The following is a 144,179-nucleotide window of genomic DNA, read 5'->3' on the forward strand; positions in this document are numbered from 1 at the left end:
TGGCATACTATCCACACCTTCATCAAGGCACTGTTGATGCAGATTGTCCCACTCCTCAACGGCGTTTCGACGTAGATCCCTCAGAGTGGTTGGTGGGTCACGTCGTCCATAAACAGTCCTTTTCAATCTATCCCACGCATGTGCGATAGGGTTCATGTCTGGAGAACATGCTGGCCTCTGTAGTTGAGCGATGTCGTTATCCTGAAGGAAGTCATTCACAGGATGTGCACGATGGAGGCACGAAATGTCGTCCATGAAGACGAATGCCTCGCCAATATGCTGCCGATATGGTTGCACTAACAGTAGGAGGATGGCATTCACGTATCGTACAGCCGTTACGATGCCTTCCATGACCACCAGCGGCGTACGTCGGCCCCACATAATGCCACCCAAAAACAGCAGGGAACCTTTACGTTGCTGCACTCGCTGGACAGTATGTCTAAGTCGCCTCCAAACACGTCTCCGAAGATTGTCTGGTTGAAGGCATGTGCGATAGCCATCGGTGAAGAGAACGTGATGCCAGTCCTGAGCGGTCCATTCGGCATGTTGTTGGGCCGATCTGTATCGCGCTGCATGGTGTCGTGGTTGCAAAGATGGGCCTCGCCATGGACATCGGGAGTGAAGTTGCGCATCATGCAGCCTATTGGGCACAGTTTGAGTCTTAACACGACGTCCAGTGGCTGCACGGAAAGCATTATTCAACATGGTGGCGTTGCTGTCAGGGTTTCTCCAAGCCATAATCCATAGGTAGCGGTCATCCCCTGCAGTAGTAGGCCTTGGGCGGCCTGAGCGAGGCATGTCATCGACAGTCCCTATCTCTCTGTATCTCTTCCATGTCCGAACACAAATACGTTATATGTTTTTTTTTTTCAGTCTTAGATCACAATATCAGTTCTTTTGACGATGATCGGCTTCAGTCAGTAATGACCATCCTCAGATCTTTGCTACACCATGTCCTAAAGTGATAAGGCCGTAATGGCATCGTCAAAACATATAAATATAATCAGCACAGCATCGTCACATAGATGTAGAATAGGCCACATCGTCCACATAGTCATTTTTGCAACTGGCTCAAGCCTTATTTTAGGTCTATGTGACGATGCTGTGCTGAGTATATTTATATGTTTTGAGGATGCCATTACAGCTTTATCACTTTAGGACATGGTGTAGCAAAGATCTGAGGATGGTCATTACTGACTGAAACCGGTCATCGTCAAGAGAGTTGATATTGTCATCAAAGACTGGAATAAAAAACATTTGACAAAATTGGATCACTGTTCATATAAGCGACTATATCGCAGCTGGTGATAAATACGTTACTGACTTCAATGTGGAAACAGCTGTTACTTCAAATCCGTTTCCCTACAAAACGTTAAAGAACTAAATAACGCATACGTAAGAGGCTATACCGTTCACATTAACTATATCGAAAAAAGAAAATCCAACAAATGAGGCCAATAAAATCCTCTCGAACTGCTCGTACTATGATGTTCACTTTCTAGGTCCCCAAAATCGAAACCAACAAAAGAGGGCTAACAACTCGTATCTGTAAAAAGCGACAGTTACGGTGTAGTACGTCATGCATTAACATTTTTTTCCCCTAAAATGATTGTTTATGAGGAAATCACATCTAAAAAATTTCTAAAAACCGTCGGATGATGAATGTTCGTTTTTGTAGCACCAGTGGAACACCAACTGAACTAGACCAAAACCGAATGTAATAAAAAGCTATATTTGCCAATCAGAACGACCATTATATTTCTCTGATGGAGAACATCGTGCATTACCATCTTCTCCCCTATAATGATAGTTGATGAGTGAACCATAACTGAAAAATTTCTAAAAACCGCTAGGTGACGATCGTTCATTCTTTTTACCCACCGTTATTTGAGCATTATTTGGAATAACACACTGCCACCACATCGCGGACAACACTGTCATCGAAATTCAGTGCATTTCGCTTGGGATATGGTGATTTAATGGTGCAAAACTGTAGTACACAGTAAAAAAAGAAACTGCTTTACATTTTACTCATAATTACTTTCAAATTTAGCGGAATCAAAATAGGTTATGCGATTTTGATGTAGAAATGGGTGTCACTTCAAATCTTTTTCTTGTAGAATGTTAAAATACGAATTAAAACCAACTAGATCATTGTTATAGCATATGTTTGCGACGCCCATTCTTTCATAGCATGATGTCTCACCGTTTTAGGCTCCTAGGGTATATAAAGCGAATTACAACTTCCGATGGCACGAGTATGTCCGATCCCATGCACACGTTACAGAACTGGTAATACGGACTTCCTTGCCAAAGGAAGTCTCTGATTGGCCTACATTCAAGGAAGTGGCGTTGCTAAAGCATAATTTGAGAAATGTGATTGGGTAAACTGATATGGTAATAAAATAGTGCTCTGAGGCTGACCTAAATATTTGAATTGACTTAGATACTCTCTGATTGACATATTTTCAAGAAAGTAACTGAGAAATATGCTTGGACTGTAAAATACTGAGCTATTATTGCGATAGCTAAATACTGTTTTCGCTTAGAAACTCTCCAATTAGCCTGTTTCCCATAAATGGCATGGCTTAAGAAGGGGTAGGCGTGACTTAGGAAGGGACCTAGCTTGGTAGCACGTTGTAGTGGCTGAAACCCAAAGTAGAAAGCTCCGAAATATTTAGAGAAGCATGGAACGCATATCGAAAAGACAGATTAGACGCTTTGATTAGACGCTATAAGAGGGGCAGTGTTTACCGCTGTCGACAAAAATATTGTGTCTGTAGAGATTGAAACCGAGTCCGACTGTGAAGTTATCTGGACACGACTAGCGAGCCTAGGTGAACTTCGGTTAATCATCGGATGTTTTTATTGGATACTTGATTCCGCCGTAACAGCTGTAGAATCATTCAAGGAAAGTCTATACTCAGTAATACGAAAATAATCAGCTCATGCGGTAATAGCTGGAGGATACTTTAATCTATCGAGTATAGACTGGGACGTCTATGGATTCACTGCAGGGATGCTGTGAGACAGTCTTGTGAGGTACTTTCGTTTTCCGGAAACTGCTTTGAACAACTAGTTAGACAAGCCACACGCAACAGAAATATTTTAGACCTTGTAGCTACAAACAGGCCTGACCTTACTGACAGTGTCAGTATACAGACAGGGATTTTCTGATGACGATGTCATGATCGCAACGATGGTTACTAAAGTTAATAAATCTACGAAGAAAGCTAGGAGAGTTTTTATGTTAAAAAAGCTGGTAACCAGTTGTTAGCACCTTACTTAGACAATGAATGGACATCAAGTAAGAATGCTGTTTCATATAATTTATGGCAGCCATGTAAGCGGAAAAACACAGTGGCACTGTGATGGTGACATATATGACAAAATGTGCTGGTATGTTCACAGATTAGCACGCTTTCCGCAAACAGGAACAGCATAAAAAGGATTAACAAGCACAGCGATAATTACGCAGCGAACAGCGCCCAGTTTTTTAAAAAGTCTTTCATTGGAAAATGTAGGTCAGCAGCGTCTGAAAGCGACAACATGTGGAACAGAATTGGGTCACGGATTTACAGTTATGGCGTTGTTAACTGCCAAGAGTAGAAAAAAAGCAACCTTGCCAATGTCGGAACTGCAGTGCGTGTGTTGTAGAGCCCATACATCAATATTTACATTCAGATCGCAAATCCAGTCTGCATAGACCATATCGTGCGTGGCGAAGAATACACAGCGTAGTAGTATAATCTCACCCTCATCTGTAAAGATAATGTTGCGTCCTCAGATACAGGCTATACTGTAAACCGACGTGGTGGAGAGTGGTGAAGAGGTGCTTTAACTTTACCGGACGGTAGTGCGATTTGCATACGTGTTCATCATTTATATCCTGCTTCGAATGTTCCCGCTAAATCGTCTACAGCTGTCACAGTATTTTCGGTTGTTAGCGGGTAGTCGCAAAATATCTGTTGTGCCTCACAGAAGGAAGGAAGCATGTCATCGGAATCGTATTAGTATAGAATTTTAATAAATCAAATGGTTCAAATGGCTCTGAGCACTATGCGACTTAACTTCTGAGGTCATCAGTCGCCTAGAACTTAGAACTAACTAAACCTAACTAACCTAAGGACAGCACACACATCCATGCCCGAGGCAGGATTCGAGCCTGCGACCGTAGCGGTCGCTCGGCTCCAGACTGTAGTGCCTAGAACCACACGGCCACTCCGGCCGGCGTTTTAATAAATCATTCACTAGTCTGGTGCAGCAGTATTAATTTTTATCTGACTCTTGGTATTTCAATACTAGTGAGAGAGGTTAAAAACTGATAGATGTCACGTTCTCGTAAGGCTTAAGGTGATTTTTTAATGATAGTTCTCTGAATTTTTGTCTCAGGCAAAGAAGTAATCAGTACTGTGGCAGTTATTTTATTAGTAAGACGAACGGCATTAGTGTCTCTAATTATCAACGAGGCAAATTTGATTCAGTTGATGCCGTATCGGTACTGAAAATATTAATTTTGCTCGTATCACACCAATACACAAAATATTAATTTTTCTGTATATAATTCAGTTGCACAAAATCCGTAGATTGGTGGAGGAAAGATTTAAATAATACACTCCTGGAAATTGAAATAAGAACACCGTGAATTCATTGTCCCAGGAAGGGGAAACTTTATTGACACATTCCTGGGGTCAGATACATCACATGATCACACTGACAGAACCACAGGCACATAGACACAAACAACAGAGCATGCACAATGTCGGCACTAGTACAGTGTATATCCACCTTTCGCAGCAATGCAGGCTGCTGTTCTCCCATGGAGACGATCGTAGAGATGCTGGATGTAGTCCTGTGGAACGGCTTGCCATGCCATTTCCACCTGGCGCCTCAGTTGGACCAGCGTTCGTGCTGGACGTGCAGACCGCGTGAGACGACGCTTCATCCAGTCCCAAACATGCTCAATGGGGGACAGATCCGGAGATCTTGCTGGCCAGGGTAGTTGACTTACACCTTCTAGAGCACGTTGGGTGGCACGGGATACATGCGGACGTGCATTGTCCTGTTGGAACAGCAAGTTCCCTTGCCGGTCTAGGAATGGTAGAACGATGGGTTCGATGACGGTTTGGATGTACCGTGCACTATTCAGTGTCCCCTCGACGATCACCAGTGGTGTACGGCCAGTGTAGGAGATCGCTCCCCACACCATGATGCCGGGTGTTGGCCCTGTGTGCCTCGGTCGTATGCAGTCCTGATTGTGGCGCTCACCTGCACGGCGCAAAACACGCATACGACCATCATTGGCACCAAGGCAGAAGCGACTCTCATCGCTGAAGACGACACGTCTCCATACGTCCCTCCATTCACGCCTGTCGCGACACCACTGGAGGCGGGCTGCACGATGTTGGGGCGTGAGCGGAAGACGGCCTAACGGTGTGCGGGACCGTAGCCCATCTTCATGGAGACGGTTGCGAATGGTCCTCGCCGATACCCCAGGAGCAACAGTGTCCCTAATTTGCTGGGAAGTGGCGGTGCGGTCCCCTACGGCACTGCGTAGGATCCTACGGTCTTGGCGTGCATCCGGGCGTCGCTGCGGTCCGGTCCCAGGTCGACGGGCACGTGCACCTTCCGCCGACCACTGGCGACAACATCGATGTACTGTGGAGACCTCACGCCCCACGTGTTGAGCAATTCGGCGGTACGTCCACCCGGCCTCCCGCATGCCCACAATACGCCCTCGCTCAAAGTCCGTCAACTGCACATGCGGTTCACGTCCACGCTGTCGCGGCATGCTACCAGTGTTAAAGACTGCGATGGAGCTCCGTATGCCACGGCAAACTGGCTGACACTGACGGCGGCGGTGCACAAATGCTGCGCAGCTAGCGCCATTCGACGGCCAACACCGCGGTTGCTGGTGTGTCCGCTGTGCCGTGCGTGTGATCATTGCTTGTACAGCCCTCTCGCAGTGTCCGGAGCAAGTATGGTGGGTCTGACACACCGGTGTCAATGTGTTCTTTTTTCCATTTCCAGGAGTGTATTCACAGTATAAAGGCGGTGAAATTAAACAGAGAGCAAAAACGCTTACATGATCTTGATAAAAGCATTTCATTTCATAGCATGAAGAATAGGACGAGAATAAGCGCAGTTGTGCGAGAAACTCACGATCTTGTAATGTACGCCGAAACTTCTATATCTAAAAAATCAAATGAAAAATCTGAGAAGAAGGAACCCACGAAAACAAGAGGTGCATCTGAGAGAAGTGGAGATGAAATCTAACTTCTATTCCAAGGTAACAGTAGTGGTCGAAAAATACTCTCTGAATGTGAAACGAAGATGTCTGCTTCGTAGCAACGTAGTCAGCGCGCCGTATGGCTAAATGAAAGCGACCGGGTTAGATTCCCAGTTGGGTCGGAGATTTTCTCCGGTAGGTGACTGGGTGTTGTGCTGTCGTTGCGCTCGTATCGATATCATTAACATTCCACTGTTGAGATGGCTGTATGGGCGCGTCCCGAAAGCCAATAAAAAGTATAAAGATAAAACAGACTCTACTGGATTACATCTGTGAATGATTATCTGTACAGGGTTCCAAATTTTACACTTTCACAGATATTCTACAAAAAAAAAAAAAAAAAAAAAAAAAAACAGTTATCTCATGAACAAAATTGTAAAAGACACTTTCTTGGATTTTAGGCTAAATTTTTATGTGATAGACCGCTAAAATAATTAACAATTGTCATAATGGTCTCCGAGCTAGCAGCCAGACTGATTGCATGTCTCTAATATTCTAGTAAAATTCTTAAAATCATCAATAAATGTCTATTGAATATGTAGGACAGCTGAACGAACTAATTACAGTGAACTACTAATTATTATATCTTATTAAGTCAGTCGAGTGCGTGGACCGTACTCTGTGAAATCACTTCACGCCCCCCTCCCTCCCCCCCCCCCCCCCCCCACACACACACATCTAACGCGACCAAGCGCCTCGTTTTTCAAACTCACACTGTCATTCTGCAATGCGGTATTACTCACGAAGATAACACAGCAAGTGCCATAACCCGATTTCCCAAAATTTTCGCTCAGCGGAAGAGGGGTCAAAATGAACGAACACGTGTTCAGCTTGAACACAGATACGTGACCATGTCTAAGAAAACGACAATTATAGTTTTTGATGTGTGGTGTTCAGCAGGGGACGATTTCTGCCGACGCTTTGGCACGATGGTTAGCGTCACGGATTCACACTTTTTCGCCACGAGTTCGAAACCCAATTATGGCTTTTATTTTTATTTTCTATTTATAGAAAATTATTAAACAAATGTGTAAGACAATAAATGAAAGAAAAAATTCAATGTGTTTTCAGTCAAATTCCTGTTGCGTAGCGTGTCAGCAATACTGCTGGTATTGCGTACTTGTTCCCAAGAAACGTGTTTTGGTTGGCCAGCAAGTATATCCGTTTATTCCTACAGTCAGCAAGGATGGTCTTTTATTCAATCGATTCTGCCCAGCCCATTTCGTTTTATCTTCTTGAGGGAATCGGCGAGAGAAACGCATCATTTCCAAATTAATTCTCAAAGTGAACACTCAGCAATGGACCATAAACACATGTATAATAAATGTATTACACTTACTGTGAAACTCAGTTGTAATTCTACAATTAATATAGCCGCCTTACATCCCCCTTATTGATTCTTCAATTTCTCCTGGCCTACTCTGTGACGAAAGAGGTCACAGGTGAATAGCCGGGTATTAATGTCCAACGGACACAATATTTCGGCGAGCGACCACGTTGGCATCATTAGGTGCGCTGACGAACTCACCGCCGAAGTACCGGCGGCGGGCTTTTATCTCCTCCCTCCGACACCCCCACCCCCCCCCCCCCCCAGGTGTTCCCAACGATGTCCACGCCCAGGCGCGGAGCGTCCAGCATCAGTTCTTTTCGCGGTTCGCTGCGGTCGCAGGTTCGAATCCTGCCTCGAGTATGGATGTGTGTGATGTCCTTAGGTTAGTTAGGCTTAAGTAGTTCTAAGTTCTAGGGGACTAATGACCTCAGAAGTTAAGTCCCATAGTGCTCAGAGATGGTTCAAATGGCTCTGAGCACTATGGGACTTAACATCTGTGGTCATCAGTCCCCTAGAACTTAGAACTACTTAAACCTAACTAACCTAAGGACATCACACACATCCATGCCCGAGACAGGATTCGAACCTGCGACCGTAGCAGTCGCGCGGTTCCGGACTGAGCACCTAGAACCGCCAGACCACCACGGCCGGCAGTGCTCAGAGCCATTTGAACCATTCGCGGTCAGCGCTAAGGGGCTCGTACCGGCGGCGTTTCCTTAGTATCTCTGCCTGTTCTCGAACTCAGTTCGTGATGGGATGTCTTCTTTCTCCTTTTAATCAGATTTAAAGCAAGTTACCAGGCCTTAGTAAGGATGTAACCGCTATCTCGATTGATCAGCGGCTGCCTTCCTCGAATCTTGATAAATTCTTTAATGACGCAGTCCCAGCATCATACGTTTTGCTCGATGGTGCCTGACTCGACCAACAGAGAACTTCCCAAACTACAGCTAGAGCTAGCCTACTATGTGAACTCCTGAACGTGGGAATGGGTTGATGGTTTCACACGGGCCTCAGCGGACTCTGCACAAAGAAAGGCCACTGGACGTCAGACATCAAAATTCGAGCATTTATCAAAACAACAACCTTCTGAGGCTGCTTGCAAGACTGTCACTAAGCTCACGACCAAGCAACAGGGTGACACGCGTTCTCAGTTCTTGAGACAGGACTCCGCACAAACTCCTAAATCGGCACCTATCACGGATATTATCAGTGCAGTGGAACAGGCAGCTGCACGATTTCTATCTGAAGCAGCTGAAGAAATACGTGGCGAAACCTGTCGTGCTCTCACCCAAATTAAACCGGCGAAACTGAACATCTCTACCACGGAGAGGGCGGCCATACGGAGCCACGAGAAGATGCAGATACCGTGGTCTTGAACCAGACTACAAAGGCAACGCAATTGTGATTTTATCTCACCAGCATTACACTGAGAAAATGCGTGGCATGCTGGAAGACAGCGCATGTCGGAAGATCAACGCTGATCCTATCAAGAGAGTGGAGGGGAAGACCATGGCTGTTTCCAGGGAGTACGGCTTACAAGACGATGTTGTGAAGAAGTTACGACAGAGAGCACGTGTTCCACCGTGCCTTTACGGACTCCCGAAGGTACACAAAGAGAGAGTGCCTTTAAGCCCGATTATCAGCAACGTTGGTGCTCCGAAGTTCTCACTTACAAAGTAGTGATAACGGACTGCGCCCGCTGCCGCGACCGGAAGTTGCGGTTCCATCACGTGGTACTACATAAGTAATGTCTCACGGCTCAGAAACCAAGGCTCTCAACAAATAACATACACATTGCAACACTAAAGCCGTGAGCTCCGGCAATACGGTCTTAAGATCTTTCAGGACTTTATAAAACCCTTAAAGAAGCGTGACGTTCAGTATAAAAGGGTTAGAACCTTGTGATAACCAGTGGCAGATTTACCAACGGACATCGAATGATCTTTTGAAATTACAGAATAATATTGTGTGTGTGTGTGTGTGTGTGTGTGTGTGTGTGTGTGTGTGTGTGTGTGTGTGCGTGTGTGTGTCTGTGTTTAAACTCAGAAGAGTGTTCCTTGAACCACTCTGTAGCAATTCTGGACATGTGGGATGTCGCCTTGTGCTGTTGGAATTGCGCAAGTCCGTCGGAATGCACAATGGACATGAATGGTTGTAGCTGATCAGACAGGATGCTTACATACGTGTCACCAATAAGAGTCGTATCTAGTCGTACCAGGGGTCCCACATCACTTCAACAGCACGCGCCCCACACCATTACAGAGTCTCCACCAGCTTGAACAGTCCCCCGCTGACATACAGGGTCCATGGATTCATGTGGTTGTCTCCACACCCATACACATCCATCCGCTCGATACAATTTGAAACGAGACTTGTCCGACCAGGCAACATATCTCCAGTTATCAACAGTCCAGTTTCAGTGTTGACGGGTCCAGGACAGGCGTAAAGCATTGTGCCGTGCAGTCATCAAGGGTATACGAATGTGCCTTCGGCTCCGAAAGCCCGTATCGAAGATGAGGCGTTGAATGATCCGCTAGCTGACAGTTGTTGATGACCCAACATTGAAATCTGCAGTAGTTTGCGGAAGGGTTGCACTTCTGTCACGTTGAACGATTCTCTTCAGTCGTCGTTGGTCCTGTTCTAGGAGGATGTTATTCCGACTGCAGCGATGTCGGAGATTTGATGTTTTACCGGATTCCTGGTATTCACGGTAATGGTCGTACGGCAAAATCCCCACTTCATCGCTACCTCGGAGATGCTGTGTCACATCGCTCGCACGCTGACTGTAACACTACGTTCAAACTCACTTAAATCTGCGTAAGTGCCATTGCAGAGCAGCAACCGACCTAACAAGTGCGCCTGACACCTGTTGTCATATGTAGGCGTTGCCAACCACAGCGGCGTTTTCTGCCTGTTTACACATCTGTGTTTGAATATGCATGCCTTTACCAGTTTCTTTGGCGTGACAGTATAGATACATGCGTACCCGCCAGGCACGAACTTTATGCTTAACATTTACGGATAAGATTGAGGTTTTACACCTTCAAGATTTAAAGCCATCTAAAACAAATTTAAAAGAACATTAGCTTAAAACATCAAAACCTGATTCAACATTGCTCAAAACTTATAACAGTGAATGAAACTTTAATCCATTGTGAATGTGGAACACTGCGACTATAATACGAAAAAAATTCAGAAATTACCACAGCCAGTCGCCTTTTTAAACAGATGTATTTCAATAAACCTTGACCGGTTTCGAGCTGCCTAGCAGCTCATCATCGGATGGTACATATACACATTCACTGCTTTTTTGTTGTAGCTTTGTGAGGCTTGTTGTGCATCTGTGGCAAGATAAAAAATGACAGTAAATAAGCGCTGCATGTCGTACAGTTTCACGAAATATTTACAATATAAGTTCCACTTAGAGGTGTTACTTACAGTTAATAGATTCTACAGATATGTATTTGTAGTGTGTAGCACTTTGTAAAACATTATTCACTTTTTAGAACTGCTTTCACACAATATAGTTAACGGACTTTGTCATAGACACCAACTTCTACGGTTCACAAATTGTAAACAAACCAAAGGGTATGATTAAACTACAGGCTGAAAGATTTCGTGTTGATCAAAGACGTTGTTGGTTAACACTCACAGTGATGAACGTTATATCTTACTTACAGGGAATATAAATACCAAATTAACTTAAATTAGTAAAAATTAAGCTGCAAATTAATGTGCGTAATTTGTAAGGAGTATGAATGTATATTTTTAGATGATATTTCCACTACGTTTAAGAGTTCTGTCGTTGGGATAATTTTTCACAACTATTTTCTTGCTTGATATATTGGCTGAATGGGCATACGACATTTGAGGGTAGTAGGTCAGTGGTTAGTTTAAAATTAATAAGTATTGTGAGAATTTGGTAGGGAGCGGTAAGATGGGTTCGGGGGGGGGGGGGGGAGGCTTTGAGAAGGAAGGAGGTGAGAGACTTTAAGAGCGAGAGTGACATGGGTTGGGGGGGGGGGAGAGAGAGGAAGGGAGAGCGAAAGAAAGAAAGATAGGTAGATAGAGAGAGGGGGGTAGAGATGTCAGAGGGGAAGAGAGAGGGGAGGGGAGGGAGGCTGAGAGTGAGATTGAGAGTGAGACTGTGTGTGTGTGTGTGTGTGTGTGTGTGTGTGTGTGTGTGTTTTGTTTCTGAATGGCAGTTTAGTTATTCAAGTTTAAAGGGTCTTTAAAATTTTGAAAGAAGGGGTTGTTTGCTAATTCTGTAGTTTAATCACACTCTTTGGTTTGTTTACAATTTATAAAACGTGGAAGTTGGTGTCTATGGCAAAGTCTGTTAATTGTAGTGTGCGAAAGTAACTCGAAATCGTGAATAATGTTTTCCAAAGTGCTACACATAACAAATATATACCTGCAGAATCTATTGACTGTAAGTACCACCTGTAAGCAGAACTTACATTGCAAACATTTTGTGAAACTTTACCACATATGACGCTTATGTAGTGTCGTTTTCTGTCTTGCCACAGATACACACCAAGTCTGACAAAGCAACAATATATATGAGGTTTATTCGGAAAGTAAGGAAAATCTGATGATCTTTTGCACAGGTGTATAGGGCAGTGTCTCTTAGCATGGCCGTCGATCGCATTACGTTGTACCATATGATGATGTGCTGCTAGACAGCTCGAAATTGGTCATGATATACTGAAATACATCTGTTTAAAAAGGCGACTGGTTGTGGTAATTGCTGGATGCCTTTAGATAAGGAATGAGTTAAAGCTAAGGAACAATAAATATGGAAGCAGCAGTGCACGTTAAGTACTGCTGGCAGAATCGAAGCATAAAAGTTCAAATACAAATTTACCACTTCAGTCAGTGGCCCATTTAAGGAAACATTCATGTAACCCGAGACTATCTGTGTGATTCTGACAGACCAGCTGTTCGTACAACACTTCTTACACACACATAAACAGAAGTCACCAAGCAAATCAGGAAAGTCATTATCGAGGCTGCAAATAGGTTACGGTAACTGCAGAAAACTTCACCCTTGAGACTCCAGAGGCAACGTTCACTGAGGGAATAAACACAATACGCACCATAACTTCCTTAGCACTCCATATGCCATCGTTCAAAGCACTATTCCGGCCGCCAGCATCCAAACTGTATACGGCAAGAACATTCCAGGAGGCAAATTGCTGGTACAGTCTCTCTCCAAAACCTAAAAATCAGCCGCAGTGGATGGTATCGTGCATACGGCTCCGAAAATACAAAGGGACCCCAGCGGCCACCATGTCCACAGACTGGACACGCGGTGAGTACCTGCTACCGCCTCATACCAAACACCAAATCGCCAACAGCGACACGAGTTCAGCCTTTTCCACACTCGCAGACAGCTATAAACCGAGCGGATCGGTGCGGCACTCGCGACCCCTGCAGGGACCCCGGTCAGTCAGAGGTTACAAAGCTAGCACGACGTCGCCACGGCTCCGGGCGTGTACCAAAGTTTCTCGCACTTGAGTTGCCGAAACTTTTGATAAAACGATCATACATATACATAAGTATCTAAGAACTAGGACGATGCTACATTGAGTATACATAAGGAGGAGCGCGTGGGTGAAGGAAAAAAAAACGCAAGCAATAGTGGGATTGGTCATGGTAGTCATCTAAGAAAAGTCAGTGTAATAAATGCTTCGATAAAGTGACGAATTGTAGGATAGTGGGTCTCGAACAGTCTAAGTAGGCATATTATCTGCTGAATAGTGTATATAGACATGGTATCCAGTGGAAGCATAGAAGTTGATGAGTAGAGGAGGACTCTAGGGATTAGATGAAGTATTAAGAAGTATATGTGAAGTGTAGAGTAGATTTGTAACTTTACCAGAAAATACTTAATTATAGTATACATAAGAACGTATACTAGGGTAATGAACCATGAGGCCTAATCAGACAGGATAAGGGGGCCGTACCCGGCATTTCCTAAGTATATGGGACAGTCGTACCTAGTTGGAGATAGGACGACCTTTTTATAAAGGGGCGTACCTAACAAAAAATGGAAAGAGGAAGTGCTCTCATATGATCAACCCACCGGCAAGGTAAAGGTGCTGATCCTAGGGGAAAGGGACAGTATAGTGACAAAAGTCACCAAATTATGTACGGATTATTCTGGAAAGCTTGAATTCTGTGTACCACTAGCATTAGTACGTTTTATGTAAGTTCACGAGTGTCAAAAAGAACAATTCCATTTTGCTCAGAGTTCTTCTAAACTAAAAAAGATAATGAAGCTAGTGTGTACTAAATAAAAGGTAGTACAAAGGATGGAAATAATGGAATACTTAAGTCTCATGAACACCTGCAGTTTACCATTGGAAATAAGGAAAGAGTCCTCGCAATTATTAAATATTATAAAAGATGACCAAAACACGAAAAAAATGTTCAGGTCTTGATATCAAGGTGAAATAAAAATGGAATAAAGGAAATTTCGGCTAAAGATTATTCTAGACAACATTTGCGATATGGGGACGTTCGCTATGATGAAGCAGCAGCACGTTTTGTCGCACCTTAACTGTGTATTTCGACGCACACGCTGCCGAGTACTCATTCTTGATTTTCCGATGGATGTCTACCGGCGTTTGTCCTTCGGCGTCCAAAAAAGGAATAACAACAGCACGTTACTCCTGTGTGGACACATTTGTCAATAATGTCGCTATAGTTGACGTTTCCTCATTTATGCCACACTAATTCTTTGCCTACATGTCGGTGCTTATACAGGGTGAGTCACCTAACATTACCGCTGGATATATTTCGTAAACCACGTCAAATACTGACGAATCGATTCCACAGACCGAACGTGAGGAGAGGGGCTAGTGTAATTGGTTAATACAAACCATAAAAAAATGCACGGAAGTATGTTTTTTAACACAAACCTACGTTTTTTTAAATGGAACCCCGTTAGTTTTGTTAGCACATCTGAACATATAAACAAATACGTAATCAGTGCCGTTTGTTGCATTGTAAAATGTTAATTACATCCGGAGATATTGTAACCTAAAGTTGACGCTTGAGTACCACTCCTCCGCTGTTCGATCGTATGTATCTGAGAGCACCGAATTACGTAGGGATCCAAAGGGAACGGTGATGGACCTTAGGTACAGAAGAGACTGGAACAGCACATTACGTCCACATGCTAACACCTTTTTATTGGTCTTTTTCACTGACGCACATGTACATTACCATGAGGGGTGAGGTACACGTTCGACGGGCGTTTATAGGACGTGGAGGACGCATAAATTGGCCAGCCCGTTCTCCTGATCTTACACCTCTGGACTTCTTTCTGTGGGGTACGTTAAAGGAGAATGTGTACCGTGATGTGCCTACAACCCCAGAGGATATGAGACAACGTATTGTGGCAGCCTGCGGCGACATTACACCAGATGTACTGCGGCGTGTACGACATTCATTACGCCAGAGATTGCAATTGCGTGCAGCAAATGATGGCCACCACATTGAACATCTCTTGGCCTGACATGTCGGGACACACTCTATTCCACTCCGTAATCGAAAACGGAAACCACGTGTGTACGTGTACCTCACCCCTCATGGTAATGTACATGTGCGTCAGTGAAAAAGACCAATAAAAAGGTGTTAGCATGTGGACGTAATGTGCTGTTCCAGTCTCTACTGTAGCTAAGGTCAATCACCGTTCCCTTTGGATCCCTACGTAATTTGGCGCTCTCCGATACATACGATCGAACAGCGGAGGAGTGGTACTCAAGCGTCAACTTTAGGTTACAATATCTCCGGATGTAATTAACATTTTACAATGCAACAAACGGCACTGTTACGTATTTGTTTATATGTTCAGATGTGCTAACAAAACTAACGGGGTTCCATTTAAAAAAAACGTTGGTTTGTGTTAAAAAACTTACTTCTGTGCATTTTTGTAATGGTTTGTATTAACCAATTACACTAGCCCCCCTCCTCACGTTCGGTCTGTGGAATCGATTCGTCAGTATTTGATGTGGTTTACGAAATATATCCAGCGGTAACGTTAGGTGACTCACCCTGTATACCCACATGGGAGTCGCATATCCGCTGCAGCATCGCAATCAAATGTAAACTTTCTGATAAAGAGCGTTTTTAGTTTTTATTCCCATAATCTGCGTTGAACGCGCAGTATATGGCAGTTCACACATTTTCACCTAAGTACTGGAAGCCACACAGTGAAGTGCTAGCTGCTGTGCCAGTAAAGCCTGTGTGGGCCGAACTGACCAAAGTCGTTAGTTATTTTAACTGTACATTAGTCAGCTGCCTAACTGCACATGCCTTTTTTGTATACCACTAGCGCTATTTCAACACTGAACGAGTTTCAACTAACAGGTAAATATACGCAGAAAGAAACGGAGATGTGAGTACTGCAGTGCTTCACTGTTGGATTCTCGGAAGAGAAATTGGAAGAGGAGCAGTGAAGCCTGACGACTGTCTCGGCGGGTGCTGTATTCGTTGCTCGGGAGGCATTTGCGGGCGCGGACAGCGATGAGCGAGCCGTCACACGGAAGCCGGGACCCGCACAGGCCTGCCTGCCTGCCTTCCTGTGTCAACACGCGGTTCGCCGACCCGCTGCGCGCGCCCCTGCTGAATAGGAAGCCCCGACAGCCGGCGTGTGCGCCTGTTTGCAGACTCGCAGGCGCTCTCCGCCACAAAGTTTGTCTCCGCAACTTTCACAGATCCCGCCAGCCAGCTCTTTCGCCCTTCACAGCGCGCCGTTATGCTTCCTACTCGGGCGACCGACGTGGGCCCTTCTATACGGCCGCGGCTCTCCTCTTCTGAATGTCGCGTAATGCACGACCCGTGAGACAAGAGTACTGCAGTGGTTAATGTCTTGCTTAACGTCTGTGTTCTTAAGCAGTAACCATGCTACATTTTAAAATCATTTATTGATCATTTTTAACATTAGTTATTGTTGGTCAGTTGATTACCAAATACAGAGGGGTCCAAAAAAATGTATCCACTGTTTAAAAGTCCATAACTTGCAAGCTAATTGACGGAGTTGTCTCATTTTTGGTGAAAGTGTTGCTTAAAGTCAAACTTAAAGATATGATTGTAGGTGTTCGAAATGGTCACCATTAACATCCACACACAAACGAGGCCGCCGAAGTGCAGCACGAACTACTGGCTGCAACGTGTTCAGTTGGATATTTGCACATGAATGTACGATGGATTCTCGAAGTTCATTCAATGTACGTGGCTTTTGTCGAACCGAGCGAGGTGGCGCAGTGGACTCGCATTCGGGAGGACGACGGTTCAATCCCGTCTCCGGCCATCCTGATTTAGTTTTTCCGTGATTTCCCTAAATCGTTTCAGGCAAATGCCGGGATGGTTCCTTTGAAAGGGCACGGCCGATTTCCTTCCCAATCCTTCCCTAACCCGAGCTTGCGCTCCGTCTCTAATGACCTCGTTGTCGACGGGACGTTAAACACTAACCACCACCACCACCGCTTTTGTCGATGAACGACGTCCTTTAGTGTTCCCCACAGGTAAAAGTCCAGAGGAGTTAGGTCTGGGGAACGTGGTGGATACTCCACAGCACATCTACGGCATATACATCTTCCTGGTAGAGATACGCCATAACACGATTTTGGTAGTGGGCTGGGGCACCATCTTGTTGAAAGTAAACTCTTCCGTCTCCATACAAGTCTCGGATGGCAGGTAAAATAGATGTCTGAAGCTTCTGAAGGTACACATCACCAGTAACTGTGCCGTTAAAGGAGGATTGCCCAATCAAGCCCCGGTAAGACAACCCACACCACACATTTACTCCTGGCAAATTCACGGTTTTGTCTACATGGAAGTTCGGATTTTCGGCGGCCCAGTCGATGCAATTGTGGCGATTTACTGTACCATTGAGTTTGAACTGTGCGTCATCAGACCACAAAATCATCTCTGCAAACTCTTCGTCGTTGCTCAGCATGTTAGTAAACCACTCGCAGTACTCCATTCAACGATCTGGGCCGTCCTCGTTCATTGCGTGTAGAAATCGTGGGATGTAGCACTTCCACTTTGCTGTCTTCAAAATTCGCCCAAGACTTGAGCGACTCACTCCAGTTTCACGGGCATACTGTTTCACGGACTTCTGTGGTGAGCGAGTGAATTGCTGTAACACACGACGGGAGTTAGCTGGACTTCTTACTGTTACAGGTCGTCCAGATCGTTGTTTGTGTACATCTTTTACACAGCCTTCGGCTTCAAATTTGTCTCGAAAGCGACGAATCGTTAAAAGTCTCGGTGGGTCTGTATGATACTCATTGCGCCAGCAATGTTTACTCGAGTAACTAGGTGCAACTAAGAACAAAACACTGACTATCTGGCGACTGTCATCTGACAAAACAAACGCAATACAACGCTTGTGTGGCGATTGCCGGAACTACAAACTATTACACTAGCAAAGATAAGACAGCACCGTCAATTAGTTTGCCAGTTAGGGAATTTTTAACAGTGTAAGCATTTTTTTGGACCCCTCTGTATATCAAGTTTATATGAGGAGGAGCAGCAAAAAATTGCGGAAGTGCTAGTATACTCTGATGTGGCTGAAGTCCTTGGATACCGATATCCACATATTCAGAGGGTGCTAGTATCGCCTAAACAAGGTGTGAAAGGGCAGTGCGCTGACGGGTTTGTCATTTGTACTCTGGTGATCTACGCGAAAAGATTTACGACGCAAGTATGGTCACATGACGAGAATTGACAGGCTTTGAACGTGAAATGGTAGTTGTAGTTAGACTCATGGGGCATTCGGAAACCCTTTTGGTAAACATTTTTGGAAAGCAGTGATCAATTAATTGTTATATTTTGACTAAAGTTCAGTCTTGATCACTCATGTATGTTTTAATGATATAGGTAACCGCTTTCGGTTCTTTCTACAGAACCATCATCAGACCCATGGCTCCCTTAGGATGGTAGGCGGAGCTCTCCTCGCTGCTACGCAGTCAACTATATCATTAAAACATACATGAGTGATCAAGACTGAACTTTAGTCAAAATTCGGAAACCCGTTACGGAATTCAATATTGCGAGATCCACTGTGCCAAGAGCAGGCCGAGAATACAAAATTTCACGCATTACCTCGCCGACGGCCTTCATTTAGTCAACGAGAGCAGCGGCGTTTGCGTAGAGTTGTCATCTCTAACAGACAAAAAAACTCTGCGTGAAATAACCGCAGAAATAAATGTGGGACGTACGAAGAACGTATCCATTAGGACAGTGCGGCGAAATGTTGCACTGCTGGGCTATGGTAGCAGACGACCGACCCGAGTGCGTTTGCTCACAGCGGGACATCGTGTGCAGAGCCTCTCCTGGGCTCGTGACCATGTCGGTGGTCCCTAGACAACTGGAGAACCGTGGCCTGGTCACTTGAGTTCAGATTTCATTTGATAAGAGCTGATGTTATGGTTCGAGTGTGGTGCAGAACTCAAAAAATGGCTCTGAGCAATATCGGACTTAACATCTTAGGTCATAAGTCCCCTAGAACTTAGAACTACTTAAACCTAACTAACCTAAGGACATCACACACACCCATGCCCGAGGCAGGATTCGAACCTGCGACCGTAGCAGTCCCGCGGTTCCGGACTGCAGCGCCAGAACCGCACGGCCACCGCGGCCGGCCGCAGAACTCACGCAGCCATGTACCCATGTCGTCGATAAGCCACCGTGCAAACTCATTTACAACTTAACGTGTCTCATTTCCTAATCTAATTCCGCCAGCAACATCCGATTTCATTCGACAACATTCCATTATCCTGGTTTTGCTTTTGTTTATGTTCATCTTATATCCTTCTTTCAAGACACTGTCCATTCCGTTGAACTGCTCTTCCAGATCATTTGCTATTACATGTCATAAAAAATTCGTCGTATTTCTCTTTCGAATACTTTAGAAGTGGAGAGTCTGCTCATTCAAATGGTTCAAATGGCTCTGACCACTATGGGACTTAACATCTGAGGTCATCAGACCCCTAGACGTAAAACTACTTAAACCTAACTAACCTAAGGACATCACACACATCCATGGCCGAGGCAGGATTCGAACCTACGAACGTAGCTGTCGCGCGGTTCCAGACTGAAGCGCCTAGAACCGGTGGGCTATAACGGCCGGCCCTGAGAACCAAAAACCAAACAATATGTGTGTACATCATATTACGAATGTCAAAGAATTTCACGAATAGGACACACTCACACAGACAGCCGGCGTGTGCGCCTGTTTGCAGACTCACAGACAATATACTTACACTTTGATCTGGATTACTACCGGTTTGATATCACTACAGCCCCTTTGTCTCTTCTTATCTTATAACCTTGGGCATGCACTTTATTTGGATTTACTTACATTGGAAGGAACACACAGAAAATGTTGTGGGGAAGGCTAACCAAAGACTGTGTTTTATTGACAGGACACTTAGAAAATGTAACAGATCTACTATGGAGACTGCCTACACTACGCTTGTCCGTCCTTTTATAGAATACTGCTCCGCGGTGTGGGATCCTCACCAGACAGGACTGACGGAGTAGATCAAAATAGTTCAAAGAAGGGCAGCCCGTTTTGTATTATCGTGAAATATGGTTGAGAGTGTCACAGAAATGATACAGGATTTGGGATGGACATCATGAAAAGAAAGGCGTTTTTCGTTGCGACGGAATCTTTTCACGAAATTCCGATCACCAACTTTCTCCTCCGAATGCGAAAATATTTTGTTGACACCGACCTACATGGGGAGAAACCATCACCACGATAAAGTAAGGGAAATCAGAACTAGTACGGGAAGATATAGGTGTTCGTTCTTTCCGTGCGCTATACGAGGCTGGAGTAATAAGAATTGTGAATGTGGTTCGATGAACCCTCTGCCACGCACTTAAATGTGATTTGCAGAGTATCCATGTACATGTAGATGTAGATGTAGATGAAGGTGGTGGTGGCTTCATAATGGCGTGGGCTATGTTTACATCGAATGGAATAGGTGCTCTGGTGCTATATTCAGCTACTTCCAGACTATTTGCAGCCATTCATGGACTTCATATTCGCAAATAACTAAGGACGTTTTATGGATGACAATACACCATGTGATCGGGTCACAGATGTTCACGATTGGTACGAAGAACATTCTTGACAGTTTTAGCAAATGATTTGGCCACCGATATCTCCCGATATGAATGCAATCGAAAATTTATGAGGTATGATCTAGGAGTCAGTTCGTGCACATCATCCTACACTGGCTACACTTCCACAATTACGGACGGTTATAGAGGTAGCATGGCTCAGTATTTCTGCAGAGGCACTCCAGTCACTTGTTGAGCCCATAGCACGTCGAGCTGCTGCACTACGCCGGGCAAACAGAGGACCGACACGACATTGGGAGGTATCCCATGACTTTTGTCACCTCATTGTAAGTATGTTCGAAAAAGAAAAAAACGTTCTGTGTGAAATGTGTCCACTTTTTGTTATTTACAGAGATAGATTTGTTCCAATTTAACCAAAATAAATACTCACAGAAGGCAAATGATTAGCTTCAAAGTTGATTTTCATGAATCCCACCACTCACTTCAATGAATTTTCCAATTCTCTGGACAAATGTAACTATTCTGCCGTCATCTTGGGTCTATTTTATGAGGACAGATTCAAGACCAGTGTGGCAAGATGAGCTTTCTCTACCTTCTTAAACCTTCTGTAAATGTATAGGAAACATCCTCTACCAGATGGCCATGATCGCACATGCTCCATGTTTTGTATTTAAAATTACACTACTGGCCCTTAAAATTGCTACACCAAGAAGAAATGCAGATGACATTTTCACGCAAATTGGGTGCATAGATCCTGAGAAATCAGTACCCAGAACAACCACCTCTGGCCGTAATAACTGCCTTGAGACGCCTGGGCTTTGAATCAAACAGAGCTTGGATGGCGAGTACAGGTACAGCTGCCCATGCAGCTTCAACACGACACCACAGTTCATCAAAAGTAGTGATTGGCGTATTGTGACGAGCCAGTTGCTCGGCTACCAATTACCAGACGTTTTCATTTTGTGAGAGATCTGGAGAACGTGCTGGCCAGGGCAGCAGTCGAACATTTTCTGTATCCAGAAAGGCCCGTACAGGACCTGCGGTCGTGCATTATCCTGCTAAAATGTAGGTTTCGCAGGGAATGAATGAAGGGTAGAGCCACGGGTCGAAACACATCTGAAATGTAACGTCCACTGTTCAAAAAGTGCCGTCAATGCGAACAAGAGGTGACCGTGTAACCAATGGCACCTCATACCATCACGCCAGGTGATACGCCAGTATGGCGATGACGAATAGACGCTTCCAATGTGCGTTCACCGCGATGTCGCCAAAGACGGATGCGACCTTCATGATGCTGTAAACAGAACCTGGATTCATCCGAAAAAATGAGGATTTGCCATTCGTGCACCCATGTTTGTCGTTGAGTACACCATCGCAGCGTCAAGGTAAACTGCAGCCATGGTCTCCGAGCTCATAGTCCATGGTGCTGCAAACGTCGTCAAACTGTTCGTGCAGATGTTTGTTGTCTTGCAAACGTCCCCATCTGTTGACTCAGGGATCGAGACGTGGCTGCACGATCCGTTACAGCCATGCGGATAAGATGCCTGTCATCTCTACTACTTGTGATACGAGGCCGTTGGGATCCAGCACGGCGTTCCGTATTACCGTCCTGAACACACCGATTCCATATGTTGCTAAAAGTCGTTGCATCTCGACCAACGCGAGCAGCAATGTCACGATACGATAAACCGCAATCACGTTAGGCTACAATCCGATCTTTATCAAAGACGGAAACGTGATGGTACGATTTCTCCCCCTTACACGAGGCATCACAACAACGTTTCACCAGGCAACGCCGGTCAACTGCTGTTTGTGTATGAGAAATCGGTTGGCATCTTTCCTCGTGTCAGCACGTTGTAGGTGTCGCCTCCGGCGCCATCATTGTGTGAATGCTCTGAAAAGCTAATCATTTGCATATCACAGCATCTTGTTCCTGTCGGTTAAATTTCGCGTCTGTAGCACGTCATCTTCGTGGTGTAGCAATTTTAATGGCCAGTAGCATACTGGTACCAGCAAGCTATAGCGCTATGATAAGACTCGAAAGTCGGCTGTCATTAATTAAGTAGTATTTTGTGTTTTGTCTTTCTCTAATTCAATCTGGCGCCTGTTCGTTGTATGCTTGTACACTGCTCAATTTTATACGAGGTATCTTATCAAGCTCAGCCATTTTAGACCCTCTCCTGGATTAACTTTTCCATGTACTGTAGTATCTCTGTTGCCTCCCCACTTTCCATTCGGTCGTCGTCTCTTAATTAAATAAAGAATTTCTTTGATCCATTCAACGAATGTTCGCTTGGTTACATGTTCCGTCATCTCATCTTCAATACACTCATATAACGCCTTCCACTCCAATCTTTTTGTTCCTTGTTTTCCTTCCTCTGCCAGTAATCCCCAACATGCATCGCTCGCTGGGTAATTTTCGAGTTTAGTGTAATTGGCTTTAAATAATAGGGACAAGAGACACTGACGCTTCTTTGTGGGATTGGTCGGCGTGGTAAAAGTGTTCGACAACGTACAACAGCCTATGATGTTAGAAGGTCTCAGAGAAGTAGGTGTAAGCTACAGAGAATATATCCAGATTACCCACAAAAGCGTAGAGGGGACAATAGGAACTTATGGTCAAGAAAGAAACGCTCGGGTTAAAAAGAGCGTAAGGCAAGTATGCGGTTTTCCACCACTGTTGTAGACCGACGAAGCGACAGCGGATAAAAAAAATGCCTTAAGAGAGGGATTAAAATTGTAGCTGTATGTGCATCAACCATAGGATACGTTAACGGCATTTATATCCTCTGTGAAAGTAAGGAAAAATCACATTTCCCCTTGCATGGAATGGTCAAATGAGCTCAAGATCTACGAAATTGATAAGGTGTAGTCACAAGTGAAGTAATTCTGCTGTCTTGGAAGTAAAATAATGAAAGATGGACGAAGCAAGGAGAACATAAGAAGCAAATTAGCGCAAGAAAGGACATTTCCCGCTAAGTCAAGCTTACTAGTGTCGAACTGATAAGGAAGTTCCGAGAATGTGGTGCACTATTGTATGGAAGTGATCCATCGACTGCGACAAAAAGGAAGAGCATCGATGTGTCTGAGAAGTAGTGCTGTGCGAGGATGTTTAAGAATAGGCGGACTGATAAGTTGAGAAATTAGGAGATTACTCTCAGGGCCCCCCAATAAAGACACGTCTGTGAAAACTGCTTAGATGCACTGGATGATAGGACATATGTTAAGTCATCAGGGTATAATTTCAATGGAACTAAATGGACCCGAAGACAGAAAAAAAATTGTAGAGGGAAACAGGGATTGATATCGAATAAATAATGGAAGATGTTGGATGCATATACTACTCGGAGATGTAAAGGTCGACACAGTGGATAACATCGTGGCGGGTTGTACAAAACCAGTCAGAAGACTGTTGACCTTACAAGAGGCAGATAAAAAAATAAAAATAAAATATAGAATTACATTTTGTCTCACGTGCACTGTCGGTGAAGTAATAACGACCGAGAGAAAGAAGACTATGAGGAAAAGACGATGCCCGCAAAGAAAAGGAAGATGCTAAAGTAGGAAAAAGGTAAACAATGAGAGAGAAATAATCCAGTTAAGGCACCTTCAAAGAACGCACGCACAATTATAATTATTTCTGTTTTTCACAGCTGGTAATCTTACTTTCAGTCATTCTATCCGTATTACGCAGAATCCAGAAAAAAAAACAACTCAGCTGTGAGTCTCGAGTCTCAAGATCAAATGGTGCAAATGGTTCAAATGGCTCTGAGCACTATGGGACTTAACATTTGAGGTCATCAGTCCCCTAGAAATTAGAACTACATAAACCTAACTAACCTACGGACATCATACCATTCATGCCCGAGGCAGGATTCGAACATGTGACCGTAGAGGTCGCGCGGTTCCAGACTGAAGCGCCTAGAACCACTCGGCGGAGAAGGTCGGCGGAGCCTTAAGTAAACCAGAACAAGTCCAGCTGGAATATCCAGTTTATGAACCCTTGGTTACAAATGGGAGGGTGCAGCTTCAGGCCACTGCTACCTACGAGAGAATGTGTAATGAGTATAAATTTTTCGTACTGAATAAAGTGGCTTCAGTCTTATCACAGACAGCCAAAACAGAGCAAAGTTGCCAAGTATTGCCTGCCCACGGCAAAAGGATGTGACATGCCGGAGAGGAGGTGAAAGGCTCGATAGCAGGATGGAAATGCAGCCAAAAATGTTCTCCAGTAGATCGTCACTTTGTCTTCGTTTCAAAAGCTCACCTACCCTCCAGTACATAACAGACTAGTTGTAGGGTCCACGAGGCTCCTCAATCTAGAGCGAAGCACGAACTGCACGTTAAGTACACCAATCACTGAAATTACTTGTTGTCGTTGTTATTGTTGTGGTCTTCAGTCCTGAGACTGGTTTGATGCAGCTCTCCATGCTACTCTATCCTGTGCAAGCTTCTTCATCTGCAAGTACCTACTGCAACCTACATACTTCTGAATCTGCTTGGTGTATTCGTCTCTTGGTCTCCCTCTACGATTTTTACCCTCCACGCTGCCCTCCAATACTAAATTGGTGATCCCTTGATGCCTCAGAACATGTTCTACCAACCGGTCCCTTCTTCTATTCAAGTTGTGCCACAAACTTCTCTTCTCCCCAATCCTATTCAGCACCTCCTCATTGGTTATGTGATCTACCCGTCTCATCTTCAGCATTCTTCTGTAGCACCACATTTCGAAAGCTTCTATTCTCTTCTTATCTAAACTATTTATCGTCCATGTTTCACTTCCATACATGGCTACACTCCATACAAATACTTTCAGAAACGACTTCCTGACACTTAAATCTATACTCGATGTTAACAAACTTCTCTTCTTCAGAAACGCTTTCCGTGCCATTGCCAGTCTACATTTTATATCCTCTCTACTTCGACCATCATCAGTTATTTTACTCCCCAAATAGCAAAACTACTTTACTACTTTAAGTGTATCATTTCCTAATCTAATTCTCTCAGCATCACCCGACTTAATTCGACTACGTTCCATTATCCTCCTTTTGCTTTTGTTGATGTTTTTCTTTAATCCTCCTTTCAAGACACTGTCCATTCCGTTCAACTGCTCTTCCAAGTCCTTTGCTGTCTGTGACAGAATTACAATGTCATCGGCGAACCTCAAAGTTTTTATTTCTTCTCCATGGATTTTAAAACCTACTAATAATTTTTCTTTTGTTTCCTTTACTGCATGCTCAATATACAGATTGAATAACATCGGGGACAGGCTACAACCCTGTCTCACTCCCTTCCCAACCACTGCTTCCCTTTCATGCCCCTCAACTCTTATAACTGCCATCTGGTTTCTGTACAAATTGTAAATAGGTTTTCGCTCCCTGTATTTTACCCCTGCCACCTTTAGAATTTGAAAGAGAGTATTCCAGTCAACATAGTCAAAAGCTTTCTCTAAGTCTACAAATGCTAGAAACGTAGGTTTGCCTTTTCTTAATCTAGCTTCTAAGATAAGCCGTAGGGTCAGTATGGCCTCACGTGTTCCAATATTTCTACGGAATCCAAACTGATCTTCCCCAAGGTCGGCTTCTACTAGTTTTTCCATTCGTCTGTAAGGAAATCGCGTTAGTATTTTGCAGCCGTGACTTATTAAACTGATAGTTCGGTAATTTTCACATCTGTGAACACCTCCTTTCTTTGGGATTGGAATTATTATATTCTTCTTGAAGTCTGAGGGTATTTCGCCTGCCTCATACATCTTGCTCACCAGATACTAGAGTTTTGACAGGACTGGTTCTCCGAAGGCCGTCAGTAGTTCTAATGGAATGTTGTCTAATCCCGGTGCCTTTTTTCGACTCAGGTCTTTCAGTGCTCTGTCAAACTCTTCACGCAGTATCATATCTCCCATTTCATCTTCATCTACATCCTCTTTCATTTCCATAGTATTGTCCTCAAGTACATCGCCTCTGTATAGACCCTCTATATACTCCTTCCACCTTTCTGCTTTCCCTTCTTTGCTTAGAACTGGGTTTCCATCTGAGTTCTGGATATTCGTGCAAGTGGTTCTCTTTTCTCAAAAGGTCTCTTTAATTTTCCTGTATGCAGTATCTTACCCCCAGTGAGATAAGCCTCTACATCCTTACATTTGTCCTCTCGCCATCACTGCTTAGCCATTTTGCACCTCCTATCGATATCATTTGAGAGACGTTTTTGCCTGCTTCATTTACTGCATTTTTATATTTTCGCCTTCCATCAAATAAATTCAATATTTCTTCTGTTACCCAAGGAAATTCTAGTAGTCCTCGTCTTTTTACCTATTTGATCCTCTGCTGCCTTCACTATTTCATCCCTCAAAGCTACCCATTCGTCTTCTACTGTATTTCTTTCCCCCATTCCTGTCAATTGTTCCCTTATGCTCTTCCTGAAACTCTTTACAACCTCTGGTTCCTTCAGTTTATCCAGGTCCCATCTCCTTAAATTCCCACCTTTTTGCAGTTTCTTCAGTTTTAATCTACAGCTCATAACCAATAGATTGTGGTCAGAGTCCACATCTGTCCCTGGAAATGTCTTACAATTTAAAACCTGGTTCCTAAATCTCTGTCTTACCATTATATAATCTGTCTGATACCTTTTAGTATCTCCAGGCTTCTTCCATGTATATAACCTTCTTTTATGATACTTGAACGAAGTGTTTTCTACCAGGTGTCTTCCTCTTTCATTTCTTACCCCCAATCCATATTCACCTACTACGTTCCCTCCTCTCCCTTTTCCTACTACCGAATTCCAGTCACCCATGACTATTAAATTTTCGTCTCTCTTCACTATCTGAATAATTTCGTTTATTTCATCATACATTTCTTCAATTTCTTCGTCATCTGCAGAGCTAGTTGGCATATAAACTTCTACTACTGTAGTAGGCGTGGGCTTCGTGTCTATCTTGGCCACAATAATGCGTTCACTATACTGTTTGTAGTAGCTTACCCGCATTCCTATTTTTTTTATTCATTATTAAACCTACTCATGCATTACCCCTATTTGACTTTGTATTTATAACCCTGTATTCACCTGACCAGAAGTCTTGTTCCTCCTGCCACCGAACTTCACTAATTCCCACTGAATCTAACTTTAACCTACCCATTTCACTTTTTAAATACTCTAACGTACCTTCCCGATTAAGGGATCTGACATTCCACGCTCCGATCCGTAGAACGCCAGTTTTCTTTTTCCTGATAACGATGTCCTCTTGAGTAGTCCCCACCCGGAGATCCGAATGGGGTACTATTTTACCTCCGGAACATTTTACCCAAGAGGACGCCATCATCATTAACTATACAGTGAAGGTGCATGCCCTCGGGAAAAACCGTTCGCAGTGCCAGCACAGCAAGGCCGTTTTGGTTAGTGTTACAAGGCCAGATCAGTCAATCATCCAGACTGTTGCCACTGCAACTACTGAAAAGGCTGCTGCCCCTCTTCAGGATCCACGCGTTTGTCTGGCCTCTCAACAGATACCCCTCCGTTGTGGTTGCACCTACGGTGCGGCTATCTGTATCGCTGAGGCACGCAAGCCTCCCCATCAACGGCTAGGTCCATGGTTCATTACTGAAAAAAAATTGAAACAGTATATCTAGCCTCTTCCACACATTTTTGTAATAATGATATCTTAAAAACATGTTTATTTTAACAGCAATCTGCAATTAGTCACAGATGATTACTAACTACTATCACCTATTGATCATCATCAGGTGTGGTTAACCACGAGGTGTGCAAAGCTGAAAATTTTACATATATTTCGTTTCTTTTCATTCCTGTTATTCCTTCTCATCTCTCCACCCTCAGTTTTTAATGTTTTTAGTTCTTTAGTTGTTATCATCAGTTTTTTTCCAAAGTATTGGGTGGAGGGTAGTTTCAATTGGTCGTTTCTAATGGCTTGCCTGATAGAAGCAACAAGTCCAAAGGAAGTTGAGCTGCCAGAACGGTCGCCACCAGCAGGTAACGAGGCTACTGGTAATATCGACGACTACACATACATGATTGCTCTTTAATTCACACGTAAGTGCCAAACATAGGATTTATCAAAAGATGTTTAACTATTTATCTAGGGTTCCACTCCTCGAAAAAATCTTCCCTTGCGAGTGCTGATTTCTTTTATATTACTGTGATGACCATTTCTGACTATGTACGTGAGCACCAACCGATTTCTTTTTTTTTTTTTGCATTCGGATGAGAAAGTTGGTGATTGAAATTTTGTGAAAACATCTCACAACAACGAAAAACGCCGTTGTTTTAATGATTGCACCCCAACTCGCATATCACATCCGTGATACTCTCTCCCCTATTTCGATATAATACAAAACAATCTACCCTTTTATGAACTTTTGCGATGTCCTCCGTCAATCCTATCTGGTAAGGATCCAATACGGTGCAGAAATATTCCATAAGAAGACGGACAAGTGTAACGCAGGCAGTCTCTTTAGTAATTCTGTTTCATCTTGTATGTGTTCTACCAATGAAACGCGGTCTTTGGTTAGGAAATGTATGTAAGCTACTCTAAGAAAGTGTACGTGTTTCCACTATGTAAAAATTGTTTCAAAACGCGCTGTACGAGCGGCGTTCAGTACGTAACGCAACACATATTTTTTTCTGAAAGCACGTTGGTTTCATTCAGGATTTCAATGCACCATATTATACACCACTCTTCTGCCTACAAAACCCCATTTTTCAACGTAATCTTCGTTCAATGTGACGGTCTTACGCCACGTCACTGGGAGGGTCTGTGTGCCCTCATGGGACCACTCTACTGGTCAATGTTGGAGCCAACGGCTTGCTGCTTCATTAACCCCCCTCCTCCTACCATCCGTGTACCTGCTTCCCGCAGAGAGCGTCCTTCATTGAGCCAAACAGTTGGAGGTGGTGTATCCCTCCTGTTCTTACTTCTCTATTCATTTGTGTATCTTTATTTTTTGATTATCATTGAGACTACGAGGGCGATTACACAGGTCTGCGACATAAAAATTGTTTCAAGTTTATGAAGTGATTTTTATAGTGTTTTCAACGCTGATTTCGGGTAAAATAGTGAAAAAATTCCATCACTTACAGTTATTTCACAAACTGCTTGTCTAGTTTTAGCTGTTTTCGATATTTCAGCACTCTAATGAGTTTGAATTTTGTTTTTTAGGATCTCAAACTGTTATTTAGCCGTTTTGATACTAGATATACATAAAATAAGAAGTAATTAGGATAAACCAGCAGTATTTTCACGTCAGTGCCTGTCTGTCGTGCTACCTTCCCCCCTGCCATCACCAACCAGTGAGATTCTGCTATTGTCCTTCAGCTCACAGTACCTCTTCACCCTGTGCTGTTCAGGTGTTGTTACTAGTGCTTTAAAGTAGTGACTGTTTTCTTGTGTTATGAAGTTGTTTTATGGACAATGGACAATGGCTACCAGAGGATGTATAAACTCGCCAGATTGCTTCTGCTACATTTGTGGTAGCTATACCGTTAAAAAGCAACAAAGAAACATTTCGGATTTTGTTGAAAAAGAATATTTCGCCTTTTTTGGTATAAAGTTAGGCGATCAAGATAAGCCATTGGCCTCACACAAAATTTGTTCAGTGTGTGTTGAAGAACTGAGGCAATGGTTTCAACGTAAAAAGTAGTCCTTACGTTTTGGAATACCAATGGTTTGGAGGGAGCCCAAAAATTATAGTGATGATTGCTATTTTTGTTCTTGCAACGGATATTTCTTACCCTAACATTCAATCAGCCATTCACCCAATACCCTCTCCTCCAGATTATTTGGATGATATATATGATCACGAGCTATTGGTTCAACAAGGTGGTAGTGAAGAAGACAGAAATTGTTGCGACCTGGCACAACCGATCCCATTCCATTCTCACAATCTGATCTGAACGATTTTGTTAGAGACCTAGGCCTTTCTAAAGAATCGGCAGAGGTTTTAGGATCTAGATTGGAAGATAAACATATGTTGGCTCCGGGTACATCCTTTTCATGGTATCGATCGAGAGAAAAGGAGTTTGTATCTTTCTTCTCTCAAGCAGGTGACCTGGTGTTTTGCAGTGATGTTCCTGGGCTTATGGCACTTTTCAAAGTAGAATATGCTCCTGATGAGTGGTGGAGACTTTTTATTGATTCTTCAAAAAGAAGCCATAAAGCAGTACTTCTACGCAATGGCAATAAGTATGTTTCTATAACAGTTGGACACCTGGTTTACTTAAAAGAATGTTACGAAAACCTTGAACTGGTTTCAAGCAAACTCTGCTATTGAGACCACAAATGGATACTATGTGGTGATTTAAAAGTGATTTCAATGCTTCTTGCTGAACAAAGTGGCTACACAAAGTTCCCTTGCTTTCTCCGTGAATGGGACAGTAGAGACAAAAAGCAACACTACATAAAAATGCTTGGACCTTGGGAAAAACCTTACAGATAGGAATTAAAAATGTCGAGAGGAAAAGCCTTGAGGATCCCAGAAAGGTGTTACTTCCACCCCTTCACATTAAGCTCGCGCTGATGAACCAATTTGTTAAGGCATTGCCAAAAGAAGGGGGATGTTTCAGATATCTTTGTTGACAGTTTCCTGGTTTATCCGAGGCAAAATTAAAGGAAGGAATCCTTGTCGGACCAGACATTAGAAAACTAATGACATATTCCAACTTTGTGAACAAAATAGAAACAAAAGAAAAGTCAGCATGGACATCTTTTAAATTGGTTGTTACCGTTTTCCTAGGAAACAAAAAGGATCCAAACTACAAGACAATCGTCGTGGACATGCTCGACAACTTTAAGAATGTGGGCTGTAACATGAACATTAAAGTTCATTTTCTCCACTCACATCTTGACTACTTCCCTGCGAACCTTGGTGATGTAAGTGAAGAGCACGGCGAAAGATTCCACCAAGACATCAAAGAAATGGAAAGAAGCGGACTACTGCTGTATGATAAAAAGAGATGATCTTCCAACAGTCCACAGCTGGAAAAGCAATAAAAGAAGCTTCTACAGAAAGCGAAAGCGTTATTATAAGGACTTATGAGCGTAAAGAGAAATGGAAGTGTACTGGAAATGTAGTTTAGAACATGATTTATAAATACAATCAAATTTTATAACGTTGGAAAGAATGTGATAAATTTCTCAACTTTTAGTATTATACCCAAAAATTCTCCCTTTTTTGGGAGAAAACCTGACGTGATACCAAAAAAATAAATAAATAAATAAATAAATAGATTGCATTTTTGAAATCAGCGCTGAAAAGTACATAAAATTCAGTTATCAAATTTCAAACAACTTTCAAAAAATATTTTTTTGCAGACCTGTGTAACTTATACTCTGTTTAAATTATAGCTGATTGGGCGTCCTTTCATAAAGAATCGTAAACATGTTTCTCTGTTGGTTACGGAAACTTCCCTGACTGTTTTTGCGCCCATAAGTGAAAGGAAGTGTGGCCCACCTGTGTATTAATTCAATCTAGACTCGACTGAAGTTGTTCCCTGTTACCGTTACGTACCCACGGATATTATTAAAACACGCAACGGATAACGCAAAAATAGAAAATTTGGGATGGTCTGAGAATGTTACGTGCTTTTGCTTAGGTAGAATTTTGCCATGGATTTGAATTAATGTTTTGTGTACTAGTATCTTTACCTCTTAGATATTCAGTATATTGTTCAAATGCTTACAAAAAAGGGTATCTCTTTCAGGCAAGGGCTTTTAAATGATGTAGGTGAAAGGGAATTGGGATCATTTTAACGACATCCATCAGTAAAACCAGTCAAACAATTGACAAAGAAATTGAGTCTCTTACTCTTTGGAGGCTCAAAATATTCCTTTGCATTTTTACACAAAACTAATTGATAATATGTTGAACTGTTGGTTTTATCTAGCACGGTGCTGCGGGTAAAAAAAAGGGCTCTGAGCACTATGGGACTTAACATCTATGGTCATCAGTCCCCAAGAACTTAGAACTACTTAAACTTAACTAACCTAAGGACATCACACAACACTCAGTCATCACGCTGCGGGTAAAAGGGAGGTAACTTACGGATAGCATGTGCTCACCGTTGGGGTTCAAAAGCAAACTATCATAATACGAAATCTCAAGAGAGGAACAGAAAGGCAAACTCTACAATAGCTACGTAAGACAAAAGTATACACAGTCTTTCGTGGATTAAGCAATGAGCAGGGCTCTGTGCCCGCATTTTACATGCGTGAAGCTCCTCGAAAAATGTTATTGGGTTGAGCGGTTTGTAGACGAAAATGGTTGCAGATATGCACTAAAAATCTGTACCGTTTTCAGCAGATCGAAATCCAACGTACGCTTGATGAAGCCCAGAAAAAGCTTCCACGCACGTCTGTTTTAAGCTGGCCAAATTTGTAATGTCTGCCGTGAAGCGGCGGGTATAGATTAGAATTATTTTGAAAGGGAGGCTCAAGTACGCTTGTTACAACGCTCTCAAACGACCTGATTCTGTTTGAAGAAATGCATTCAAAATCTCTTTAAAAATGTTCTTTAACATCTTCATATGATAAATAGGACAATTTAGAATCCGATAACATAAGAGCTGAACAAGGTATTGTATCTAAGGAGGGCGAAAATTATAATTTGGAAGCCACATGATTTTGCCTAGCTGCCACATAGTCAAGTCCCAATTCTAAATTGATAAAAGTGGTTCAAATGGCTCTCTAGCACTATGGACTTAACTTCTGAGGATATCTGTCTCCTAAAACGTAGAACTACTTAAACCTAACTAACCTAAGGACATCACACACATCCATGCCCGAGGCAGGATTCGAACCTGCGACCGTAGCGGTCTCGCGGTTCCAGACTGGAGCGCCTAGAACCGCTCGGCCACCCCGGCCGGCTGACAAAAATCATGACCTCTGTCTAAATAAGTCACTTACAACAACTTGTGAAAAAGAAATAATGAAACCTAGTTACTTAATAAAACACTCAAATGCCTTTGTCCAATATTCGACACAGCCGGTCTACAGGAAAGTCTGACGATAACCTATATTCTTGCAAATTCAACGGCTGATGCCCGTATCCGAGCAACTGGAGTGGTGGGGGAAGCCCATGACCAACCTCTGCTCGCAGAATTGTTAACTTTTACACATGTTTGGTGCGGCATCTCTGTTCTTGTTCTTTGCCTGGCTCAAATGGCTCTGAGCACTATGGGACTCAACATCTTAGGTCATAAGTCCCCTAGAACTTAGAACTACTTAAACCTAACTAACCTAAGGACATCACACACACCCATGCCCGAGGCAGGATTCGAACCTGCGACCGTAGCAGTCCCGCGGTTCCGGACTGCAGCGACAGAACCGTTCTTTGCCTGCCTACGATAGAATTTAAGCTGGTACCTCTTCGGTTCGTCTGCTACGTCATTCATAACATTCATAATTGACCACATTCGTTAAGGAATGGTAGAAATGAAAAAAGGACACGGTACAGGCACAATACAAAAACAAAAATTAACACATTTGACCCATAATTGTTCCCCCAAGCATATAGTTGGTGGGGTAGAAAGCAAAGCAGTGTTCATAGAGCACACAAAACAATGAATTTATAGCCGCATTCAAAAAGTAGTAAAACGTACGAAGCATGAACAAGCATAGAAATGAATTTTTTTTTTTTTTGAATGGCATCAAAGTTGATAGTTGTACCATGGATTAGGACATCAAACAAGACAACACATCTAGAGTCCCAGAAGCACGCCGCCACGACTTCACCAGCTGAGGGTGCGGATTTGAACTTTTTCTTCGGAGGAGAGGTGGTATAGCATCACTCCATGGATTGCCGTTTCTTTTTCCGGTTCGAAGTGATAAGCCCTGGTGCACACATCATTAATGGTAAAAGTCAATTACCAAATTCACGTTTCATCGTCTGTGACGACGTCAGACAAAAAATTGTCACGATCAGTCTCGTAACCCGCAAGCAATTCCGCGCCCATGGTTTTTCGTTGCCCTTCATTGTCTTCTGTTAAGCAGCGAGGAATCCAGTGGGCACACACCTTTCAGTGCCCCAAATGGCGGACTGTTTCAGCACTACCAGCAGAGACGTTTAGTTGTTCAACGAGCTGTTTGGCTGTGATCCGTCCGTCACCTCGAATGAGAGTGTCCGCGCGTTCCAACATTGCAGGAGTCACAGGTGTGTGCGACCGTCCAGAACGCAGGAGATCGGACAGGTTCCCTCCACGTTGTTGCGACGATGACAGATGCTTCGCCCAACGATTCACCGTGCTTCCATTCACTGCAAAGTCTCCGCTGACATTCTGCAAGCGCATATGATCTGCGATGCTCTGGTTTTCTACCAAAACCGTCTCTACGACAACTCTCTTCTTGGACGCACTTCCTCTACAGACGACATTTTGAAGGCTACGTATGGCACCGACACCTACTGGAATTTGATGAAACTAAAAAGGCTGAAGTGGGAACATTCTACGACGTCCCACAACAAATTCTACGTTTTTTCAACCGGAAACGGCTGAGAAAAAAGTGTATTGCATTGCTTATTGAGCCTCTCGCATGAAAAACGGTCCATTTGGTTAACTAGGTGTTGCACCATTAATAAAGATAAATAAATCGAAACGTAAAAATTGTATGTGTATGACTGCTTTACGCATATCGATTAAGGACGCTCCCTAGCGCTCAACTGAGGTGCCTAATTAGAATGACTTGTACTTTCCTCAATGGAATGCATCCAACAAATTAATCGATAACTTTGGATGTAAACCTATTAGAAGACTCCGATGCCATCTATAACTATCCAGGCTGAACCAGAACTCCATCGATAAACTTTCAGAGGTGGCAGTATGAACGAATGCAAGAAAAACGTCTAGTAAAGATGGGCTCTAACTTATGCCTTAAGAGCTATGAGCACTTGCTCGTTTTCGCTGCTATGAAACACAGTTATTCTATTCAACAAGTGCTCGGAACTTTTAAGTTACGCATTTTAGGGGTCATGTTTTCTGGACCTTTCATTTACTTTCGTCCCTACTACTAGCCTTGAAATTTTCCGTCCACACTGTATACAACACAGTCTATACAATGAGTGTGTTTCATGCGACGCAATTAGAGCAGAAATGAACAGTGTCCGCTGTAGCGCGCGAGAGTGATGCTGTGTCTTCAGCACACGAGCATCCCTATAGCCGCTGGGAAATGCCGGAAATGTTGGCAATGCGAGTAGCAGTGGAAGCAGATAGCGCACCCGACGACTGCACGGGTCCGGCGCCATCTCTTCAGGCGGTAACTGGAGCGAACTCGCTACGCGACGCGGGGCGCTGTTAATCGAAACGTTGGGCTCACGGCGCAACTGGAGCTCGTAAATTAAGCCCTGGCCACGCACCTGCAAATCGGACCCCCTAATGAAATGGACTGTGGTGCACGTGGTACGCAAGCGCTATCCAACTTTTACAGTCAGTGATTTGCTTGGGGCGTTAGACTAATGCACGGAGAGGCGACGCTGCACAGGGACGCGTGGTCATCCACGGTGGAAAGGAAATAAATGAGTGCATCGACAGAAAATGCCAAGCCATCAGGGAACTGGCCTAATACATTGTTGGCCATTAAATCTCCAACGCCTGAAAGTAAAGAAAATAACGAAATTTTACTTATTGGGCGTGACAGTATTGTTACAGAGCAGAAATGTAAACAGAAGTGACAAAAGTCATGGCATAACAATAGGCACATTTAGAATAGAAGTGCTATCGCATACTCAAGGTATAAAAGGACGGTGCATTGACGGAGCTGTCTTCTGTACTCACGAGGCTCATGCGAGAAGGTTTAGATGATGATATTTGGTTTGTGGGGCGTTCAACTGCACGGTAATCAGCGCCCGTACATATTCCCAATCTTTACACAATCCAGACCCGCCTCTTTCACTAATGATGATTAAATGATGCGGAAAACACAAACACCCAATCCCCGAGCCCAGAAAATCCACGACCTGGCCGGGAATCGAACCCGGGACCCCGTGATCCTGAAAAGGATTACGACGTTGTGAGGTAATGGGCGAGTCGTGGCGCCCTGAAAATATTCGGAGTTGGCGTGGCCGCACGGGCTGCTTCGCAAGTCGGAGCCCGACAGCAAACACGTGGTGCCGGACGTTGGCCGAAGCAAGAGGGGCCCAGCCCTAACACGTGGCTGGGAATTTCATTGTGATGCTGTGTCGGTGAAAGAAACTTGTATGCCGAGAGTGACAAAGATGGCAGACTTTGTGAAGGTATCATGGCAGACATTTCACAGTTCGTATAGAAATTAATAGTAGCCAGATCAATCATGATACCTCAAAAGGACACATGTTGTTGTTGTTGTTATTGTGGTCTTCAGTCCTGAGACTGGTTTGATGCAGCTCTCCATGCTACTCTTATACTGTGCAAGCTTCTTCATCTCCCAGTACCTACTGCAACCTACATCCTTCTGAATCTGCTTAGTGTATTCACCTCTTGGTCTCCCTCTACGATTTTTACGCTGCCCTCCAATACTAAACTGGTGATCCCTTGATGCCTCAGAACATGTCCTAACAACCGATCCCTTCTTCTAGTCACATTATGCCACAAACTCTTCTTCTCCCCAATTCTAGTCAATACCTCCTCATTAGTTATGTGATGAACCCATCTAATCTTCAGCATTCTTCTGTAGCACCACATTTCGAAAGCTTCTATTCTCTTCTTGTCCAAACTACACTACTGGCCATTAAAATTCCTGTACCAAGAAGAAATGCAGATGACAAACGGGTATTCATTGGACAAATATATTATACTAGAACTGACATGTGATTACAGTTTGACGCAAATTTGGTCCATAGATCCTGAGAAATCAGCACCCAGAACAACCACCTCTGGCCGTAATAACGACCTCGACGCGCCTGGGCATTGAGTCAAACAGAGCTTGGATGACGTGTACAGGTACAGCTGCCCATGCAGCTTCAACACTATACAGTTCATAAAGAGTAGTGACTGGCGTATTGTGACGAGCCAGTTGCTCGGCCACCACTGACCAGACGTTTTCAGTTGGTGAGAGATCTGGAGAATGTACTGGCCAGGGCAGCAGTCGAACATTTTCTGTATCCAGAAAGGCCTGTCAAGCACCTGCAATGCGGTCTTGCATTATCCTGCTGAAATGAAGGGATTCGCAGGAATCGAATGAAAGGTAGAGCCACGGGTCGTAACACATCTGAAATGTAACGTCCGCTGTTCAATGTGCCGTCAACGCGAACAAGAGGTGACCGAGACGTGTAACCAATGGCACTCCATAACATCACGCCAGGTGATACGCCAGTATGACAATGACGAATACACGCTTCTAATGTGGGTACACCGCGACGACGCCAAACACGAATGCAACCATCATGATGCTGTAAACAGAACCTGGATTCATCCGAAAAAATGACCGTTTGCCATTCGTGCACCCAGGTTCGCCGTTGTGTAGACCGTCGCAGGCGCTCCTGTCTGTGATGCAGCGTCAAGGGTAACCGCAGCCATGGTCTCCGAGCTGATAGTCCATGCTGCTGCAAACGTCGTCGAACTGTTCGTGAAGATGGTTGTTGTCTTGCAAACGTCCCCATCTGTTGACACAATGATCGAGACGTGTCTGCACGATCCGATACAGCCATACGGATAAGATGCCTCTCATCTCGATTGCTATTGATATGAGGCCGCTGGGATCCAGCGCGGCGTTCCGTATTACCCTCCTGAAACCACCAATTCCATATTCTGCTAACACTCATTGGATCTCGACCAACGCGAGCAGCAATGTCGCGATACGATAAACCGCAATCGCGATAGGCTACAATCCGACCTTCATCAAAGTCGGAAACGTGATGGTACGCATTTCTCCTCCTTCCACGAGGCATCACAACAACGTTTCACCAGGCAACGCCTGTTTGTGTATGAGAAATCGGTTGGAAACTTTCCTCATGTCAGTACGTTGTAGGTGTCGCCAACGACGATAAACCTTGCGTGAATGCTCTAAAACGCTAATCATTTGCGTATCGCAGCATCTTCTTCCTGTCGGTTGAATTTCGCTTCTGTAGCTCGTCATCTTCGTGGTGTAGCAATTTTAATGGCCAGTAGTGTATTTATCGTCCATGTTTCATTTCCATATAATTACTTTCAGAAACGACTTCCTGACACTTAAATCTATACTCGATGTTAACAAATTTCTCTTCTTCAGAAACGCTTTCCTTGCCATTGTCAGTCTACATTTTATATCCTCTCTACTTCGACCATCATCAGTTATTTTGCTCCCCAAATAGCAAAACTCCTTTACTACTTTAAGTGTCTCATTTCCTAATCTAATTCCCTCAGCATCACCCGACTTAATTCGACTACATTCCTTTATCCTCGTTTTGCTTTTGTTGATGTTCATCTTATATCCTCCTTTCAAGACACTGTCCATTCCGTTCAACTGCTCTTCCAAGTCCTCTGCTGCCTCTGACAGCATTACAATGTCATCGGCGAACCTCAAAGTTTTGATTTCTTCTCCATGGATTTTAACACCTCCTCCGAATTTTTCTTATGTTTCCTTTCTTGCTTGCTCAATATACAGATTGAATAAAATCAGGGATAGGATACAACCCTGTCTCACTCCCTTCCCAACCATTGCTTCCCTTTCATGTCCCTAGACTCTTACAACTGCCGTCTGGTTTCTGTACAAATTGTAAATAGCCTTTCGCTCCCTGTATTTTACCCCTGCCACCTTTAGAATTTGAAAGAGAGTATTCCAGTCAACATAGTCAAAGGCTTTCTCTGAGTCTACAAATGCTAGAAACGTAGGTTTGCCTTTCCTTAATCTTTCTTCTAAGGTAAGTCGTATGGTCAGTATTGTCTCACTTGTTCCAATATTTCTACGGAATCCAAACTGATCTTCCTCGACGTCGGCTTCTAGCAGTTTTTCCATTCGCCTGCAAAGAATTCGTGTTAGTATTTTGCAGCTGTGACTTATTAAACTGATAGCTCGGTAATTTTCACATCTGACAACACCTGCATTCTTTGGGACTGGAATTATTATATTCTTCTTTAAGTCTGAGGGTATTTCTCCCGTCTCATGCATCTTGCTCACCAGGTGGTAGAGTTTTGTCAGGACTGGTTCTCCCAAGGCTGTCAGTAGTTCTTATGGAATGTTGTCTACCACCAGGGCCTTGTTTCGACTCAGGTCTTTCAGTGCTCTGCCGAACTCTTCACTCAGTATCGTATCTCCCATTTCATCTTCATCTACATCCTCTTTCATTTCCATAATATTGTCCTCAATTATATCGCCCTTGTATAGACCCTCTATATACTCCTTCCGCCTTTCTGCTTTCCCTTCTTTGCTTAGAAATGGGTTTCCATCTGAGTCTGGATATTCATGCAAGTGGTTCTCTTTTCTCCAAAGGTCTCTTTAATTTTCCTGTAGGCAGTATCTATCTTACCCCTAGTGATATGTGCCTCTAAATCCTTACATTTGCCCTATAGCCATCCCTGCTGAGCCATTTTGCACTTCCTGTCGATCTTATTTTTGAGACGTTTGTATTCCTTTTTGCCTGCTTCATTTACTGCATTTTTATATTTTCTCCTTTCATCAAATAAATGTAATATCTCTTCTGCTACCCAAGGATTTCTACTAGCCCTCGTCTTTTTACTTACTTGGTCCTCTGCTGCCTTCAGTACTTCATTCCTCAAAGCTACCCATTCTTCTTCTACTGTGTTTCTTTCCTCCACTCCTGTCAATTGTTCCATAATGCTCTTCCTGAAACTCTATACAACCTCTGGTTTACTCAGTTTATCCAGGTCCCATCTCCTTAAATTCCCACCTTTTTGCAGTTTCTTCAGTTTTAATCTACAGTTCATAACTAATAGACTCTGGTCAGAGTTCCATATCTGCCCCCGGAAATGTCTTACAATTTAAAACCTGGTTTCTAAATCTCTGTCTTGCCATTATATAATCTATCGGATACCTTCTAGTATCTACAGGGTTCTTCCATGTATACAATCAAATGGTTCAAATGGCTCTGAGCACTATGGGACTTAACTGCTGTGGTCATCAGTCCCCTAGAACTTAAAATTACTTAAACGTAACTAACCTAAGGACATCATACACAACCATGCCCGATGCAGGATTCGAACCTGCGACCGTAGCGGTCACGCGGTTCCAGACTGTAGCGCCTAGAACCACACGTCCACGCCGGCCGACTATACCATCTTCTTTCATGATTCTTGAACCGAGTGTTAGTTATGATTAATTTGTGCTCTGTGCAAAATTCTACCAGGCGGCTTCCTCTTTCATTTCTTAACCCCAATCCATATTCACCTAGTATTTTTCCTTCGTTCCCTTTTTCCTACTATCGAATTCCAAACACCCATGACTATTAAATTTTCGTCACTTTTCACTAGCTGAATAATTTCTTTTATTTCATCACATGTTTCACCAATTTCTTCGGCATCTGCAGAGCTAGTTGTCATATAAACTTGTACTACTATAGTAGGCGTGGGCTTCGTGTTGTCTTGGCCACAATAATGCGTTCACTATGTCGTTTGTAGTAGCTTACCCGCACTCCTATTTTTTTTTATTCATTATTAAACCTACTCCTGCATTACCTCTATTTGATTTTGTATTTATAACCCTGTATTCACCTGACCGAAAGTCTTGTTCCTCCTGCCAGCGAACTTCACTAATTCCCACTATATCTAACTTTAACCTATCCATTTCCCTTTTTAAATTTTATAACCTACCTTCCCGATTAAGGGATCTGACATTCCACTCTCCGATCCGTAGAACGCCAGTTTTCTTTCTCCTGATAACGACGTCCTCTTGAGTAGTCCCCGCCCTGAGATCCGAATGGGGGACTAATTTACCTCTGGAATATTTTACCCAAGAGGACGCCATCATTATTTAATCATACGGGAAAAATTACGGCTGTAGCTTCCCCTTTCTTTCAGCCGTTCGCAGTACCATCACAGCAACTCCGTTTTGGTTAGTGTTACGAGGCCAGATCAGTCAATCATCCAGACTGTTGCCCCTGCAACTAGTGAAAAGGCTGCTGCCCCTCTTCAGGAACCACACGTTTGTCTGGCCTCTCAACAGATACCCCTCCGTTGTGGTTACTACTACGGTACGGCTATCTGTATCGCTGAGGCACACGAGCCTCCCCACCAACGGCAAGGTCCATGGTTCATGGGGGGAGGGGGGGGGGAGGAAACATGTACATTACCATTATTAGCACGACGCTTCTGAAGCAACGAATTTCCACAATCTAAACGGACCATCCGATTTTGTGGATCGACGTGTCCTTAGGAAGCTATTAGCGTAAACCTAAATTGGTATAAATTACAGCACATGAGTTATTGGAGGTGAAATTGGCCGATTACTATCGATCGCATCGGTCCATAAGTACTCCACTGTTACACGAAAAAACGGTGGCAGCATGCTTATAAATATATTTATTCATCTATGTCTTTGTTTATATCCGATATATCCTATTCACGAAGAAACTGGTTAAATATTTACTGTGTTTTAGAAAGCCCGGAGATACTAGGTTACTGGCCTACCTTTTGTTTCTATTCCTTCGATATATATTTATTTGATTTGTTTATGTATTTAATAATGTGTGTTAGAGCGTGTTTATGGTCCAGCCGTAGGAATATTTTTTTAAATTTCAAGTTATTTAAAGGTAAATCCAGTATTTCGATTGTGTTTTAATATGATTGTGTGTGTGTGTTGGCTTGAAGATATGGCGGGAGTGCTCTAGCCAATCACAGCGTTCGTTCATGGAGAGACTGTATGGGAGTGGGGTAGGAGCATGGAGTACGGGAGAGGACACGGGAAGGGCTGGGCGCGGCGGCGCGACGGACGCACGGTCGCGAGAGAGACTTGGAGAGTGTGGAGCGGTTTGCGCGTGGTCGCGGCAGATACGAGGGCTGTCCAGAAAGTAAGTTACGATTGATCGCGAAATGAAAATCACAGTGAAAATCAGAACTGTTTCATTTGTAACAGTTAGCTACACCTTTCAGCTACTTCTCTACGTAGTCGCCGTTCTGACTCAGACATTCGTCGTAGAAAGTTGTACCAACTTTCCAATACCCTCATCATAGAAGGCAGCCGCCAGTGCTTTCCGCCAATTCTCTACGCTGGGTTGGGGTTGTTTGGGGAAGAGACCAAACAGCTGGGTCATCGGTCTCATCTGATTATGGAAGGAAGTCGGCCGTGGCCTTTCAGAGGAACTATCCCAGCATTTGCCTGAAGCGGTTTAGGGAAATCACGGAAAACCTAAATCAGGATGGCCGGACGCGGGATTGAACCGTCATCCTCCCGAATGCCAGTCCAGTGTGCTACAACTGCGCCACCTCGCTCGGTTCTCTACGCTGGCCTAAAGCTCGTTGTCTGTGCCAAAATGTTGTCTTCATAGCCAGCGGTTCGTTTGAGCAGAGACGAAACTCAGTGGGAGACAGTTACGGGCTGTATTGTGGGTAACCAAACATTTCCAATTGAAACGATGCAGGAACATTTCCCCTGCAGAATGAGGCTGAGAATTGTCTTGAAGAAGAAACCGCACGACAGTTATATAATGTTGGTTGCATAGCTTCAGGGGAAAATTCTCACCAGGCCCTCGTACTTGGCGGGAGACATTATTTTCTATAACATCTTTACGCGCTCACTAAGAGCTCGGGAATGAAAAGAGCGACATAATTCTGCCTAGAGTCATACTAGAGACACTGCCCAACACATCTTTGCAAAGCTTTATCGGATTTTCATAGTCGTTTCCATTTCGCGACCGATCGTAACTTACTTTCTGGACAGCCCTCGTACAAATACTTCGGAGTGCCAACTTGTGCAGTTGTGAGATTTCCATGAAGACATACTATGCGTTTAGAAGTGAATATCTCGCGAGCTATGTTGTTGTTCATGACTAATTACGTGCAGTAGGAATCTATTGTTTCCCCGTTATTCAACTTATATCTTATTTCATTGCTGGACTATCGACACCAATAAGTGTTTTGCAGAATTATACCGCATTCTCAAAAGTACTTTTACTATCGTACTCATCATTTAAAGTGGTTAATATAGTACCGGCAGATTTTATTTAATTGCAATCTTTCATTTATAAACGTCTATATTACGTTCAAAATTCGCAATTGCCGAGTGACAGGAACCTTAGACCATTCGATTCATGTGTATATTCATATTGTGTACTGTAGACTCAGCAATATTTGGCTTGTAATGCGGCAACTACGGATCCCAGCCCCTAGACAACGATACCAGCGAAAACTTAATATTTCTACTTTGAGTCAGAGGGCCACCACATCATTTCATATTATTTGAAAGCCCGCATCCCGAATAAGGCCACAGGATGGAAACAGACACGGAATGGCAGTTGGAGTTAGACGCATGTCAGGCTGCGTTTTGGAAATTGTTAACGAATTAAATATTCTGACATCCATAGTGTTAAGAGTGTGCCGACAATACTAAATTTCAATTACAGTTGGTAAGAGCTGATGTTAGGTTTCGTGTGGGGCGCAGACCCCACGAAGCTATGAACCCAAGTTGTCAACAAGGTGCTCAACAATGTGGTGTGTTTACATGGGTTGGACTAGGTCCTCTGGTCCAACTGAAGAGAACAGTAACAGGAAATGGGTATGTTCGGCTATTTGGAGACCATTTGCAGCCATTCAGGTAGTCCCTTTTTCCAAACAATGATCTCATGTCATCGGGCCACAATTGTCCGCGATTGAGTTTGAAAAAAATCTGGAAAGTTCAAGCGAATGATATGGCACCTCATCAGTCGACCTGAATCCCATCTAACATTTATGGGATGTAATCGAGACGTCAGTTCGTGCACAAAATCCTGCACTAGGATTACCTTCACAATTATGATGGTCTACAGAGGCAGCATGGCTCGGTATTTCTGCAGGGCCTTCGAATGACTTGATGAATCCACGGCACGTCGAGCTGTTACTCTACGTTTGGCAAAAGGAGGTCCGACACAATATTAGGAGGGATCCCATGACTTTCGCCACCTTAGTATATTATGGACAAAAATATAATCTTCTCAACGTTCTCTCCAGCCATCACCAAGGCAAGGCAAGCCAGACCAATACCCCGTGTTGCAATCATAATGGCAAACAGAAAGGTCAACGTTGCGAATAGCAGAGCAAACCGAGAAGATATTGTTTTACCTCGGGCGAACCACAGGTCTGAATCGCAAACTCAGCTGCGTGACTTCAACGAGGAGAAGACATAGCGTCGTTCTGACAGCGCAGCTTCATTTCGCAAGAGAAAATAAAATTTTCACAAGAACACTTACCATGCTGATGATACGGCAGAAAGACGATAAGCTGAAGCCCTGAAAGCCGTTGTTGCGGAATAGGCGGAAAGTGAAGAGCGCTGACAACATTCGGTCATCGCCGACCAGGCATAATGTCATTGCTTCGGACAAACGCTAGTAAATAGTCTCTCTTCCGAACTTTCACAATATTACGTGGCAGCATATCAGCTAAGAGACCAAACCCGTGATGCGCTGCTACCATTCGCCAAGACGATTTCCACTTTCGAGACTGTTACCTGTCCGGTCTGCTCCACTTGTTTTCTGTGAGTTGCCAGCTATAATCGAATTTTATAACAGAAATACACAGCTTCCCGAGATCTGAAATGAAGTGGAAATTATAAACTCTGTGAAATGATTTTGTTTTAAACAAGTGACAGCTCTCGCTGATTTTCTTTTGTCCCTCTTACTTTCTGCTGTGTCTCCTGTTTGCATGCAAAGGAGAAAGTGACATCGTTATTTTATGTACAGTTTAGATTAATTACTTATAATTCAAGCATTAATTTGTTTTGCTTAGTATTACTAATATCTCCTGTCGGAACATGTTTTTGAATATATTTTAAAGGATTGTGATTGAGGAGCGACAGTGACGTAGATGTTAGTAATATGGTGATACTGCTGATAGTCCGCCATTTCTGCAGCCTTAAATGCATATTGCACGATCAAGAAAAAGAACCTGTCTGTTTCGAAAATTTTGTTTTCGAAGTACGATCGATTTAAAAAAAACATTGCTATTTAACGCAAATACTAACGTTGAAAGACTGAAATTTCCCTTCTAAGATCACGCAACATTCTACTTGTAGCGGAGCAATTATCATTGATCGTGCAGATTTTTAAATGCGTTCCTGTCATTAAGATAATTCCGTCCCATCCTCTTGCTCATCGTATAAAAAAAACAACAACATTGAATCATTTACAAAGGAGAGGAGGATTTATACGATCTCACTGATGAGAAGACTTGGAGACCTCCACCTCCGAATTACTGAACCGAAATAATGGTGTTTGGTTTACTGTAAAAGTATGGCAGTATTCGAGAGGTGCGCTAACCGCTGCTGCCCCAGACTAGTGTAAGGATATGAAATACAAAATGGACTAACACTGAACGACATGCGGTTCTAATTATATCATTAACGTCGATATGCAGCAAGATTCTGGAACGTGTATTGTGTTTGAACATTATGTATTACCTCGAAGAAAACTGTCTATTGACAAACAGTCAACACGGATTTAGAAATCATCGTTCTTTTGAAACAAAGCTAGCTCTTTACTGACAAGTGCTGAGTGCTACTGACAAGGGATTTCAAAATGATTCCGTATTTCTAGATTTTCAGAAGGCTTTTGACACTACCACAGCAGCGGTTAGTAACGAAATTGCGTGCTCATGGAATATCGCGTCAGTTATGTGACTGGATTTGTGATTACCTGTCTGGGAGCTCATAGTTCGTAGCAATTGACGGAAAATCATCGAGTAAAACAGAAGTCATTTCTGTCGTTCCACAAGGCAGTGATTTTTATTTATTTTTTACACGTCAAGTTCCGTAGGACGAAATTGAGGAGCAAATCTCCAAGGTCATGGAACGTGTCAGTACATGAAATTACAACACAAAAGTAATAACAGATAAAAATAAATGTTTATGAACCCGAAAAAAATCAGTCCATAAGTTTAAGTAAACGCAATCAACAATACAGTGATAGAGCACATCCTAGTTTTAGGGTTAATATACTATGTGATCAAATGTATCCGGACACCTGGCTGAAAATGACTTACAAGTTCGTGGCGCCCTCCATCGGTACTGCTGGAATTCAATTTGGTGCTGGCCCACCCTTAGCCTTGATGACAGCTTCCATCCTCGCAGGCATACGTTCAATCAGGTGCTGAAAGGTTTCTTGGGGAATGGCAGCTCATTGTTCTCGAAGTGCAGTACTGAGGAGAGGTATGGACGTCGGTCGGTGAGGCCTGGCACGAAGTCGGCTTTCCAAGTCATCTAAAAGGTATTCTATAGGATTCAGGTGAGGACTGTGCAGGCCAGTTCATATTACAGGGATGTTATTATCGTGTAACTACTCCGCCACGGGACGTGCATTATCAACATGTGCTCGATCGTAGTGAAAGCTGCAATCGCCACCCCTGAATTGGTCTTCAACAGTGGGAAGCAAGAATGTGCTTAGAACATCAATGTAGGCCTGTGCTGTGATAGTGCCACGCAAAACAACAAGGGGTGCAAGCCCCCTCCATGAAAAACACGACCAAACCATAACACCACCGCCTCCGTGTTTTACTGTTGGCACTACACACGCTGGCAGATGACGTTCACCGGTAATTCCTGCCGTGGGATCGCCACATCGTGTACCGTGATTCCTCACTCCACACAACGTTTTTTTCACTGTTCAGTCGTCCAATGTTTACACTCCCTCAAACAAGCTTCTTTTGGCATTTACCGGAGTAGTGTGTAGCTTGAGTTCAGCCGCTCGACTATGAAATCCAAGTTTTCCCACCTCCCGCCTAAGTTCCATAGTACTTGCAGTGGATCCTGATGCAGTTTGGAATTCCTGTGTGATGGTCTGGACAGATGTCTACTTAACTATCACATCGGAAACAATGATCCTAGGGATGTTTAGGAGAGTGGATATCTGACGTACAGACGTATGACACAAGTGACTCCCAGTCACCTGACCACGTTCGAGGTCCGGGAGTTCTGCGGAGCGCCCCATTCTCCTCTCTCACGATGCCTAATGACTACCGAGGTCGCTGATATGGAATAGCTGGCAGTAGGTGGCAGCACAATGCACCAAATGTGAAAAACTTATGCTTTTGGGGGTGTCAGGATTTGATCGCATGGTGTATCTATCGGCTTCTAAGTAACAGATTCGGTGACACTCTGATAGGTAGAGACGGATCAGTTGTCTGGTCTCCACGCTCTCCAGATCTAAACCCACTGTACTTTTTACTTGTGGGGCATTTGAAAGCTCCTGCATGGAAGCCCAGTAAAAGACACTCAAAATCTCGGGGCTCGTCTTATGGAAGGCTGTAAAATCATTCGCAGTGCTCTAGGGATACGTACCGCGCATTCGAGATTCACTACAACGACGGGTTGATGCACGTGTCAAGGCCCACGGAGGGCATGTTGAACATTTCTATGAGAAAGAGTTGCATATGGTACGCTGGTGCGTTCGGTTGGTGTGTGTTTCCCACGATTAATTTGTTGTCACGTGGAAATAACCCACGTTCATATAACACAATTGATTCATCTACGTATGAGGAATGTGTCCTGCAATTTGTGCCGTACATTTCTGTTGCACTCTGTATACCGGAACGTTATTCCATTCTGCCTCAACTGTCTTCATCAACCATAGTGCCTTGCGACAGGTTGCGTACCAGTGTCTCGGCAACCCATAGCTATGTGTTTTGCGTGCATGGGAGACATGGAGAACGTACCGACCAGGCCAGCAGTCGATTCAGCTTCCTATACGCTTGCGCCGTTTACAATGGAGGAGGAGGTAGACGGCAAGCTACATTTCCTCGATGTGCTTGTTTTTAGAAACGAAAATGGTAGTTTGGGCCACTCAGTATACCGCAAACCCACGCACATGGACCGTTATTTGCACCGGGATTCGAACCACCACCCACAACAGAAGCGGGGTGTTATCAAGATGTTAGCCGTCAGAGCTAAAAATATTTGTGAACCTGAGTTGCTCGACGCTGAGATGGAACATCTCCACAATGCACTAATGAAGAACGGATATTCGTCCGCCGAAATAAAACTTGCTTTGGGGCAGCCACGCAGAAATCATACTGACGTACAGGCTACTGCAAAATCTAAGGTTTTCCTGCCGTTTGTTAAAAATGTAACGGAAAGAATAGGGAGGATCTTGACGAAGCGGAATATTACCGTAATTTACAAGCCCACCAGGAAGATACAGGAATACCTTAAGCCTGCCAAGGACGCTCGCAAACCACTGGAAAAAGCTGGAGTGTATAGGATCCCATGCAGCTGTGGTGATTTTTATGTGGGTACCACTAAAAGAACTGTTTCTAAACGTTTGGAAGAGCATAAGGGAAATTGCAGAAGAGGAAAAACGGAACGATCAGCTGTTGCGGAGCATGCTTTCCAGCCAGGGAACCACAATATTCGTTTCGAGGAGACGCAAGTACTAGCGGCCACAAGCGGATATTACGAAAGGCTCTACAGGGAGGCAATCGAAATCGCTAAACACCCAAATAATTTCAACCGTAAGGAGGAGGGTGTGAAATTAAACGGCATATGGATGCCGGTGTTAAAGAAGATGTGTACCACCCGCCCACTACTGGGTGATGGCAACGGCGATCGACGGCGACGGACAGCGGCCAATCGCACTGACGTTTTCAAAACACGTGACGTCACGCCGCGGCGTGGGAGCGCGCGGACACGGAATTTAGCGGCGGTCAGTAGCGAGCCAGTGGGTGTGTTGGACCTTCCATTGAGCTACGGACCCCCTTGAAGATGCCTCCCGCAGTCGGAGACAAAACGTTGGGAATCGACACAGAATTCATCAACCGACCACGGCATAACAGCCCGGATAATTATAATGGACATGTATTAAAATCACCCATATCACAGGTCACCAAAAATCCGTTTTATTGAAATTACTTACAGGCGTTTGGGCCTTTCTTGGGACATTATTCACGGGCAGGATAGTAACTCATTGGGAAATCAAAGAAGCGGGACGAATTAGTGCTTAAATGTCTTAATGAAACTAAAACCAGGATTCGGGAGTGAAAAGAATGTGTCGACTACTAAAGTTGCTGCAGCAGCGTGTTGGGTATCCGCAGAGCCGGCAAAGCGTAGAGGCGCGGCTTAAGGGAGACTCATACGAACTTCGCTGTTGCATGATAAGCGTGCGGAAACTCAAGAGTGTGTGTCAGAAATAATGGAAGAAGCCACCCGCCCGATTTAACTTCATCCTGTTTTCGTGCCTGCCCCAACGCCGTTCTCTGAACAGCTACCGTTTTCTCTGTTGGCTGTTAATGGAAGCGGAGTTTCAGACAACAGAGCTACACAAGGTTTAATATGTTAGACTGTATCTCAGTTGTGGCCGTGATATTCACAGTCGTACGGCAAGAACCACAAGCAACTAAGCGGTTACAAATACAGCTGACAAATCTCACGTTATTTTGTGTGCAGTGAATTCAGCCGTGTACAAAGAGCGCACATGTTTTGGCACTGTGTGTCGTGTGTGTGTGTGTGTGTGTGTGTGTGTGTGTGTGTGTGTGTGTGTTTGTGTATTGTGACACTGCTTGGGTTGTTTCGTATCTTCGCCACGGGCGATGTGTAATGCTGGTACCGAAGACGCCTTTGTCCCTTTTTCAAATAACGGTTAATAGTATCCTGGTATAATACTTAAATTTTCGCATCACTCATTCTGTTCAGATATAATCAGTATATTACCGACTTAAAAAGATGACAATGTTCGTGTTTCTCAAAACAAGTACTTTTACAAGCATAGTGTTTATAAACAACAGGCAGCGCCGACGAGAAAGCATTCACACGCGTTATGTGTGGGAGAACCCATATTAAGCTGAAAGACTTCATTCTGTTACACATTTACAGGTATCACATCAGAGCGGTTACCAAGCAAAGAGGCACTTTGATCGAGGCATTAGACTCAAATTAGGGAGATAAGGTCTTAAATTACCGTCCAGACATTTAGATTTTTCGTAAAGTTCCAAAAGTAGTTAAAGGCAAGGACACGATGGTTCCTTTGGAAAAGGCACGTCAAGCGGGGATCGAGGTTTCAGACCTGGAGGGGGTCACGATTTATTATCGTCTTCCCATTCCCATTCTGCGGGGAGGGCCATGGGGAAGGCGGAGAGGCATCGAAGTTTGTGAGATTCCCAGCACTCCCAATCCAAATGTAATTTTCTGTCAGCTCCACTTTTAAGGTCTACAGGTGCCTAGGATTGTATGGTTCAAATGGCTCTAAGCGCTATGGGACTTAACATCTGTGGTAATCAGTCCTCTAGACTTAGAACTACTTAAACCTAACTAAGCTAAGGACATCACACACATCCGTGCACGAGGCAGGATTCCAATCTGCGACCGTAGTAGCAGCGCCCAAGGATTTTAAATACGATAACAAAATATGTAAGTTGTATTAATATAATAATGATGATAATATTTTTACGTTAGTGCTTAGCACATAAATTTAGCATAAATTCCAAAAATTTGGAATTCATTGATTTAAGAACTGTACTGTCATACAAAAAAGGGAAGCACGCAGGAAGGTTGGAGGAAATGAAATGATAGCTCATGGGTTGAGAGGGTATGTGATGTTATCTCGGTGATAACAAAATCGAATCAAATTTAGTATCAGTATGATGTTGCGCCCCATCTGGCCTACAGGCGTTTCATGATTCACGTGGGAAAGGTGCCACACATCCCTTTTATCCTCTTCTGAGGCAAGCTAGTGCACAACTATTCAAACTGATCCTTGATATCGTCAACCCTTGTACTGGGACGCAGTTTTGTGCAAGTTGGTTCCACACGTTCTGAAGGGGACGGATATGGCCATATCTCCATGTATGGGAGTGCCTCAAGATCACGTAGACAGTTCATAAATACGCTCGCCATGTGTGGTAGAGCATTGTCCTGTTGAAATATGGCACCACGATACAATCCCATTAGATGTAATACATGAGAACGCGGGATGCCAGAGACGAATCGTTGTGCCGTCAGTTTTGCCCCACTCACTACCAACAGTAACCTGAAATTATATCCTGGTTCCCGACACCATGACACCATGAGTAGCAGTGGTGCCTCCTTCGAAAACATTGGAAAGATGAGGTCTCTTCCCACTTGCCCACCATACTCGCTGACAATGGTCATTTGGAGTAGTACAGAAACGCGTTTCGTGGCTGAACACAATGCGGAGACCTCCATAACCAGTCCACGCTTTTCGGTGACGGCACTACTCGAAATGCAGCCGTTTGTTTCGTGGTGTTAACAGCAACCCACGTACGGGACGGGACCTCTGTAGTCTGGCCGCTGATAGTTTGCGACCCTCGGTGCGTGGCACCACAGAATGTTTCAGAGAGTCCACTACTTGTTCTCGGACGGCAGGCGCAGATGTGGAGGACCTATAATGCGCTGGGTGCGCAATATGGCTATCTTCCCTTGAGCTGGTTAGACGTGGTCGACTGGAATCTTGAGGACGAGTACGTCTGCGCTTACGTTTCCATTTAGTCCAACAATGGCTCACTTTCACATGTGAATGCCTGAGAAATTTTGAATACTGTACGGTTCGACTAACTGCCCAAGTGGTGAACCACACTCGGGTGCTGATAATGATGCCACATACAGGTGAGCAACCCCTCTGTGTCATTTTCAGTTATCATTCACCATCTCACGCTGTTCAGGTCCCCTTATATTCCCAGACAGGCCTTGTAACAACACTAAACACTAACAACAATAACACTCTCTTGTGGCTGTTCTACATGTCACAGAGACTTGCAACACCAATTACTTACATACTCTTCCATGGAGTGATCGTGTACGAAGTTACACTGACGTCCGACGATGTCTTCTGCATGCATCACATTTTTTATCAGGCGGTATATAACTGTAACGGCACCACCATTTAGGATAGGGAAAGTTAGTTTTGTGCGATATTCGGACCACAAGTTACAGCGAGCTCTGGGCTGGATTGCAGTAAGTTATGCATACTAGCAGTTGCTAAGGCAAATAGAGGCCACAGGGGCGTAGAACTGCCGGACAGGGCGCACACAGCAGTTTCCATGGCGCAAGTCACAGGCAGAAGAGGGCCACTGGCCAACCTAAGTGTTATGCATACGTGACGCAAAACAGCGCGCTTGGCGTAACACATGCGTACAGTCGAGTATAAATAGGTGCTGTTTTCTAACGAGATTCATTTGTGTGTGGCAGCTCTCCTCGATGGCGGGGCGTGTCACACCGCCGGGCTACACGCAGCAACAGATGGGGTGACAGCGTCCCAGTCCACTGTGGGTCATTGGTTCGACTCTCTGAAGCTGACATGGGATCCGCAGGCAGCCAGCGTTGGGCCACTCTTCGGCTTGCTATTGCGGGCAGTCGTCTTGGATCCCGACACACGCCGGAGACTTCCGAAGCGAGGGCCGCAGATTCGGACACCGGATGACGGGTGGTCGTTGCTGCCGCATTCTTAGCTACGCCAGCGAGGAAGAAGCAGTACCGGGGCCGACCTACAGTTCCCGGCGGAGCAGCATGGAAACACCGAGGACGGTGGCCGCTGAGTCGGCTGCTGGCGCAGCCATCCTGACGTAATCAGAGCTCTGCAGCTGGCGTGCAAGGCCGGCACGACACAGCGTTGCGTTGCACAGGTCGCTGGGGTGCTTCCTCAGCATTACGGGACCCTGTGATACAGACCGAGGTGAATGGAGTACTGTAGTGGAAGCAAATAAATCATTTGGAAAGTTCTCACCGAGTTTTAATACGGCACCTCCTGGCACCCATCCACAACACAACGTTACCTCTCCTCACAACTATGACGACGCCATAATCCACACAATATAAAATCTACTTGTCCACTCACCATTATTAGTAATTCACGTAGCACTACCATTATGAACACAAATGTAGAGACAGCCGCAAGGAGAGGCTGTGAACAAGTGAGGAGGGGGTGCGGAGGGAGAGATGAACTGTTCTGGTGCAGTTTACTCGAATTCAAGCAATGGAAGAAATTGTCATCGTAAATATTTGTTATTTTGTCAATAGCGGTGGATGGATGAGTGGTGAGGGGGGAGGTAGGGGGTGCATGTGGCGGAGGTCGTGGCTTACAGTTCCTAGTCACTTGGCTTTGCACCAATGACAGTGATTAGATTTCAAACCTCCCATGGAGTAATGGTATCTGACACTATAAGCCTTCTATAAAATATTATCTGTCTAAGAGGTATTATGATTGATTTCGAAAACTTCCGCTTACGTAACGTGTACGTTAGGTATCGCAATCAATTGCTGATCAAAACTGACTGATGGTTGGCCCTGTGCTGCGTATGTGAACAGTGTCGTGAAATAAAACTTTAAACATTATGAAATGAAAAATATGAGATAAAGAAAGTGAATTTAATTAAGTGCCAAAAGTCACCAGCTCTGTGCTCAACGAAAACTATATGACTAAAACTGAGTACCGAAGTACATTACGAGCGATGCGTAATATAAAGTGCAATGTTAAGCTAAGAATCCACTCGGAAGAAAAAAACTGAAGTTAGCAACACTGTTCACTGAAAATCAATGTACTTACTAGCACGACACCTGACAATTCTGACGACACACTGTTCGCACAATAACGTAACGTGAGATCTGCCCTGAAATAAAAGTGACTTATCTATTGATGCTGTTTTTGCGTATTCTCTCTCAGTAACATGAACGAGAAAGCATGAAATGAATTTTTATGTCGGTAATGAAGTATTCCAGACAGCTTCTCCCAGATCACAATAACAGATCTCATTGCCTGAAGAACAACTGCTCGTTACAAAGCCTCAAATAACGCAGCGCTGCACGACTGGCCGACTAACAAGTCAGCCACAGCAAAAACTAAACACAGTCATCGATCTTATTCTTCATTCATACAGCGCGCTGATTCATCTTTGTCTCAGTACAGTAGAGGTGAATTGTTTACAATGGCAGAAAACGTATGGGAATCTTACAACACGGTCGATAGTGACTTGCGCGTCTGATGGTGAACCTAAGCTCGACGTATCTTACTTATATGCCTACATGTGATACCAGAACAGCAGTATAGCTGGAGTAAACTTGGTTCAGCTGTGTGAATAGACTCTGGTGTTCATACGTTATGGCAAATGGAAAGATAATGACAATAACAGGGAAGTAACCAGGACGTTGCCACAAAAATTGAGCACATTATCGCAGCAGTACTACGAAAAACTATCATTTACAAACGACTAACGCTGCAGTACTCGTACGCCTACTGCAAGTAGAAAAAACAGTTTGTTTGAGGATAGGACGACAGGTGACGCCAGTAAGTTTCATGTAGCGCATAGTTACGTCGATTGCTGCCCTGAAGAACACTTTCAACAGCCCTTTATTGCGACTCCATATAAAAATTATGTACAGGATGTGTGACATACTCGTGCTTCCCTCTGTAATAATTCGAGTCATATTTTCCTGCGGTGTCTTTGGCACTTGCTTTTTTTGAATGTTCTACGTCCAGATCAGTTTTATTGTTTTCCCATGAAAATTATTAAAAGTAATTTTGTCTCGTTTTGTCTACCCATCTATTATCACCCGAATACTCTATCTTTATTCACATGTTTTATACGCTCATTCCAATAATTTGAATATTAGACTACTAAATACTACTAAACACTCTTCAACAGTTTACAATAAGCGGACAGCGTCACACGTTTTGCTCTAAGTCACCTATTATTAAGGATAAATGGAATGAAAATAATGAACCAAATTTTGGCATCTCTCTCTCTCTTTCTCTCTCTCTCTCTCTCTCTCTCTCTCTCTCTCTCTCTGTCTATTCATCTATCTCGATACACAAAAGACATAAGGCAACCACGTAACTCTATGGTTTCGAGATTCGAAGCTACGGCCTTTGCTCACCAGCGCTAATAGAAAAATCTGGTGCATAGAAAATGCATTTCAATCATCCCAAACGACTGCCTACTGAATTACCTCAAAAGGTCGTACGCTTATGAGGGAATAGTTATATTTACGAATGAGTCCCAGTTCAACTTCCATAATGGCAACAAAAATGTTTTGATTTTCGATGGTGTACTCATGCTCAGGGTAACCGCATTTTCTGTTGAAACAACTAGTTCTGTACCAGACTGTCTGCAACAGCCACTCTGGTTTTATGTTTACATTTCGGATAGCTTTCTCCATTGTTATCGGTTACCTGAAATTTCTGTCTGTTCTTTAATAGCTGCTTTGTTCAATTTGAGGTTTTATTATCTTTTGCTTCCTTCGTACGTCCAACAGATGTTGCTGTTTGTTAAATAATTGTCCGACTCTTTCTGTGTGATATTCATCATTAGAAACTTTTGCTTAATTACATCGATTTATGACAATACGCTGATCGTAGAATGAGTTTAAAACTCCTCTTGTTTAAAGGAAACACCTAAAAGCGATTATTCCTTGGAAAATTCACTCATCGTCCGTTTTCAAATAGGCCTACTCGCTTTTCTGCAGCTCTGTGTACTCAAACTTGTGATGGAGTTATGCTACGCCCCTGTAGCACAGAATGCGGATCTAACTCCGAGTTCGGACCTAATTACTCTGTCAACATATTTGTCACTGTCAAACACAACACGAGACATCGCAGTAAAAGTGCAGATAAATCACTCTGCTGCGTATATTAATAGTATGACGTATGTAAGGACATGATGCAACACACACAGAACACTTGGCAGAACAGTGTAAAATCGTCATGATGCATTTCATAACTAGGCTGTCCACATGAATATCAGGTAATGAAACTCTCGAAAGGGGTCTTGGGGAAAAAATGTTGTCTTCTTTCTTATTTTGAACGAAAAAATAAACACAAAACAGCAATACGAGCGCTACCGTGTTCAACTTGAATGTTCAGTAACAGCCTGTTTAGTACAGAGAGATACATGAATGCTGTATATCGTTCTAGCAGCGAAAGAGCTCGCTGACTCTTGATAGTTCAGCTGAAGCATCGTTACATATGCGTGCTGCAGGGAGGTGCAATAGGTGCCACTTTGTTCGCTGTCATAGCGGAGGCGTACCTGGAAACTACAAAAAAATAGTGGGTATAATTCGTACAGGTAGTATGGAGTCACACAAATTAAGCTGCTCGTTTTTGGCTCAATATAACAAAAAAAATTCAAGGTTTCAGTTTCATTGTTGTAGGTCGCAGCATTTTGTTTCCGTCACTATCCAGTATGTAACTTACTACATACATCCTCAGTTTTTAAGGCGACGAATATCTGACAAAAGTCTCGGTTTTAAATTTGCTGTTACTATTGTTTTTGCTACTCAACAGATTTGACTCCCTTTGCTGTGAAAAGACAAAACAGGACGAAATTACGTGTGACAAAGTCTAACAATTCGACAACAACAAAGATAAGAACAAGGACAAAAGGTGTTAATAAATGAAGAGCACCAGTTTGCTTTTGTTCTACAATATTACTTTTATTGTTAACCGACGACACAGAAATAACTTCATTGAAAAATGCCACTGAGTAATAATTAAAGCTGATGCCCAGCACAGGGCATAGAACTGTAGCCCTTTGTAGCACTTATAAATGCTGCAAAGCGAGATTGGCATCTGTTCATCAGGTTTGACGACTGCATATTATGGCTGGACAACAAGTTAATTTCGATTTCTGCGAGCCTAGCATTTAAAGCTAGAATTCCGTAATCAACACGTGAGATATAATTCAGGGATAGGTGCTTTCGTGTGTTGCGTTGGCAGTTGTTCCCAGCCGCATTATAAGATGACGTGTGTTACTAATTACCTGCTGTTCAATCATCGTTTGAAAATACAGTATAGCCCTGATAATCAGTTGGGATTCGGAGCTCCTTTTAGTGGGAAGTGGTACCCGTTCGTTCGTTGACGTTTGGCTGAACGAATGGTAGGATTTAATGCATCTGCAGGGAAGATAAATAGCTAACGCGTGTTCCTGAATACGCTATACTCGGAAATGTCGAACCCTCGCATACAGGTATGCATTCCGTCTGCCTTCGTTGTTGGCTGAATCAAACGGTGCTACGCTGCCGAACAGAAATAAATCCAGGCATTACCGATACTGACTAAATGGGAAGCAAGTGTGTCGATCATCGGAAAGCGCTTACTGTGAGAGGAGGGGGGCGCGGGGCGAATAGTAGCAGTCAGGGCTTATCGTTTTACATTTTGCCACCCCCTCCCAACCCCCTGCTCTCACCTCAATAGGCGCCCAGGTAAACCCTCTCTGCTGTCTGCTGCGATGCCGAGCCATCCTGCCGAATTTCGAAACACAACTGGCCTCAGCTGACAAGAACATTTTTATCGCATTTTTCGAAGCTGTGAAGGATAGTATGATTCTCCGCAAACACACATTTTCAAAGTGAATGACGTCGGGGAGATTCAAAGGATAGGAACGTAAATATTAGGGTTGTCCAGAAAGTAAGTTCCGATCGGTCGCGAAATGGAAACCACAGTGAAAACGGGAAACGTTTTATTTGCAGCAGTTAGGTACACCTTCCACCTACTTCTCTACATAGTCGCCGCTCCAACTTCGAATATTGTCGTAGTGTTGTATCAACTTTCCAATATCCGCGTCATAGAAAGCAGCCGCCTTTGCTTTCAGCCAGTTATCTGCACTGGTCTGCAGCTCGTTGTCCGTGGAAAAATTTTGTCTTCATAACCATCGGTTCTTTTGAACAGAGATGAGACTCTGGGGGAGTAAATTACGGACTGTATTGTTGGTGATCAAACGCTTCTCATTGGCATGAAGAAGGAACTGCTCGACAGTTGTGTTATGTGGGCTGCATGACGCAGGCGAAATCTCTAACGAGGCCCTCATACCTGGCGGGAGACTCTGTTCCCTACGCATCTTTACGTGCTCACTGTTCACTCGAAACTGAAGAGAGCGACGCGACACGATCGACAAGCATGCTAGAGACACTGCCCAACACATCTGTGCGAAGCTTTACCGGATTTTCCCAGTGGTTTCCATTTCGCGACCGATCGGAACTTACTTTCTGGAAAACACTCGTAAGATTTTTTTTTTCACATCGATTTTCACAGGCACATATTTATTGAAATACATTTCCATTTTTTATTTTAGCCATTTTACGATCACACTTACCTCATACGATCAGATGATTTTGGCGATGTGTCATTTCAAGTGCTTTCTCAGATCCACGTAATCTAATAGATGGTGGTGGTGGTTGTTGGGATGTTTAAGGGGGACTAAACAAATCTAATAGAGCCCCTCTCATTAAATACGTTACTGCTGGAGTAGTAGACCAGAAGCAGAAACACTTTTTACAGTCGTCACAGATTTGACAGACATTACTGTCACTACAGGCATGCATGTATCTATACCAGTAGCGTTTTGAAGTCGTTGAAGTATCTGGAAAGTTGTTCTTGTCCGAATCTGTTACAGCAACAAGGGAGAGAAGGTAGAAATGCTTCGACGGTGTACGTTGTGATCACACGGCCGTTCAACTAAAGGCAGTTGAATGACTGGTTCCCTGTGTTTCCATCTGTTTACTGTCAAAAGTGGACGGCTTACCTTCCTCAGCTACTTGCCCTGGTACAAGAGTCAAAGTCAGTTTTGTGTTAGTTTTTAGTACGGAGAGTTTACATGAATGGTACACTGTGATACGGATTTACAGAAGTCTTGAGAATACTATTTAAAAAAGACGTACTACCATTGGTATATTTGTAATGAACGAAGATACGACGAAGGGAGTCATGCTGATGTCCCTCTGATAGCTAAACTACATTTGCTTTTGGAGAAAATCTCACGTGGAGTGGTCAAGATAAATAGTAGTGTTACTACTTATGTTGGTGAAAATGAATTATTTATAGGTCCTGTTGAAGTAGTCGGACAAGATAATGAATAAACAAAGTAGACTTAAAAAATGGCAAATGGTAAAAATGAGCGAAACATCGAAGTTGGTGCAGGCACAATAGCACAATAACTGAAGGAGTTCGTAAATCTGTCTACGAGACACGGTGACTACCAAAGGAAGGAAGGTAACGGGGGAAAATTGGTGTAGGTGAAAGTTCTCGTCAACAAAAGGTTCGCTGGTATTAAATGTGAACATGGAATGGCACGAGAAATTTTTGAAACTGTGCGTCTGAAACACAACGTATTTCGGAACAAAGAATGGAGTATGGAAAAACAAGAGAGAAAGTACTTGAAATATTTTGAAACGTGCCCCTATCGAAGAATGCTAAATGTTGACGGATAACATATGAAATGAAGAGCTATGGTGAAGATTGTCTTGGGAAGAAGTTAACGGAAAGCCTTTGCCATGAGAAGCGAAAAACTGGTAGTACATAGTCTGAGGAATCCAGCTAAATACAAACCGCAGCCAACATGGGCACGTGGGGGTAACTTTCAGCGGATGAGGTTTCTGCTCTTATGTGGGATTTTAAAGTAAAATATAGTTTATTTCAATTAATGTCGCGGATATATCTATCACTACCAATGTTAACAACATAAAATGCCAAGTCGCTCGCTTTCCGGCGCTCGCCGACTCACCCCTCATAAATAAGCAAATCACCAGGTTGCCGCCAGATGACATTCTGTTGTCGTACTGCGATGCACGGATAATTATTGAATTTTATGACCCATCTGTGTGAAAGGGCTTTCCGTGCCCTGTAGCATTCTGTTCCTGAAAATATTGTTCATCAAAAAAACCTGTAAATATTTCTAAATAATGATGATGTGGGACTGATTTCAAATTACAGTAGTCAACATACGTGAGAATTAATCTTAAAATAATTATTCATTATCCTCAGACACATGTGCAGCATGTGATGAATCTTAAGACCATCTGAGCTTAGCTGGCTGACTGAAGCTAAATTCTACTAAGTCCCATTGAACATAATGAAGCACCAACTAAGAATTCTGTTGAGTGATTTGTTATCTCATTTAACTTGTTCATTTCCGATTTCTTACGTTCTGGAATAACGATAATTGACTAAGATAAGGAAGGAGATTGGAGCAATAGGTGCATGAGTGTGATCTTTTATTTAAGACTGACTGGTGAAAACTGCATCGCGATCCCCACTATGAATCACGAGAAATTTGGATTTTATTTAACTGCTGGAAAAAGAATTCGTGCAGCACGCAGCGACCTAAGATATTACCATTATAGACTGGTGGGTAGCTGAGCACTGGAGAACTTGAGTCACCAAGGCGAGGGCTCGGAGTGCGTCGTCAGAAAGTTTGTGGAGAGCTGGCATAAGGGTATGACAGGAAAGAACTAGAAGTTAGGTGCGGTTTGTGGTGGAAGACGCCTCTCGTCAACAAGCAGATTGACCCATCCCAATCCCTGAAGACAGGGAAAAGGAGAATAGTGCATCCAACAATTACTATTTTTAAGAGTTAGTATGATGGAAATATAATTTCCACTAGTGTCCCGAAAGAGTTTCTACTGGAGGAACCAGTATAGGGCACTGTATTATTCAAAGTGAAAATACTTATGTACGTATGACGTCGTTGTTGTTGTTGTGGTCTTCAGTCCTGAAGCTGGTTTGATGCAGCTCTCCATGCTAATTTATCCTATGCAAGCTTCTTCATCTCCCAGTACCTACTGCAACCTACATCCTGAATCTGTTTAGTGTATTCATCTCTTGGTCTCCCTCTACGATTTTTACCCTCCACGCTGCCCTCCAATGCTAAATTTGTGATCCCTTGATGCCTCAGGACATGTCCTACCAACCGATCCCTTCTTCTAGTCAAGTTGTGCCACAAACTTCTCTTCTCCCCACTCCTATTCAACACCTCCTCATTAGTTACGTGATCTACCCACCTAATCTTCAACATTCTCTGTAGCACCACATTTCGAAAGCTTCTATTCTCTTCTTGTCCAAACTATTTAATGTCCATGTTTCACTTCCATACATGGCTACACTCCATACAAATACTTTCAGAAACGACTTACTGACACTTAAATCTATACTCGATGTTAACAAATTTCTCTTCTTCAGAAACGCTTTCCTTGCCATTGCCAGTCTACATTTTATATCCTCTCTACTTAGACCATCATCAGTTACTTTGCTCCCCAAATAGCAGAACTCCTTTACTACTTTAAGCGTCTCATTCCCTAATCTAATTCCCGCAGCATCACCCGACTTAATTCGAATACATTCCATTATCCTCGTTTTACTTTTGTTGATGTTAATCTTATATCCTCCTTTCAAGACACTGTCCATTCCGTTCAACTGCTCTTCCAAGTCCTTTGCTGTCTCTGACAGAATTACAATATCATTGGCGAACCTCAAAGTTTTTACTTCTTCTCCATGAATTTTAATACCTACTCTGAATTTTTCTTTTGTTTCCTTTACTGCTTGCTCAGTATACAGATTGAATAACATCGGAGAGAGGCTACAACCCTGTCTCACTCCCTTCCCAACCACTGCTTCCCTTTCGTGCCCCTCGACTCTTATAGCTGCCATCTGGTTTCTGTACAAATTGTAAATAGCCTTTCGCTCCCTGTGTTTTACCCCTGCCACCTTTAGAATTTGAAAGAGAGTATTCCAGTCAACATTGTCAAAAGCTTTCTCTAAGTCTACAAATGCTAGAAACGTAGGTTTGCCTTTCCTTAATCTTTCTTCTAAGATAAGTCGTAAGGTCAGTATTGCCTCACGTGTTCCAACATTTCTACGGAATCCAAACTGATCTTCCCCGAGGTCGGCTTCTACCAGTTTTTCCATTCGTCTGTAAATAATTCGTGTTAGTATTTTGCAGCTGTGGCTTATTAAACTGATAGTTCGGTAATTTTCACATCTGTCAACACCTGCTTTCTTTGGGATTGGAATTATTATATTCTTCTTGAAGTCTGAGGGTATTTCGCCTGTCTCATACATCTTGCTCACCATATGGTAGAGTTTTGTCAGGACTGGCTCTCCCAAGGCAGTCAGTAGTTCCAATGGAATGTTACCTACTCCCGGGGCCTTGTTTCGACTCAGGTCTTTCAGTGCTCTGTCAAACTCTTCACGCAGTATTGTATCTCCCAATTCATCTTCATCTACATCCTCTTCCATTTCCATAATATTGACGTCGTAGGAGCTCGAAAAGCTATAAATCGGGGCTACAGACCGGTGTGTAAGAAGGTACATGTTGGATGCAGGTTGAGGCAGGACCAATGTCAAATGGCAGTCCCATCTCAGTAGCGTAATAAGCTTTGTATTTATATGAACTGTAGTTGCGAATACGGACAACCTTCAGCCGTGTAAGGGAATGATGGCAATGAAAATTTGTGTCGACTTGGACTCGAACCCTGATTTCTCGTTTTACGTGAGGGTTGCTTTCACAGCTTTGGCTATCTGTGTGCGTTTCATGACCACACCCAAACTTCCATATGTCGCCGGGCCTGCGTAAGAGTGTGTTTTCGTAACACATTACGTGATTCCCGTACAGGCGAAGATATTGTAACTTAAGTCTTGACTGGTTTTGGTGGATAAATGCGATATTGCGGTGGCTTTGTATTTGTTCGATTTATGTTGAAGCATGAATACGTTCAATCGCATAGGCAGTTCTTTTAATTGGTGATATTCAGTGGCGTCTCGATGGTGACAATATCTACAGTCTTAGAGGCAGTTTAAATGAACAAAGCTTATGACGTGTAATACACTCAACCTACTGTCGGAAAGTGAAACAATTGCTTATTACCCAGATATGTAATTTCTCTGTGTTGTAATTAGATTATCGCTGACGACGAGGATAGATGTGACGTATTGACCAATAGATCCAGAGCTAACCTGGCGTTTCATTTCTAAGTCCCACTTGGCATCAGCAGTGTTGTAATTTTATACTGGAGCAGCTATTTCGGTAAAGACGAAGTGACCTGACAATCAGAATTCGTTTCTGTGGTGTAGAGTCTGTGAATTCTGATGTGTGTCATTTATAGCTTTGCATAATTTTTGTACTCTATGTATGTATGCTAACCATATTGGAAGACATAGAGCCTCAACAATATATTACGGTTTTACCAGATCAGCTTGTTATTTGATTGTGTACCATCCCTTCCCGGCATTTATTGTGTTATTGCAAAACTTAATCAGGTTTCAGAGAAGGACTGCAGTGTATAGACGACTGCATTACGGGCAACAACAGGGACGTTAACAAGTCGAATGTGTGTGGCTGGCTTCAAGTACATTGGAAATGAACGCAGGTCTGTGTTGTCCCTCAGTCGCGCACCCCTGTTAGTCCTCCGCTCACTGTGCCAGAGAGTACGTTCTATTCAACACTGCAGGAGTAATTGTTGAGTATTTTACTTTCTCCCAGGATAAAGTGATGTGTTAATGCCATTAAATTCAAGGGAGGATATTTAGAATGTTGGATAGTTTATACAAGATAGCTCTCACCGGGATTTAGAGTTCAGTAGTTTTTGTACGCACATAAACGACGTCGTAAAAGGTAGAATAAGCTTTAGAAATGATAGCATTGATACGGAAAGAAACATAAATGAATTGTGTGAGAGAAACTCGGAGCCGTCAATTTTGCTCGGTCCTTTTGTTTGTTTTTCACATAATAAGAAATGCATATCGTGCACTGTTACTCCAATGTGTACTTTATATCCTTACAAAATATAAATTGTATTTCATGAGTAAAAGCAGTTTGTTGAACGTGTAACTTCTGCGCTTTTATGTAACCAGAGCAATTGCTTTTGAGAAAAGTACAGTTCACATGCACATACATAAAAAAGTCTATTTGATTATTACCTTTATCTTGTACTCAATAGAACGTTCTTCATCACAATAAAAGACGATAGTTTCTTACTATTATTGTTAAACGTGAAAGATGTTTATGAATAACACATAGGCACGCGGGGTAGCCGAGGGGTCTGGGGCACCGCGTCGCGGTCCGCGCGGTTCCCCCCCTCGCAGGTTCCAGTCATCCCTCGGACATGGGTGTGTGTGTTGTCCTTAGCGTAAGTCGGTTTAAGTTAGATTAAGTAGTGTGTAAGCTTACGGACCAATGACCTCAGCAATTTGGTCCCATAAGACCTTACCACAAATTTTCAAATTTGAATAACACCGACATGTTTTATACAAGCTCGACTGAATATTGAAGTGATGTTTCTAATTTTACCTAGTTCGGAGGAAATTGCGTTTTCTAGCACTACATGATAAAATATCAGGTGGTTATAATTAAACTTTCCCTATTTAACACTTTATAACACGAAAACTGTTTACCTTACGAGTACCAAACTCGGTAGCGTTAATTTCCAGAGAACGGGGTGCATGATTTCCATGCGTCACAGCGCAACCGTCCATTTCCAACTATGACCACCAGGTGCCGTGATCAGTCATAGTAATTCATAGTCCCGCACACCTAACCAGTTACAGTGCACTTGCCGGCCGCGGTGGCCGAGCGGTTCTAGGCGCTTCAGTCCGGAACCGCGCGACTGCTACGGTCGCAGTTTCGAATCCTGCCTCGGGCATGGATGTGTGTGATGTCCTTTGGTTAGTTAGGTTTCAGTAGTTCTAAGTTCTCGGGGAGTGTTGACCTCAGATGTTAAGTCCCATAATCCTTAGAGCCATTTGAACCATTTTTTTCTTTTTTTTTTTTTTTGCAGTGCACTTGTTGACGTGCCAACATAGGCTTGGGCGAAGGTGAAGCTCTGTTATCAAAACAACAGTAATCCTGCAGTTGCACTTCAAGAATATCGCATGCTGAAGGAGTTCGAATCGACTGGAGAACTGGGCGTCGCTCAGGGAAGAGGCCGACGACCTTTTGCACGATAGGTGGTTGATGAAATCGCTGCTATAGCAGACAACGCTGCACGCAATTCCCGATCCTCAAGCAGTGCGTATGCTGTGTCACGATAGTTTAACATCCAGTGGCCCATTGTACGAAAGGTGCTACCAGCCATTCTCAAATGGTATTAGTACAATATCGATATCGTACAGTAGCTTGCACCACAGGAGACACAACCACGTGTGGACTTCGCTCTCCAATTTCTCGTAACGACTGCAGTTGAATAGGGCTCGCCCTGGACCATCCTATGCACAGACAACACTCATGTTTCTCTGTAGGGTGAGGTGAGCACACAGAATTGCCGAGTGTGGGGATCTTCACGTCCAGCCGCTGTGCATGAGGTTCCTCTGTATTGTGAACTTGTCATCGATGTAGGTTCACGGTTACGTTCATCATTGGCCCATTCGTTTCTGACTAGGTTGGCGCTTGAGGAGCAAAGAAGTGCAGTGTGACTGGCTAACGTCTGCGATGTGCTTCGCCAGAATGTCATACCCGCCCTACCGGAGAGAGAAGCACTGAACTGAACAATTTTTGTGCAAGATGGGGCCGCACCGCACATCACTCGTGGAGTTCACCTCCTCCTCCGAAACACATTTGGAAAGTACCGAATCATCAGCCGACCGTTTTCAAACGCTTAGCCGTCACAGTCACCTGATCTCACTCCCTGTGGTATCTGGTTGTGGGGCTACCTGAAGGACAGGGTTTGCCAGTGGAACATTCACGCATATGTTGATGCGAAGGACAGCATATCAAGAGAGGTAGCCAGCATCAGTACGGGCATGCTTCATTCTGCTGTGCCGAGCGCAGTCTTGAGTTTTCAGACTCTTCTGGACATTGATGGGCGCCATATGGAGCCCCGTTTGTAGCAGTAATGGTACCGGTAGGTAATGGCATGATGCACCATAGCAGCGCATTAAATATGTTTCAGTTGAATTGTTTCTGCATTATTTCTCTTCCCCATGATCTTGAAATTAATACTACAAGTCTGGTGCTCTTACGATAATTAGTTTCCATATTATAAAGCGTTAAATGGGGAACGTTTAGTTATAACCACCTAGCACTCGTATCTCGTCCTTTATTTTTAATAAACAACCATCTTTTTCACGTTGCAAATCAACAATTTTTCAATAAAATCTAAACTAAACATTGACAGTTTGAATTTTGCTGTAAATGCTGTTCATTTTTAAGTAACAGATGACAGAATAACTATGTAGAACCAAAATGTTCCGTAAGTTACACAGCCCTTTTTTACATCCGCGCTGAGTTTCTTGACAGCACACCTCTTCCAGTGTCTTTGGGAATCTAATAAGACACTGATCGCACACGCAAACAAAGCGATAAAAACGAGGTGATGCCCGAGAGGTAAGCAATACACCTAACTTACAGGTATGCGGTTACGGTCTTAACTGACCAAAGCTACTAGGATAACTACCGTAGTCTACAGTTGCTTATGATAGCCTACGGTAGTTTACAGTTCTAATCATATCTAATGTTAACAAAATAAAATGCGATTATGACATTTTTACAGTGTGTCTGAGAGCTTAGACAGGTCGCCCGTTTCACAAGGGTCAGGTTTCTCCCACCCCTAACCTATGACAGCCCCTTACGTCACCCTTTCTCGAAGTAAAACTGTATACCCCACCTGTCCGCCGCAAGTCACCGGCCTCCCGGAGCGCGCCGACTCGCCCCTTATAAATAAGAAAAACCACGACGTTGCCGCCACGCGCCGTCTGTTGTCATACAGCTCATGCATATCAACACGTCGTCTGACGAAGATTTCACCTCGTTCCGCCATATGAGCAAACATGGAAAATGGGGAAATGATAATAGTGGACGAAAGACGTAACTCTGTCTATGAAGGACGGAAACTATCAAAGAAAGGGCGATGGTAGAAGGATATGAGCGCAGGTGAAGAAAGCTTCCGTCAACAAAAGAGCTCTACTTGCATAAAATGTGGCCATGGAACAGTACAAGAAGTTACTGATACTGTACCTCTGAAACACTGTGTACTTCGCATGTGACAAGTGAATTATAGAGAAACCAGAGAGAAAAAGTTTGAAAAATTTTGAAATTTGCTTCTTCAAAACAACGCTAAAAGTTGACAGATGACGTGTGGAAAGAAGAGCTACGATTAAGAATAGGCTTGGAAAGAAGTTTGTTATATGCCTTTATCACAAGAAACGAAATTTTGACGGGACTTATTTTGAGAAATCCAGCTAAATATAACCTGCAACATGTAGGAGTAACCGAGGGAAAATTTCAAGCACCGACAAAGAAGAAAGAAAATTAAAGACATATTTAGGAATTGTAAGTTTTTAATGAACTTTATATGAAAAATACGCACACTCAGAAAGAGTCGGAGGACGTGTTGAAACCTATGAAAAGGCTCTAAATTTGAAAACTAAAATGAATAGGTGTAATGATACCCTTATAAAGCAGGCATGACGTTGTGTGTTTCCGTGGAGTCGCCCACATTTTTTTTTCTTTTTGCACAGATATTCTCTTTTAGGCACAGCCCACACAAAATATCATGCGGAACACTTAACAACTATACGAAGAACGATTACAAAACGAGAGGAGGACAATTTTGAGTAGTAGCGCCCAATGAGTGTTTCAATACTAACAGCTCTCGTTCTAGTCTTGTATAATGACACTGAAGAAAAAGGTTGTAGCAAGCACATTAGTTATCAGTTTTCAGTAAAGCTTCTACGCGACCACTTTTCAGCGACAATATTTTGTAATAAAAGTTTTGTAGAGACTGTGGCATTAAAACCTCGGTGTTAAGATATCGTATAGCAGCTAAGCAGAATCTAGCAGAAAATAAACAGCCTTTTCCTCTGGGGATGGCAGATGCCACCTCTCGATTTAGAATATACAGCCAAAGGTACACTTTGGCAGGAAGGAAAAGAGTTTGTTAGTTATTGAAAACTGTGACATGAGACCCGTAGAGATTTCCCTTAGGAAAACAGCGTTCACCGGTAGAAGGATATTGAATGTGTGCTCCATATGATAGACGAGTTACCGGTTATATGATGTGGAGCCGACACTGCTCCCCGCTGTTCAACGTCCATAGCACATCTAACTGCATCATTCACTGAATATGCAAGGTGATAACTTATCGCATGGTTTATAGGTTTCATCTGGGTCTTAACCCGGCGCAAATATGAAACAGGTGTCTCCTACGGAGGTACCTGTCTTTTCTGATTACGTGATCAATGCTGAAGGAAACAAGAAACTTCAGATATTCAAGAGGTCCATTTCACGTTAGAGCCGTCTGCTGCTTCGTAGCCAGTTGTGATGACTGGTCTGTATTCAGAAGGAGCGCATTTATTTTCAACTGTGCTCCTATAAAACTTAAGGTACTTATTTCTCAACAAAATCATGATTATTTCCTTCCCTCCTCTATTAAATTCCTCGTTTACTTATACAGCTGACCATTAAAATCGCAACACCACGAAGGCGACATACAACAATCTGTACTCAGTATGTAAGGAAACTTTATGCAGTAGGTTTCCCACTCAGATATCGCATTTGAATATTGGTTGTTTGTAAGGCAAACGTATTATGCCTCGTGTAGGAATGGAAAAGGTCTACCAGCGCATTTAGGACTTTGACAGCGGCACCATTGCATCTTTTAAGAATTATGGTGTGTCGTTACGTGATGTTGCTTCAGTGCTATTTAAAATTGTTGTTGATGGACAGCACACGTCTTGAAAATGTTTGAAACGAAGGGAATAGTGATGAAATTTCTGTTTTCGTGCTTATCGTTTACTGAACATTATTTGCAGTATTGTATGTTGCCTACATCGCAGACAACACTATCTCAACACAACCATACGAAATAAAGAACGAATAGCCAGACGGAAAAGAACTGTATAACACAAATAAAATTCTCCACATTGAACAAACAGCTTCACTCATTTCTTTTGACGTAGATAACATGTACATTTCAATAGCAACTGCTCATATAATAAAACTAATTGAAGCGAATCTACTAACATACAACAAACAACCCGTTGATAACATTAGAGACGTAACCAAAATCCCCACAATAATCATATCTCAAAATTCCTTACATTTTGAGAAGGAATATTGCTTAAAAAAGACGGCCTTCTAATTCGATCTTCTGTGTAGACAGCATTAGGAAATATATTCGTCGACTATAAAGAAACACAATGATTGATACGATAATGAAAAACAAAGGATACAAAATTATTTACGGTTACAGATTTGTGGATCATATATTTATAGACGATAAATCAACAAAGGATAGAAATAAACTTCATGCAGTCACATGGGGCAAGAAAAACAAAAGAAGATCCACTTTTGGTTTTAATAATAAAGAGGCACAGCAGTAAGCGAAGTTACTGGAAATTGGAAATTTGTGGTAAGGTCTTATAGGACAAAATTGCTGAGGTCATCGCTCCCTAAGGCTACGCAGTACTTAATCTAACTTAAACTAACTTACGCTATGGACAACACACATACCCATACCCGAGGGAGGACTCGAACATCCGACGGGGGCGGGGGTCGCACGGAGCGAAGTTTGTCAATTAACAGTAACAGATACAATTATAATACCACACTGAATCACCCAGAAAACGACAAACTATCAGCTATCCAACACATGGCACACGGACGGAATAAAACCGTAGTCATCCGAGAAAACCATGAAAAAAAATTAGAAACCCTTATAATACAGAAACTCAATACCAAAATCAGAATATAGGTAAACAGAAATGAAAACAGGCAGAGAACGTAATCTTCACAAAATTCCACAATCAGTATAAATATTACAGTACCAACAAGAACACACAACAGAAACACTTATGACACGACTAGCAAAAATGTATACTGCACATTATCACCCCTCCTCGCTCCCCCTCTCCCCCTCCCTCCCACACACACAAGATGCATAAAATAGTGAATAAAGAAGGATTATTCATAGCATACAGAGAAAGAAACATAGTCTATTCACATTTACACGCTCCAGAAGAAAAATTAGAAATTAGCTAATAATAACCTACTCAATCTCCCACCACTGACACTTTAATTAAAAAAAAAAAATTGAAAATCACCTCCACCTCATATACCGCCCTTTGTCCCAGAGCATGTCATGTGTGCTCGCGCACACTCACGCACGCACGCACGCACACACACACACACACACACACACACACACACACACACACACACAGTAGATCATGCACCTACGTAACAAACCACACACCTATGCATAACACACAAACGAGTGACGCACCTATATAAGAAGCAAAAAGGGGTCTAATGCATAGACCACCATTAACAAGAAAAACACAACCAACACACCATGAAGGCGGAGTGTTCTCCTGAATAGTGCCCCAAAGACGAAACTCGGACATCCTGGTTTATGGAGGACAACGAAGAGATGCAATTGTGATAACAAGATTCAAAAAATTCGTATGTAGAATCGAACATCAATTTAACTTTACGGAACTCACGCTCCACATATTTGTTTTTTTATCTATCAGTAAGAAGACAACGAAAAAACTCTAATATATCTGGAAACACATTTATTACGTGGATACGTCGCATTGAACCTTTCCTGTAAAACGGTTAAAAAAAGTCGAGCGATGATATTTCGGACTTTGTACTTGTCTTTCCTTCAAGATTATTTGCAAGAAATGATGCTGTCCCACAACGAAGATAACATTAAAATTCAGCACGTTTCATTTCGAGTATAGTGACTTAATAGCTAAAAAATGTGGCAGATAGTAAGTAAACAAACTGTTTTTCGTTTTTCTCGCAAACATATATGACTATCGAATATGGCAACGTTATCAACAAACAAAAAACAAAATAGGTTACTGATTTATCTGTGGAAAATAATGTAGCTTCAATTCTTGCTTTTTTTCAAATACGTCAAAACAGAAGACGACATCCACTAGAGAATTGTGATACCTTCTGTTGGCGACGTTTTTCTAGAGGCATATGCCTCATAAAATCAATATTGAAAACGGAAAATCTAGCAAAATGAGAAAATAATATACTCTCAAAACTGCTCATACTATGGGGTTTCACCTTTTTGAGACAAAGATAGAAAATAACAAAACAGGAATAACAGCTATAGCTTTGCTATTGTAGGACATGATAAATTACAATCTTTTTCCCTTAACGTGATGGCTGTTGAAGCAAACCGTTACTGAAAAATTTCTAAAAAACATCAGGTGGTGTAATTTCGATTTCTTTACTACCAGTGAAACATGACATCAACTAGGCCTAAAATGAGTACTAACGAAAGTAGAATAAAAAGCTAAATAGCCTAACAACAAAGTAAAATTTGTGTTCCAACTCTGTATATAATGGAAAACTGAACCGACACGTAATATTATATCTAAACACTCAGCTGCGGTAGTGAGAGCTGAATATCTGTTTACCGTAACGCAGTTGGTGTCATGCACTCGGATTGGGCAATTTTCAAGATGATGAGTGGGCAAGGGAGGAGGGCTTAGGACAGGGATGGGGCATTCTGATGTATTGTGTTTGCCCCCTGCCTTGCTCCACCCCTGCATGTAGACAATCTGAGAGACATAGGTCATATTCAATCTCTGTTGATTCATTGTGAATGTGGGACAGCGACTGGTCAAACATTTAACAAAGAAATTCAGCAAACAGCTGTGCAGATTCAGAAGTTATTTTATTATGTTTTCGCTACCAGTTTCGGCAATTCAGTATGCCATCTTGATATATCAATATCGATAATTTTTGAGAGGTGCATATGGGGCCTGAAGACATCGTATTGTATCGCCGAAACTGTTAGCTAAAACAAAATAAAATAACTTCTCAATTTGCGCGGCTATTTGGCGAGTTTATTTGTTATAGATCATATTTGGTCTAAAGAGTAGGTTAGCGTAGTACTCACGGAAGAACTAAATCCGGATTGTCGGACAGGTGTTTAAACCTCAGTCCTCTTAGTCAAAGTGACATTTCTCTACTTTTTTGGAACTGGAATACTCGTAACGTACTCTCTGGCAATGAGAAATAAATTGTATACGTGTGTTTAGCTAAGTACTTATTGTGGATCAAATCTGTTGGAGCAGGGTGGGATGATACAGTCATTTGCATGATTTCATTGACGCTCTACTGTTCCCTAGCGAGTACATTGTCGACCGCTGTCTTGAAATTGACCGATGCAGCATCAGTCTTACGTGTACGTACCCAAGGATTACCATATGTCGATTAGTGAGTGAGACCATTGGGCATCCCTCCACAGCCGAGCTTGTGCTTCGTAATTAATGGCCAACTCGTCGATGGAACGTTGAACCCTAATCTTCATTAATTTTTAATGCAGACATGTTCCATGAATGACAGATGTTCATGAATGCCCCGACAGTTATATGAAATTAAAAGGCAGGCACTGTATCACCGTAACAGAGACCGTGCAGGACGTACCGACGTGGCACACGACGGAACAAAGGAAGGTATCAACAACGTATCCTCACTTGGTGAACTGCAGTTGAATTCACTGCAGAAAGCTAAAATAAGGGTGGAGCCAATAACTTTTTTTTTTTGGAGCCTTACTACTGGTTTGATTGGAATACATCCAAAACAATACATTGTTCGCTCGAAAGTATCCGAACAACTATTTGTTGACATTGATATTAAGTGCGTCCAGTCGCCGGCCGAGGTGGCCGAGCGGTTCTAGGCGCTTCAGTCTGGAACCGCGCGACCACTACGGTCGCAGGTTCGAATCCTGCCTCGAGCATGGATGTGTGTGATGTCCTTAGGTTAGTTAGGTTTAAGTAGTTCTAAGTTAGGGGACTGACGACCTCAGCAGTAGAGTCCCATAGTGCTCAGAGCAATTTGAATCATTTGCGTCCAGTCTGCACCGTTTTGAAGGCGTTAATTCTGTTGGGAACACTTTCAGTGAGAAATCTAAATGTCTGTGGAGGAATGGCAGCTCGTTGTCCCTCAAGACCCGAAATTAACAAAGATAGTGGACTGGACACTGAAATCAGGAGCCGAGTCGATGTTCTGCCGCAACTCACAATTGTTCCGTTGAGTTGAGGTCGGGACTTTGGGCAGACCAGTCCATTTCCTTCAGGAATATTATTGTTCACAAACCACTATCTCATACTGCTTTATGACTGGGTGCAATATCTTGCTGATGCAGTCTTTGTCCCCGAACTGTTCCTCTATTGCACGCAGCGCACAATGCTGAAAATGTATTAATATCCTTCCTCACTTAGTATTTTTCCTAAGTGCAATAAGGGGACCGCATCCTAACCACGAAAGACATTCTCATACCGTAACACAACCCCCTCTGTACTTCGCTTCTGGCTTTCCACGTGTTTGCAGGTGACGTTCATTCGCGAAGCACCAACCATTTCATCAGATTGTCACATGTTATAGCGTGAGTCACCACCTCAAGTCACTGGTTCCCAGTCATCCACTGTCCAGCGGCGTCACTGACTACAGAAATGTGTGACTTATTAGGATCTGCTCGACCGTTGTACCCCATCCAGTAACTTCCTATTCATAGTCATTGTGGTTGTTGGACTGTGGTAACACTTTGAAACTCGCAAGTGTTTTCTCTGATTTCAGCCGATTTTCTACAACCACCCTTCATAGTCCTCGACGTTCCCTGTCGGTCAATACGTGAGGTCTGTTTGATCTTGGTTTAAATGTGGTGGTTTTTCCTCGATGCCAGTCCAGTCATATCGCCAACAGTCGACTTTGGCAGCTTTAATGAGGTTGAACTGTCGCTGTTGATTTGTTTCTCAGGACTTGTCCAATGACTGCCCCCTCTGAAGTCACTGAACTATCCCGGCCGACCAGTTCTGCTGTTACTGCTTGTGTATTGACAACACAATATTCCCCTCTTCCTTCTACACTGACAGATGTGTCTCTCGTGGTGTACAGTGGTCAATTTAAAAAAAAAAAAAAAATAAAAAAAAAAAAAAAAAAAAACAGGATTTTCGGATACTTCTGATCGGATAGTGTATTTTTACTGCCAATTCTCACGATTTACTGAATTATACGCAAGCGGAAAGTGAAAGAAAGTGCAATAACATCCGAGTAAACGTGTTCCAGAGAATCTTGATGAATTTTATAAACTATGTCAGTTGGGTTACTGCTGCGGCGGGACTGCCTACCACGCCTGTGAGTGGCGGTGGGAACACGAATTATCTTTATCCCGTGTTTCAGGTCATCGACGTGAATAACTTTTCCCATTATTTCAGCGTTTGCAAATTATTCGAAACGTCAAAATGAAACAATTGTTGAAAAAATAAAAACAGTATCACGATAAACGAGAATGTGATTTCCGCTGGTTATCAGCCGTCCGCGAGCTGTTTTCGGAGCGTGTGCGTCGAGCGTATCTCCTGTCAAAATTAATGCTCGCCTCGGTGCAATTCGAAGTTTAATTGGCTCTGCAACTCGGGCTTCGCTGATGAATGCGCGTTTAATGGGATTTCGGCGAGGAGGTCTATTACGCAAGCGGCGGTGATGTCATCTCCGTCTGCTGCGTCCGGCTCGCCTCGCCGGAAAGTGTCGGTTGCGAATAATGAAGAGAAGTGTTACCTCAAAGGCTGCAGCACCAAGAAATTGCCACGCGGCCGTCAAAGGGAACCTTGTCCCGCGGACATCGCGCCTGACAGCGCTACGTAATTTCAGCATTAAATGGAGTCGAAGGCGTCGTCAAAACAAACCTGCTGGCAGATTACTTTACTTCAAGTAATTCTCCCATTAAGAACCACGGTTCATGTCAACAGTGGGTGCTTTGCTGACTTCCGCTATACAGAGAAAATGAAAATACTTGGGTTTGGGTCAAAATACCTGTCTCTCCGTGTAAACACTTAAGCCAAGTTTCGCAGATATGATTCTCCACCTTGAACTCTCACTCGTCATGTCCTTTCTGACAGTACATTGTAACCATGTGTGAATCACTGACGTTTTGGTAGGTAAAAATTTAAACATGGCTTCTATACAATTTCTTTTAGTTTTAAGACGACATTCTCCGTGGCTAGATCGGTAACCCTCAAAGAATGTTTAACTTTGCATTATTCTGATTATTCTATCGCTGTAGAAATGTTTTTATGATTATTTAGGAAATTATCGGGACAAGGTAATTTTCTCAGCTCCTTGGAACAGGCCACTGAGTGCTTTGGGCGCTGTAGAACTATAATCAGGTAGACGCGTGGCCGTCCACCGCTGACGTATATTGTGACAGTCCTGTCCTGTGTATGTTACGTGCCGGTCTGTTGTGTAGAATCACCACAATAATGTGAGTTGAAAATGAGGACGTGACAAATTGGCAGGAAGGAGCTATCGTATTTGGACATGACCAAGAGCATACCATGATGAAGGTTCTCTAGTATGTTGATTTATGACTGCTCAAAACCTGATAATTAAGGATGGCAGGATTGGGCTACAATTGTGGACGGGGACCGAATCAATTACTATTAGTTTGATTTACAATTTCACACATTTATTTTAATAAATAATTTATGAAAACAAGCCAATGAGGTCGCAATCAGAATTTTAAGGCACGTAACTGCAATTTATTTAAAATTTAACAAATACATAAAATACAGACAGCCAATAATATGAAGACAAGCCAATGTGGTCGCAATCAGAATTTTAAGGCAAGTAACCGCAATCACGGCTGAAGGCCTTTAACGCCCAAAATGGCAATTATTAAAAATATTTAGCACACATACATAAAATACAGACAGCAAATAATTTTTGAAAACAACCCAATGTGGTCGCAATCAGAATTTTAAAGCAAGTAACCACCATCACGACTGAAGGTCTTTAACGCCAGAATGGCAATTATAAAAAAATTAAGAAATATACTGTCAAACGGCGAATGGCATAGCAAAAGTTAATTTAAAAATAAGAAACAACAGATCACCAAACAGATGAGACAAATGATGGTAGCTTAATAATACAATAATAAAATAAAACACAAGGGCCACTGACAGACGGTGCTCCAGGAATGGACCTCTGAGTAGGTCAAACCAAACACTTTCGCGAGGTAAAAGAAAGGCAGCGAAGAGTTGCATTCAGATCACAAGATGGTAACTCGGACTAGTGGCAGTCTAACGAGCGACTAACGATAATCTTGGTGACACCCAAAGTAACAAAGGCAAGAAGTAAAATTACGCCAAAGCCGGAACCGGTGGTCTGGGCTCCGCCCGAAGAATACTGTGCTTAGAGCGACCGGAACAAGAAGGAATGACTATCACTAACGTAGGAAAACGCCATCCAACCTACAATCAAGAAGCTGTCAAACTTACACGCCTCACCAGACAGCGGCGGCAAGGCGAGGAAATGTACACTGCCGTTACATACACTAACCCCCCAGGGCAGGTAACAGGGGCGTTAGCGACCACAACACCACTGGGTGAACTTAACAATGTAAGAAGCTGAAAATAGTAAATAGTAATTAGAAGCTCAGGAAGGCTAATCAGTTCCGCCTTCCCCAAGTACTCCACTCGCTGCTTTTCGCCTCGGCGACACTATGAGCATAACACGAACCCAAGTCACTGGAGAGTCGCGAGATTTCTCAGTGGTGGAGATTTCTGTACACAAATTGCAGTGAACTCAGACATGCAGGATCCTGTTATGACGAAGTCGTGCACCCTCGTGACCACTGCCCTTCGATCCGCAGTCCATACACGCCCGCCAGCGGTCCCGGCGTGTTGTCGCTCTGCGCGAACCTCGCCGCTCCTGCATCCCCATCCGAACTTCACACTCACACCACACGGAAGAAGCACGAGGTCGCCCCAAAGATAGGGCAGTAGAACTGCATATCGATAAGCACTGCTGCCACTAGTGGACAGGCAACTCTTGCGAAACTGAATGGCGCCAGTGAACACGAGAAGAAGACAAACAACGCAACCATGCAAACTAAACGATATGATCTGGCAGAAACCTACACATGGCACCAATGCAAGCTGCAGCACGGCTCAAGTGCGTACCATCGAAACTGATCGCAACCATGTAACATGGTGTAAGAACAGTGGTCACAGAGATACTAACTGCGACAGACCAGAGACAAGTGTCACGTCTCGTCAGTGAGAGGAATTGCTGCTGTCAATGAGTGCAGATCCATCTCAAACAGTTCACGAGAGAACATTGTAAAGACAATTGCATGTAATTGGCATTTAGAATCGGGTACCTCGGTCAGGGCCATACTGCACAGTGGCACATGACACATCTTCAGTGTCCCAAACAACGCAGAAACTGTACAGTAGCCGACGGTACGCCTGAAGTGTGGTTCGACCACTCGCCATTGTGCCTCTTTCCACACGATACGGTACATCGAGTGCACAAACTGCACAACGAGCCGCTCAACCCGCAGTGTTTGGAGGGTGCAGTTTAGACCAGAGGTAGTTATGTTTTGGGGTGTTTTTCATACCATTATTTGGGCCCACTCATTAAGGTCACTATGACAGAGAATCAGGATTTTTATTTCAGTATTCCTAGTGCCCAAGAGTTTCACTTTCTTCTATTCATGTTTAGTATCTTGTTGACATATCTTCCGAGATCACGACCGCCCTGTTCAAAGCACTGTACATATATTTTCATGGTTCATGAATATTCAGGTACCCTACTGCAGCGGGCCGCTGTGGCCGAGCGGTTCTAGCCGCTTCAGTCTGGAACCGTGCTGCTGCTACGGTCGTAGGTCGGAATTCTGCCTCGGGCATGGATGTGTCCTTAAGTTAGTTAGGTTTAAGTAGTTCTAAGTCTAGGGTACTGATGACCTCAGATGTTAAGTCCCACAGTGCTCAGAGCCATTTGAACCATTTGAACCCTATCGAATCGCGATTTTCCCAGAGAATCAAACGATCTTATCTCTATAGAAAATGTTTAGAACTACACTGCGCTCAGGACTTCATCACGGGTGTTATCTGTATAGGTACATTTTCAAATTCTAAATAAAAGTGGGAGGGTGTGAAGCGAAATGTGTGTGAATTCCTAAGGGACCAAACTGCTGAGGTCGTCGGTTCCTTAGACTTCAACACTACTTATACTAACTTACGCTAAGGATAACACACACACACACACACACACACACACACACACACACACACACACACACATGCCCGAAGGACGACTCTAATCTCCTGCGGGAGGGTCCGCCCAATTACTGACATGCCACCTCTAACCGCGCGGCCACTCCGCGTGACTGGGATGGTGTGTGAAATATTATGGGACTTAACTGCTAAGGTCATCAGTCCCTAAGCTTACACACTACTTAACCTAAATTATGACCTTAGATGGAGTGACCGAGGGTACTGCGTTGGGGAGGTCTTAGAGCGACCCCATGCCGTTTTAGTCACGCATGTGTCAATCTCGTATCCTCAAGTGATAGCACCACAGGGGAACACAAAGTGCGAGCGCAGAAAAAGCATAAGAACCCTCTGCTCGGACTACGATCAAATTTCGTCGAATGCTTTCTAACGGTCGCTAGGGGTTCAGCCTGTGTCCAAGAGCAAAATTTGCGTTCACGCCGATCTCCAGTTCGATGCGATCACGTTCGATGGTGATCCATAACGTCCTTAGAGAAGGGTTGAAACGCCCGAAGATGTCAGCGGTGTCAAAGGTTATGAAGAACTTTCTCTTGCTCATCGTACTGCGAACTGTCGTTTCCAACTGCGAAATGTGTGGGAATCAACGTCCCGGGGAAAGGGATGGTTTTATTTATGCCGTTTACGCAATTCCATGCAGCGGTTTGTTTGGAATGTTTTCCTCAGCCACTTAAGGAACCGCTGAAGTCAACACTTCGCACGCAGTTCTGACTTCCATCTCATATGCGTCAAGAGAAGGGCTCAAATATGAGTAAGAGAGATCATGACGTCCTTCCCATAGTGTGAAACGTCCACGGTGGCATTGGACACAATTTTAATGAAAGTTGGTGTCATTGTGACATCAGCCCACTGTACACGTCGCATAAACTTTGGAGCTTTGATCTTTTCCCGCATGTGTCGACGCTTTGCTGTTTTGAAGTGCCGTCGAGCCAGAGTGTGAAATTGCAGGGCGCCACACTTTTTGCACCATTACAGAGGAAGGCTGTAGGCCGTTTGCGCCAGCACAATGGGTGGGAATTACGGGGTTTTGAGAAAGTGATCCTTTAATTCTGTTGTGCAGTGCATTTGGAATAGCAGGTGTAGTTACTCCTCCTCATTTGGTAATTCTACGGCACCTAATTATCAATGAGTGGTTTCAGGTCCACATGGCATACAAAACAATCTTCCTCGCCCAATTTAGTGCTAGAGAAGATAACTGTTGTTCTGATTGGGGGCGGCAGCGGCGCCCGGTTCCGAACCCTTGTCTCCAGTGGCCGCGCTCTCTCTTTCGGGTGCAGACCCCGCTGTACGCAAGCACTTTTGTTTTTCTAGCTTCAGTGCAGGGTTTCACGCCTGGCTCAATTGTAGGCTGCTACCTTTATTCATTAGACCATTTTAGAACCTAATTTCATTATCTTATTTAATAACGCCATCGCAGATGGAAGAAGACTGCCTAAGTATTTTGGTGTTATATTAATCCATAGTGTAGCCGATTTTTATACTATGATCGGCTGTAGCTTGTCTGGCGTAAAAGAGGGTGGCATCTATGTTCACATCAACTTTCTTCAACCGTGCGAACAGTTTCCCCAACGTACGTTGGGCCACACTGGCGGGGAATTTGGTAGACACCTGGTTTAGAAAGGCCGAGATCATCCTGCACATAGCCTAGTAGAGTCAGACGTCTAGGGAATGGACGAAATATACATTTAACATTATGTCGTTTCGTGATCCTGTCGATTTTTCCGGAAGTACTGCCGACAAAGGGGACGCACGATAGTGATTTGTGCTCTGATTTTTATTGCTGCTAATATCTACATTACGCCTGTCTGAACGCACGCCTCATCTGCTTGGTGCTGTACCCATTTCTTCGGAATGTCGTGTCGAGTTTGTTCATCTCAAAAAGATAACTATTATCAACCAGGAACCTGGCCATAAAATTAGTTAATTTTACTAATGAATAAACCCTTACTATTAAGACACCCTTTAATTAAAATTATTAATAACTTCTTGTTGTCTTGGTCACAGAAGGTTTGCGACCTGTCAACAAGTGTGCGCGAAACGCCTTCACACTGATAGCTGTGACTACTGGAGGCACACAGATATAGGTCACAGGTCACAGACCAGTGTGTTTAGGTTTCCTGGACACATGGTGTTCGCGCTTGCCATCTGGTTTCCATTTCAGTATGGCGTCAAGAAACAGGACGACGCCATTCTGTTCCACCTCCATGGTAAGCAAATTGAGGTGATACATAAATTTACTTAAACTTTCCCGGACATGAGACAAGACGACAAACATGTCATCCACACGAGCTGCTGTCAGTTGGGCTTCTCCTCGAAATCCTTCGTGAAGACAGGGCACATCCCACGTCGACGCCGTCCGTCTGTTGATAGTAATTTCCGTCGAACAGAAAGTACGTTGAAATGAGCACAAACTCAAAGAGTCTCGTCAGGTTGGCGTCGGATTTCTTGCTTGTCAGTTTCGTGGAGTCTGGTACCCTGATGAAGAGGGACAATACGTTGAAACTCGCCAACAGGTCAGTATCACTGAGTAGAAGGTGTTGTACAGAGGAATGGAATTGTGGGTGTGATGTTCGCAATTCCCATATATGGACTCAGAAGGGCAGTCAGGTGTTGGGCAAAGCCGTATGTTGCTGGTCTTGTACTGCTAACTACCGGACTCATTCAAAAGGTGTCATCTTCACCCCAGACTCCTACATCAGTGTCAAATAGGCCACCTGCGCTCTATCAACCAATAAGGCCGAAGAAATACGCAGATCCCCACCACCGAAGAGCTACCAGCCACCGCGGCCGCCGTAGCGGAATGACGTGGCCCGATTGGACATCCGAGGGTTCAGTTAGGTTTTAAACTGTATCAGCGCGATGTCTGTTGTCGGTGAACAATTGTTTATCGAGTGTGCTTATCAGAAAATGACAATAAAGCGGGTAGCAGCCAACGGGCTCTGAGTTCGTTGGATCCCAAAGCAGCAGGGACGAATTAGTCGCCTTGCTTCATTTTGATCAATACCATATCCACAGAAACCAGTGCTCACGATAATAACTATTTTTGGTCATCCACAGCTGGTGCAATTTTACTTCGTGTATCTACGTTGGCCGGCCGCTGTGGCCGAGCGGTTCTAGGCACTTCAGTCCGGAACCGCGCGGCTGCTACGGTCGCAGGTTCGAATTCTACCTCGGGCATAGATGTGTGTGATTTCCTTAGGTTAGTTAGGTTTAGGGGACTGATGACCTCAGATGTTACGTCCCATGGTGCTTAGAGCCATTTGAACCATTTTATTTTGTGACCAACACAATCAAATGCATTAGTTGAATCAAAAAATATGCCAAGCGTCCAAAATCTTTTGTTTAACCTATCCAGCACGTCACAGAGAAAAGAGTTGTTAAACGACTTCTAAAGCCAAACTGTACATTTGATAGCAAATCGTGTGATATAAAATTATCAATTATCCTTAATACACAGCCTTTTCAATAACTTTTGCAAACACTGATGGCATAGAAATAGGTCTAAAATTATCTACGTTATCACTTTCTCCCTTTTTATAAAGCGGGTTTACTACTGAATACTTTAATCGCTCAGGAAACTCACCATTCATAAAGGAAAACTTACAAATATGGCTAAATACAGGGCTAACATGTGCAGCACAGTACTTTAATATTCTGCTAGACATTATCATAACGTTCAGTGATTTAATTATTGACTCAATCTCCCTCTTGTCTCAGGGAAGTGTTTCAGACATCAATCTCGGAAAGGCATTTGCAAGGAAGTTATATGATTCCCTTTAGAAACTAAATTTTTATTTAATTCACCAGTAATTCTCAGAAAATGATTGTTAAATACTGTACATATATCTGATTTATCATTAACAGAAATATTTTTAATGCGAACTGACTTTATATCGTCGACCTTGTGCTGCTGACTAGACACTTCCTTCACAACTGACCATATGGTTTTAATTGTATCCTGTGATGCAGCCACCCAGGCTGCCTATTACTGCTAGTACCCCGTTTAGAACGTTCTAATGGAAAACAACTCTCAAAGAGCATGAGAAATCTATTAAGGAAAACATTGTATTTATCATCTATGTTATCGGCGCTATAAACATCCTGCTACTCTTGTTCCTCGACAAGGTTTAAAAAACTCTCTACTGCTGTTGGTTTAACTGTCCTACATAGTTTGTAATTAAATATGACATTTATTTGTGTACAAAAGCCTTTTAGTGTTAAAATTTGTGGATCATGGTCTGAAAGGCTATTCACGCTTTTACTACTGCTAATAATGAAGAATGAATAAAAATATTGTGTATGGCTGTGCTACTGTTCCCCTGCACCCTAGTTGAAAAAAACACAGTTTGCATCCGATTACATAAATTTACGAGCTCTACCAACATCCTTTTTCTTGCACCGTCCTATACAAAATTAATATTGAAGTCACCACATATAACTACTTTCTGGTACTTCCTACGAAGTGAATCAAGAACTCTCTCTAGCTTAAGCAGAAATGCTCTGAAGTCGGAGTTAAGGGACCTATAAACAACAACAATTAGAAGTTTAGTTTCACTAAATTCAACTGCCCCTGCACTATATATGTTCAGTGCAGTGTCGTGATACGTCTATGGACTCAAAAGGAATATTGTTTTTTACGTACAATGCACTCCCATAGCCCGCAAGGAACTGCTTGAAAAACAGCCAGATAATGTGTATCCTGGTAAAGGAAGCCTCTGAATCGTCAAATTATTTAAGTAGTGCTCTGATATACCAATAACATCAGACTCAACATATATAAGCAGCTCACTAACTTTATCTATAATACCTCTTATATTTTGATGAAATATGCTAATTCCTTGTCTACTTGGGAAAATTACTTCGGAAGGTGAGCCCTTAGTTAGAGCGACTTCCTTTAAGCAGGTATATCTATCAGCTGACTTCAATCCAAAAACTGTACAGCTCTAACACCAGCTACTACAAGAATTTTTCCATGAGTGGCACCACCACCACGACCATCACCCACTACACTGTCACCTATAAGCTGAGCCTGCGTCCCCTTCCCATACCTATTGCGGTGCAGGCCATGCCTAGTGAAACCCGATCTACTGACAGACCCAACTGGCACCACTGAGATGTGACCCATGCCTTCTGCCGTCAGCGCCCTCCCCAGCCCCAAGTTAACGCGCCTAACAGCCGCACGAAATGCACATAAGTGGCACCAGTTTGAGTAGCTATCTTTACTAGGTCACCACCTACATCATATTCCCCGTCCCTATCAGGACTGTTCCCTGCTCCACCCACTATCACTACCTGATCCTCCTTCGTAATATTCCTACGTAACTATCGTATGCTGTCAGCCACTTGAGCCAACCCTGCACTGGGCTTCACAATGCTGGTGACCTGGTACTCACACCCCAACACTTCCTGCAACTGGTGGCCCACACCTCTACTGTGAGAAGTACCTAGCAGCAGAACCTCCTTCTTTCTGTCAGACTTTGGAACTAACCTAGTCCTCCTAATTGCTGAGGACTGCTGCATGTTCCCTACATCTACAGCTACACTAGATTACTCTCCATTCAACCGAGAGACCGCTACAGTCGCAGGTTCGAATCCGGCCTCGGGCACGGATGTATGTGATGTCCTTAGGTTAGTTAGGTTTAAGTAGCTCTAAGTTCTAGGGGACTGATGACCTCAGAAGTTAAGTCCCATAGTGCTCAGAGCCATTTGAACCAAAAGAATTCAAACGGCCACTAGAACACTAAACGAAGTTAAAACTCTGAATGAAAATTTTACTGAAATATTTCACTAGAAACAATAAGAAACGTTGGTTGAAAACTAAAGCACGAAATTTACGTAACGACTTCAACGCACAGAAAACTCTAAAAAAACACAGCTAGCGAACGTTTCCAAAAATTTATTAAATCGTTATTTCACCACAATCGGCACGAAACACCGCTGAAAACTATTAAATTTAATAACTGTATAGCAGTGCACATATAAGTTTGTCAGTACTTAGCTCTACAACCGCTGCAGCTGCAGTGCACGCCGCAAAATGTAAACACACTACTGAGGCTGTAGGCTTAGACGAACGACGTAAGCAGCCTAAGTACTTACCAAGCTTAAAAGCATTTTTAATATCACACGCCAGCAAATCAGACCGCATGAGCATAATAAAAAGCATAAGAAAATATTACTTTCGCTCATATCCAACAAGTGCATATGAACATAAACCATACATATTATAAAAATGGATTTATGTATGTATTCCTCAGAGTGCGTGTGTATGTGGATGTATGTTCCACATCCCTCCCTCAAACCGAAACTTGGTACACACTTTCCTTACTGTCAGGTAACAATCTCTGATGGGGTAAGAGCCACTTACCTAACATAGTTCAGGAGATATGACGTCATAAGCAATGAGATGCGTGAAAAACTGCCACATTGTGCGTGACGTTTAAATTTATTACTTCTTTGGTGCCATCTCTATTCCCAACAAATTTTTCAGACGGAACGAAAATGTGCAAATGAGTCTACCTCTAAAATGATGCCATTTTTGTAGGTACCTGCAAGATTATCTGTATTGGAAAAGATCTCTTAATTTATACAGGCGCCAGTTGAATGCGCCAGAGATATATTAATTCATATTACGCCGCAGTAATGTAACCGAGAGGGCGGCGGAAAAATGGGAAGCAACGTACTTTTAGATTTTTTGCACTGCCTCTCTTGTTGTAATACTGGTACATCGCTCTTCTGTTCTCGCCCGCCATGGTGTAAGAACGTGTCTTGCTTATATGTACCTAACGCATAAAAAGTGAATAGCTCGTGGAAGAAAAGTATTTTATTTCTACCAGTTTCAAGTACACCTGTTCCCTCTACCTGTTCCCTCTATGTGCATTACGAACCATTAGGTCAAATCTTCGGATGCACGAGAGTAATCTTCAAGATGACCACCGACGCATAGTCGTCGGCATTGTCGTAACACGAGAGAAAAGATGTAATTATCATTAACAGGAAGAAATCTTTCAAAGTTAGTTATTCCTAGTTCATGCTGCAGAAGACAAAGCGGTACACGTCGTCATGTCCAGCTGGGTACTTGTGTATGGGAGAAAACTTTCGACAGGCCCTGTTGATTGCGATGTTGTCGTCATACCTCTCCCTCTCTCCAAATTAACTGTATTTTTATACAATAGCGACTGATCCTTGGACGGTGCCATAGAGAGAAAGTATCAGGTTATTGTTTAAATGCTATACTCGTATCATGGTATTTTTTTATCTTTCGTTGTATTAACTGTCATTATCTTTCTTCGTTTGATAGTTCGAATATTGTTGTCATCATAAGGTCGGAGAGACAGGCACATGGACTGCGTAAATCAGAGAAGACTAACTAGAGAATTAATATCGAGAAGACCGAACCGACTTTAAGGTCGGAAAATCACGACACATTGCTTGCATGATCACTCTTAGTAGCGGCTCTTCCAAGAGTAGTCATAACACCTTTTCGGACTTATATCTCGATTTGAAGCATGATTTTCACAAAAGTTAATATTTATTTTAAGAAATTATTTTGATACTGAGAAGCATGTGCGTTCAGTTAGATTACGCTAGCCGGCCAGTGTGGCCGAGCGGTTCTAGGCGCTACAGTCTGGAATCGCGCGATCGCTACGGTCGCAGGTTCGAATCCTGCCTCGGGCATGGATGTGTGTGATGTTCTTAGGTTAGTTAGGTTTAAGTAGTTCTAAGTTCTAGGGGACAGATGACCTCAGAAGTTAAGTCCCATAGTGCTCAGAGCCATTTGAACCAGATTACACTAACAGGGAGCGCACTATAAATTAGGTTGTGAAGCGGTATCATCACAGTTACGAAAAGAACATTTTATTCTATGATTTTCAGCTGTTCAATTGTTTTGTTGAAAGTAGCAAAAATGAGTACATCAGATCGGTCCATTGTTGATATTGGATCAGCGAATATGCAAAGACAAGATGTTGCCGACGCGGGCGGAGCAACAAATAACATTGTAGTTGAAAATATCGGTCGCCGTGACAATGGCCAACTAACTATACTCTTCAAATGCTATGGGCATAGACCACAGCAGGGCTGCAATTCGTGATGCTGCCATGATTATGGCAGACGGAGCGGCCTCTCTCTCTTCACCGGGAAGCATTTTCTTCCGTGGTGAGAGTGAAAGGCGCGATAGCGCAGATTCGTTACATTATACTTTTCCTGTGACACAGACATCTAATCGGAATACTGAATAACATGATGGGCACATCCGGTACCCTGAACATGACGCAATTAATGCAAGAGATAGCGAGATACTTTGATGTGACATTCAATACACAAGCACAACAATTCAATGATTTAAAAAATGATTTTAAGGAATAAAAGTAAACGTTTGACAAATTTGGTGAAAAACAAACACAACATTTTAACACTCTTAAAACTAACAAAAGCAGACGTTTGATGATATGTAGTTCATTTAACATAGTAGTTCGATGACAGTCAGAATTTTCGTACTGACCTATCGAATGAATTAACGTGAAAACTTGTTAACATCGGAAAGGAGATAAAAGCAAAGTAATCACTGACTTATTCCAGAATATAAATGAAGTGAATGAAGGAGTGTTGTCGGTAGACGAAGAACAAGAACAACTGGCAGGTAAGTTAAAAGATTTGAGTGATGTACAAACTAAAATGAAATAAATACAATCACTAATGTGTAAGCATTTGGACACCCTGACAGGTGCTGTGAATGAATCGCAGTAAAGGTTTACCAGAAGAGGTACACAAAATGTCATTGCAACTAAATTATTTACATTTAAACACTCAGTTTGCGCAAAAAGAGTGGGAAAGAACTGACAGAAATGTAAAAGAATCAAAGGAAAGGGTGAAGCAGATATGCTAGATCAAAGTAGTACCCTGGCACGAAAGATAGTTCAGAAACATGGAACTCACTTGGAAGTGGTCGAGGAGGTGATGAAAGGAAAAGAGAATGAACTATTGGCTAGGATATATGCGGGCATTAAAATGCGGAGGAAAAGTTGCGGAGTAACCTAATCAATGTTGCAAAAGTAATAAAAATAAAATCCGACATAAGCAGTCAAGTGCCATTAAACTGCATAGACAATTGTACCTATCCTCACGCTGTTACAAGGCTGTCAGATGAGGTAGATACGAGTTAAGAGTTGCAGCAGGCGCTGCCGGCTACTGTACATGTCTCGCAGGCGTACTCGGAATATACACTACTGGCCATTAAAATTGCTACACCACGAAGATGACGTGCTACAGACCCGAAATTTAACCGACCGGTAGAAGATGCTGTGATATGCAAATGATTAGCTTTTCAGAGCATTCACACAAAGTTGGCGCCGGTGGCAACACCTACAGCGTGCTGACATCAGGAAAGTTTCCAACCGATTTCTCATACACAAACAGCAATTGACCGGCTTTGGCTGGAGAAACATTGTTGTGATGCTTCTTCTAAGGAGGAGAAATACGTACCATCACGTTTCCAACGTTGATAGAGGTCGGATTGTAGCCTATCGCAACTGCGGTTTATCGTATCGCGATATTGCTGCTCACGTTGGTCGAGATCCAATGACTGTTAGCAGAATATGGAATCAGTGGGTTCAGGAAGGTAATACGGAGCGCCGTGCTGGATCTCTACGGCCTCGTATCACTAGCTGTCGAGATGACAGGCATCTTATCCGCATGGCTGTAACGGATCGTGCAGCCACGTCTCGATCCCTGAGTCAACAGATGGGGACGTTTGCAAGACAACAACCATCTGCACGAACAGTTCGACGACGTTTGCAGCAGCATGGACTATCAGCTCGGAGACCATGGCTGCGGTTACCCTTGATGCTGCATCACAGACAGGAGCGCCTGCGATGGTGTACTCAACGACGAACCTGGGTGCCCGAATGGCAAAACGTCATTTTTTCGGATGAATCCAGGTTCTGTTTACAGCATCATGATGGTAGCATCCGTGTTTGGCGACTTCGCGGTGAACGCACATTGGAAGCGTGTATTCGTCATCCTCATACTGGCGTATCACCCGGCGTGATGGTATGGGGTGCCATTGGTTACACGTCTCGGTCACCTCTTGTTCACACTGACGGAACTTTGAACAGTGGACGTTACATTTCAGATGTGTTACGACCCGTGGCTCTACCCTTCATTCAATCCCTGCGAAACCCTATATTTCAGCAAGATAATGCACGACCGCATGTTGCAGGTCCTGTACGGGCCTTTCTGGATACAGAAAATGTTCGACTGATGGCCTGGACAGCACCTCCAGATCTTTCACCAATTGAAAACGTCTGGTCAATGGTGGCCGAGCAACTGGCTCGTCACAATACGCCAGTCACTACTCTTGATGAACTGTGGTATCGTGTTGAAGCTGCATGGGCAGATGTACCTGTACACGCCAACCAAGCTCTGACCCAATGCCCAGAAGTATCAAGGCTGTTATTATGTCCAAGGTGGTTGTTCTGGGTACTGATTTCTCAGCATCTATGCACCCAAACTGCGTAGAAATATAATCACATGTCGTTTCAAGTATAATATATTTGTCTAATGAATACCCGTTTATCATCTGCATTTCTACTTGGTGTAGCAATTTCAATGGCCAGTAGTGTAATCACATGTACCAAAACAATGCCAAACAGGGAACAGACAGTGCTGCATGTCTTTCCGCCTTATTAGCTGAGGAAGGTTTATCACGGCATAGACCCCTACTTTTTCATCGGAAGGTAAAGGAACGAACCTGGCAGTGTTCATGAGGGCCTTACGTAATGTATTCGCTAGAAACTGGAAAGAGACACAAAAGATCCGTTTTGTTGTAAGATATACGCAAGGCGAAATCTTGCTATGGGCCACCGACATGGCAGAAGGATTCCACACTTATGGACAGTTCGAGAGAGCATTTCTGGATAAATTTTGGTTTCTGCGGTACAGGAGAGGTTGCACCGTGAAGTTCTTAATCCGTCACCATTCAGTAGCAAACATGAGGGGGCTAAGAAAATACTTTGAGACGTATTTGAATAAAACGCAATACTGGACGAACTCGATCTCCCATGTGGATGTGTTAAAGATTTTGGAAAGCCTTCTGCCTGACCACATCCGTGAAAAATTAATTACCATTTCAGAAAATGAACACAGTATTTTTTATCAGTATTTGATTCCACAGACTTTATTTATGAGGAAGGGCCAGTGCAGACACAAAATGTCAAGAGACAGATTCAGTCCCCAAGATCTAGCGAACATCAATGTGAAAATGGTAACAATAACGAACACGGTTGGCAGCTGCACCCAACACGCAACAATGGTCATAGGAACCTCTTTGGCAACGGGAAAGGCCAAAAATATGAACGAGGTTACAAGAACAATCGAGGACAATATTTTAACCGATCGAGCTATGCTGATCAGAGAGCGTACAGCCAGCAGGTGCACAATGAAACCACCGACTGGTGTAAATAACGAGTATGGTCGCTGACAAGTACAAAATGTGAACAGCCGATTATAGTCAAGATGATCACAATTACGTTTCAAATAGTTGGGAAGGCCATAGGAATTTCGAATCAAGATCTGCACAAGGCACCAATTGGAGGAACGAAACCCACAACGTACACTTAGTTGACATCACCACAAATGATGAGGTCAATACCCCAGTCAGCCAGCAAAACTTAAACAGGTCTCCACAGGTCCCCCGTTTGACGAGCGATGTAGAGGGTCGAGACATAAAGCTAATTAAAAACTGTGTTGTTAGATATGATCAGAGTGGAGATACCAAAGATGAATTGTGTCTGGAAGATACTACTAACCATGAAAGGGAAGGTGAGGAAACAGTGCAAGAAATAATCAACGCCCAAATTCATTAAATGTACCAACGGTACTATATACCGGCGCTACGACTGACGTGAAATCTCATGAAGTATTTGATGAAATGCAAAAGCGAGGCTGCATACCAACACTTACAGTTCAGAACTGCAGAATACAGACAGCAGTAGGAAGTAAGTCTAAGGGAGTCAAAATGTAAGCATTAATCCCTGTTAAAAATTATAATTTTCATTTACAATGCATTTTCCTAGTGGTTGAGAAATTGTTAGTAAATTACTTATTGGTATGGACACTTTTAGAAAAAATCAGCGTAAATTGTAATATGAAAATGGAAATTACAATAAACGACCACAATTTTCAATACATTTGTGTATTGCGTGTGTTGCAGCGGGGTCTAGAAACGATGTAGAGGCTTCGTCCCACAGTAGACCTCAGTGGTTCACAACTCCACAACAGGCCACAGGAGTCCACCCACCCCTCCGCCGCCGCCGAACCCAGGGTTATTGTAATGTTCGGGCCCCAGTGGACGAGTGTAGCCCCAAATGCCTGCGCGGTAGAGTAATTATGGTGTAAGTGCACATGCAGACAGTGTTGCACAGCAATCGCCGACATAGTGTAACTAAGGCGGAATAAGAGGAACCAGTACGCATTCGGCGTGGCAGGTGGGAAACCGCCTTAAAGATCATCCACAGGCTGTCCGGCACACCGGACCGCGAATCCGCTGGGCGGATTCGTGCCGGGGACCGGCACCACTTCCCGCTCGGGAGGCACCGCGTTAGACCGCGCGGCTAGCCTGGCGGGCTTAATAAATTTGGTTATAACAAACACCAATGAAAATAAACAAGAGCACACCTCAAATATCCACGTACAATTCTTTCATCCAGCTGTCATGCTTATAAATATACAAGAGGTTGAAGAGGTATCAGAAGAGGACGTAGATCCTAACATCGTAAATAAGAAGGTAAGTGAATCTGCGTGTTTGCCCATAGACCAGAAAGAGGAACTTCAGGAACTAATAGTCAGACACGCACGTGTTTTGGGAGACGCCCTCGTGTAATAAAATACAGACTTTAAAAAACCAAGAAGGATTGCGTACATACACTACGTGAGAGTTCATTTCAACCTGTACATCACAAATTTACGCTTGATGTTAAGGAAAGACTTTCAATAATAAATGAAAATTGCTTTTGTTCTACAATATTACTTTTATTGTTAACCGGTTTTCAGCTTACAAGACCATCTTCAGACATTTACTGAGTATTATCACCAAAAAAGTTAAATGTTAGCAGACAACATTGGAAGAGAAGTAACACATCGAAACTGAAGTAGAAACATACAGTAAGTAACATCTTTGCAATGAAAAAGTAAAAGCTGAACAGTACATAAATAACAATTGAGTAGATAGGAAAACCTTTAGCACAAAATGGGAATAGCATGCCTACATAACTGTTTCTATTAATAAACAAAACTAATAAAATAAAATAAAATGAGTACTAGACAAGGCTGCATCAGGAAGTACGAAACATGGAGAGTGATACACTCTCCATGTTTCCAGCCAAGGTTTCAAACAATCAAACAGTGGTGCATAGTAGAGTATAGTTATCGTTCTGTCTTTTTCCAACTAATCAGGAAGAATTATTCTTTGAGAATACCAAACCACAGTGGTCATGATCTTACCAGTTGATGAAACGGTAATTCGGTGAACTTTCACCAACCTTTTGTCGTAGCGGTCCCTTACTTGCTAGAGGGCCCACGCAACAGACAACTAAGTGGGCTGCCGACCTCGCTTTAAATGATCAGATCAAAATATCGACAGACTTTCCACATAAACTCGGCACTACTTCGTGGAAATTCATGTTGCAGAGATCCACCAATTGGAACTAATGTGACTACGTGTAGCACTGCACTGAATCGGTGTTATAAGCAAGCCAGTAGAGTAAGACCGGCAGTGTGTACCTTCAGATAGGACAGCTCCGGCCGATACATACGACGGCTCTAGCCTAGTAGACACTCGCCGTAACCTTCAGTAGGAAGTTATATTTTTTTTGGGCATAACGTCACTTTGTAACTGTTCACAGTACTATTTTGGTTATTATTTTTTTCATTGTCTTGTACTCTTATCCGTCTTTTGCCACCACAGGAGTGGCCGAGCGGTTCTAGGCGCTACAGTCTGGAACCACGAGACCGCTACGGTCGCAGGCTCGAATCCTGCCTCGGGCATGGATGTGTGTGATGTCCCTAGGTTAGTTAGGTTTAAGTAGTTCTAAGTTCTAGGGGACTGATGACCTTAGAAGTTAAGTCCCATAGTGCTCAGAGCCATTTGAACCATCTTTTGAACCTCCACAGAAATTGTTGTGCTTCTTGTTGTTCTTGCGTTTGGAAATTAGTGCACGCCAAGAAGGCGTTTCAGTTAAATAAATTGTGTTCAAACGTGATAGTTAGCTCTTTCCTGCCGACTGAAGAACACTACATTTTTAACATTGTTCTGACTGCTGGTTCGACTCTGGAGTGTAACGATGGATCCAGGTTTCATCAACAGTCACAAATTGGAGTCTTGCGAATTGCTATTAAAACCGCCAGCTGTTGTGCTGAAAAGTTGGGCCGGTGGCACTACTGATCGACTGTGAGCAGCTGTGCACAGCTTGTTCATAACCAATTCTCCATGCACGGTAATATGCATTCTCACAAATCTCACGAATTTTTATTCAGTGGTCTTTAACTACCGTACCGTGGATTTTGACCACGGTTTCCGAGCCAGGTGGCACACTGGACTCACATTCTGGAGGACAAAGTTAAAACCAGCTTCCGGCCATCCTGATTTATGTTTTCCCTAAATCGCTTCAGGCAAATGCCGGTGTGGTTTCTTTGAAAGTGTTCGGGCGATTTTCTTCCCCATCCTTCCGTAGTTCAAGATTGTTCTCCGTCTCTAATGACCTCATTGTCTACGGGAATTCAAACACTAATCTCCTCATCCTCGTTTGTAGTGCCATGTGTAATGCTGGAGCGCCCTAGTCCGACCATATTTATATTCATTAATCCAAAAGTAAATGGTCTTAAATGATGGTGATGAACCCACATGAACCTCATCCAATTGTACTTTGATTTGTGTGGCCGTCCAACACTTCAAACGAAAAGTTTAATAACAGCACGAACCTGTTTTCTCCATTTTCAATAGCAGAGGCACACTGACCAATTTAGAAGCCTTTCAACAATGGATTGCACGCTGTATACTGCTAAAATTCTTTATAAGATCCTTGGAATAATCAAGTTTACCAACCACGAAGGCATAACAAAAATGTTCTATTCATCCATGGAAATTTACCAGACTTACGAAACCACGCTAGTAACTATTACCTCTATCGGAGGGGTCAGCAGTCTAGCAGCGCCTATGGGCTCGAGAAGGCTACGACAGGCCACCGTTCAATGTGGTACAGCACGCAGGAGCCATCGCATCATCTGCTTGTGACAAGACCTCCTCCTTGGACTTGATTCTTTTCCTCTAACAGGCCGCCTCCTGGCCTACTCTCACGGTGGCTAAACTCGTGACCCGTCCGTGGTGGTGCGGACGCCTAGACGCCGTGCACCGTCTCTCGCAGGGGCGAGATCCACCACCCGAGGTTAGCATCCCCTGCAAGTAACCCGGCAGTTTCGAGCACCGTTGGCTGCATTCGAGAGCAACGTGTCTTTCTAATTGGTACCCACGCCACTGCGTGAGCTTCTGCAGTCAGCATTCCCATGTACCAGCGTCACTGTGCCGTGGCCGCCACCTCACCGTCGCTGCGAGCCGTCCTCGCCACGTCCTGTGAGGGAACATACACCGAGCCAGAACGAGTGTAGTCCCACGAGTGGCTATAAAATGTTTGGACTTCAACTGCCAGCTCTCGCAAGACCCACGGCCACGATCCAACCCAGCACAGAAGTTGCCCCACACGCCAGGTCCACCACTTCAATAACAAGTACTGTTAGCCGCGCGGGGTTGCCGCTCGGTCTTAGGCGCCTTGTCACGTTCCGCGCGGCTTCCACTGTCGGAGGTTCGAGTCGTCCCTCAGGCGTGGGTGTGTTGTCCTTAGCATAAGTTAGTTTAGGTTAGATTAAGTAGTGCGTAAGCTGAGGGACCGATGACTTCAGTAGTTTGATCCCGTAAGACCTTAATGCAAATTTGCAAAAAGTACTATTAGCTAGCAGCTCAAGCCCAGACTCATCTGGCTGCCCCACTGCTGCCCACACGAACTTTTAGTTCTCTCTGTACTGCACACATCTCTCTTTGTTGCTCCCTTTTTAGTTCTTCCTTGGTATGTATCCACAGACTAACTTGCCTCCAGCCTCGCCTTCGGTTTCCTGTCATCACGTTAACAGAGATCACCCCATTCTGCCAGATTCTGCCACTCCGCTGCCGCCTTACCAACTGCTCGACCGCCAAACAAAACGGCCATCCCATGCTCCTTGCATACGGAGCCGGTTGCTGGTGTTGTTAGTTTGCTGCCGCAACTCGCCTCCCCAGGCATCCGCTATGAGACCAGCTGCTGCTCACTGGCCAACTCCAGGAAGTAGCCACTCTGGGAAGAAGACAACACTAGATGCCACGCTCCAAGTGTCGTCCTCCCGTTGCCGCTACCGTCGACGTCTGCCCACCGCCACTCTCCCTCAATGCTGCATATTAGTTGTGGTCGCTTCACTATCAGACCCCTAGACTGCTTACATCTGTCGTTCACGGCGGCTCGTCACATAGCTGTGGCGATGCATTCGACTATTTAGACGTTAAAAAGCGTGCACTCCTCCGCGGCAGGAACATACCACCAGCCCTGGCGCCAACTGTGGAATGGGGAGGGACCTCAAATGTGCCGTATCTCGCTAAATCACGGCACAATATCTACCACTTATGTATCTACAAGGGAACTTCACCAGTTATTATACTGTATATCGACAATAAAGATCAGTCTACATGGCCAAACCGTTGACTATTTCCCCGTAAACTGCCACTAAGGAAGGCCTAATAAAGAGATTTACAACGTGGACTAGGAAACAGAGTCCAAATGCCAAAAATTTATTCTCTGTAGTATATTAGAAGAATCTGCACTAAGGAATTTGAAGACTGATCAACTTCACAAGTTATCAAAAGCTGCTGGGTAATCTGCAATATGCACCTCGCCCTCGGCAGTCCAATAAATAAGCTCTCCTTGTATCTGAGGCCAAACCGAGAGAATGTTCTTGATCTACAACTGAATATTAACCCACGAAATTGGCCTGCAGATTATTGGTTCTTCGGGATAGCTGAAAGAAACTTTTTAAATTGCTGTGGAACCACCCACACGGGAGAGAGCTTTGCTTGCGTGTATCTGTTTGCGTCTGACCCCTCCAGTCCGTTGTACTTACGAAAAATCTTTCGTTTGGTTCCAACCACGAGTTCCATAATTTTTTGTCAGGTTCCCTTCGTTCTCATTCAAATGCCAAAATATAAGTCTGCTCTCTAATTTTCGCAAATATGAGTGAAAAGACTGAGAAATTTGACATGTGTCCGCAATACATACTTGGGGTTCTTTCTCGGAATGTATAACATTTTACAAAAAATATTGCGATACAAAATTGTAAGAACCTAGTTATAGATCGAAAGAATTGAAATGGAAGATTACAATTTATTATTAAATCATTGAATGTGTGTGTTCTTCACATGGAAGTTTCAAGACCATAGAACAGCGGAGGAGAAAGTCAGCGACTGTTTACGAAATGATCGAAAGGTGAATATAACGCAAACGAAAATGTGTTTAAAATTAATTACTTGAACAGAGATTGAGATGAAAAATTTTAGTACATCAGACCAGCCGATAACCGGAGATGGTAATTACATGACAGTACTTTAGAATGAGGAGAGCGGTTGTCCATAAAATTCGATAAAGAAATGAGTTTTATAAGTTATAGTATTAGTGTGTGGGATTTGATGCCTTAAATTTAATCTCACTTATTCACTTCACATTTTATTGATTTTGCGTCTTCAGTTTTAACCGATGGCATTACATGTTTGCTTTTTTTTCTGTTGCATGCGGTATATATTTACTTTGTATGCCTCGGAAACGAGAGAATAAACACTGACAATAATTACATTTCGTAACCTCAACTGAAATTGCTGCCATCATGTTATACATTCTAAGATACGAAAAACGACTCGAAGATATTGTCCGAATGGGACAGAAATTGATAAATGTGATGTACATGCATACACAAATAAATGATTACAGTTTCAGAAAAATTGGATGATTTATTCAAGAGAAAGAACTTCACAAAGTGAGCAAGTCAGTATCGCGTTGCTTAACCGATGGCCCCCATACAAGTTACTATTCGGCTTGGCACTGATTGACGAAGTTGTCAGATGTCCTCTTAAAGCATATCGTGTCAAATTTTGTATAATTGGGGTGTCAGATCGTGAAACTCCCGATTTGCTTAGACGATACCCGGCCAAATATCTCCCGAAATAAGCATAAAACGAAAAAACCACAAAGAAAGAAACTCGTCTAGCTTGAAGGGGGAAACCAGATGGCGCTAGGGTTGGCCCGCTAGATGGCTCTGTCATAGGTCAAACGGATATCAACAGCGTTTTTTAAAAATACGAAACCCCATTTTTATTACATATTCGTGTAGTATATATATGGATGTTTTAGTTGGACCACTTTTTTCGCTTTGTGACAGACGGCCCTGTAATAGTCAGAAACGTGTAAGTACGGGGTATCACGTAACATTCCGCCAGGGCGGACGGTATTTGCTTTGTGATACATTACCCGTGTTAAAATGGACCGTTTACCAATTGCGGAAAAGGTCGATATCGTGTTGATCTGTGGCTATTGTGATCAAAATCCCCAACGGGAGTGTGCTATGTATGCTGTTAGGTATCCTGGACGACATCATCCAAGTGTCCGGACCGTTCGCCGGATAGTTACGTTATTTAAGGAAACAGGAAGTGTTCAGCCACATGTGAAACGTCAACTACGACCTGCAACAAATGATGGTGCCCAAGTAGGTATTTTAGCTGCTGTCGCGGCTAATCCGCACATCAGTAGCACACAAACTGCGCGAGAATCGGGAATCGCGAAAATGTCGGTGTTGAGAATGCTACATCAACATCTATTGCACTCTTACCATATTTCTATGCACCAGGAATTGCATGGCGGCGACTTTGAACGTCGTGCACAGTTGTGCCACTGGGCACAAGAGAAAATACGCGACGATGACAGATTTTTTGCACGCGTTCTATTTAGCGACGAAGCGTCATTCACCAACAGCGCTAACGTAAACCGGCATAATATGCACTATTTGGCAACGGAAAATCAACGATGGCTGCAACAAGTGGAACATGAGAGACCTTGGCGGGTTAATGTATGGTGCGGCATTATGGGAGGAAGGATAATTGGCCCCCATTTGATCGATGGCAATCTAAATGGTGGAATGTATGCAGATTTCCTACGTAATGTTCTACCGATGTTACTACAAGATGTTTCACTGCATGACAGAATGGCGATGTACTTCCAACATGATGGATGTCCAGCACATAACTCGCGTGCGGTTGAAGCGGTATTGAATAGCATATTTCATGACAGGTGGATTGGTCGTCGAAGCACCATACCATGGCCCGCACGTTCACCGGTTCTGACGTCCCCGAATTTCTTTGTGTGGGTAAAGTTGAAGGATATTTGCTATCGTGATCCACCAACAACGCGTGACAACAGGCGTCAGCGCATTATCAATGCATGTGCGAACATTACCGAAGGCGAACTACTCGCTGTTGAGAGGAATGTCGCTACACGTATGGCCAAATGCACTGAGGTTGACGACATCATTTTGAGCATTTATTGCATTAATGTGGTATTTACAGGTAATCACGCTGCAACAGCATGCGTTCTCAGAAATGTTAATTTCACAAAGGTACTTGTATCACATTGGAACAACCGAAATAAAATGTTCGAACGTATCTCGGTTCTGTATTTTAATTTAAAAAACCTACCTGTTACCAGCTGTTCGTCTAAAATTGTGAGCCATATGTTTGTGACTATTACAGCGCCATGTATCACAAAGCGAAAAAAGTGGTCCAACTAAAACATTCATATTTCTTTACGTACTACACGAATATGTAATAAGAAATGGTTGTTTCTATTTAAAAAACGCAGTTGATACCCTTTTGACCTATGGCAGCGCTATCTAGCGGGCCAAACATAGCGCCATCTGGTTTCCCCTTTCAAGCTAGGCAAGTTTCGTTCTTTGTAGTTTTTTAGGTTACGCTTATTTTGTGAGATATTTGGCCTGGTCACGATCAATGGACCAACATGTATACAGGTAAAATTTTCTCTATCTTCCAGCCACGCGAACTGGTTAAACCTGCACAGTCTTTCGACCCCATGTTCCTCGGCCGTTGTCAAATTTTTACTGTCGTGTCGTTGCTGCTACCGTTCACACCAGAACAAGCTCTGGAAAACGGAGACCGAATTACATGCGACGAGACATCTATTATTAAACGGACAAACGTTTTCTGGGATAAAAATTCTGACAATACCCTTAATAAAGACGGTGGCCACAGTCAAACATACCTCGTCAGTCGGCCATCGGAAGGTTAAGACGGGGGCGTGGGTGTGCGGCGAAACCATATACGGCATTGGAGTGGGCGCCTGTGAAGTCACAGACGCCAGCGCGACACCTCGGCCTGTAAAACGTAAGAGACATGTAACAAATTGTAGGTACAATCTCCATGGCGACGTGCCTTAGCAGCTTCATAACTACAGTAGCAGTTCTAAACGACACCCAGGAGACAGGAAAGCTTAGACCCAGGCAGGTAAAATTCATGACACTGTCACATGATCCAGTAAAGATCCGCCAGCAAAATATCCGTCATCTGAGCCGAGCTATCTCGCTTCTATCACTTAGCTAGACTGTAGGGAGATGCTACAAGACATTTTCCGAGCTCACGGTACAGATAAAATCAGCACGGGCAACGCTTCCGTCTAATAATATTTAAGTTTTAAAATATTTAGATTTGTTGTAAAATTAATGAACTTCCTTGATATCATCTTTCAAGGTCCGCCAATATATTGCCAAATTTGTTTCATCTCCACTGCATAAGATTTGCTGGGAAGTCACAAATCATGCATACAGCCTTGATCTCTCTCCATGCAATTTGCATATTTTTAGAGACTTCAAGAAAGATATTCGTCGCCGATTAACAGCAGTCAGCATGGGTGCATGAAACAGGCACCTACTATGGAGGCCGAAGGGCAGCAATGTTCGCTTAACGACCGTTGAGAAGACACTGCTGGTAGCCCATTGGTTCGTGTGGGAGGTCAGTTGTTCGACAGCTGCACGTCTATTCACTTGGATGCATCTCCTCAGCCGTCGTTCACCCCTTTCATCTATGGGTCGATGTGCACCACAGTTACCACGGAGTCTGTTATGGTGAGCGCTATTTTGCTATGCGTAGTGTACCTAAACGACGGTGGCAGGTAAATAGATTACAAACGCAGCCGTTTTGGAAATGCTTCCACCTTTGGCCCGAAAGTCAATGACGGTAATTTGTGGACGTCAGATAAATCGCTCAGTTTCCGTGTTACGACCACGACTGCATTGTTTTGCGCATTCCCCCCACCACCACCACCACCCCGAACGCTTTATACAGGGTTGTCCATTCATCGTGAACGGGCCAAATATCTCACGAAATAAGCGTCGAACGAAAAACCTACAAAGAACGAAACTTGTCTAGCTTGAAGGGGGAAACCAGATGGCGCTATGGTTGGCCCGCTAGATGGCGCTGCCATAGGTCAAATGGATATCAACTGCGTTTTTTTTTTAAATAGGAACCTCCATTTCTTATTACATATTCGTGTACTACGTAAAGAAATATGGATGTTTTAGTTGGACCACTTTTTTCGCTTTGTGATACATGGCGCTGTAATAGTCACAAACATATGGCTCACAATTTTAGACGAGCAGCTGGTAACAGGAAGGCTTTTTACATTAAAATACAGAACGTAGGTACGTTTGAACATTTTATTTCGGTTGTTCCAGTGTTATACATGTACCTTTGTGAACTTATGATTTCTGAGAACGCATGCTGTTACAGCGTGATTACCTGTAAATACCACATTAATGCAATAAATGCTCAAAATGATGACGGTCAAGCTCAATGCATTTGGCAATACGTGTAACACCATTCCTCTCAACAGCGAGTAGTTCGCCTTCGGTAATGTTCGCACATGCATTGATAATGCGCTGACGCATGTTGTCACGCGTTGTCGGTGGATCACGACAGCAAATATCCTTCAACTTTACCCACACAAAGAAATCTGGGGGCGTCAGATCCGGTGAAAGTGCGGGCCATGGTATGGTGCTTCGACGACCAATCCACCTGTCATGAAATATGCTATTCAATACCGCTTCAACCGCACGCGAGTTATGTGCTGGACATCCATCACGTTGGAAGTACATCGCCATTCTGTCATGCAGTGAAACATCTTGTAGTAACATCGGTAGAACATTACGTAGGAAATCTGCATACATTGCACCATTTAGATTGCCATCGATCAAATGGGGGCCAATTATCCTTCCTCCCATAATGCCGCATCATACATTAACCCGCCAAGGTCTCTCATGTTCCACTTGTCGCAGCCATCGTTGATTTTCCGTTGCCAAATAGTGCATATTATGCCGGTTTACGTTAGCGCTGTTGGTGAATGACGCTTCGTCGCTAAATAGAACGCGTGCAAAAAATCTGTCATCGTCGCGTATTTTCTCTTGTGCCCAGTGGCATAAATGTACACGACGTTCAAAGTCGTCGCCATGCAATTCCTGGTGCATAGAAATATGGTAAGAGTGCAATAGATGTTGATGTAGCATTCTCAACACCGACATTTTCGCGATTCCCGATTCTCGCGCAGTTTGTGTGCTACTGATGTGCGGATTAGCCGCGACAGCAGCTAAAACACCTACTTGGGCATCATTATTTGTTGCAGGTCGTGGCTGACGTTTCTAATGTGACTGAACACTTCCTGTTTCCTTAAATAACGTAACTATCCGGCGAACGGTCCTGACACTTGGATGATGTCGTCCAGGATACCTAACAGCATACATAGCACACTCCCGTTGAGGATTATGATCACAATAGCCACAGATCAACACGATATCGACCTTTTCCGCAATTGGTAAACGGTCCATTTTAACACGGGTAATGTATCACGAAGCAAATAGCGTCCGCACTGGAGGAATGTTACGTCATATCACGTATTATACATTTGTGACTATTACAGCGGCATCTATCACAAAGCGAAAAAAGTTGTCCAACTAAAACAATCATATTTCTTTATGTACTACACGAATATGTAATGAAATGGGGGTTCCTATTTTAAAAAACGCAGTTGATATCCGTTTGACATATGGCAGCGGCATCGAGCTGTCCAACCCTACCGCCATCCGGTTTCCTCCTTCAAGCTAGACGAGTTTCGTTCTTTGCAGTTTTTTCGTTTGATGCTTATTTCGTGAGATTATTTGCCCGGTCACTATCAATGGACCACCTTGTATATCCTCCAGTGCAAGTGCTGCCATCTTACGTCTGTGAGTGGCTATTGCACGTTGACGTCGATCGCAGCTGTTGGTCTGTTAATGTAACTGGGCCTTGTATTTCCGCATATGCTCTGGATGGCGAGGTATTGAACTTCCTTGCACGACGTCCTCTTGATGTATCTGTGCCGTGGAAGTCATGGGATGTAGAGCCGTCTAATAAGCGGCATTTCGAAGACGTTACCAGTCTGCATACCCGCAAGGTATATGAGCATTTTATACGTACGGGACATCTCAAGTTTGCATACAACGCCCTTGTCCCGTTGGCTGCTGTCTAGCCGCTGCAGAGAATTCTGGGGCAGACCGGAGCCAGCCCGCTTCCGCAGTGGTCCGCCTCACCGCCTCGCCGCTTCCCTTGCGCGTCATCCGCGTCCGCCCCCGCCGCCCGCAAACTGGGTCGCGTGGCCTGCTAGGCTGCGCCTGTAATTAAGGGGAGGCACCGCCAGCGTGGCCCGTGTCTCGTGTGTCCGCTCCTCACGGCGACCGTTGCACTGCTCTGCTGCATCTCTGTTGCCTCCATTCTTCATTGTGTCTTGCACCAAACTGGTATGGCTACGATACGTTCCACAGTAATAAGCGGGAACTGTTCCGTAACTCCGAAGTCTTAAACAGAAACTTCGTTGTCTACAGCTGCCAATGAATGAAGAAACGAAACTCATATCTAGTTCTCTCTCACACAGGATACAGAAAACAGGTCGACCTACAGTAACCAGATATTCTGTCACTCTTATTACACTGACGGAAGTCAAAAAGAATAAAAAATGGACTCCCCCAAGGATCTGTATTGGCTCCACTGATTTTTAATATTTACATCGGTGATATGATAGACACTGAGTGAAGTAAGTTTTGCTACGCTGATGACATGGCTATAGCTACTCAAAGCAAATGGCTAGAAGACGGTGAAAGAACCCTAACTGCTGACCTAGAAGTACCAAACCAGTACTACAAAAAATGGAGACTGTGCCCAAACCCAAATAAAAAAGAGACCTTTTAACAATTTTTTAAATGTTAAGGGTAATAAGTTGCCGTCTCTTTATCTAAGAATAGATGATGAATGCAGCTAGCCGCTAACTTTGTGTAATGTCTTGTCTGTATAGACGTGTATCTGTGGCCTTTAAGATCCCTTCACCTTCACACAAATCTATACAGTAAAGAAAGGGCCTCCCATTTCTTGGCTGATCCGTGATAAGACAGGCGAAAAGTTAGACTAATGGAGGATTATTAGTATTATCTCTATTTTCATTCGCTCTCTCTCTCTTTCTCTCCTTTATCTGTGTACAGTTTTTAATATAATATTTCATTACGTGAAATCAGCCAAATAGGATCTTTGGTGGAGTCCTTCGTCTTGGTGATCAGCGGCTGGCATGCTGTAAGAGATCTTTACATTTATTACTACTGTTAAACACTGCATTCAGTCGGCAGAATCAATCGTGTGGACAATTTGTTCCTTTTACGAAAGATTGCGAATTCCAGATGTGTACGAAGCCTTTTTGGACGATTTAACACAGACTCAGTGATTGCAGGCTCTCTTCGACACAGCTGAAACTTCCCCACTAATTACAGGGCCAACGTGATCATCAAATTATTCAGAAAAAACCCATTCGTTCATTCACTCCCGAACAAAAAAAATCACAAACCTTATTTATGAAGGAAATTGTGTATTAAAACCATCTCCATTACATATCCAGATCTCCGGTGATTCCACGTCTTAATTTTTTCCTTTTACAGTCTCTTTCTCTTCAAACAAATCGATAGCGGCACAAATGTTAATTGGCTCGCTTTAGCAAGAAGAAAAGCAGAATATGTATCTCCCAGAAACACGTCAATCCCTCAACAGATACTCCAGAAGCTGTCCTAGTTACCACTCTAACAACCATGGAGAATGCATATATGCATCTCTGTTATTTCAAAGAATAAACGCACTAGAAAATACTTTGGCGTCGTCGAGCTGTCGCCGCATATGTTACGAGAAAATCAGATCAGATACTTTTCCAAAGTGAATGAATGTGGATGGTTTGATTGACAATGATTAATTGGTGCGTGGTAGAGGGTACTTTCTGTGGGGACATTACAACCTGCGCCTCCCATTTAAATAACAAACTAGCAGACAGAACTAAATATTACTTTCTGCGGAAAACGAATTAAACATAACAAATTTCCCAAATATTTAGGCGTAATTCCTGACAGGTCACTTACCTTCAAGAAACATCTGGAACTAACTAGCCAGAAATTGAAAACCCGAAATATCATCCAGAGATTTGCAGGTACCACATGGGGAGCGGATGCAAATACACTACGTGTTGCAGCAATATCACACGTCTATTCCGTGGCAGAGTACTCTGCCCCTGTGTGGAGTAGCAGTGCGCATGTAAAGAAGATTGACGCCCAGATCAATGAAGCCATGAGGACAGTAACAGGGACACTAAAGTCAACGACGGCCGGAGTGGACGTGCGGTTCTAGGCGCTACAGTCTGGAACCGAGCGACCGCTACGGTCGCAGGTTTGAATCCTGCCTCGGGCATGGATGTGTGTGATGTCCTTTGGTTAGTTAGGTTTAATTAGTTCTAAGTTCTAGGCGACTGATGACCTCAGAAGTTAAGTCCCGTAGTGCTCAGAGCCATTTGAACCATTTCAACTAAAGTCAACACCTCTAGAATGGCTTCATGTCGTCTCAAACATCACTCCGCCTGAAATCTGTAGACAGCAGGCAACAATTCAGGAATGGCAAAAAATAAATCACGCAGATAAGGCAAGAGTACTACCGATACACCAAGTACAAGATGACCGCTGTCGATATCGCCTTAAATCAAGAGCGCCAATATGGGAAGACAGAACACTTGCCCAAGGAAATACCTATGACTGCCACAAATCGTGGAAAACCAAGTGGAAAAATAGTGACACTAACCGACGCAATATAGAGGACCCCAGCCAACAACTCCCAGGAATGCAGCTTCCTCGTAAAATCTGGTGCGAGCTTAACCGTGTGAGAACTGGACACGCGAGAACTAAATCCTTACTGTACAAATGGGGCGCCAGTGATAACCCAATGTGTGACTGTGAAACTGATGAACAAACATTACAACATCTAGTGCAAGATTGCCCACTGCGAAGAATCTGTGGTGACCAGAGAGACTTCGTGGAGGCCAGCCCTGCTACCATTAAATGGCTGTCACATTTGGACATAACTTTTTGGCGAATTGTAGCTGTGATTGTATTTCAACTTTGCTCAGATTTAATAATGACTGGTGTTTGTTCTGTTTATATTATTATGTATGTGTGTATATGTATGTTTGTACTCGTATTTATACGTTATGTTATGTAAATTTACGATGTCAATACCGCACTTGCACTGGTAAAGCCATACGATAAATAAATAATAAATAACTGACGGAAGAAAAATCACAACACCAAAAAATAATTAATGTAGAGTAATTAAATTTCAGGAATATGTTTGTCTGGGTAACGTATTTAATTGATTAACATTAGAAGATCACTGGTTAACGTGAGCGCGAGATTAGCCACTACAAATATGAAATGCTGGTACGCTCGTACATTAGTAACCGAAGTAACCAGCAGAATGTTGAATGCAAGCATGCGAACTTGCATGCATTATATTGTACGGGTACCGGACGTCTGTCTGTGAGATGGGATGCACTTGATCGGGCAATGCTGGGACGGTTGCTGGAGCAGGAGCCCGAGTATTTCACATGTGTCCTCGACTGGAGGCAGATCTGGTGACTGAGCAGGCCAAGACAACAAGTCGACACTCTGTAGCACATGTTGGGTTACAACAATTGTTTCCTGTCGGAAAGCACTCCCTGGAATACTATTAATGAATGGCAGCACGCCAGATCGAATCACCAGACTGATGTACAATTTTGCAGTCGATGGGATAAGTACGAGAGTGCTCCTGCTTTCATAGGAAATCACGTCCCAGACCATAAATCCAAGTGTAGGTCCAGTGTGTCTAGCACGTAAATTGGCTGCAAACCCTCGACTGACCTCCTCCTTATCAGCACATGACCATCATTGGCACCGAGACAAAACCATTTCTCGTTGGGAAACACAAAGACTCACCCTAACATCCAATGAGCTCTTGCTTGACACCAATGAAGCAGCAAATGGCGGTGGTTTGGGGTCAGAGGAATACACGCTACAGGGCGTCTGGCTCGCAACTGTCCTTGAAGTAACCAATTTCTAACAGTTCGTTGTGGCACCAACTGCTGCTCTCATTGCTGCAGGAGATGCAATACGACGTGACAGAGCCATACGCCGAACACGATGGTCTTCCCTCTCGATAGTACAACGTGGCCACCCGGAGCCCAGTTTCTTGCAACCGTACATTTTCGTGACCACTGCTAACAGCATTCACGTACAGTGGCTATATTCCTGCCAAGTCCTTCACCAGTCCAGAAAGAACATCGGACTTCTCTTAGCCCTATAACACGACATCGGTGAAACTCAGTGAGGCGTCGGTAACGGCTTCTCCACCGCTTTAAACGCACTCTCGTGCGACTGGCGTGAAATCTGAATAGACATCATTTTTCACGTCATAGTTATCACACAATTTCTTCCTGTTGCTTTGATTTCTTTCCCGTCAGTAAATTTATTCTGAAATGCCCACACATATTTAACATTCTAATTGAATTTGTTATTTGTTACATTTTGCCTTTTTGGTAATGAGACTACCAATTGAACCACAGTAAGGCTGTTGCATAACGACACGCTCAAGAGATTAGCACAGTATTAAGAGAATCATCAGTAGTCGAGTAACGACAATTCTGAGCCTGTCTGCAAGGGAAAACTCTAGTGCTAGAGTGACGGCACAAGAGTAGATTAAGATGTCCAACATCACTAATTGGTTCAAATGGCTCTAAGCACTATGGGACTTAACATCTGAGGTCATCAGTCCGATCACTAATTATGAGGATCTCAATTCCACTCTTCGTTTCTCCTCCCTACACCAGTTTAACGCCCCTTACCCTTTTATTTGCCTTTAGGTTCGAGTCCCACAGACTATTTTTTCTCAGTTTTCGTTCGTTTTTGTACATCCAAATGCTACATGTGTTTCAGCTACTCTGCATAAGTTCTTGTGATGATATCTGTACACTTTCGAACTACAGAATAGTGATAGCAAATACGTCGAAGCACACCACTTTTCCGACAAAATATTTGAACCAAAGAAAAGGTATTTGTAACAGCCCTGTGCATTTTTGCCTATCTTAAAAGTCAACTTGCTTAAAAAAAAATCATATCTTGTGACACGAATAGCACATTTCTTCTACGTAGAAATTCAGTTCTAAAACAAGAGTTTTTGAACTGCTGAATATACAATGAGTTATGGCGTTTATATCTCCACAAATAATGTGTTTGTGTAGGATACTAGTCAATTACAATAATATTCCAGTCCTTTCTCCACGACGCTCCAATGTATGAGATACAATCTACACATTTTTAAGGGCATAAATAAGAACTGAAAAACTGAATACTGCATCCTTTTTTGGAGGAAACTGCATTCATCATCAGTATTTAGTTTTTCAGTTGTATATATATATATATATTAACTTTTAAGGCATACAACCATGAAACTTGGGACACACACAAATCTCTCAAGTTTAGATTACAATTGAGCAATCTGTCCGCCACCAGCAACACGAACAATTCCTCCCATACAGAGGTTATAGCACTAGCCCGTTCTTATCCGTCACTCTTCCCTAACACGGGGTCGCGGGTTCGATTCCCGGCGGGGTCAGGGATTTTCACCTGCCTCGAGATGACTGGGTGTTTGTGTTGTCCTCATCATTTCATCATCATCCAGGAAAGTGGCGAAATTGGACTGAGCAAAGATTGGGTAACTGTACGGGCGCTGATAACCACGCAGTTGAGCGCCCCACAAACCAAACATCATCATCACCACTCTTCCCTAGCAACCTAACATTTAATCCTGTCGCGGGAGAAGCCACGTGTAACTAACTTACCAAGGAAAATGCACAAGCGTACCGTGACACAAGCTAATGTTACCCTCAGAGGATTTTGAAGTTTTGACCGTGTGTGTGTCTAATGGGTAAAGGTATGGAACCATAATTTTGAAAATGGTGAAATTAACAGAAAAACTAAACTCACTTTAAACTTGGGAGTTAATTAAAGTTGTGAAACTCATATGTGATTGAAAAAATGAGGCTTGCCAGCCCAATTAGGCATATTAATATCTATAACAAATTGAACATTGTTTATTAAAATAACTTTCGTTGATATTTCGCTTTGAATAGCACACAGGATACAAACTGACACAGGGCACTCTGAGCCGTGTGTAGCAGCAGTTATGAATAACGCACACACCAGTAATAATGGAAAGCAAATAACTAATAACAGCTACACTCAAGATTATTACTTAAACCAATACTGAAATGTTACTGCGTGAAGCGCAGAACTAAATTTGGACATGAGGGGTTCAAATGGCTCTGAGCACTATGGGACTCAACTGCTGTGGTCATAAGTCCCCTAGAACTTAGAACTACTTAAACCTAACTAACCTAAGGACAGCACACAACACCCAGCCATCACGAGGCAGAGAAAATCCCTGACCCCGCCGGGAATCGAACCCGGGAACCCGGGCGTGGGAAGCGAGAACGCTACCGCACGACCACGAGATGCGGGCTGGACATGAGGGGCTTATATCTTAACTGACATGAAAAAGAAAGAAACACAGATAAATAATATCATAAATACACTGTCTATACTCCTCCACAAATATGTTTTCCTTAGCAACAGTAATATTCCAATTTTTTTTCTAATTTACGGAGAATATGATAGGGACCCATAAACTAGTATAGTGCCACTAGTCAAGTTGTATGATTATTTCAGTAGAGAAGAATAATTCAAACAAAGCTAATCCTCCACTTGGAGTAGTTCATATTCATTCTGCAGGAAAAAAAAAATCAAAACTGAGCTTAATTAGCTTGTAAAAGGAATCATTCATGACATAAATCAAGACCACACTATTTTTGAAATGAGCTTAACTTATTTGCATTTTTATCACCTGTGAAACAGGTAGTTTAGACAATAACATTTACACAATCTTGCACTGTATTCCTGCGAAACTATTCTTTGCAGTAAACTAAGAGTACTCTGGCAAAATCCTATCCAACTTCACTTTTGTGGTTTTAACTTTAATGTTTATTACTCCATTTATATTTGACAAAAAATCACTTTAAAATACTTGAATACAAGAACTGATAATTTAAAAAAAAGGATAGTCGGTCTTAGTAGCACTTAGGTGAGGACCCTGCATAGATTCGTGATCAGGGTAGAAAACACAGTTCCAGGCACATATTTATAGCATCTGGATTATTATTAAAACTACACACACAAATTAACTGGTCTATGCCCAATACTTAGCGGCATGTATGAAATTAGTAAAGCAGTGGCGACGTTTTGGTGGCAAGCGACATGGCGGCTAACTGTACTCATGGATCTTTAAGTTCGAATGATCTATGAAATCTCTTCTTGGCATCTGATTTTAAACAAAGCCATTTCTTTTTGCCGAGAATACCAAATAATAGTCAGATCGACATCCGAGGCAAAAATCCTTTGCAAAGCAGCTTCCAATTGCCTCTCTTAGCACCGTCGAAGTGTACCGTGCTACGGATAGCCATATACTGCGTACCGTTCACACACAGGAGCCGCCCACTTCGACCGCCAAGACCAACTTTTACATCGCGCCATGCCACTTCCGTTGCGGAGAGACTTCCCTACGTCTTTTACGTACTACGAATGCAAGTGCTGTAACCATGAACCAGCTTTCAACAAACATTGTCTTTTTTATAATCACACATATATTATAGTAATTTATCCTTTTAACAATTCATTTTGCCTTTTCCATATATACACTACAAAACTCTAAATTTTCCTGTCACAAATCAATGACTTTCAATAAAAAAGAATACACACTCAGTAATTACATATACATACTTGCATAATATAAACCTACTTCTATGCGATATAAGTGTTACAAGATAAGCATGTAGATCGTCACTAATATTATGACAGTTCGAATCCTGTTCTTCATCTCTTCTAGGTACTGTGGTAGTGCCGGTGCATAAATGTTGTCTTTAATGAAAACTCACAGTAAGAAGTCGCAGGCTGTCAGATCCGATGACCACAGAGATCAGTTGAGAAATGTTAAGTTGCTGACTGTTTGACGACCAAATCAACGGCCCAGTAGACTTTCATTTACATATTCTCTTACTTGGTGATTCCAGTGCCCCATCTTGTTGAAAATAAAGTTGTCTTCGTCCAGCCTCGGAAACGACTAGTTTTGTAACATAGCAAATATTGCTCACCGTTAACCGTGTTGCCGTGTGCCGTAAAAAGGTTAGTGGGATCTCGTAAAAAATAAAATGACTTTTGATGAATCTCATACATGTTTAATGTGTATATGTCGGTTTCCTAGGCCCTAAATTCGAAAACTGTGTTTATTTACTTTCCTACTGAGTTAGAAATTCGCTCCATCCCAGAACACGATGCGAAGTGTTATCATTGTCAATAGCACTCTGAAGCGTGTCAGAAAGCACCACACATTTGCATTTTTCGTCATGTGGTAGAACCTGTAACAGCTGTAACTTTTACAGCTTCATAACGAAACGACGTCTCAAAACACGTCAGACTGCTGTAGACAGTTTTAACTCCCGAGTGACACGACGAGTTGTTTTTGGGGAACTATGTTGGAAAGTGTTATTAACACGTGCGACACATTCGTCGGAAACATGAGGGAGGCCAAGACCTCTTCCTTTACATACACATCCTGTGTCTACAAACTGTCGGTAACATCTTCGAATGTTCCATCCATTCGGAGCATCACCTCAGCCTGTAACGTCTTTGCGCTGTAATCACGGAATTACACTTCAAAAACTGGAGAACACAAAATGATTTCTGGTGCACAGTAGCCATTTTGAAACATATGACAGGTACCCAAGTTACACTTAAACGATTTCTAACGACAATGAATGTAACTTTCGTAATGTGTTCGTTCGAGCCGGGGGGCAGCGATCGATAGTTTGCACAACATAATACTTTGTGATACATATATTCTTTCTGAAACATCCTGTATACCCACTAGAATTTGTACTACATACTAGAATAAAAACATTGCCAACCATACATTAAGACTGAATCAACAAAAATAGTCTCTCTCGTTCCATGTTCGCTGTAACCTGTCGCTCAAAAGCATGTCTCACTATCATGAAAGACGCACAGTCAGCACATACGATGAAAAAAAGACACTTATGTTCAGAACCAGAAGTAGCGTTAAAACTTTAAATACCAACAAAGATATCTTCCTCTGTTAAAAAGAGCTCGGTTGATGGTCTCTAATATTACTCTACCGTTGATAGAAGTGAATGTAAAAATTAAAGAATGCTAGAGAATTTTTATTCTTGTATGTATACATAAAACACCAGGACTAAATATTAAAAAAAAAGATAAGGAGAAAAACAGTGACATAGTTCACACTGTGTATCTACGGGTTTTCAAAACAGATTCTCTCAATATTATTGTGTAATTTGCGGATGTGTCTATGATGGAAATTCATGTGATCTTCTACCACAGTCTAGATATCGCGATCTCTGGAGCCGTAAATTCTTCATGAAAAATAGTTCCCAGTTTCAAATTTGTGTTGGTGATTTACTATTTCCCCTCCCAATGACCCTTTCAATAGCTGATGAATTTGACACAGCCAGCGGTATCGGTTAAATTTAAAAACACGATAGATTTTAAGCAGTTTCATACTCTGATCTAGATGTAGTTTGATACGTTTTTCACGCTTTGAAGTAGTGATTTACATGAAGAAAAACTATCACTTTTCTGTATTTTTTTCGTTTTGTATATATATCACTAATTCAAATTGTGAACGGCCCGGCTAGTTGGTCCCTCGTCGCTCTTCCAGTCGGCAGATGGCAATACGTATTCCAATTTGGTTTACCAGTTTGCTTCGTCCTTCGTGCACGCAACTCGGTGTTCTGCGCCGTATATTCGACATCACGCCGCGCGGATTTCTTTATCCATCCTTTAACAGAGGTGGAGCCCCTCCACGCCCACAGTGGCGTTATGGCCAAATAAAAACGTCTACTGCCATCTCTGCATAAGGGTTAGTTTTCACTATGGTGAGGTGTCGCAGGATGTGGGTACTGCGATGTTTGCGTACGTCTGGTTAAGCTTAACCATTAATACGCGCTCATCTGGAGATGGATTGGGTCGAAGACGAACGGAGGGTAGCGGTTTGAAGGGCACACGAAAAAAAGTGCTAAGGCAAGAGGCAAGGGGAAAAAAACCTCTGCGATAGTTAGATCGAGTGGTAAGAGCAATAGCGGTTGTCTTGCTGCCTGCGATAGGTCGTGCAAGGGTAGGCTTTGTTAGTAGTGTGTATCATACATGTCGATAACTTTGACGTTGTGCGGTGCTGTTGCTCGGCGGCTGCCGCTGGGTTCCGGTGTTGAACTCACGATCAGCGTCAGCAACCTGCAACACTTAGGTTTATCATCGTTTTGTGTCCAATAGGGCATATATCGCATGTACAGTGTAGGGTGATATTGGCGAGCTGTTTGTGCGTCAGTGGGCGAGCTTGTCTGTTTCCTTGCTGTGGCCTGTTGGTCGGCTCTAATGGCAGCTGGTAATTTCCAGTCAGTTTTTCTGACATGCAGGGGCTTGCCGACTTTTGTCGCTTGTTGGTGTATGTTAGCTTTCCATAGGTGTCTGTGCCCTAGCTCGTAGTGTCTTTGGCCGCTTGTGCTTCCACTTATGGTTGTGATCGTAGTTTCCCAGATTAAGGATGAAAGGTTTGTTCGAGTGTCTCGAGTTCCTGTATAGTCACGTGGCGTGTTTTTTGAACACTTCCTTGAGGGTTTCGAGGCGGTATTCATTGTGAAGATCCACGGTGCGTGTGTAGCGTGGAGCGTTGCTAATGATTCGTAGCACTTTGTTCTGTATGATCTGCAGGCGGCGCAGTCGTGTAGGAGCTGCTGAATATCCACAGAGGGGAGCTCCGTACGTCATCAGAGGTCTAAACAGTGTCCTGTATATGGACCTCGACACCCTCCTATTCAGTGTGCTTTCCCTGTTGATCATTGGGTAGAGTTGTTTGAGCCTCGCGTGCGCTCTGTTGGCAACGTATTCGATGTGGTCCCCCCCATGTAACTTTCCGGTCCAGCCAGACACCGAGATATCTGACTTTCTCTCGGAAACGCATTGGGCGTGTATGTAGCGTTATCTGTCTACTGTGTTGATGTTTGCGCAGTAGTTTCGGTCTGCATGCGAGCAGAACTGCTTCGCACTTGTCGACGTTTACTTTAATACGCCATCGCTCCAACCAAGGCTCGGCAGTTCTGCGTGCTGTCTGTATTCGTGAATTAATGTTCGACGGTTTCCAATCTTGCGCAAGGTTGGCTGTGTCATCCGCGGAGATGGCTAACGTCATGTTTTGTATTGCTGGAAAGTCGTTACTGTACAGGTTTAACAAGATGGGCCCTAGGATGATTCCCTGGCGTACTCCAGCTTCGATACCATTTACACAGGCCGTCGTACGTTGTATTGTGTGGTGTCACTTTGGCATTGGCTTAGGTTTTACCGGACCTAGCTCGTTTCTAAAACGTTGCGTAGTACTTTTTTGATTGCCATTTTGTACTGCTGCCTGTGAAAGTTATTATTAGCATCAGTCTCTTGTTTATTTTCAGTATAAAAGAAGGCCTCACACTGAAGCGGCGTTTTCAACCTCTACTATAATGCTCAGTTGCGGATGTTCCTCCAGCAGGACTGTTTGTGAAACAGATAAGTTCTTGGAAGGAAACATTCTTCGATGTTATCGGCATTCATTAACTACTTCTTTTTACAAGACCATTAATCATTGTTAATTTTTTGTGAAGAGAATTTACTGTCTGACACACACGTTATAGCATCATTATAGAATGGACTGCAGATGGACAGGGCGGTACGCCATCTTGGAAAAAGTTAGCAGTGCTGAAACTGTTTCTGCTCTCATCTAGAATTGTCAGATGTTAGTTCATAGATTTACTTTTGGAATGCATTTGATGCTCTCAATAACGTATTAAACGCGTGGCATTTGTGGTTCTATTCTTATGATAAAAGCCTTACTATCGTTAATTAACGAACATCAGTGGTATAACAGGTAGGTCTTTTAGAGAAAGATACCGAGAACTCACGTCCCTACGCACAATCCACATATAAGGAACACCTAAAAACAGCGAAGCACACTGCCACGAGTATTAATGAAAATCTTTAGGTTTTGCCTTTCGTAGACAAAGGAGGTTCAAAAAATGGTTCACATAGCTCTGAGCACTATGGAACTTAACATCTGAGGTCATCAGTCCCCTAGACTTAGAACTGCATAAACCTAACTAAGCTAAGGACATCACACACGTACATGCCCAAGGCAGGATTCGAACCTGCGACCGTAGCGGTCGCGCGGTTCCAGACCTAAGCGCCTAGAACCGCTCGGCCACTTCGTCCGGGTGTTGCGTTCACAGACCGGTCATAATAAGAGGGGCTTCAATAAGAAAGGCAACACATTTTTCTGAAATCAGGTCGGTTTTATTCAGGATCCGAATAGAACGTATTATTCTTTACTCCTTTGGCTACAAAGTCCCCGTTGTTCAACACTATCTCAGTTAAATGCGACGGCCTGACGCCACCTAATCGGAGTGCCTGTATGTCCGCATAGTACCTTTCTACTGGTCGACGTCTGAGCCAGCGTCTTGCTGCATCAGTCATCACCCCATCATCCACGTAGTGCTTCTGGCGGAGTGCTTCCTTTCTTTGGACCAAATAGATGGAAGTCGGAAGGTGCATGATCGGTCTGTGGGTTGGATGAGAAAGAACATTCCAAGGAAGTTTTATGATCTCCTCTCGGAGGCACAGACTTGTGTGATGACTAGCGTTGTCGTGGATAAGCAGCACAGCACCAATAATCCTTCAATGCTATTTATGGTCTTCTGCAGGGCGACGAAGAACGCAGAGGACACACCTCTTTGAGTACCCCAACTGGTGGACGAGTGTGGCTCTGAGCACTACGGTACTAAACAGCTGAGGTCATCAGTCCCCTAGAACTTAGAACTACTTAAACCTAACTAACCTACTGACATCACACACATCCATGCCTGAGGCAGGATTCGAACCTGCGACCGTAGCGGTCGCGCGGTTCCAGACTGAAGCGCCTAGAACCGCTCGGCCACACAGGCCGGCGGTGGACGAGTGTGTCACTATTACCAACAGAGATGTCCACTTGAGTAACGAGGTGTTTGATTGTGATCAATCGATCACCGCGAATGAAAGTGTCCACACACACCCAATATTCCAGCCGCCACAGATGTGTGTGGCCGGCCCGTATACTGATATCGGAGAGGTTTGCGAGACCTTATTTCGATGAAGACACACGCCTCGCCCAATGCCCCACCTTGCGCTTGTTCACTGCCAGGTCTCCGTAGACATTCCCCAAGCGTCTATGAATATCTCCGTAGATATTCCCCAAGCGTCTATGAATGGAAAATGGAAACGAGCGTTTGGCGTCATTGACCGAGAGGCCGCTTACGGGGCAGGTCCGGCCGCCTTGGTGCAGGTCTTATTACATTCGACGCCATATTGTGCGACCTGTGCGCTGGATGGGGATGAAATGATGAAGACAACACCCAGTCCCTGAGCGGAGAAAATCCCCGATCCAGTTGGGAATAGAACCCGGGCCCCTTAGGACGGCAGTGCGTCACGCTGACCATTCAGCTATCGGGGTGGACAGCAGCGTCTTTGAATATCTGCCATGAACTAGTTTTCTGCCAAAAGATACTCGGCGACAGCTGTCTGCTTGGAACGCTTCTTCGTTACAGACGCCATTTTGAAGGCTGCGTATAGCGCCACTACGATCGGAACTTCATGAATCTATAGGGGCTGAAGTAGGTATGTTCCACGATGTCCCACAACAAATATCGCAGTTTTTCAACCGAAACTGGCCGAGAAAAAAACGTGTTAGTAATTGAACGCCCTCGTACTCTGTCTGACAAAGAAGTGAAGTCCAATAAGACATTGTTAGACATCGGCGGTTATTTGAGTGTCATTTGTCTGATACATATCACGATCACTAGACTCCATTAACGTTGTTCGTATTGGTGTTCTAACCAGACCTGGAAGGGATTGTAAAGGGCGTCAACAGTGCCAGATATTGTGTGAGATGCCACGTACTCGTGTAACACCTCGTTATCAGCGCGTGACAGTTTTTGAAAACAGTCTCATGTGCGTCTCCATTTGGCCGTCTGGTTGAATCGTGTAATATCCATATCTATGGGGCATTCGGATGTCACAGCGGCCTGATCCTGGTCTGCATGGAAACATGACGGCAGGCAAACTCGTCTTCAAGGTTCCCGTCGACCATATCTACTCATCACAAGGGAGGACTGCCGTCCTGTACACTAAGCACATCGTAATCCTTTCTCAAGGGCGCCTAACATTCGAAATAAAAAGTGGACTTCCTGCAACAGTCTTTGTTATCCCACACCATTGGTCGTAGGCCAGTAGGAGCCTGACAAGGGAGCTACCGCCCACTCTGTATGCTACCATTAACATCATAACACGAACTACTGTGTTTGGAGCTAAACCACAAATAGGAAGCATGGACAGTTGATTAAATGTCGGACCGATGACGCCGCTGTTTCGTCCCCTCCCCTAGATCAACCAACCAGCAGTTTAATGTTATGACATTGTGTTCAGTGGTGAATCGCGGTTTTGCGCTACTCGGATGACCACTGTCGGCGAGTATGGTGGTGACCAAGTGAGAGGCCCCATTTTCGGAATGTTGTAGAGATGCACATCGGTGTTACTCGTTTCGCCATTGTGTGGGGAGCCACAGAGTACAGCTTAAGATTATAGTTGGTAGTGATTGAGGCAACTCTGACATCACAACAGTGCCATATCCTCACATGCGGCAGCATCGTGACGCCATTTTTCAACAGGATAATGGTCATACACGCACATGGCATGTCTTAAGAACCATCTACTGTATGTAACGTTGAGGTGCTGCCGTAGCCGGTAAGACCCCATATCTGTCCACTGTAGAATACATTATGTGGGACCAGTTCGCACGTACGTGCACATGCCAGAATCTCGGATATCAAGAACCAGCTACAAGAGATCAGAAGCGGAAAAAATGGATTTATGACACCCTTCTCAAGCGATCCAGTGCATGGGTTTAGGCCAGAAGTAGTACAGCGTCACAGTTGTCCGTGGGCTCGTACTGCAATATGTAATTTTATTTCTTCTCCTCCTCACTTTGTGGGTGTTCACGTTTTTCGTCAGGAAGTGTGTGGATATTAACGCAGCTGTCGTAGTTTCAGCCAGCTTCCTCTCATTCTGTGTAGGCAGCTGCGTACAGGAACAACCTAAAAGTATGCGTATGTAATCAGGTGGCAGACTTTTCTACGAGAGTAACGATGTCGAGCAAGTCATTGACTTCACCACGTATACACCTACACTAGCGTTGTAAATTTTTGTCTGGGATATATTGCCCCAGAATTAAACTGAAAATTGTCCCATCACCGACTCTTTTAAGGGTTTATGGGATGTTCTTCTTGGCTCTAAGGTAATGACTGGAACAGGAAATCCTCTGACAAATATTCCCAGCTGGAGATTCGTCTGTGCCACTACGAGTGAAAAGACCCTGATTCTACAAAGGGTCAAAGTTTGAACTGTCCTCTCTACCAAGAGAATGAAAAGTATACAAATGGTTGGACGTATGTTTGGATGGTATTCTCCTGTAAGCCAGCTGACAACCCTGCACGAACTTATTTTTGCTTTCTTAGGGTTCTGTGCCTCAATCGGTAAAAACAGAACCCATCTAGGATCGCTTTATTGTCCGTCTGTTTGTCTGCCTTTTGTTTGTCCGATTGTTAAGAACCCTTTTCTGAGGAACGGGTAGACCTATCAAGTCGAAATTTATGTCATATGCTAAGGTCCGTGGTCCCTTAGAGGTGTAAAAAATTTAAGCTTCTAAGTCTATGCAGTTAAAAGATACTCGCAAACTGACTCCTCAAAACATATAGGGTAATTCCCGATGACCTAGAATCGTGGATTTGGCAAGAAATAAGGTTTCACAGTACAAGAAAGCGAAAAAATCCGAAAATTTTTGAACTGTTATTATCTGACATAAAAGATAATTTTGCGGCCTTTGAACTTACGCTACATTCATCATATGTTAAAAAGCATGATGGGAAAAATATTACTGCATGAAACCATAAAATGTAAGTTGTGGTCATATTTTAGCAGTCAAATAAAAATATTTTACGAAATCATCTCTTCCTACAAATATAAACTGAAGGCCTCTGCTTGTTTCTTTTGCATGTTCGGGCTAGACTCGGGAACTACCGCAGAGATTATGATACAGTCTCGGAATTCCCAGGACCGACATCTTGCCAGTATCACAATCGATAACATAGAAAAATGGTCGAAATTTTCGATGAGCACAGTGGGTTAACTATCGATACACATAAGTAAATATGTGCGGAACCGTCAGTGTGCGAGTCCTACCAGTACTTAGCCAATCTTTTTAGACGTGATTTGGGCTTCATACACACCTCGTAAGCAACTACTTATGAGTTTACTTCCAGTTTTTACAATAATTTTTCCTTAGATCAAAGTGCTGTTGCTTTGCTTCAGTTGTCCTCTTCTGTTTTTCTCTGAGATGGGAATCTAAAGCTTTCTGAAACGTATATCTGTTCTGAATTTCATGTTGTTCGATTTTTATCTCTTTCAGATCACTTCACGGATACTCTGCAAATCACATTTAAGTGCCTAGCAGAGGGTTCATCGAACCATCTTCACAGTTCTCTATTATTCCAATCTCGTATAGCGCGCGGAAAGAATGAACACCTATATCTTTCCGTAAGAGCAACGATTTCCCTTATTTTATCGTGGTGATCGTTCCTCGTTATGTAGGTTGGTGTCAACAAAATATTTTCGCATTCGGAGGAGAAAGCTGTTGATTGGAATTTCGTGAGAAGATTCCGTCGCAACGAAAAATGCCTTTCTTTTAATGATGTCCAGCCCAAATCCTGTATCATTTCTGTGACACTCTCTCCCATATTTCGCGATAATACAAAACGTGCTGCCATTTTTTCAAATTTTTCGATGTACTCCATCAGTCCAATTGGTAAGGATCCGACACCGCGTAGCAGTATTCTAAAAGAGGACGGACAAGCGTAGTGTAGGCAGTCTCCTTAGTAGGTCTGTTACATTTTCTAAGTGTCCTGCCAATAAAACGCAGTCTGCGGTTAGCCTTCCCCACAACATTTTCTACGTGTTCCTTCCAATTTAAGTTGTTCGTAATTGTAATACCTAGGTATTTAGCTGAATTTACAACTGTTAGATTAGATTGATTTATCGTGTAACCGAAGTTTAACGGACTCCTTTTAGCACTCATGTGGATGACCTCACACTTTTCGTTATTTAGCACCATTCAATTATTTTTTCTAAATCGTTTTGCAGGTTGTTTTTTATATTCTGATGACTTTATTTGTCGATAAACGACAGTGTCATCAGCAAACAACCGAAGACGGCTGCTCAGATTGTCTCCCAAATCGTTTATATAGATAAGGAACAGCAAAGGGCCTATAAGACCACCTTGGGGAACGCCTGAAATCACTTCCGTTTTACTCGATGACTTTCCGTCAGTTACTACGAGAGGTCACCCTCTCCGACAGGAAATCACAAATGCAGTCACGTAACTGAGACGATATTCCGTAAGCACGCAATTTCAATAAGAGTCGCTTGTGTGGTACAGTGTCAAAAGCCTTCCGGAAATCCAGAAATACGGAATCGATCTGAAATATCTTGTCAATAGCACTCAACACTTCATGTGTATAAAGAGCTAGTTGTGTTGCACAGGAACGATGTTTTCTAAACCCATGTTGACTGTGAGTCAATACACCGTTTTCTTTGAGGCAATTCATAATGTTCGAAAACAATATATGTTCCAAAATCGACGTTAACGATATGGGCCTGTAATTTAGTAGATTACTCCTACTATCTTGCTTGAGTATTGGTGTGACCTGTGCAACTTTCCAGTCTTTGAGTACGGATCTTTCGTCGAGCGAACTATTGTGTATGATTGTTAAGTATGGAGCTAATGCATCAGCATACTCCGAAAGGAACCTTATTGGTATACAGTGTGGACCAGAAGACTTGCTTTTATTAAGTGATTTAAGTTGCTTCACTACTCCGAGGACGGTTTTACTCAGATTCAGTAGGGCAGCTGCGTGCAAACATTTTGGTTTCATTACGTTAACGTAGCGCAGTAACTTTGTTTGAGAGGTGATGTACTACTTATTATTCACATCTTTAGTCGACTGAAAGGTCATTTTCATTTCCTTGTCGTGAGTTTATTAGTTTTCCCGCCACTGTCTTTCTTCTGTATTATTTTTCTAAGATGTTTATGTTCTTCGGTTCTCTCATTTCGTGAAATATTATTATTATTATTATAATTATTCAATTAGTATGAGTAACTGATACACAATGAAATTGACCTTGTTAAATGTAAATATAATCTCTAAGGATACCAGATTAGATGTAGGAAGGGCAACACGATCCTAATATTTCCAGGTAAAATAATTCCAAGAAAATAAATATGCTAAAAGGCTAGCATGTATTACGCGAATAAACACATTAGTTTTATGCTTATCAGTATTAGTCCACCGTGGCAGTTAGTCGTCACGTAATTCGTGTTCCCTGCACACGGTACATAAAGTGGAACGCTACAAAGGCTCGGGGAGCGGCAGGAGATGAGATTTCAGGTGGCCGCAGATCCGTCAGCGAACACGCTAGGGCCAGCCCCTCGGAGGCACGCCTTTACTGGAAATCTGGCCGCAACAAGCACGCAAGCGGCAAGCAAGTAATTATCTAGCTGCCAGGCGGACAAGTCGCGATAAATGCATGTGTCGCCGGTACCTTTGCAAGTGGTCCACTGCGTCTGCTTGTAGTCAAGTTGTAAACACAATGCACAATCATCAAATATATGCGGTCACTGAGAAGATTTTTCCCTATAAATATGCTGATTATCTGCAGAAATATGGCTATGAGTAGCTGCATGTTACATTCATGTTCAGGAAAACAGAACACCTTGAAAGATTAGAGACAGGACGTTCGTATTCACACGGATTGCGCAGTAGTATGTTCCGCAGAAATGATTAGCATTTCAGTTATTCGGTTCAACAAGTGTCCTGTTGCCTAACAGGCAGGTTTCACCATGGGCGCTGGTTACTTGTTCCATTCGTGATAGCATCGACGCGTTTAAGACGCAAATGGCGTCCTGTGGTATAGCCACTCACGCTGCATTCACCTGGTTCAAAAGGTTATCTTTGACATTGGATCACAGCTCTGCATCCGTCGTTTCACCATATCCCACACATTTTAGATTTCCGGCAAGCATGGTGATCTAACGGGCCAGGGCAAAAGGCTGGCACATCAGGAAGGCTCATTTTCGTGCAGCAACGTGTGCAACATGTGCATTTTCTTGCTGACAAATGGAGTCTGGATTATTATGCAGAAAGCGTATGGCTTCAGGTTGCAGGATATCATTCATATAGGTGACAGTGGTCACAGTGCCATGGCACGCACGAACTGTGATTTATGGTTGTACCCAACAGCACCCCACACCATAAGGAATTAGCACAGCACATCTTGTGCGAATGGAGTCACTGCGCAGCCGCTCCTCCCGTCCGTGGCGAACCAAATTGGGGCAATCATTTTCAAATAAACAGGATCTGGATTCGTTCGAGGACACTACCTGATCCCACTCCTATCCCCACTGACATCGTTCCAAACATCATTTCCGTGTAGCATCTTTCTGCACATTCGTAAAAGGTAGGTAGAAAAGTGGATGAAGCGCACATAACCCATGCCGTAATTAAACGGCGATGGGCTGTCATCCCAGATTTGTACAATGTGTTACACTATTCCACTGGTGAGCCAGAGCCAAGGAAGACGCAGATCTGCCCTTCAATGCCATTCGGATGAGGTGTCGATGTCCTCGGGAGGCGGTCTGTGTGATGCGACCATCTCGTCGTGTTCTACGACATTCCGTGAACCAATCCTCACACACCCGTTGTGCTGCCGAAACACTTCGTCCCACACGAGCAGCAGTTTCCTGATGGATACGTCACATTCACTCACGCCAATAATGCGCCCTGTTTCAGACTCACTGATTTGACGGTACGGTTCGCGCATATATCTGCGACGCATCCTGCACGCCGGCTCAAGTCAAGCTTGTGCATTACCTCCGCTTAATAGCGACAACGAGAACCGCAGGCACATTTTACCAGTAGAAGCTGTTGCGCCGCGAAATCGATGTTGTCCTTAAACCTGCCTGCCGACATGGTTCAAATGCTAATTATTTCTGCAGAACATACTAATGTACATGTCCTATGATTATGAACATCCTATCTACACTACTGGCCATTAAAATTGCTACACCAAGAAGAAATGCAGATGATAAACCAGTATTCATTGGACAAATATATTGTACTAAAACTGACATGTGATTACATTTTCACGCAATTTGGGTGCATAGATCCTGAGAAATCGGTACCCAGAACAACCACCTCTGACAGTAATAACGACCTTGGTACGCCTGGGCTTGAATGGCGTGAACAGGTACATCTGCCAATGCAGCTTCAACACGACACCACAGTTCATCAAGAGTAGTGACTGGCGTATTGTGACGAGCCAGTTGCTCGGTCACGATTGACCAGACGCTTTCAATTGGTGAGAGATCTGGAGAATATGCTGGCCAGGGCAGCAGTCGAACATTTTCTGTATCCAGAAAGGCCCGTACAGGATCTGCAACATGTGGTCGTGCATTATCCTGCCGAAATGTAGGGTTTCGCAGGGATCCAATGAAGGGTAGAGCCACAGGTCGTAACACATCTGAAATGTAACGTCCACTGTTCAAAGTGCCATCAATGCGAACAAGAGGTGTGTAACCAATGTAACCCCATACCATCACGCCGGGTGATACGACAGTGTGGCGATGACGAATACACGCTTCCAATGTGCGTTCACCGCGATGTTGCCAAACACGGATGCGACTATCATGATGCTGTAAACAGAATCTGGATTCATCCGAAAAAATGACGTTTTGCCATTCATGCACCCAGGTTTGTCGTTGAGTACACCATCATAGGCGCTCCTGTCTGTGATGCAGCATCAAGGGTAACCGCAGCCATGGTGTCCGAGCTGATATCCATGCTGCTGCAAACGTCGAACTGTTCGTGCAGATGGTTGTTGTCTTGCAAACGTCCCCATCTGTTGACTGAGGGATCGAGACGTGGCTGCACGATCCATTACAGCCATACGGATAAGATGCCTGTCATCTCGACTGCTAGTGATACGAGGCCGTTGGGATCCGGCACGGCGTTCCGTATTACCCTCCTGAATCCACCCATTCCATATTCTGCTAACAGTCATTGGATCTCGACCAACGCGAGCAGCAATGTCGCGATACGATAAACCGGAATCGTGATAGGCTACAATCCGACCTTTACCAAAGTCGGCAACGTGATGGCAGGCATTTCTCCTCCTTACACCAGGCATCACAACAACGTTTCGCCAGGCAACGCCGGTCAACTGCTGTTTGTATATGAGAAATCGGTTGGAAACTTTCCTCATGTCAGCACGTTGTAGGTGTCGCCACCGGCGCCAACCTTTTGTGAATGCTCTGACAAGATAATCATAATATCACAGCATCTTCTTCCTGTCGGATAAATTTCGCGTCTGTAGCACGTCATCTTCGTGGTGTAGCAATTTTAATGGCCAGTAGTGTAATTATTTATGCAGAACATACTAATGTACATGTCCTGTTATTACGTACTGTAACACCGCAGCTCTTATGCTGTATGGATTTATTTTGCTTTTGCTTTATTTAATGTCACATTGTTGATCTTCTGTAAATGTGTTTAAATCGATAACATAAAATTATGTACTCTTTTCTTTGTTAAAAACTTTGGTGTCTTGATTTAATTCTATGCAAAGTAGTGTATCTGCAATTTATATTCTTTGTCCCATTTGGAGGGAACAAAACTTACTGTATATGATTGAAATTTTATATGAATAGTTTTTTGTAGAGATGTCAATATGTGTAAATGTTTTTTTTAATGTATTTGGTTGCTGTTATGTAAATTGCTGATCCTCACTTAGGGCTCTTAGTTATTCTGTATGTAAAAGGTGTAGTGATTCCCCTCGGGAACGGAACTGTGTAGCGCGCGCAAATTGTGGTTGGCCTAGGTGGAAAAGGTGGAACTGATAGTCAGTCGGGGACGAGCCACGAGTCGGGGACGAGCTACGAGTCCGTGCACTGCTAGTATAAAGGTGCATATTGTGCTGATTCAGAGAGAGGCTTTTCCTGCTTCTTTCCAATGCCTCGGATGGGTGGATAAATAGCTGGAACTATTCTGGAATTTGTATTGATCATCGCCACCAAGAAATGACCGAGTCCAGCTATTCTACCTGCAATTCCATCTACCAACATGCAGTTGCCACCACATTGCGCAATCATTGTATCGGAATACTGCATTGATGTACAGTGAAGGATCAGCCTAATGGATGTGTTAATGTGCTCAAATATAAGGTAATTTATATCGGAATTTATGTACCTACCTTGATTTTACTCCTCATCATAACACCTCTCAGGGTCCTCTCCGTTTGAAGTAAAGTGATTACCGAGTGTCCTTACTGAAAGTACATTGAAACTCAGTTTTTTAAATAATGCCTCTTGAACTTATTAAAAAGATAGTTAAAGATAATGTGGTAACAGAGTGAGTTAAAGCAAATGTTATTTGTCCAAAAATAATTTTCCTATTAAAACTGCTATTTAAAGTGCTGTTGCTAACTTCAATATTAAAAGTTCTTAAGACTGAGGCTTATAAGGCAAATGATCACATTATTGTCTGTAGTGAATTCTAAAAGGTGAGTCAGTTTCTTGCAATTTGGTCAGCATTGTGTTTCGCTGTAGTAATAGTGAGAAAGCTATAGTTGTGAAACAGTATATATTCATGTTCGCTAAGTGTTTGTGTATCTTGGGTATTAGAAGTGCATGGTAATAGTAATGTTTATGGTATCTCTTATAATTTTGCAAATAGTTTGTGCTGCTCCAGTTGTCAGCTTCAATCTTAAAACATATGTGTGTCACAGTTCATTGCACTCGGGTGTGGCTGTCTAGGTTGTGTTTGTCCGTTTCAGTTACTTATACCTGCTTTCTTAAACGAGAACGTTAATCTTTCTCTTGCCTAATTAGGCTGGCGACCGTTTCCCTTATTCTAGAAATAGTATAGCTAGGCAAAATTTTGTTTGTCACTATTCCAATATTTACGTAATTCTGACTTTCATATCCGATAAGCCACCTCCGTTAGGAACAACACGGTCAATTTAACAAAATTCCTCTCAGAGGGTAACACTGTTCTGTTGCTTTGTGCCATAGTTGCTTTCACAAAATTGTTTTATGTCACAATCTGCTTCTAGCATTGAGGTTATGGTACAGTGGTAGCAGACAGGGAGTGTTATAGTACGTCCTATCTAGTTGTTCAAGGTGTTCTGTTTTTTCTTAACAACAGTGTATTGGAAATTATACAGTGCGATGTTTCGTTGCACAGTATTATCAGAAAGTTTCTCTTTGTAAGTGTACGTTAAAATGATATTTACGGCAGCCTCAGAAGACAATAAAATTCTCTCCGTCTTCGACAAAATGCCCTCGTCCGTGAAAACACGGTGAAAACAGGAATGCGGTTAAGTGCTATGACACGGAACCAGTGTGACAGCACACAGCAGGTGGCAGCTTGTGAACAGTCGAGTGGTGTTGTACGCAAGAATTTTTAGTTTAATGAGAATTTCAAGCCACCAAAGTTCATCTTGTAGTGCTAATCGACTACCTCACATACCAAGCTAAATGAACGTACTTTGCAAGTTCTGCTATGTGCCGTGCAATCCATTTATACACTCCTGGAAATTGAAATAAGAACACCGTGAATTCATTGTCCCAGGAAGGGAAAACTTTATTGACACATTCCTGGGGTCAGATACATCACATGATCACACTGACAGAACCACAGGCACATAGACACAGGCAACAGAGCATGCACAATGTCGGCACTAGTACAGTGTATATCCACCTTTCGCAGCAATGCAGGCTGCTATTCTCCCATGGAGACGATCGTAGAGATGCTGGATGTAGTCCTGTGGAACGGCTTGCCATGCCATTTCCACCTGGCGCCTCAGTTGGACCAGCGTTCGTGCTGGACGTGCAGACCGCGTGAGACGACGCTTCATCCAGTACCAAACATGCTCAATGGGGGACAGATCCGGAGATCTTGCTGGCCAGGGTAGTTGACTTACACCTTCTAGAGCACGTTGGGTGGCACGGGATACATGCGGACGTGCATTGTCCTGTTGGAACAGCAAGTTCCCTTGCCGGTCTAGGAATGGTAGAACGATGGGTTCGATGACGGTTTGGATGTACCGTGCACTATTCAGTGTCCCCTCGACGATCACCAGTGGTGTACGGCCAGTGTAGGAGATCGCTCCCCACACCATGATGCCGGGTGTTGGCCCTGTGTGCCTCGGTCGTATGCAGTCCTGATTGTGGCGCTCACCTGCATGGCGCCAAACATGCATACGACCATCATTGGCACCAAGGCAGAAGCGACTCTCATCGCTGAAGACGACACGTCTCCATTCGTCCCTCCATTCACGCCTGTCGCGACACCACTGGAGGCGGGCTGCACGATGTTGGGGCGTGAGCGGAAGACGGCCTAACGGTGTGCGGGACCGTAGCCCAGCTTCATGGAGACGGTTGCGAATGGTCCTCGCCGATACCCCAGGAGCAACAGTGTCCCTAATTTGCTGGGAAGTGGCGGTGCGGTCCCCTACGGCACTGCGTAGGATCCTACGGTCTTGGCGTGCATCCGTGCGTCGCTGCGGTCCGGTCCCAGGTCGACGGGCACGTGCACCTTCCGCCGACCACTGGCGACAACATCGATGTACTGTGGAGACCTCACGCCCCACGTGTTGAGCAATTCGGCGGTACGTCCACCCGGCCTCCCGCATGCCCACTATACGCCCTCGCTCAAAGTCCGTCAACTGCACATACGGTTCACGTCCACGCTGTCGCGGCATGCTACCAGTGTTAAAGACTGCGATGGAGCTCCGTATGCCACGGCAAACTGGCTGACACTGACGGCGGCGGTGCACAAATGCTGCGCAGCTAGCGCCATTCGACGGCCAACACCGCGGTTCCTGGTGTGTCCGCTGTGCCGTGCGTATGATCATTGCTTGTACAGCCCTCTCGCAGTGTCCGGAGCAAGTATGGTGGGTCTGACACACCGGTGTCAATGTGTTCTTTTTTCCATTACCAGGAGTGTATTTTGCACTAATACTTAATGTAAACATGTGTTCTGATGTATTATACTTTTGACTTTTTGTACATGGGTTTCTTCGAAAACGGGCATTAACCCGGGACTGGTCACTTACTGAATAAACATCTATTCTATTCGCAACTCTGGCTAACTTTTGGACCATCAATTAGAGTTGCTGTCCCATAACGCCCAACATTCTGGAAGTATGCATCTACGAGGGCTACTTGGAAAGTAAGGAACGATGAGTCGCGAAATGGAAATCACAATGAAAATCAAAACTATCTTATTTGCAACAGTTAGCTACAACTTCCAGCTACTTATCTCCATAGTCGCCGATCCGACTTAGACGTTTGTCGTAGCGTTGTACCAACTTTCCATTACCGTCGTTATAGAAGGCAACCGCCAGTGCTTTCCACCAATTCTATACGCTGGACTACAGCTCGTTGTATGTGCAAAAATGTTGTCTTCATAGCCAGCGGTTCAAGTGAGCAGAGATGAAACTCAGAGGGAGACAATTACAGGCTGTATTGTGGGTAATTAAACATTTCCAATTGAAAAAGATGCAGCAGCATCTTCATTGCCCCTGCAGAATGAGGCTGAGAACTGTCTTGAAGAAGAAAACGCATGACAGTTATGTAATGTTCGCTGCTGCATAGCTTGAGGCAAACTCTCTCACCAGGTCCTAGTACTTGGCGGGAGACACTGTTGTTCTAGGCATCTTTAAATGCTCCCTGTGTGCTCAAAACTAAAAAGACCGACGTAGTGTGTTCGACGGACATACTAGAGACACTGCCCAACACACCTGTGCCAAACCTCAGGGGATTTTCTCAGTAGTTCCCACTTCGCGACCGATCATTCCTTACTTTCCGAATAACCCTAGTACACTGTCTGGAGTGTAGTCTTGTACGGAACCGAGCTGTGGAAGGCTAAAGTTCGGACGAGAACTGAATAGAAGCTTTACAAATATCACACAGGCTGATACTGGAAATAGATGGGTAGATGTAACATATAATGACGAGTTACTGTATCTGACTGAGAGGAAATTTGTGGCACTTATTGACTAAAAGAAGGGGTCAGTTGATAGTACACATCCTCAGGTATCAAGGAATTATCAATTTGAAAGGGTCTAGGACGAAAATTTTAGTAATTAAAATACTGAAACTGAATGTTGCAACTTACACATTCCCCTTAAACGTCCCAGAATTTATCAACGGCCATAATGCTTTTCAACATCTATACTCTCCGCATCTCAAGCAAATCAAAGGAAACCGAGGTAGATGACGCAGCGTAGTTATCTCACTGGACTTTGATCTGAGAGATGCTGGGTTCAGACCTGTGTAGTTACACAGATCTAGGTTTTCGTGGTTTCCCTAAACCCAGCAACGTGAATTTCTGATTGATACATTAGAAGCCATCGCGAGCCATTTCCAGTTCGATCTTTGTCCGATCCGAGTTTTCACGCTGTGTCTAATGACCGCATCGTAGACGAGACATTAAACGCTAATCTTCCTCATTTCTAACAAAAAGAGAAGAAAATCTACATCTCGTAACATTCATAAATAACTAACAGTTTGGCACTGCAAATTTGGAAGATACGAATAATAATAAAATACACAAATGTACACGAATAAGAAACACAGAAATGAACTCGTAATCGCAATCGATAAACTATTAAAAATTGTATCAAAACGGTGAGACTTTTACGGCTTCTAGCTCAAACTGATCTTACAAAATTCAGTTACTTGATATCGGAAAGCGAAGGGATGCTGGACACCACGTCAAAAAGTCACGAGACGCATTATTTTTCGAAGTGTGCACGCTTTACATAGTTATAGGCGTGAGAAATATTGTGAAAGCTCGAAAAACGTAGACTGACATATCTAGATTATATGGAAACGATTAAAAAATCTCAGGGTTATAATCAGGTGAAATAATTTCGCAAAGCGATACGTTTATACATACAGTGGTCCACGTTTGTGGGTTACGAGGGATGTGCTTGTTTTTCGTGGCTGACGAAGGAGGTTTGATTTAATTGTGACAAATTTTTCATTCGAAGAGCTTAAATATTTTACGCGAATGAAACAATTCTGTTTAATTACAACAAATGTGATTTTAAATGAGAAGGCTCAGGTTTTATTTTTGTGCTACGTGTGACAGTGTGGTCGTGACAAGCGCTGTCGTAAATTCGGGTTTACCGGAAACGTATAAAGCTTTTAACCTGTCACATCGCCGTTTTTCATTCGTTATTGTTGAATTAGTTACATTACCGCAGTTTTGAATCGTGCTGAAAGCTTGTTTACGCGGATTAAAACAGCGGCTGTTTGCTCGGCTCAGCAGTAACGGTCGACGAACCCGATAAGCGTCGTTTGGAGGCAACAGGAGATGCTCGTGTGCCTGCGCTCAAGTCGTTCATTTGCTCTCAGGCGGAGCTGTTTCAGTGCTACTGCGTGTTAGATTCTGAGTTATTAGCACAATTTATCTGCCAGGCAGTTTGCTCCACGAAAACTACGGGAAAGTCACTGTAATACGAGATATTCGTTCATCCATCTAGATTACCTCCCAGCTGCGAGAATCCTACCGAAATCGTGGAAACGTTGAAACTATCGATACCACCTATTTTCTTTGTTGTCTTCAGAATAGGGGACAGAAACCACTCACCGAAACCCAATATACATTACACACGCACCATAACACAAATTAGAGTTCTTGCCGTGACATTTGTTACTGCGTTCTCCAGCTCACGAGCAAATTCTTTCAGCCGAACCTAGATCTCTAACTTCGGTATAGATCAGTCTGTCGTGATAACTTACGTTAAAAATGTATGCACAAAGTGAAAATTATTTCAATGAATAAACTCAGGGAGGTTGCACGGGACAACAAACCAAACATCTTTCTCTAATGTCATAATTACCTGTGAGCATTCCTTAATTAGACAGAGGGCGTACCCGCTCTCGGCAGCCGTGCAGTTACATACAACATGGGGTGAATCAGACGAATGTAAGAAACAGCCTTCATGAGCGGTTGTTAATTGTCTCTCTTCATGTGCAGTACGTACGCTTCAATGGTGCTCTTCACTTACCATAATTTTATTTCTTTGACGAAGCCGAAATGGCTAATGTTTTTCACTGATTCATCACATATAATAGCGCGGTATGTGTAATGCAACACGTTTTTACTCAGGCCTGAAGATGGTCATTACCGACCGAAATTAATAGCCTGGTTACAAACAGACATTGTGCAGGAAGACTGGACAATAAAGCAAATACTGATGATGAAATCTTCTAGGGTTATCAGCCGAGTGAAGGCGTCGCTTTCGACAACGTTTCAGCAAGACTCCTTCTTGGAAGCAATCGGGTCAGCTTTGGTGTCACGTCCCTCTTCATACGGGGACCTCTTGACGACTGCTTGACATTACTAAGGAGACACTTCGACGAAGACACAGTGGAACTCTTGCGCCACACACTACCACATACTTCCAATGTGACGGTAAATCCTCCTCACAGGTAGACGGACTGGCCATGGGTTGTCCCCTGTCCCCATTTTTTGCAAATATGTACGTGGAGTTCTTCGAAGGTGCGGCTCTCGAAACAGCGGGCCTGAAACCGAAGGTATTCTATCGCTACGTGAACGATACGACCGTGATTTGGCAGCATGGCGAAGAAAATCTGCAAGAACTTCTTAACCATCTCAGCGGCATACGTGACAATATTAAATTCACCATGGAGGTGGAGGAAAATGGACGTCTACCTTTCCTCGATATCATTAGAAAGAAGAAGAAGACTGACGACACGTCAGGTCATTCTGTTTACAGCAAGAAGAAACACACCGACCTGTACCTTAACGCCAATAGCTGCCACCGTCGTGCACAACGCAAATCCCTGCTCACCAACTCAGTGGGCAGAGCACGAGACAAGGAGGGTGAATCAGACGAATGTAAGAAACAGCCCGCCCTTCCGAACTGCAGCACTGGGGAAAAATCTTTCACGAGAACGGCTATTCCGAGACGCAGATAAAACGCGCTTTCCAATCGAGGACGAAGAAGAGAGAAGTAGCTCTCAGCAGTATGGGACTTAGCATCTGAGGTCACCAGTTCCCTAGACTTAGAGCTACTTAAACCTAACTAACGTAAGGACAGCACACACATCCATGCCCGAGGCAGGATTCGAAGCTGCGACCGTAGCGGTCGCGCGGCTCCAGACTGAAGTGCCTACAACCGCTCAGCCACAGCGGCCGGCCTAGTGCCTTTTACCATGCGCGAACAGGTAGTTTGCAAAGTAGGGTTGCTATACCCCCAGTATCGTGTAGCCAGTCGAGTAGCCCATGACTACAGTTAAGAAACCTATAGTCATGGATCACTTCGAATTTGTGGCGAAGTTAAAATTACCGTTAATGCTTAAGCAAATGTCGATTTGTATCCACTTTTTCGACCAGAGAGACTGTCACCTAAATTGGCTGGGAGAGATTATTTTTCAGAGATAAGTCTCACTAACACTTTCAGTTGCCTGTAGATGATCAGACGGAACAGTTTTTCGTGATCAATACGCTATTCGGAATGTATCGTTATAACAGGTTTCCGTTTGGAATTACAAATGCTCACTCGAAATTTTAGAGGTATTTTGAGCAACTCATTCAAAGTACTCTTACCTGTGGTAATTATTTAGATGACGTCTCAGTTACCGGGCCCACGTGGGAGCAGCACCTGCTCAGCCTACACAAGTTATTTGATCGGCTTCAAGCTCATGATCTGCGTTCTCGCTTCGACAGATGTGTCTTCGAGCCGAGTCTCAAGTGCGTAGGACACTCACTTTAGTAAAGACGGACTCACAGCCACTCGGGATCATGTGCATGCAATCACTAACTTATCGGGTCCTCAGATTCTCTAAGAACTACAGTCGTGCCTCAGCGAATCACTACGATATGATTATTCCCAATGCATCCCACATTTTCCCTGTGCTCAATCAACTTCACAAAAAATGTGTGTCGCCAGAGACGTGCCAGAGGGCTATCGTGCTGCTCCGGAAGTGTCTCATGCTGGGCCCATGGTCAGCAACGTTCCATCACAGCATGTTTTTAACGCTTGCCGCTAATGCGTCGGATTATGGCATTAGTGCCATGTTGTCCCACGAATTCGGCCATTGCCAGGAGAGTCCATTGCACTTGCATGCAAAACATTAAGTGCAATGTAGAGGAATTATTCGCAAATTGAGGAAGAAGCTTTGGGCATTATGTATAGCTTCCTGAAGTTTTACGTGTATCTCCCTGGTACTAAATTTTAACTGATTACCGATCACAAGCCGCTTCTATCGCTGTTCGGCCTCTATTTGAAACTTCTCGATAAAACTGCGCAGCAGCTGCAACAGTGGGCGTTGTTCCTAAGTTACCGTACGTGTGAGATCCGTTATTGGCCCACCACGCTGTACTCCAACGTCGATGCACTTTGCTGTGCCGCCCAAATGCCGAATTTAATAGGTATGAGACGTCGTGTTTTGCCTTAGAAGCAGATAAGCGACAGACGCTTGACAAATTTCCGATTGCGGGGCGCAAAGTAGCAACAAAAACGGCACGTGATCCGCTGCTCCACAGGGTGTCTGCTGCACGGTGGGATTGGCCAACCAGGTGCAGTTTCCTAAGGACGCCGACCGGGAATGGCGCACCTATTTTCCCCTATGGCACAAGTTTTTCAGTGAATGGGTCATTCTGTTATCTACGGACGATGCTGAATGAGGGGCGGTAGTTCCTCCCGCGCTCTGCTCCCGCATCCTGAAGCTTCTCCACACCGCACATTGGGGAATGTGCACTATGACGACAATAGCACGGCGTCGTGCGTTTTGGCCTGCAGGTTGATGCCGCCATTGAACGCACCGTCTGGTGCTGCTGTTTACCCTGTCTATCGTGTTTGTAGTAGAGGAGGTACATTCCGGCATTGTTTCCGGTAACGACCCTCAGTTCATTACGTCTGCATTTCAGGACTTTTGTCAGTCCAGTGGCATTGAGCAGCTGACTACCGCTCGGGATCCAATTTGGAAGCCGAGCGAATTATCAGGACATTAATGACGCAGATGTGCAAAATAATGACTACAGCCGACTCTGGGGAGTCGCTCTCCAACTTCCTCGCCATTTTCCAGTCTGTCCTCGGAAATGAACTTTCCATTGTTTTGAAATATTGGATTACTATAGAAACTGGGAAAAGCTATCAGTCCTATTTTAATAACAGCACCTACGGTTAGAAACTAGCAACAAACAAGATACACGAATTAGGCTGTTGATAAAATATCGATATATCATTTTTTCCAAGTAAACGATGTATATCGGCGATATTTAATTCACCTCTATATCGTAACGGCAATATCGAGGTCGGATACTTTTATTTTACTTTGTAATTTTCGATAAATATTTGAAGCTGTTCTTTTGAAATTGTAGTAGAACGTAATTTTACTTTCACTGGGTCAAGGAGTCTTGTTACTTTTTCAGCTTTCATCACGTCCTGTCTTTCTCCTTGACCGTATGATGCAAGTATTGGTGGCACAAAGAAATAGTACGATTGATCTGGGGGTGGTGGTGTGAATGGAATAGCGAGTTATCTGACTGAAGAAATAGCGTAGCAGTTGCGTTAAAAACAATTTTTGACGCAAATAGTGTGCTATTTCTTCTTATCGGTATTCTTCAAAAACAGTTGCTGAAACTGATGAACAAAAATCTAAATGACAAGGTTGGTCTTTGCGGTGGATAGAGACGAGTGAGGGAAAAAGCTGACGTAATCGGCGCTCGGCGCTACCAACAAAGACTGCAATGTTTACCTTCACCACGCAGTTTTGACACTACAACTACTAGGTCGCTAGCGTTTGCAGAAATGAAAAAACAGGGAAGTGGACATGAAGTGTTCCGGACAAATCCGATATGTGGCGAAACCGAACGATGGACCTATCGGACACCATTTACTGTGCCACTTATCTGCAATTACCATTTTTAGCAGAGTGGTTATCACCGAATGTCAACGTGCCTCGTTTTCCTTTCAATTCTTGCTGTGAGTGGGATAAGCAGGCTGCTACCTTGTTTATGTACAAAGTATTTAATAATAAATTTTTAAATTTGTGTTAAGTTCCTATGGAACCAAACTGCTAAGGTCATCGGTCCCTAGGCTTACACACTACTTAATCTAACTTTAACTTATACTAATGACAACGCACACACACCCATGCCCCAGGGGGACTCGAACCTCCGACGGTGGTAGCGGTGCGAACCGTGGCAAGGCGCCTTAGATCGCATGGCTACTCCGCGCTGCTAGTAATAAACCAATAGTTAAATATACAGCTCTAAAACTGGCGGTATATTCGCAATGTGCAGTCGGTCTTCTTTTTTTGGGTGAGAAGATAATTTTTTCATATATCGAGGGCCGATAATGATATTTTCTAAACATCGATATATCGGATTCAAGATATTTTTAAATATATCAACAGTCCTAATGAGAATCACTACAGAATTGCTGAGACAATACCTTACCTGTTGCCGTGTGGCGTGTTCTCTTAGATGGTACGTGTATACATGCAGCTCCCACGTGTTATATACGGTAGTTTTTCAGTGTCGTCTTCGGGCATTAGTAATCTTACAGAATGGTACCGTCCCTCGTTTGTGTGGAGGTATTTTACAAAGTGCGGTAGCAATGAAGTGAAATGTGCGTATCACTAGTGCCTCCCATCAGGCAGACCGGTCGTCTGATGCCAAGTCTTTTTAACTGATCCCACTCATCCGACTTGGGTATCTCCAACCCGGCCGGGAAGCGAACCCAGGCCCCTTGCAACTCTTTCTGCAACGCTGACTACTCAGCTGTCGAGGCGGATATCATTGAAGTAGAATGCTCCATTTGCTTTAGAAGATTAATAATTGGACAGGCACAATAAACTTACGACTTCATGTAAGGAGGAAACAGCCACCACGTCCCTTGGAAGAGAACGTAACTGTGACTGATATACCTCCAATTTTATTGACGTGCTATAAAGGTGGCATACTAACTCAACCCTTAATTTTGTGGTTGCTTGCGGATGAAAAATTGATACCATCCAAAAGTGACGATGCAGAGAAGTTATCAACTTGTCAGCTTTCGCCCACGGTATCGGCACGCCCATCTTCTTCACCTACACAGCCTTTGCTCCAGACAATGAGACAGCCTCAACCACATATAAATCGCGATCTCTTACTTCTTTGCCTTCATTAGAACTTTTCAGTCTGTTTGAAGTCTGCGTTTATTACTGCAAGTAACAGCCATAAAAAAACGAAAAATAATTTATTTCAGAAACTGGTTATTTTCAACGTTTGTACAGTCAGTTTAAACTGGAGACGAAAAGAACCAGTATAACCGTAAACCGGTTGTTTCAGCGATAACCCTCATCTCTACTTCCAACTCGGCCGATTGCGTTGAGGATCTCCCGCGGGAGACTTTGGCAGATTTTTCTGCATCTCCCTCTCGCCTTCCTCGGTGAAGTCGGCACAGACTGAGACACTTGCAGCCCTGCGTCCCAATTAAAGGGAGGAGGGGTTCAGTATCCGACATTGATTCGGATTCCCCGCCTATCCCGAGCATCGAGAGCGTTAGAACTCTGTACCACAGCCACAGCTTGCACTCGTACGAGGCGTAGAGGAGGAGGAGGAGGAGGAGGAGGAGGAGGAGGAGAAAAAAATGGTTCAAATGGCTCTGAGCACTACGGGACTAAACATCTGAGGTCATCAGTCCCCTAGAACTTAGAACTACTTAAACCTAACTAACCTGAGGATATCACACACATCCATGCCCGAGGCAGGATTCGAACCTGCGACCGTAGCAGTCACGCGGTTCCGGACTGAAGTGCCTAGAACCGCACGGCCACCGCGGCCGGCTGAGGAGGAGGAGATTACTGTTTAACGTCCCGTCGACAACGAGGACATTAGAGACGAAGCATCCGATTAGGAAAGGATAGAGAAGGGAAGCGGCCATGTCCTTTCGAAGGAACCCACACGGCATTTGCCTTCAGAGATTTAGGGAAATCACAGAAAACCTAAATCAGGATGGCTGGACACGAGTTTGAACCGTCGTCCTCCCGTATGCGCGTCCAGTGTGCCAACCACTGCGCTACCCTGCTCGGACGCACGAGGCGCAGCAGCTGCGGCAAGCAAGTCACGTGCCGCCTCTCTCAGCAGGATGTTTGTCACTAAATACCGCAGCCCGGCTGTGGCTAGCCTGTCGCTAGCCTCTAAAGCCTCCAGTTATGCGCCATCGAGTAGCAGAGTTTTAACCTCACTTGATTTAGGTTTGTGATTTGGACAACTCGCTAGATTCTTGTATGCGCTTAAGACGTCTTTGCTGCACTTTGTCCTCGTTTTGATTACCTGTTCTCTTCGCGCTCTCCTCTTTCATTTACCCCCAGAACCGCCTGTTTCGTTCCGCCGGCCACAAATGACTTGTTACAAACGGTGTTTAATCCATGCAGGAAAGGACGGAAAACTGTTCATCTCAAATATTTCCGGACCCGTTTAAAATACTTGAATTCTGTTTCCAGACCGATGTATTGCGAGAAGGTCTTCAACAAATAACTTAAGTATTTTTTCATAGACATATAAATCACAGATATATCGATATAAACTCGTATTTTTCACGTGGAATTGTCACAACTTCTGCTGCTAGTACCGTAGGTTTAAAAGAGAAGAAATCTGATTATTTTGCTTATTTTTTTTTTGGATAGTTCCACAGAACTTCTTCCTGTTTTCTCGATTGATCTGTGTTTAGTTTTTCAAGGCCTATCGACTGTGCCAACTTATAACTAAATCTGAGGGGGGTGCGATGGGGAGGTTCCCTTGTAAGTAAGAAAAGTATTTAGAACTTTGGACTGATCTGTTTTGAACATGAAATCGATTGTTGTCTTACGCGGAATTTCGTGATTTCATACGCAAATGAGGAAATATTTCACGTCCGATAAGGAGGAAATACACTGCCGGAGCCGGCCGGTGTGGCAAAGCGGTTCTAGGCACTACACTTTTGGAACCGCGCGACCGCTACGGTCGCAGGTTCGAATCCGGCCTCGGGCTTGGATGTGTGTATTGACGTTAGGTTAGTTAGGTTTAAGTAGTTCTAAGTTTTAGAGGATTGATGACCTCAGATGTTGAGTCCCATAGTGCTCAGAGCCATTTGAACCAATACACTGCCCGAAAGAAAATTAGTACACCTGGAAAGACATCGTCGATTTTGATCCGATGTCGACATATGCCACCTGGTGAATAGTAGTTGTACTGATAATGGTTTCAACGTCGTATGTCAACAGCTAGCGTAGTGTCGTAGCTACCAGAGCGCTAACTGTATCTACACTTTAACAGGGAACGCTGAAATGGCTCTGAGCATTATAGGACTTAACATCTGAGGTCATCAGTCCCTTAGAACTTAGAACTAGTTAAACCTAACTAACCTAAGGACATCACACACATCCGTGCCCGAGGCAGGATTCGAACCTGTGACCGTAGTGGTCGCGCGGTTCCAGACTGAAGCGCCTAGAACCGCTCGGCCACCGCGGCCGGCGGGGAAGCTCACAGACATATTTATGGTAAGTTCCTATGGGACCAAACTGCTAAAGTCATCGGTCCCTAGGCTTGCACAATACGTAATCTAACTTAAACTAACTTACGCTATGGACACCACATACCCGCCGCGCGGCTCACAGACAAAAGGCTCAGTGTGGTGCAGATGTGCGAAGTAAGCAAGCAACCATGCCATGAAGACGCACTTGTGCTTCTTATAGCCAATTGAGCGAGTATGAAATGGGTCGAATTGTCGCCTTCCGAGTAGCAGGATGGTCCTTTCGGAGAACTGCCACCCAAATTGGATGCGTCAATCGTGCAACACTACTGGTATCAGAAGTCACTTGAATATTCCCACACCCGTAGACTAGGTTCTGGATATTCACGCAGTACAGACACCCTACAGGATCGTCGTACTGTAAGAACAGCAGTAGCAGGCCGCACAGCTATCACATCGCTTGTGAGCCCAGACGTGTCAACAGGATCTGTTACGAACCGGTTTTTAGCAGTGGGACTATAGGCAGGCACTGTCTTGCACTGTCGCCACGGCATCGACGCGCACGGCTCGACGGGCGCTTTCAGAGAATCACTTGGAATGAGCCGCCTTGGCCTTCAGCGATGAAAGCAGAGTCTGCCTACAAACAAGTGACTGTCGTTTGTTCTTATAACGTAGACCTGGTGAGTGCTGTCTCGTAGAGTGAATTCTTTAAGACACACTGTCTTCGTTCCAGGCCTCATGGTCTGGGATGCGATAAGCTACAACTCTCGTTCACCTTTGATGTTTCTGGAGGGGACATTAACCAGCGCTCGGTAAGTGCTGAATGTTCTTACACCCGTTCTTGCCACAAGAAAGTAATGTATCGTTCCTATAGCATAATGCTCGCCCACAGACTGCCCGTGAAACTAGATACGTTACTTCTTTATGCAGAATGCATAACTAACGCGAAGAGAACAACTGAGTTGTCCGCAGAAATGTATCCCGACGAATGGTGTCCAACAGGAATGGCAATTTAGTGAGTGTGCGAAAGACTGTAATTGAAATGCCAGTGGAATACCATAAAGAGGGTAAGGAACAAACCAGCAACGAATGGAGTGAACGAAATAAATGTTCTGGCAGTTAGTGTCCGTAATCCACATGCTAGCCCCAGAGAAACTGACAATGCCTATGGAAAGATCAACTCAGCAGTGTTCGAATTTTGCAAGGAAACAGCTTCCATCTTTATCATAAGTCACTTGACCAGTAAATTAACCTGCGTGATTCGAGAAAACGCGTGGAATTTTATCGCTCGGTTCTGATACGACATCAGAACAACAGAGTCCTTCGTCAAACAATTATCTTCAAACATGTAGGTACGTACACAAATAAAAGAAATCTGTAAGCAGGAAATATAATTTTAACGTAACATATCCCCTTGGCATTAATTTTAAGATAATATGATGAAGCCCTATCGGGGCGAACCACGTAATAAATAAATTACAAACCTGCAACCACGGTATGGAATAGTTTTGAAATGTACATTACTGCCTAGCTCAGAAGTCGCATTGCCTGAGGCAGGTTGAATATCAGAAGCAGTGGAGTGTTATCTTTTGGTGACGGAATATTGAAGAGTGCGCGATGGGTCCTAACTTCATTCAAGATACCTTAACGGTAAAAGATAAACACAGTTTCTACCGATGTGCTACAGACTTTCCCAGAAGACATACAACTTGAAATTCTTAGATGTATGTGGTACCAGCATACTAGTGGCCGGTTCACAGCTGGCTTGTAGGTAGCAAAGCGACCACACAGCTCTTTCTTGGCTCTGAGATAAGACGAGAAGGCGATATCAGTTCGCTGGTGACAACTGGCCAGCAGGTTCCCCTGATTCAACGCAAACTGACTTTCTTTGAGGTAAACTCTACGATGAAGTGTATGCTCAAGTTCCAACGACCAAAGAAGGTTTAAAACATCGCTTTGTTTCAGCATGTGCAATGAAATCGAAGGAATCTCTTCAGTTTGTCCAGGAATACTTGCACCAGCGATTGTAAACGTGTATTGCAGTAGACGATACCATTCCGCACACATGATGACATAAATGGAATTTGGAGGTGTTTATGAGTAATTATTGAACTATAAGAAATAAAATCGTCATAACTTCTGAACGGTTTGCGTTAGGACGTTCAAAATGCACGGTTGGCCGGGGAGCATGATAGGATTTAGTGTGCGCATTCTAGTTTGGTAGAGCAACGAAGCCCACTTTCATTTGGATGGGTTCGCCAATAAGCAAAATTGGCGCATTTGGGCGAAAGGCTGAAAAACCGCATTTCGCGATCGAGAAGTCTCTTCACCCTCAATGGGTGACTGTGTGGTGTGGAATGTCCAGTCACGGAATAGTCGGTGCCATATTCCTTGGTGGCACTGTGTAAAATTTGGAAATTTGTGGTAAGGACTATGGGATCAATCTGCTGAGGTCATCGGTCCCTAGACACGCGCTACTTAATCTAACTTAATTTAACTTACGCGAAGGACAACACACATCCATGCCCGAGGAAGTACTCGAACCTCCGACGGGGGGGGAGACGCGCGAACCGTGACATGGCGCTCCAGACCGCACGGCTACCACGCGCGGCGATGACACTGTGACTACTGAACTTTACGTGCAGGTTTTAAGAAATGATTTCATCCCCATTATCCAAAGTGACCCTGATTTCGACAAGATGTGGTTCATACAAGACGGAGCTCGACCCCGTCGGAGCAGGAGAGTGTTTAATGTCCTGGAGGAGCATTGTGGGGACCGCATTCTGGCTGTGGGGTATCCAGAGGCCACTGCCATGGGCCTCGATTGGCCGCCATATTCTCCGCACCTGAACACATGCAACTCCTTTTTGTGGGGCTATATTAGAGTCTAGGTGTACAGCCATAACCCTAAAACCATTGCTGAGCTGAAAATAGCCATTCCAGAGGTCACCGACAGCGTCAATGATCCGACACTTCAGAGGGTCATGCAAAATTTCGTTATTCGTCTGCGCCACTTCATCACCAATGATGGCAAGCATTTCGAATATGTCATAACCTGAATCCGAATACCTATAGTGACGTTTATGTGTCGAATAAAGTGTGTGGAAGCCGTAGTTTGTAACTAATTTACGTTTTTTTTTTTTTCAAATAGTTCAAAAATCATCTCTGAGTGAGTATTTTGACATTAAACTCACAATGAAAAGCTATTATATAAAAAATTTTATATTTCGATTCCTTGTTTTACAAACATTGTATTTTTGATTTGCGCCTTTTTTCGACGCTCTGGCAGAAACAAGGGCAAAACTGTTAACTTAGTTAACTGGTGAACCAGTCTCTGATGCCTCATCTTTGCCCTCCAGCTGTTACGTCATCCAGCCACACACAGCCAAGTAAGATTAGTGTCTGTTTTAAAATTAAATTTTTTTCTGCCATTCCGCCTTCATGAGTACACTCAGCTTGCCGTTAGTTACGGCAAGAGCTCCTCATAACGACACAGTCTTCCACATAGTACACGATTTGTCTGTTTCGAACATGAATCCGGCTACTAAATTCTAAATATTGTTATTACTCTGAGACCACTAGTCGTATTGTGAAGAGTGAAATGCCGTTGAATTCTTATTTTTAGCATTACGCTACTAGAAGCACGAAATACTACGGTTCCATTTGAAAAAGTGAAGGTGATACCGATATCTCTGTAGTTAATATATCCGTGGAAAGTTAATATACGTCGTTTACTGAGGACCTTTTCACGCTTCACATGGGTGTAAACAGAATTACGACAACCTAAGCCGGCCTGTGTGACCCAGCGGTTCTAGGCGCTACAGTCTGGAACCTCGCGACCGCTACGGTCGCAGGTTCGAATTCTGCCTCGGGCATGGATGTGTGCGATGTACTTAGGTTAGGTAGGTTTAAGTTCTAGGGGACTGATGACCTCAGAAGTTAAGCCCCATAGTGCTCAGAGCCATTTGAACCATTTGACAACCTAAACTGGTCCGGTCGTATCTGAGGTGAACGGCTTACACGAATCAACCTGTTCGCAGAGAAGCAAAATAAATATTCTGTTCTATTTGAGACCGAACATACGCTGACGCATGCTACTAGCACTTCACGCCAAGGGTCGATGACGACGTACTGTATCGGTAGCTGTAAACGATATATGAAGGAAACATCCCATTTGAGGATGATAAGCTGAATAAATATAAATCGTGTGCATCTATTATCAGTACTTGTGAAGTATAGTGTTGTGTTTTCGCTATTATGCCCAGTAGATAAAATGAAAGGAAGAAAGAAATAACTATCTTGAGTTCCAGTAGAGGTTGGCGTTTAATCCGAGGCATAGTCTGAAGATCAGGAACTCGTCCAATACCATCTGCCGACACATTTCACGTCAAAGTTGTAGATTAAATCATCTTGCTCTTACGGGAGCCGAACCAGTGACCTCTCGAACGGTCTCCAACGTTTTATAGAGATGTCGACTTCTCAAGCTATATCTGTACACTGAAAGCCACCTTACGGAGTGTGGCGGAGAGTACTCCATGTACTCCTACCACTTTGCCCCTTTTCTGTTCAAAAAATGGTTCAAATGGCTCTGAGCACTGTGGGACTTAACATCTATGGTCATCAGTCCCCTAGAATTTAGAACTACGTAACCCTAACTAACCTAAGGACAGCATACAACACCCAGTCATCACGAGGCAGAGAAAATCCCTTACCCCGCCGGGAATAGAACCCGGGAACCCGGGCGCGGTAAGCGAGAACGCTACCGCACGACCACGAGTTGCGGACCTCTTTTCTGTTACCACTGCGTATGGCGAGCTGTAAACATCCGTGTAAGGCTGAATTTGTAATTTTACCTTCATGGTGTCTTCGTGAGATGGATGTAGGAGGAAGAGAGAGCAAAATGTTGGCTGCCTGTTGCACGAACATAGGCTCCCGGAATTTTAACAGTATATGACGCCTTGATGAACAATGCTTTTATTATTAGCGTCTGCCACTGGAGTTGTACGAGAATTTCCGAGAACCTTCCGCACATATAGAACGAGCCTTAACGAAACGTACAGCTGTCATTTTGTATCTTCTGTATTACCTCTACGCACAACACTGATAAGAGTTCGAGGCTGACGAGTAATACTCTCAAGCATCGGTGGAGCGAGGATTTTTTAAGCTAATTTCTTAGTGGTTCAATCTCAGACTGGCGTCTGCCTTTCCTACCAATAGTTGTATGTGGTAAATCCACTGCGTACGCTTAACTCAGACATTTAGTGGGTGCGACTGTTTCCAGATATTGGTCGGCACTTGCGCAACCGAACAACAATGGTCTGGCTAACTATGCCGATTACATTACTTCTTTTTTTAATGAAGAGGGTCAACTACACATCCTACCACCAACACCTACATCTACATACATACTCAGCAAGCCACCATACCGTTTGTGGCGGAGCATACCACGTACCACTACTAGTTATTTCCTTCCCTACTCCGCTCGCAAGTAGAGTCAGAGGAAAGCGAGTTTTTATATGCCTTCGAACGAGTCCCGATCTCTCTACCTTATCTTCGTGGTCCTTACGCGAAATGTGCGTTAGCGGCAGTAGAATCGTTCGGCAGTTAACTTCAAATTCCGATTCTCTAAACTTCCTCAGTAGTGTTTCGCGAAAAGAGCTTCGTCTACGTCCCCATGGATTCCCACTTCAGTTCAGGAAGCATCGCTGTAGCACATGTTTGCTGTTCGAACTTACCGCTAACAAAACCAGCAGAACACCTCTGAATTGGTTCGATAACTTCCTTGTATTCTACCCGGTTGAGGTCCCAGACACTCGAACAGTACTTAAGAATGGAACCCACTAGTATTCTGTAGGCCGTATCATTTATAGATGAGCTACACTTTCCCAAAATTCTTCCAATAAAACGAAGTGGACCTTTCGTCTTCCATACTACCAACATGCTGTTCCCATTCCATTTAATATTGCTTCGCAACGTTACGCTTCGATATTTAATCGGTGTGAATATGTCAAGTAGCACATTACTAATAGCCAACGGCCCTGCCGCAGTGGTGACACCGGTTCCCGTCAGATCACCAAAGTTAAGCGCTGTCGAGTTGAACTAGCACTTGGATGGTTGACCATCCGGTCTGCCGAGCGCTGTAGGCAAGCGGGGTGCATTCAGCCCTTATGAGGCAAACTGAGGAGCTACTTGATTGAAGAGTAGCGGCTCCTGTTTCGTAAACTGACACACGGCC

Source organism: Schistocerca cancellata, chromosome 1 (genome assembly GCF_023864275.1).
Source record: "Schistocerca cancellata isolate TAMUIC-IGC-003103 chromosome 1, iqSchCanc2.1, whole genome shotgun sequence".
Lineage (NCBI taxonomy): Eukaryota > Metazoa > Arthropoda > Insecta > Orthoptera > Acrididae > Schistocerca > Schistocerca cancellata.